This window comes from Leptonotus elevatus, chromosome 6 (genome assembly GCF_054856555.1).
Source record: "Leptonotus elevatus isolate MCC_2025b chromosome 6, RoL_Lele_1.0, whole genome shotgun sequence".
Classification (NCBI taxonomy): domain Eukaryota; kingdom Metazoa; phylum Chordata; class Actinopteri; order Syngnathiformes; family Syngnathidae; genus Leptonotus; species Leptonotus elevatus.
Window position 1 is genome coordinate 5715487 of NC_141244.1, and position 114755 is coordinate 5830241.

Genomic DNA, 114755 nt, shown 5'->3' on the forward strand with positions numbered 1-114755 from the left:
TTAAAATAGTCTCTACTCTTATACTGTCTTGGCCGTCATGTGAAAATGTGTAACTTGATGGTCTTTCAACTGGATAAGTGTGCCAAGCCAGGACAGGTCACAGCAACACAACGACCTAGCTCATGTCACCCATCTAATCATTAAGAGCCCAAATCTAACAAGTACATTTGTAAGATAATGCAAAATTCAATATGGCTGAGAAGCCGTTGTCGCGTTTCATGCACCACTATTACAGTAGCTGCTGTTCACGTGTAAATCAAATTGTTTGTTTGTTGGGAGGCGGTATTGACATAAAACAGCACGGCTGTTCCAAAGTTCCTAAATTTATCTCTGAAAAAGAAAATGGTTAAAAATGAAAGGAGGGAGCAGTACTTTTAGATTTTTGCAGAATCCAGCTCAAAACCATTGTGTCTCACATCTTGTGAGATTATGACTTTATTATAACCAAACTGAGAGCCCATTATAACAGAGTTGCACGACTGAGGAACAAATTAATTTTGCCACCAGAAAGCACAGATTTTAGCGCAATGTAAACAAACATTTAGCGACTTTTGTTGTGTCAAAGCTACTGCCAAGACCTTACTCCACAGGTGTCAAACTCAAGGTTGGGGTGCCAGATCTGGCCCGTCTCATCATTTTATGGGGCCCACAAAAGCAATTCAAGCATGTCAGCTTCCATGATGTTTGCAAATTTTTTTACTACAATTTCAAATGGTCATATCTAATAAATAATCATGTTGAAATATTGCAAGCAGTTTCTTGTTACATTCTTACAGTAACTTGAACAATGGTTGAGCAAACAATTATTCTTGACTTTTGATTTCAAAACTCATTATCCGTCAATTTGTTGTGTGCTGTAAATCTAATAATATGAGGAAGTGATTAAACATTTAAATGATTACACAGTTATAACCGCTCTCCGAGGGGAAACTGTAACTATAATGTGAAAAATTTGTTTTGACAGCCCTGCTTCACTCGAAGGTCAATAAAATCATATTGCATTTGAAATGTGCATAATTTCTCTGTTCAGTGTCGAAATCTAGGCCAGTACAATTTGAAACTTTGGTGTGATGTGTTTGTGCCTGCTGAGTGGTAATTGAAGTGATGGGAGCTCTTTGTTTTTACATGTGAACTGTTAAGGTAAGGGTTTAGATGTTTGTTTAAAAAAAAAAAAAAAAGAATTCTGTAATGTGTTTTGGGGAATTCATGTATTTATGTTCTTGCATTGTACTCCTTTAGTGGGATAAAATGTGTTTCCTTCATGGGGAGACATTCGGCAATGTATTAGCAAAACAACAATTTCTGTAATAAAGCAAAGGAAATGTAACATTAAGATTTTGTTTGACAGGTCGGCTACGTAATTCAAAAATGTTTTTGTTTGGACATTTGCCCTGAGATAATCATTGCAACAGAATTTAAGTTCCCTGCTATATAAGTTTCAATACGCACAGCCATCTTTTAACCAAATGGAAGTACGTTCTACATTTCAATGAATATAGGATGCATTATAGTATACAGGCTACCGTCCTGTAGAAATCTTGTACTATAGGGCAGTGATTCTTAACCACTGTGCTGCGAGAGATCATCAGATATGCCACAGGAAATTATCCATCAATTGTTTTGACAAAATGTATTATTACTTTCCAATAAATAACAGTTTTTGCTAATTTATCTGTGCCACACACCTACAGAAGCAGGCAAAGCGATCAAATGGTCTTGCACTAGATGACAGAAGGTACATAATTAACCTGTATATCCACTTTTTGTGAATTGTTGAGCGCCAACTTCCCAGGCTGAATTTGGGGCCTAGTACGCCTGATCCATGTTCAAGCAGGTATAGGTAAATCCTCACTCTGTCTGTGTCTGCCTCTTCCACCCGCCTCAGGGTCAGGAAAGTGCAAGAACTTGAGTACAGTTAGTAAGTATAGTGGGAGTCAATGAAGATAGGCTTTGGTCTTCCCACATCCCTGAGAAGGACGTAAGATACAGAAAATGCATGTAGTGTATCTTTGAAATCTGCTTTGCACATCCAGTATTACTTCTTGGGGTGATAAATGACAGAGGTTTGTGCTCTTGTGTCTTTTTTTTTTTTACTGGAATGTATTACTAAGCAATTAAAATTATGCTGTAGCTGAAGCCAGGTAATGTAAACAAATTTTCTTAGTCCATGCTTGATCAGGCCTAGACCATCCATTCAGCAAGTCCTATGATGTCAGAAGGATTAGTTCCAAAAGCCTGAGGATATGTCTAACACTTGACTTTTACAGGTCCATCTCAGGTTACTGAAGGATTCCAGGCAGAGGATCCCAGACAGGAAGTGTCGGTGCGTTGGTCCCATTAGATTAATTAAGAATGTTTGATTTCTAAAATGGACCATGAAATGGAGACATGACTCACAACCACGCTGCCAGACAATCTTTGAATAAAATTGGTTCTGCATGTAGAGTGGGAATATGGTACTTTCCTTCTCAGTGCATAATACTTAATAACACTTTATATAAAATAAGACAGTAGCTGCCCCCGTCATTGAGCATACATGATGGAATGGCAGCATGAAAGTTTTCATTTTTGTTCAATTCTCCATACATTTTCCTAACCGCTTATCCTCATGAGGTTCGCGGGCATGCTGAAGCCTATCCCACTCATCCTTGACTAAACCAGAAGATAAAAACAGGACCTTTATTGGCAAGCAAGTCATTCACATTTTACATTTCTAATCATAAAACCCTTGATTACTGTAAAATTTCATGATTGATACCCAATTTTTGAAAAAAAAAAAAATCCACATTTGCCCCCGGTAATCTACAAGGGTCTGTAAAAATAAAATTGATAAAATAAAATCATTTTTTCACATTTTATAGACTTTGTTCAGTGCCTAGAGGTTGTAAAAACATAATAATTAATGTCTATATTACAAATGTATGTAATACAACATTTTTACAAAATATTTATGGCTAATGAATTATGCAATAGCAAATCAGAGTCAAGAGCCAGATAACCTTGTCAATGTGAAAGGTTGGAGATGTTGGTTAAAGCTGCCCTGGCGTAAAAAAAAAAAATCACATGTTTTGGGTTTTCCATTCTTTAGAAGCATTGCTGAATATGAACCATGCCTCGAAAAAAAACAAGATCTTAGAATATCTACATTTAAGAATTTTTAACTTGAATGAAACTGGAAAGAGTCACACATGTATCTTTAAAAGTATTAATGTTAAGTCCATGGTAAAGTGCAGCCTTATGGGGGCACAAGCCAGTGAAAATTGTAGGCCGGTCCCAGGACAAGCAGGTAGATCTGTGGTGCCCAAACTCGGTCCTCGAGGGGCGGGAGTCCTGCAGGTTTTGGATGTTTCCCCAATTTTATTTTTCTCCAATGCACCTCTTCCTGATGACAGGATCATGATCAGACTTATGCAGAGCCTGCTGATGAGCTTCAGGTGTGTTAGAGAAGAGAACAATCCGAAACCTGCAGGACTCCGGCCCTCGAGGACCGAGTTTGGACATCACTGCGGTAGATATATAGTTTCTACTTTCCAGGTGGGTCTCGGCTGTGTGGAACACTAGCTGCTGAGATGGCATCATCAGTGGAGTGATGCTTCCTGTACAGGTGATGGTTCACAGCAATGTCGATGGAGTTTTTGGTCTGCATCCTGATCAGCTTCTTAGCTACAGAGATGGTGGAGGCAACCATTAGGCAGGTTCAGACAGACACTATTTGGAGCGAGGTATTGAAAATGTCTGTTTGCACCTTGGTCAGATAGTGGACAAAGTCCCTCAGTACATGCCCTGGGATATTGTCAGGTCCTGCAAGTTTGTGAGGGTTAATCCTCTGCAGGATTCTTCTCATGTCTGCTAAGGATAAGCCTTGTCATTGGATGGTTTGTGAGTCTGACATTGGGGGAATTGGCAAAAAAGGTCTTCTGATGCACTTAATTCCTTTTCACATGCTCTGAGGGTCATTGGAAGTGAAGTGGCCCTGGATTTTCTTTGCATAAGAGTATTGAGACCTCCTGATGGCTGCAGACAGCTCTCTTGCTGCCCTGAGTGCTGATGCTTTGTGTGCCCTCAAGGCAGCTTTGCTAGCCTTCAGCTGTGCTCTTACCTCTGATTTCAGCCAGGACGTCTAGTTTGGGTAGAACGTGATGGTTTTGGAGACATTATCAACACATTTTGAGATGAAGCCCAGGACAGATGAAGTGATTTCCTCCAGGCCCACGTCTCCTTCCTCAGTAGCTGCTTCCCTGAACATTTGCAGTCTGTGCACTGAAATAAGTCTTAAAGCACAGGCATAGCATCACTGAGCCACACCTTGACGCTCCTAGCTTCAATCATTTTCCCATTGTTTTATAGGTTGGGGCTAGCAGTATGGAGATGTGGTTGGAGATGTCGCGGTGGGATCCTAGAAAATGACTACACGTGGATTACATTTTGTTCAGATGATATAATCTGGAGGAGGTAACAGACTGTTAGGTAGTGGTAGGGGAGAGTGTAGCTTGACAGTACAGGATGGTGGTGTGTAAGATAACCCTGTTGTTGGTGAGGAAGATGAAGAAGACAAAGACAGAGCAGTGATCTATATGATGGAAGCTGAGAAGGGAAGAGAGCCATGTGGCTTTTCAGGAAGAACTTAGACAGGCAGGAGAGTACTTGGAGTGTCTTCTGGTAAGAAAGGGGATATGGAGACTCTGTGGTGCGATCAGAAATTGCAGGAAAGCATACAAGAAAGGAAGTTAGCTAAGAAGTGGGACACTGAGAGGACTGGGGAGAGGAGGCAATATAAAAAGAGGTGACGATGGACAACTGTGAGGAGGCAAAGGCCAAAAAAGAGGCTTACGATGCCATGTACACCAGGATGGAGAGTAACAGATTGGCTAGACAGCGCGATGTAAAGTGTGTGCAGCAGGTGAGTGTGATTAAAGGTGAATTCAAGGATTTTTTTTGTCTATGCGCCTTCTGGGTGGATCAACTTAACTATTTGTTCTCGATCCCGTCAATCAATCTGCCTGAACAACGTCGTGCATGCTCGTTTCTGAGTTTATGCGCACTTCGAGTGTTTGTAGCATGTAGCTGATGAGCTTCGGATTTAGACATTCATCATTGTAGCTCAACTGATCTCACCGTATACTTTCAAAATGGCTGAGAGCTGCAAGAGGACATCGGTCTATGAAGTGAGGCCGGCTGCAGAGACTGATGAAGATGATGATGAAGATGAGCTTGTACGTTCCCAACATTTGATAGGCGTTTCTCCCGGACGAGCAGCAGAGCTGGTAGGATGGTCTTCCGCAAGCACATTTTCAAAAAAGTGACAAACGGATGTTTGGCTTCTACTTTCCGAGAAGATCCTTGAATACACATTTAAGGAGAGAGATGGAAACGTGTTGAATGGAGCCCGTAGTGTCCTGGAGAGATGGAAAGATTACTTTAAAGAGTTGAGGAAAATGAGAGAAAAAAAGTAGGAGGAGGAATTGTGGGGGACCGGGACATAAGGGTCCTGGTGACTGTAGAGTTTTTGACCAGGTTATTTACGTGGAACTCTAGAGGTGGAGAAGATGCCTACAGGCAATGGAGGAAAAATGTACTTGTGCCTATTCATAAGAACAAAGGTTATGTGTAGAATAGGGTTGGGTATCGCAAGTCGGTACCCGTACGGCACCGAATTGGCCTTAAGCGGCAGTAACCAGACCGAATGAAAACAAACATTTCGGTGCCCGACTTTTATTGTTGTAACGCCCCCTTGCTTTTCCGGTGTCAACTTGCGTGACCTGTGGCACGCTAAAGTACAAATCATGGTACGATACCGAAACCAAAAGCAAAATGGTCGAATGTTTGGATTCATTTTTCACCAAAGGATGACTTTGGGAGTGCAACATGCAACAGCTGTAGTAAAATTGTCTATGAATGAAGACTTTTCATCACGGTCGCTTCTCTTCCGAGGAGTGTCCATCCCATAAGAATGACTGCAACAGCACATTCCAAAATTGTAAATGCGCACCCCTGGTTATAACCCTGAACTGAGATCTGTGCAGTATAATAAAACAGGTTTACAAAACTCTTAACAGTCCCCTTTGGCAGTGCCATTAAAAGTTTTTTGAATCAGGATTTGGTCATCACTTCACACATTTTTGTCTTCTTCTGTGTTTGTTGAGATATTTTTACCATCTGGTCACCATGTTGAAAAGAGCTGAGCCAGAGCCAAAAACGCAACACAATATAGAGGGTGGTGCTTCAAGGAAGGCCAAGTGCAAATTTCACAGTGAGAGAACTTATGATCACCGTGTTGCTCAATCCATCAACAGTGTCATTCAACAAATGATGAACAAACTTTGTGTGGAGGGGTGACACATGGCAGCCTGGCAAGCCACACCCACTTTCTTGAAATGTTTGGACAGGCCGCCTTTGACCGCTGTTCAGTCCGGTTCAAAACGAATCGTGCCATCAAATTTGTTTATTTGCTGTAACGTATTCTTGGTGAGTAACGTCACTCTTTGGCGATGGTAGTCCATACTCATAACATTTAAAATTGCACGCGAGAGACGGTTAATTTTCATTCAGCATTAAGCTCAGTTTTAAATGACCAGAAACACATCAACTCATTAAAACCCCAGCTACTGACTTGACGTGTGTCAAGACCATGGACTATATTCCATGGACTTATATTTTCACATTATTGTCTGTCTCTAAAGTGAAAATGCCACCGTGTACGGCATAAGGTTGTACTAAGACTAGAAGAAGTGCTGTATCCACATTTCATCGGTAAGAATGCATGATGTGAGGTGTGCATGCGCAGGTCGGCCATATTTGTTCACAACTTTGTGAACTACAACTACATCAAAATATGTAGGAAGTGCCCATATGTCATGCCTGCTCTTCCCTGATTTGTTCTTTCCACTGTCTTGGTCAGGTATGCCCCGCCTCCAGGTGTAAAGCGATCAGTCTGGTTTCCAGGTTTGACACATAAGCCATGTTGAACTGATATCTATATTGGTCTAGATGTGGATAGATTTGCTTAATTGGAGAGTTTTATATTTTCTGGACTGAATGTGACCGTAACGTAGTAAGCTACTAAAATGTGATGGTGTCTTAAATTCAGAAAATGATGTATTTGTCCTGCCAAATTTTGACTCACTTTATTGACTTGCACTTCTTGAACCACTCTTCATTTTTTGAAAAATATATTAAAAAGATACATAATTTATGCTTCAAAAATGCCCTCCAGATTTTTATTGTTGTTAACTGAATTGGCAAGGGAATCATTCATGAAGTATTATCTTATGATGTGTCACCAACATTTTGTGTTTAGTATTAGAACACCACATGACTTGTGGTTTAGTTAGTTGTGAAATGAGTGAACTTGAATGCCCTGGATCCCAAATCCACAAGTTCATATGTTGCTGTTGTTAAAAGAGGAGTTGTATGAGTTTATCATGGGAGCCCAGTTCGCTTTTTATTGGCAAGCGCCAACAGCATGCATCAAAATGTGCTGTAGTATGCAGTGATGCAGACATACCAGAGAGTATGTTTGGCAACAAGATTCACATTTGAATTGAGTTTTCACATAAAACCTTTTTTTAACTGTGACTCATGGTCCAAAAAAGGCTTGCTTTGAAAAATGACTCAGTTCAGTGTTTTCTTTGTTATTTCATGTTCATTTTAAAGTAGATCCAGGTCACTTTAAGATCAGATTGGACAGTCTTTAATGTGGAAAGAATGCAAATATTAACACATGTTTTCACGTAGTCTTTTTTTAAAAATAATCTCAGTCTTTTAAAAATGGAAGAAGAAACTGAACCAATTGATAGTTTACACATTCCCAAAAAGATCCAGTTATCTTGACACGCACTATGGAGACATTTTCATTTTCGAGTATGCTTTTTATTCATTCCTAAATGTTGTTTGATAATGCTGGTGGATATTTATGCAAGGGCATGTTGTATCTGTTAGGCAATTACTTGTGCGTTGGTGAAATGCATGAGTGTTTTGTGATGTGACATCTGGGCCAGGAAAGAAGTGAGGGCTGGCCCTTTGAGGTTTTGCTGTTCTGACTGCACTGGGCCAGATGGGGATAATGGAATGTCATTCTGTCAGCTCCTCGGCTGATTAGGGAGTGTTTGTTATTTATTGATTGTCTTTCATGGCAAATTATCTATGCACAGGTCAGCACTAGCGTTTTATTCTCAGAGCTCTGATTCCCGTCCACACACAAAATCAATGAGCACAAATAAAATAGAATAAAAAAAAAAATACAAGGGGAATTAGCAAACATCCCAGCATGGCTGCTGTCATGCATATGTTAGTGGTAATCCCATGCTGCCTGACACCACGTCTTTGGTTTCCACCAAAGTACACCCTCACCAAGTATGTAATTATAAGAGCAGTCATGTCTCATTCTTTTTGTTTTCCAGTTGTTGTGCAAGGTTTTGTATCACAATGTCATCACGTCTAAGATTAATTACAGCAGTCTGACTTGGATCAACTGGTAATTTATAGCATTACTTTTTTTCCTGGTATCTCTCACAAAAAGACACATAATCTGAATCCAGAAACAGTTTTGTTTTTTTATGCCTTAGCCTCAGTCAATGGCCTCATGTAATTGCACTGCATCTGCAATCCTCTAGTTCTTATTTGCTTCATTTCTCATTGACATAGTACAGTGACTATTCCTGGTTCTTGAATCAACAACTGTCACACCCGTGTCCCCCCATCTAAACATCCTCTTCTTTTTTCTTCCATCTTGTGTTGTTGCTGATGTTTGTGGGCTTGACGCGGTTTCAGTCCTTTTTATTAGATAGCATCAGTCTTTTGTCAGGCCACTAGAATTGCACAGTGGCGGCTGTCTGCACCGCTGCAGTAGATTTCGCTTCAGCCCCTGAGGCCGATTGCTCAGAGGCTTTTTGTTTAACCTGGCGGCCATGTGATGGGCCCACTTGGCTTCGTCATCCCAAACATAAAAGACGTCGGTGCAGGGCCCTCTCCTCTGACCAAACAGCTGTCCGAGCTGCATTGACTTTCTGTCAGTGCTTCCATGCGTATTGTTTGTGAGTTTGATTAAAATGAAGAAAAAAAAAGAAAAAAAGAAAAAGGAAGGCGAAAAATGCAATTACTCAAGTTGGAGGAAAGTGAATGCAGACCTCATAGAGATAATCACAGACTAATGTGACATTCCTCCATCACCACAGCAACCAGAGTACAGCCTACAAGCAGCACAAAAGTAGTGCTGGGTGGGGGTGGGGGTGGCGGTGTTGTGGTGATGCAGACACAGATTCTCTGTGAAGTGATTTTGCATGTCCTTCACTGTTGCAGGAGTGTAATGGCTTGTAGTGAACAAATGGATCTTTATGAAGCATCACGGTTACATCTGTTTCATTTTGCATCTATTAAGTTGAAGCTACAACGTTGTGCGCCACATCTGGACGCTAAGAAGTGTTTCGACTTCATGACTGGAGACGCAGTAAAATCTGAATCATAGATTTTTCTTGTCAGCATGTACATGATCTTGAACAGTAAAAGTGGGTAGGGCAATTAAAGAAGAAAAAAACACGTGTCTCTTACTCATACTCTCTTAATCCGGTGACTGTGTGTGGTATATCTGTGCATGGTGGATCTCTTAATTTCTGCAGAGTAAACAGCTTCCAGATGTAGGTTTTCTCCGCCTCATCCAGATGCCCAGCCTGCCAGCAGAACCTGCCTCAAATTGGGCACGTTTAAGCAATCATTTTTTTCCTATCTTCCTGAAGGGCAACTTTTATTAATAAAGCCTTTTCATCTCTCCATGTTTGATTAGAATGAATGATGCTTTGGTTTGGTTAGAAATTAATAATGGTTTATCCCTGCAGGAGGGAGGGGTCACTGAGGGGGGTGTTTTATAATGTGTGCCATAGTGGAAGGAAACTGACGATAAGAAAGAAACAGGACATCCTCTTTGTAAGTGGTTCCAGGTTATCCAGCCCACATACTTACTTAAGCATGTTGCCCACAGCCACAAACTCAACAAGCTCCTAGGACCACAGCCTCCTATAATAGGCTTGGGGTTTTAAAATGTGAAGTTGTTGTATAGGGGAAAAAAATAAATATTTTTTTGTAAACTAGACAAAGTGCAATTTCTGCAAAAATTGCGTGGGGAATGCTGAAAAGCTGAATGCTAAGATTCAACCCATGTTCTCTGTGGTGTCAGGCAATTTCGCTAACCACTGAGCTAACTTGACGTGTTCAAATTTATGGCTAATGGCGTATTTATTTTTGAAAAGTGTCCTCTGATGAATAGAGGTGGAATGTATTTAATCATTTAAGTGAAATTGTAATCCATTTCCTGATATGATAGTCAGTTGGTATCGAACCATTGAATGTACTGTACTAAAAATGTGGTGCAAGCAGGGTTTGAACCCAGGTACTCCGTGGTGGCAAGCAATTGGTCTAGCCACTGACCTAATTTGACTCATTCAAATTCATGGCTAATGGTGTATCTGATGCTGAAAGCTAACATGCAAATAATAATTAAAAAATCTATTTCCAGATATGATAGTCAGAGAGGTGAGCAAGAGTGGCTAGCAAGACCTCGCTAGAGTGGCTAACAAAAACTAGCTGAAGCAGCTAACAGTAGCGGCTAGTAGGAGAAGCTAGCCAAAGAAGTGGATGATTTAAAAATGGACAATGATAAACAGATGGAGCACAACAAAGCTATACAGTCGGATGTTTTCACAGTATGTGATAGTATGCTGGTTGTCTCTGACAAAATGGATTATTTGGAAGGACAGTCCAAGAGAAACTATTTAATCTTTGATGGAATTCCAGAGTCACCAGGAGAGTTATGGACTGAGACGGAGGGAAGGGTTATGAAAGTGATAACTGAAAACCTAAAAATTCAGCAAACAGTTGACATAGAAAGGGCACATTGCACAGGAAAATTTAGTGAGGACAGACAAGGAAGACCAAGGCCGGTGGTAGTGAAGCTGAAAAGATTTAAGGATAAATCAATTATTCTACAAAAAGCTAAGAATCTTAAGGGAACAACATTTTTCATAAATGAGGACTATACAGATGCTGTTAAAAAGAAAATAACTGATGCCTGAACTGAGAGCTGCAAGAGAGAGGGGAGAAATTGCATTCTTACGACATGACAAGTTGATTACTCATGCTCGCACCAGTACACCAAAATTCAGTAAAAGCAAATAATCCACAAAAAGCATGAGAAATATACAATCTCCAGGGCATTCAATACAATAAAGTCACTGTAGATGATGACAAAAATACACCACAAGTACATATCAACAGCAGCACAGTAACACAAGGAAAGATGAACACGATGAACACAAATAATATGGACTTGAAAACATTTGAATACGCTGACTACAAAAAATTTGACCCTGAGAATAATTTGAGCCCAGACAATCACTTCTACAAAAATGATTACTGCAGTTTCACTTGCAACTATTATATGAACGATCAATTCAACAAAAATGAAAAATGCACTTTCAATGATATGTTTCAATAGTAGAAGTCTCAACAGCAATTAAAAAAAAAATCAAAGAATACCTGATAAAATTAAATAAATTAAAAATAATTGCCATATCAGAAACATGGCTTGATAATGAAAAAATGGGTGGCATGGGACTGGAAGGATACGAATTGTTTGCAAAAAATAGGGGAAATAGAAGGGGAGGGGGTGTCGCAATATATGTAGACAAAGCTCTAAGAAGCAGTAAAATTTAACATTTGACTACCACCATTGACAACGTAATGGAATGTTTAACCATTAAAGTACATATTAAAAATGCACCAAATGTCATTATAAGTTGTATGTATAGGACACCAGGATCATGTCTTGACATATTTAATGAAAACTAACAGACATTCTCAGATACACAAATTATAAAAACAAACAAACAAAAACGCAAATAATGTGTGGTGATTTCAACATTGATTTGTTAAATCCAAATGGGTATCAGAAAACAACTGATTTTATAAATACAATGTATAGTAATAATCTATTCCCTGTAATTATGAAACCTAGCAGAATAACAATTGATACAGCTACACTAATAGAGAACATATTTATAAATAAAATTGACCATAAAATAGAAAGTGGACTTCTTATTATTGATATAAGTGATCATCTTCCGGTCTTTGCAATCTTCCAAGACTATTTTGATAAAAAAAAAACAACAACAACAATAACTTACACATCAGAAACAAGACTAAGAACACAACGCTCCATGGCTGCCTTTAAGTTGGATTTAGAAAAACATAATTGGTCTGAGGTCTATTCAAAAGATTATCCTAATATCGCATACAGTGCATTTCAGTCTACCATTATTTCTCTATACAATAAACATTGTCCATTGATAACAGTCACAAGAAAATATAAAGGTCTAAATAAGGCATGGATGACGAAGAGGATAGAGAATGCATGTAAAAAAGAAAAACATTTTATACAAAAGATTTATTAAATTGAGAACTACGGAACCTGAAATAAAGTACCTACAAAAATAAACTATTGAATAATATACGAATAAGTAAGAACGATTATTACCATGCATTACTCGAGCAGAATAAAAGCAATACACAAGAAATATGGAAAATACTAAACCATGTAATTAAAAATAGCTTATATATATATATATATATATTTATATATATAGACTAGCCGGAATATTTTATAAAAAAATAAAAATATTGTTATTGAAAAAAATTCAGACATAGCTTATGATTTTATTTTGTTAATGTAGGCAGGTATTTGTCACAAGAAATCCCTGAGCCTAAAAACAAACAAATAGAAATAGATAAGCATATCAAAAATAATTCAACCATTACATTTTGTTAAAATATAAAAAAACAAAAAGTCCCCTGACTGTTTCAACATTGATATGACATTAGTAAAAAGTATTATAGAATATTTTGTGAAAACCTTTCATATATATGTAATTTGGCGTTTAAAGCCGGTATATCTTCATCAAAAATGAAAATAGCAAAAGTTATTCCTATTCATAAAAATGGAGAAAGACATATATTTACTAATTATAGACCAATATCACTGCTACCACATTTCTCAAAAATGTTTAGAAAAAATATTTACATATAGACTGGACAATTTTATTGAATAACATAATGTAAGTGAAAATCAATATGGGTTTAGAGAAAAACGGACCACCTCATGGAACTCGTAGAAGCAATATCTACTAACATAGATAATAAAAAAAATACTGTTGGAATTTTTATAGATTTAAAAAAAGCATTTGATAGTATGGATCATTCTATACTAATAAATAAATTAGAAAGATACGGCATAAGAGGTTTGGCATATAAATGGATGAAAAGGTATTTGGATAATAAATATCAGTACTTACAGTTTAACAATATACAATCAAAACACTTGAAGATTACTCATGGAGTCCCCCAAGGGTCTGTGCTAAGCCCCAAATTATTTATATTGTATATAAATGATATCTGTTGTGTCTCAAAAATATTCCAAAGTGTCTGATTTGATGATGACAACGCTCTACTGTTCAGGAGAGAACCTGAAGCAGCTTCTGACTATAGAGTATGAACTAAACACATTAAAAATGTGTTTGATATGAACAAAATATCACTAAACTTAAATAAAACAAACTTGATAGTTTTTGGTACTAGACGAAAAATTATGTTGGAAGTCACACATAGGGATACTCTCTAAAACTAAGGATTTCCTGAATAAGAAATCATTATACACATTATATTGTTTATTATTATTACCATATCTGACCTATTGTGTGGAAATCTAGGGAAACGCATACAAAACAAATACCAATCCTGTTTTCAAACTGCAAAAAAGAGCCATAAGAATTATAAATCGATGAAAATATACAGAACTAACTCATTCTCTATTTATTAAATCAAATACAATTACATTTTACGACTTACACTCACAAATAATGTATAAAGTACAACAATCTACTCTGCCACAGTACTCAGAAGCTGTTTGAAATTAGAGAGAGTCTTTATAACATAAACGTCTACAAAAAAAATAAAACAAGAACAAATATTAAGCAAAGGTGTTTTTGTAAAAGTCATTCATTCCCAGCCATTTTCACTGAAGCAACCCCCTTCGCTCCCGACTGTTTTACTGGATTTTGACTGATTTTGTGTTCTTTTTTTTTTTTTTTTTTCTTAAGAGCTCAGTATTGTTCATTCGGAAATGTCATCATCATTGCTCTTTTTATTTTATTTTTTATTTTTTTTAATATATATATATATATATATATATATATATATTTGTTTTTTGTGTGTGTGTGTGTGGGTGAGCATGTGTATGTGCGTGCGTGCGTGCGTGTGTGTATTTGTTAGCTCACCAGAAAACCTATTAGAAAAAATCTCATACCGTTCACCTAAACCGAACACCAGGAGACCCGAGGGGACCAAAGAAAACCAAGGAAGGTGAAATCCAGCACCGACCAGACACCCCCCACCAGAACTCCTCCCCAGCCCAAGAAACATCCAGACCCCAACAAATCCAAAAAACATAAAATCAGGGAGGCCTCAAGAGACCAAAGGAGAGACCGAGAAAAGGAAGGAAGGACAGACGAAGCCGCGTGAGATCCGCAGACACCAGCCTCCACCGATTCAATAACCTGAGGAGGAAACAGATTGTGTCTGAGTTTCGGTAGATGCTGGTGTGGTGGATCTGGCATGCATGAAAATCTCCACCAAAGAGGGGAGCCGTCGACCCCCGCCGGAACAGAGCAAGCGCAACACCTCAGGGCCCCCCAGGCCGCGGCAGCGCCAAAGGACGACCCCCGGGCCCCGCCAGGGCCACCGGCCGGAGAGCAAACCCAGGAGCAGGAGCGCCCCCCGCCCCAACACGGCCCGCGCCCCCGGCCCAACGCAGCAGGACGGGGCACTGCAGGCCCACCAGGCACCCCACCGGCCCCCAACCCCCGCACCCCCCAACATGGCCCCTGGTTGATCTCTTATACTCTGCTGCCACGTTTTTGTAATTACTATCATTGCTTCACCCGTTCTCTGGCATTTAGAGGCTGCATCAAAGCTTTCTGTATATTCTAGCACAAACATTTTTTATAAACAAAGTAGAAATACGTCTTTGGGACACTTAAAACATTTAAAATAGAACGTATTTATACATTTTTGGGAGCAAATGATCTCAAATGAATAGATTTTTTGTTCACCACTAGATGACGCCAAATAATACACACTGTAACTTTAATATACTCTTCATGGTCAATGCAAACAGTGAAGTTTGTTCTCGTTACTCCATATGGGGACCCTGGCATAAAACACACAGATAACAGTATTTATAGCAAAAATAAATAAATAAACAAACATACGTTGTCAGTCACAATGGAAATGTAAAATGGTTGCCGTCTGGCTTGAGCTGCGAAAGGCCAATTGATAGTCCATTCATATATAAATTTGTGCCGTCAACGTGCTCACCTGTGACGGGGCATCCGTAGCTCATATGTAGGGACTTGGCCTTTGGAGCTAGACGGTCACGGGTTTGACTCCAGCTGTGGACAAAAATTATGCTGATGTTGGAGAGATTCTAGCCTGCTTATTGCACTTTATTGAGATGATCATGAGCAAGGCACTGTCCCCAGTTGAAGCGGTGCAGAGATGTTTGCACACCTCTTTCAATCTCTGTGTAAATTAAATTTCCCTTGAGAATTATTTGAGTTTAATCAATTTTTAAACACCATTGAGAAAATAAAATGTAACCCTGCAATTGTTGCAAACTGATGTGAGCATACTGTATGAACTTTCTCTATTTAGCCAATGGAATATTTTATGCAGCTTTTGTACAGCTGGTGAAAGCATTGCTGGCCATAATGCAGCCCAATGTAAATCAAACTGATTACATTTCAATTTCCTTTTGAGGGGTTATTAATAAATAATTAAAATGATATGTGTATGACTTACAAAGATCATAATTACTCTGCTCCAGGGAAAGAGGCTTTATACAGATTACATCCATCATGTTTTGTTTTTCCCCTTGCAGGCCACAGCATGGCAGAGGGGGACATTGATTAAGATGTTCTTAGTGGATTATAAGATGCTGTTCCTTAGGCAAGTCATAAAGAATAAAAACAATCTTTGACCTTTCTGCTAAAGCCTCCTACAGTTTTAAAATCATAGGAGGCCAGTGTGTCTTGGCTCACATTAAATTAATTCTTCAAACATATAAATACTATGCGCTGTATGTAAAATACGTGATTCAGTAGATAGCTATGAAAGCCTTTTCATCATTCATTTAGTAAAACCCCCAGGTACTGCCTATTGGTAAATGTCTAAACAATGTGAATATATTTTGTTTCTTATAAAGACCCCTGTACAATACCCGTACCCACTCCCCCCATGAGCGTAATTCACAGGATTTGACCAAAATGAGCTGCTTCATTATTGCTGATGTTGTTTTATAGCTTAACAGAAGCCAAATTTACAAAGTACTGTGAACTTCTTTCATGGTAAGTTGACAAGGGGAAAGCACATCAGCAGTTACCAGTCAAACAGAAAATGGGAAGTGTCAAGCAGTACACCAAATCAAGACAGATCCTGCAGTGAAATGTGTTTGGGCATTATACCAATTTCACTTTACCCGTCTCGCCTCTTTTCCTGCTCCCTGGGCCAGGAGGGGAGGAATTAGGCATTATGATGGCTCCAGTTTGCCATCTCCACTGATGGGCAGGGAAGTCTGTCCCTGTTTTCGTCACCTGTCTCAGCTTCTGGGATTTAACACGGCTTGGTGTCTGGAAGCAAACAAGCCGAGGCGGAGGACATGTGCAAGGGGGAGGGAAAAAAACAACAAACAAATAAAAAATAAATTCAACATGCTTGTGAACAAAAGAATTAGATGTGTAGGCGTGGTGAGATTGCTTTGCTCTCTGGGACACGTTTTGACAAGCAGCATTTTGCTTGCTATATATTTATATATGTAAGCACAGGCGGCTGCCTGTATAGGCAGTGAAACTTCAGTATGCTTGTTGTAGTGGAGCAGAATTAATGTTCCAAGGTGTCGAATTGATCCCCTCCACCCCTCCACTATTCAGAATGTAAAGGTCACTTTGATCAATTCTGCATAACAGGGACTGTATAAGGATCGCATTGGGTCACTTTACAGTTTAATGATGAAATATTAAATATTGGTGAGCTAAGATTGCACTCATCAGTGAGCTCTTTCATTTAAAGCCATTTAATTATTTGAACCTGAACCCGCTCCAATACTTTTGACTGTGCTGACTTAAAAGCACTCTCTGAAGAAACCACAAGCTCTTAGCCAATTGGATCCACTTACCTAACACACACCTCACTTTGTTAATGGACATGGGAGAATACTATTTGCACTTCAGTAAATAATATACCTCTAATAATAGGATACTGGAGACCCTAAAGGTTAATCTTAATTATGATGAACCGTATCCTGTGTAGCTGTTTTGATTTCTTTAACACATCATATACATTTGGCTGTAGTTCTATCAGCCGTATTCATTTTTTTGTTTTGTTTGGCACTGTCACTACAAAGAATTTATTAGGTATTTTAGTAAGAAGCCAGACCAGTTAATGATAAAATCATAAAATGGCGCACTCAAATCGAATTTGACTCCATATTGTCACCAGACTCTCATTTAGATTTTTCCCTGTCTTCATTATTAGCCATGATTGGACATAAAGACAATATGTGAAGAGTCGTGCCTTTGTGTAGATGAGTGCTCTTCCTGTAAATGACTAGCAGCGGGCTGCTAAAGCTGTGTGAGTGCTTCGGTGCAATGGGAGGACAGTACGACGACTAAAAGCACTTTAATGACATGGCTGGACTCGTGTTTCCTAATGATGCACACAAGATTAATTAGGTTTCGAGTATGGGTCATAATTATACGAGCACTGATCCTCTCCACCGGCTATGGTCAAGCACTCTCCATTCATGCCTTGAGTTTCAGATAATCTATCGCTGCATATATTCCTTTCATTATGTGTGTTATATATGTCAAGGTTATGCATTCATATATTTGACATAAAAAGAGAAAGGCGATATAAGATACTGAACAGCATTACATTAGCATCATTCACTACGAAGACTCAATAAATTGAAACTCTTTAGTTTTCTGGTGCTCAAATGTCATTAAGTTTGTCTCCTCTAAATGTCAGTATTGGTATAATTGACCACATAAAAGAGTTACAAAACAGCCACAAAATAATGTGCATCATACTCTAGCTTGTACTGACTAAAATAGTATCTCTGTCATTATCCTAGCAAACCTGAATTATCTTTAGAAGTTGTTATTTGAGAAGACCAACCCCTTACATTACTTGCTAGTGCTATATGCATATCAAGATACAGTAGCTAAAATATAGACATATTGTGTTAGTGTCGTGTTTCGGTTTTGTGGGGTGGGCTTTTTGTTTGGTTTTGGATGTTCATGTTGTTTTTTGTCTGTGTGATCTGTGTTTTGTTATGTTGTCCTTGTGTCCTTCCCCTGTCTCGTCAAGCTTTATGTGGTCCATCTTTGTTTGCCTGCCCTTCCTTGTGTGTCAACCAATCAGTGCCCTCAGCCACTTGCATCTTGGCCAGGTGTATCTCGTCAATTAGTCATCTTGTCAATTAGTGTATTTAGGCCCTGTTCACTCGGAAGCAAAGCCAGCTTAATTCCTCAAAAGAATCTTGTACACACACACGTTTCAAGACATGCATGTGTCCAAAAGAAGACGCTGAGGACGTTTAAGGGCTGTAATGTATATTCCAAGTCTGGAGTGGCGCTGTAGCGCAGCGATCTGATCTGATACTGATACTAATACATTTACAGTATTGATATATATATATATATTTGATCACTGACTAAAGTGTGTTCTAATCTGTACGTATATGTATCGTTTATACAGTAGTCTGCTCGCGAGATGGGAGGAGCAAGATGGCCGCCCTGTCGCTTCCACGGATTGCACAGGCGTGTATAGGCTATTGGCTATTCAGTAATATATACAGATCAGTGAGACAAACACAGAAGAAGTGATAATGGCGGGTGATTCCAGTGCAACTACATCATGCAAAATATTTTGCTGTAAAAGCTAAGGAATTTGCGCAAAACACATCTGCCATTGTTGACAGACTGGCAGTTCGCACGCGGTTACGGGAGAATTGGAGCATATGTCACCAAACTGGAGGAGTATCCCGCATATGGTGTCCACATTGGAACGTACGGGGCGCGTTTTAAAATCTTTCCACTTTGGAGCCCGGTTGCAAAAGTGATCGGTTTCAATCTCCGAAACGGCGCCGCCATGTGGACGAACTGCCCAAATGGTAAGAAACTCTTGCGGCTACATTGAAACAGGCTTTCGTGTGGACGGGGTCTCTTTTATTCTGCCTTTCGGTTTATTGTTGCTGTTTATTGTTCCTGTCATTGACACGGTCCCCCACGTCATGCTGTAGTTAAGTTAAGCCAAGGCTCTTTTAAAATGTTCCCATTCTGGACTTTTTGTTTGCCGGTCAGTATCGTGTTTATCACCTTGTTTTGTTTAAATAAAAGAAAAACCCTTTTTTGGACTTCAACTCTGCCTCCTAGCTTCTGCTTCCCTGTACTTGGGTCCTCAACCATGCCCTACGTAACAGTTAGTGTTTAGCACATTTACTGATGTGGCTTTTTCTGATCATTCTGGTTTCCTTCAGCTTTAACTAATAAATAAATAAATAAATTCAATCCAAAAGGAAAAAAAAAGAAGTATAATACCATAAGGGTTGGTAATAATAGAATTATCCACATTCTGGTGAGTGACATGGGTGTCAAGCAAAACAATGACATGAGGGGCTTTTTGTTGTTGTTGTACTGTAAGTAGTACTGTAAGCATTCTTAAATGCAGAATGAAATTGTTTGTTAATGAAACATTTCAACAATAAATTCAATTATTTTTACAAAACCTAAAGTATCTAAAAGGTGAACTAATGCACATGATATGCAAATGAATGCTGCAGAAAGTCTTGTCAATTTGAGATGTTCTACTATGCTCTCACACATTATACTGTAACCTAAAAATGGCCTTGTCAATTGTGTATTTGGTCGTACAATAATAAGTGCAACATTTACAATTATAGCAGATGCATTTGATTTGTTACTGAGAAATTCTCATTTCCGTATGACTTAAGTTAGTCACATGCAATGCATGTTGTCTTGAAATCGTCATAATGCTGATGCAGGTCGTTTTTTTGCAGAAGAAGTGATCTTTAAATTTAAGTAGGGACTTAAGAGGATGTACCAAGGACAGGAGGCAATTTTCCCTGCGGTAAGTAGAGACAGTACTTGATTTAATAAACCTCTATGAGATGCTCCCATCTAGGATCCTGCGATAACAGAACTGGGGGTGTTGAGGGAGCGAATGATGTGTGTGTGTGTGTGCTGAAAGGGATGACGGTTTAACTGGGATGTCTTAATACCTTGACATAAACATACACACAGATTAATGAAGCCTTGGAAGATTGCGAGGAAAGGGATAAGATTGCTTATCGATCCATATAAAAATTTTCATGCTAATCCCTGCCAGGAGACAGCGTGTCTTGTATCAGAGTTAATAATCTGATTTCTAGGCTGTCCAGGACAATTCCAGCCAACGTGAGGCCCTAATCACAGCGCCGTCTTCCCATTTGAAAGCGGCTGCCTTGGTCCTACAAAACGCCCCCTCTTTTATATGTCCCACCATCCCACCCGCTTGGCCCTCTGCTCCCTGCCCCCAACTTGGACAGTGATGGAGCATATGATAGAAACATGTTGACAAATTAAATTTTTTGAAATTTCAGAGGAGATTTGCAGATGTAGGATTTGTTGGGGATGGCGATTATTTGGGAGCTGCTGATAGAGGCATTGCTGACCTTCGCCCGTGAGTGTGTTCAGAGGATTTTCTGTGCATTTCCACCTTTTGGTATTTGAACTCCAGAGCAGTTGTTGGTAGCAAACTGCAAAAGTTACAAAGTCCTCCCAGGATGCATTGCATTCTCATAAGTTAGTTTTTTTGTTAGTGTCTCATTGGGGATGCCAATATGTATGTTTTAGTGCAGATGTGGGGCCACATGAGAACATGGAATGCTGAAGAGCCAACATGCTAACCTCAACTATGAGTGAAGAAAAATGATATTGCCTTGTTTCAATAAGTTACTGCGTGGGTATGTATTGCTATAATTAGAAAATTCACGCCCATCCATCTGTCCATGACCTGAACCGCTTATGGGTGGCGAGCAGTAGCGGGATACACCCTGAACTGGTTGCCAGCCAATCACAGGGCACACACAGTCAAATAGTCATTCATACTCACATCTAGGGACAATGTAGGAATGAATGTAGGAGGAAACTGGAGTACCCGGAGAAAACCCACGCAGGCACGAGGAGAACATGCAAACTCCACATAGGAAGTCCGGAGCACAGATTTGATCTCACGACCTGTGCACTAGGAGGCAGACATATCTAATCTGTCATCCCACCGTGCTGCCAGAAATACACATTTTAAAGAATTTTAAAAGATGCAATTAAAAATTTAAAATTCTAACATTTATTTTGTGCACCAACCACCAACTCATTGTAGCCGATCTTAGTTAGAAATCCTAAATATATACATAAGTGACCAGAGGTCAGCATTCTGTCAGCACTGACGGATGCCCGTTTTGTTAAAAAAATAAAAATAAAAATTGACGAGAAAACTGATGGAAGGTTTTTTTTTGTCCGTCACCAGAATCGTCACTAGAATCGTTAACGGTGCGCTAATTTATGTCAAGCATGTTGTTAGACAGCTAAAGGATCCTATAAGGGGATGTAGTGAGCGGTGACAAACTGTAATTTTGCAATAACGGAAGCTTGGTTAAAATAATGATGACGGCGTGAAGGACTGACAATTACAGTTGGGTGGTCTGGCAGCTGGAGAATGACGGACTGGCAAAATGTACTGACACGCCCACTTCTGTTATTGACAGTGATGTATAATGAGAAAGTGGTGACCCAATACGTATAGTATATGTAACTGTACATTTACGTTGAGTATTATCAGGCCTCTTCCCTCTACCATTCAGGAAATAAAATGTAAACATTGTTGTCATTTCTGCTAGTCTCTTTTTGGGACAAGTTGTTGCTAGAGTGTTTGGAAAATTAGCAAACATTGCTAAATTGGCAAGTTAGCTTAGTTGTGCACACGTAAAATAAAATTGCTTTCTGCTGCTTTTAAATTAAAAGCACCACATACAGTAGGCCTACTGTTTTACTTTGATTTAATGGACATGAAAAGGGCCAGTCAGCTACTGTGGGCGGGGCGGATGTGGCCCCCGAACCGTATTTTGCCCAAGTCTGTTACTGTTGCATGCTTGGCAAATATTTACCAACTATCATATATAAGCCAACCACCATTGCTCTCCTTCCATCTCACAAATGATCGTTTGTGGTGAAAACATCCTACTGACACACTCAAGGATTTTGCAACTGAGTTAAATGAAATAGTGTCTGCACATATCCCATTGCTTTTGTCAATGCGGATAATTTTTAGGTCACTGTTTAGTGAACAATTACAATTACTTAGAATGCAGAAAAAAACATAAAATTATTGCTGGATGTGATTTATTGTATTCTACCCTTGGCTCCAAATATTTTTTGTTTTTTTAGTCTCAGTAACATTGGAATTAGTTCTGACTCAAAACACTAATTATCATAATAATTATGGGCATATTCTCCATTTATTAGGAGAAGTGTCTGAAAAGGTCGTATACATGAAGTGAATCCTGCTTGATTAGCATTTCGGCTGTTTCGCACTGGTCATAATAGTCTCCTGCTGCAATAGTACACATGAGGAGACGGGGTGGAGCACCCTGAGGAGCGCTCACTGATAGGCTAGTATCCGTGTCTCACATTTTTCTCTATTAAATCTTAATCAAGGACTTGTCGAGTGTCACTTGACATTTGCATTTTCGCTGAGCAGAGCCATCACGGCATCACGCACAGTGTTGGTTGGACAGCTTGCTTCCATTTGGTGCTTTGTTCAAGCACCAGCTCTCTTCCTCATAGAGTCATAGTCACTGACCGGCACTCATAAAAATGTTTTTATTCTTCTTCATTACAAGTCAACATAAACATGGGGAAATCTCCATGAGATGGTCAACTCCGGCAATTGAAAGCTTGAGCACTATTAAGCTCAGCAAGACAAAGACGTGTAAAGAACCAGTCAACACTGTTTGAACTTTTCTCAATAATCAATTTCCTTGTCTTGATGTTAACAAAAAAAGAGTCGATAAGTAACGCGAGGTTTGTGATTGGCTTTGATTTCTACCTACAGGCCAAATCAGACATGATTGTCTATTGAGGGTTATCTTCTTTTCTGTATGACATTGATGACGGCTAACTTTACAAGGACTGTCCACATTGATCAAACAGTCAAAGATATTGCTTTACTAGAGTCAAACACTTTTGTACTGGAAAGCCTGACAAAGAAAAATGCTTGCAAATATATCCAAGAAGACAAGAGAGTTCAAGAAAAAGGACAAAATTCAGATCACTTTTGACTTAACTTAAACCAAACAGCACCAGAGAATCGTAGCTTCAATTTAAATGTGTATATTTATACAGAGATGGGTCAATCTATCTACACTTTCGCCTAGGGCACCAAATCACCTAGGGCCGGCCCTGCCACCCCCTTCCATTTCCATGTCGGTACCTTTCACACAGCCCAGTGACATGTAAAAGAGGTTTGACATCAGTCACAAAGAGTAAAATGATTTTAAAAAATGTGATCAAATCAGATACGTGACAGTGATAATTAACCTATTATTAGGCATGCAAAAATAATGGTTATACTAAATAGTGTTTATGTAGCAATGATAGTCTATTGTGATGCATCAAAAACATCAAAGGTTGAATCAATAAATCAATTTGTCGCATGGTTTTGGCTTTATTATGTACATGTTCTTTTTGTATGAATGGGATGTTTGTGTATCATTATGTGAATGTTGGCCTCCGTGAGTGTGCGTCTGCATATCTGTGTGAGTATTGCAATGTACTTGTGTGTAAATAGCTTTCCTGCAGTGGCTGGCAGTATGAGCAATAATTTGACAGTAATGTTGCCAATAAACAAACAAAACCCGGCATCACTTATAATCTGTATCTGTTTGGGAAAGAATAATGATGTGTTAGCATGGCCTGGTTTTTCTATTGTGCTCCGGCCTTGTCATGGTGGCTCAGGGGAAGACTTATCCATATGAGAGGCTTAGCCAAGCCTGTTCAGATCCGCCAGGATTAGGCCTAGGCTAATACACTGGGTCAACAGCATGGTTCTCCTAATGAAACAGGTGTACAGTACTTAGAAGTGTCTCTCCACATAGAGGAGGCTCAAACAAAAGCTGATATCATCCCTCTCGGCTTAGACAGACTCATATAATATCCCATTGTAGTAAATTCAGTGGCTGTATCAACCTAGGTGCAGACATCCAATACGCGCAGAGGTGTTCTGGGTAGCGCAGCGCAAAAGGGGGATAGGATATAAAACACGGGAAGAGAAGCATTTAGCCTATGTCTCATTCAAAGGCAGCTCTGTATTAGCACACCATTACAGGCACAACAGGGAACAAATGTAGTGCCAGCTATCTAAGCCAAAATGAATTTCATTCACAACAAATCCACTTCCACCCATATGTCATACATTAATTATGTCAATGACAATGTTCTCCCGAACAACAAATGAGGTTTTATGTTGCCAGTCAATAGCCATAAAAGCTATTTTGTCATATGGTAGCGTGACCAAATGTCCTCTTTTGGCCAGACATGTCCACTTTTCACATCCTGTCCGGGCGTCTGGGCTGGTTGTATATAAATTCAGGAAAATGTCAGGTTTTCAATGCGAGACAAATTGGAAGTGGAGTGCACCGTGGAAGGCACCGTGTTGTTACCGCAACTGGTCGACTGTGGACTGCTACCAAGTTGGTCGCATGGATTTTGTGTGTGCGTATTATTGTTACATAGTTACAAAGTATAACCTTGCCAGCAAGCTTAATTCTCGCGGCATTTGTGAGTTCACAAATTCCAGAGAGTGTACCGCTCCCACTTATACGTTTGCAGCCGACCTTTTTTAGGTCGGACCAATCAGGCGTTGTTTAGGGCGGGACAAAACCAATAAACGCCGATGGCGGGAGGGGAACCAAACAAACCTAACAGACGAATGGATGCTGCAATTAATTATTTTCTTGCTGAATTACTCACCGTTTCCTTGTTGAATTCTAACAGCGAGAGCCGCTTCGTGCATTTTTATTTTGTGATGTTCGTAAGTGGTAATGTTCGTGCCCCCCCAGACCACCACCACCCCCGACCCAAGAAGAGACGTAAGACGACATTTTCATCCGTTGCCTTGATTGGTCAGAACAAACGTGCAAAGATGCCGCATCGTTCAATCAGCTCAAAGTATTATACAGCAAGTCCCTCCTTTCCCGAACAGATCTGCCGAGAGAAGTCCCAGATTGATTATGTGAAGAACTCCCTTGAGTGAATCACAATTATCAATCTGGCTTGTGAGGTTAACAAAGTATTTTATTATTTTAAAAGAAAAAAGTAGGTCAGCTTTTTACAGTACGTACCTCACTTCATGAGTGCTAAAATAATGTCCTAAGCTCTGTCAGCGGCACAGAGGTTTAACTCACTGGTAGTGCTCTGCACTTGCAAACTGCAGTACGAGTTTGATCCATAATAAAAAAAAATTAAAAAGTTGATGCCGGGAGCAAAAATAGCTTTGTTTTAAGACATTATGTCACTATTCATTTATTTGTCAAGACCTTAAAAGAGAGTTATTTTTTTTGTTTTATCTCCTCCCCACACAATGGAGTCAGACATTAAAATAGTTCTAATGTATGGCATCCTTTGAATAAACTTTGAGTATCATTTACGCATTCCGAGGCCAGGCCTAGTGTCCAAGTATTGGAAATCAAAATATGGACACCTTATCGTTGGTGATGTCAGAAGCTGAAAACGAGAAATTGAAAATGCTCTTTGGGGTCAAATTGTCCAGTTGGCTTAAAAGTAAACAAATTATTTTAATTAAATATCAATCTTTATGGGCCAGCACAATCCACTGTTGCCTGCTTGTGTTTCATTCTGGACAAAAAATGAGTTGAAATGCAAGAAACAAGCATCGACCCCGTCTTCAGAAATCTCTTGTCCTCCAGGCATGACGCAAGCACTTGACAGTTGCATCTCCCCAAATCTTTAGTGGCATTCATTTTAAGAAAAAGAGATTCAATACTCACCCTTTTTTTCTTTAACAACCCCACCCCACCCCCCCTCCCCCTTAACCTCTCTCACCCTCATCTCCACTCCCCTGTCTGCATGTCAAAACATTTGCAAAATCCTATTTTCCTTTAATAAAGTATTGTTGTGTCCCGCGGACAAATGTTTGGATAACATGTCATACTCTGTCCTTGTTGAGAATGGCGCTCCACTGATGTTTTTAGGCAGCAAGAAAATTGCCTTATTGAAACACGTTGCTGGGAGTGAATATAATGCCATGCTGAGGGCCAGCATTATGCACATGACATATGCAGGACCTTGCAGTGGAAAAACTATGAATATAAAGTAATCACTGAAGGCACCTACATGTTCTCAGCCATGATAGGTTTGCTTTTCCTTTAACCTTTGTCAAAAATGATGATTTCATAATTTCACACAAGCAAAGCTGTCTAACCTTATGCACACACACAAACACGTGCATACTATAAAAGGGTTAGGGTTTTAAAAAATGTATTAATCAAATCGATTGTCCTTTCCATAGGCCAAAATTGATTCATAAAACCATAAATTGATCCTTTTAATTCGTCTTTTTCCTATAAGTTTATGTGAAAATAGAATTTAATTTAAAGTGATTATACTTAAAGGCCTTATTGTGTTATTTTGTATCTTGCTGTTTTCTTGAAATATACTGTTCACAGGAATTTAAAAGCATTTTCTTACATTTACGAAAGACCTGACTTAACGCACTTTTAAACAATGCGTAATGTTTTTAATTCATATTTACAATTATTTTAAATAAAGTACAAATTACATATATAATATAAAATCAAAATATTTTTAGCATAAACATTGGTACTGCATGAAATCATTAACTTAATCGAAAATATACAAAATAATTATATTATATAGATATATACTGTATGTGTGTGCGCGTGCGTGTGCGTGTGCGTGTGCGTGTGTGTGTGTGTATGAAATACCCAGCCCTAATGCATACATATACAAATTTGCTCACTGGGGTTAAAAGATTATTAGGGATGTTTGATACCACATTTTTTTCAGAAAGTACCGATATCATTAGCAGGTTTGATACAAAAAAACGACAGATAATTTAAAATAAAGACCTACATATCCCAATATAACAATTCTCTTTAAAAATGCGTGAAATTAATGACAATTTTCCATTTCTTCAATCTCTAATTTTGAAGTTCCAGATTGTTCCAGTAACAGCCACAAGAAGGTAAGTACCGATACTTTGAAATGATACCAATAACAATAAAAAAAAAGAAGAAGATTAAAATCGACATTATTAGATAAGTTGAAATCAGTCTAATCATGGTTATTATAAATGTCCGAAAATGATATCATGTTCATGTGCCTGCAGATAATGTTGCTATATCCTCACTCAGTCCAAACACTTTGAGTTTAATGGTGCAGGCGATGTGTGCGTTTGTATGTGTGATTCAGCGTGCATGTGTGCAAGAGAGAGAATGTTCTGGGGAGCTGTGTAAACAGAAAGTACTAAGCTACCCCAAGAGTCTACTTTCTCTGTGAAGTTAAGAGTGAGTGCACATGTTTATTACAATTTCAAACAAAATGCAAATGCCATTAAACAAATGGGCTTGTGGTAAATTAGCCAGGAATTTAATATTCACCAAGTCTATGATATAGGACATGTTGTTACGAGACAGTGGGCTGAAGTATCCGTCATGAGCTGAGCTTTTCATCCCGCCTGCTCTCTGGAGGATATTTGTAATTAGCATCATTTGCCTAATACTTCAGGTTAATTAGAATATTTAATTGAATAGCTCTAATCTTCGGAGATGACTATATTATAATCAAATTAGCACCGCCACTAGGCCGGCTATTGAACGTGGCAGACTGCCTGGCTCCTGCTCTGTTATCTGCTCCATCTCCATAGAGCATTCTCACATACTTAATGGTCCATTTGAACCATGCTATCAACATTTGATTATTCCTGAACAACAAAGCCAGCCACAACCAGTAGGCATAAAAGAAAGGATGATAAAGAAAGGCGCTATGGCTCCCATATGGCAGGTTGGGGAGCGCTCGCTCTGTGTGAAGCAGCAGCCGAGCCAGGCAGCGGGGCCTGCGAGGCCATCAGGGAAGGGAGTCGAGTCAACTCTTACTTGCCTCCATCCGCCCCTCATCTACTGTGCCAAGTGTTTTCCAAGATAAGCAGATGAGGAGACATATGCTTGAGAGGCTTCTGGAGAACTATTGAGAGACTTTTAGTAGTTAAACCAGATGAAAGGCGGTCTGGAAGCCTGCGCTATTCACGCTACTGCGTACAGTAACTGTGCATTTCAGCCGGAGATTGGCTTTGAATTCCAGACTATGGAGGCAGAAATGACTTTTTTGAACGTATCCCAAACAAAGTGCTCAAACAGCCATTCATGGCTCAGCGCAAGTGATGATTGTAAATCAGTCATCCACAATTGTCATCAAACTCCAAGCAGCCGGCTTGCACGCAACGATCTCTCTCACTGAGCGAAAAACAAACTAATGAAAAGCTAAATATTACAGTGTGTTCAATAGCAAACAAACAGATGGCAGCTAAATTAAAAAAAATCACGTATACATTATCTTCCCTTTATTGCTTTGCTCTAATTGAGACGATTATAACTCCTACCTTTCTACTCTATAATGAAGTGAATTAATTCATTTCGCTGAAACGTGTTGAAAATGTACTTGCCAGTATTTTGTGTGCAGTGTCGAAAGTGATCATTTTTGACAGTGCCATATGCTCCAACGGCAATATTTCTTATTGGTTGAGTTTTATTACATAATTTTATTTGTCCCTGTGCTGATTTCTTTATATATCTGCAAATGAACTCTTGTTGCAAATAGGTGGCCATATGCCATGAGGATACAGAGAAGAGGATAAAAAATATTCCTTAGGCCTTCTGCTAATTTGTTTTTTGTCTCGCTGTATTACATCTGAATCTGCATGTTGGCTATATAAAATGATAATGAATAGATGTATCATTAATTCAACTCCACCTTCAATAGAGTCACTGAACAATTGCCACAAGGAGGAGTGAAAACATAATTGTGTAGCAAGTCTTTTCACACACTGTTGGATTCAAGTGACAAAAAAAGTCACGTCTTTTTATAGCGCATACGTTGTCATTTAGTTTCTTCTATTACTTCTCTACTTTTATCTCATTTCAAGTTTATTTTGTGTTTCATGTTTACACATCTATTCTACAGCTTGCATGCATTCATCAGACTTTGCGAAACAAGCACAATCAATCTACTGAGCTCCAACACAAAGGTTTTTTGTTTTTTTTCCAAATGTGATTGCAACTAAAGTCATATAATTACGAGTAACTGATCATTTCATGGCCTTTGAAAACTATATTTTATGATACTTAAATTATTTTACATTAGATCTACACAAAATATTATGACGTCTTTGGAAGGGCATTTTGAAATATGAATATCTGCATTTATAAAGGTCTTACCAAATTTAATTCAACCGGTTTAACTTTTTTTTTTTTATGTATATATATGCCTGCGACTTAAATTTGTGATTTGTAAGTTTCAGATTCAGCGTCTAAGACTGTCGGCCAGTTATAGCAATCTAAATATCTGAATATATCTGTGTGTATAGGTAGGTAGAGACATACAAATGGGTTAAAGTGAAAAAAATATATATATAATAAAATACCTCAGTTTCAGCGCTCAGCATAAATGAGTGCACCCCAACATGTTTGTAAGAACACCTTTAGTTTCCTTTCAGAATCAAGATTGTCTGTGAGGTACTTCAAAATACTATTGCAATCAATATTTGTTAATTAGTACACAAAAAAAAGTAGTTTTCTTAACACATTTCTTAAAGAACATTTTGTGCAAATAAGTAGACCCCGAGAAAAAGACTGATAATTTTTCATTCCAGGCCTGGAAGACACATTGCTATCCATAAAGGTCATGGAGGTCATACAAAATACTAGATGATGTCATTTTTGTTGTGGGATGTATTCATTTTTTGCATTAGTTAATTAGATTAAACTGATGATTTTCTTTCTATTATCAACCTTATTTATTATGCCGGGATTTTATTACGTCTTTGGCATATCATTTCAGGACATGTACCATGTTCAAGTTATCTCCACCGGGCCTTGCAAATCAATGCTGCTGGAGTGGGCTGCTCATGGGGAGAGCTGAACCTAAAAGCGAGAAGTTTTGAGAATTGTTTCTATCAGAAGAAAGATGCCTGTAAAGCTGAGTCAAAGTTTTTTTTTTTTTACGGTTGTATTTTACAGGAAGAGAATTGGATTCAAGGTTCAAAGAAAGCAATTATAATCTAAATATATTTGATGATTTTACATTCATTTCAAGATTTTACAAAAAAATTTTGATACAAGCTTCATAGAAAATAGTAGAAATAGAAATGTGACGTGATTAATTAAGAAAAATTGCGTGATAAATTTTTTCAGACCGATATCAAATATCGATACCACTGGTACATAAAATTCCACCCCAAAAACAATGACAGATAATTGTAAATAAAGACCTATATATCTCAATATAGCATTTTTCCATAATTGAATGAAATAATAGCATTTTTTTATTCTTCTAATTTCTAGTTCCTGATTGTAAAACGGCCACAAGAGTACCGACACCTTAAAATAAGGTTGGTAACAGTACCAATGCTGATACATAGTATCGGTACTAGCCCATTCCTTATACACACAGACCTGGAAAAAATTGTCATTACATCAGCCTCATCATTGGCGGATGCCCATTTTTCGGTGCTTCCGCATTTTCTGATGCTGATGATTTAATTCTAATTTTGAACAAATTTGAAGTGAACGACTTGTGTTTGAGTTTATAAGTTCCACAGAATGTTGAGGTTGGCCAGTGTTTCTTTCTGCACTTCTCCCACTGCCATCTACAGTCTATCAATCATCACAAATACTTTTTGCCTTTGACAGATTTGTTTGCTGGATGTTGGCAATTAAATTGCTCATTTTTGTAAGTGATTGTCCTCATGAAAAACTGTTTGTGACCAAGTATTTCGTGGCTATTGTATTGCAGGTTTCTTAAGTGTTTGGATGAAAAAAGGTTTCATGTCAACATTTCCAGAGGAGTGACAGTGCTACAGTTGCAATCATTTTCTCTTATCTAATACTATTTTACTGTGTCCAATATTTTTTTTTCAATGGTGCACAGCATGAACTGGCAAAACTACCAAGCATAGCAAAGGACAGTGACGCTGCTGATTATCTCTCCATTAAATTGTAAAAGTAACACAGTCATTCTTTTAAAATGACTATTAAACATATCCATGCAATATGAAGTTTGCTAACCTAAATTGTCTGTATTTCTCTCAAAAATGTTGAGTAAAAGGCGACTGATCTCTTGAAGCACATCTTGACTGTAAACTTTTTTGACCATTTTCCTGTTGACATTATAAACCCTCTCATTCTTACACCTTTTATATTCTTCCCTACGGGTGGAAATGACTAAAACATACACATGAGCTTAGTGTGCTTCCTTAATTATTCGGCATAATTACAATGTGGCTTACAGAGTGGTGATCTTTCCCACAAAAATGCCATGTTCTCGCTTACAAGTCAATTTTACAATATCTGTGGGTGATTAAAGATGATTAAAGTGTGCAACAATATTTAACTACCTACAGTTTTATATGGAAATATGGTATTTTAAGTAGAGAGGTTGAGATCAAAAGCTGTTTAAGCCAAGAGAGCCTTGATGCCACATGTTTTTATATTAAACACTAAAAGCATGGCAGCTTAACAGCTCCAAGAGTGTCATTATGTGGTTGAACATTCAGCAATTTGTGTTTGTGGAAGTCAACCCTTCAAGCCCCCATGGCTCTGGTTTAAAATGTGCATGCTTCAATGTATACACGTTAAAACAAATAACCCAGGATGACTTTAAAAGTTAGTTGAGAACTCTTCTTCCGGAGAGAGGTGTGAAAAAGAGCCCTTTGTTGTTCTTTATTACGATTGTTAAAAAACAAAAACAAAAAAACATAAAAAGCCAGCACTAGCCTACTTTGTGATGTCCGAAGCAGTCAGACCCCAGTGTATGGTCAGAGACGCTTTGATGCTGGGTTTGATGGAGTATGTCAGTCCAATCAGCCCGGCTTCGAGAGTCTGATTGGGTCTGCCAGCCACAGAGGCGGCCTCGATATTAGCTTTACAGCCAGCTGACAGCCAGCATCGAGCGCAGCGATACGACACACAACAAAAAAGTCAACACACTGAGGGAATGCGCTTTGTCTGGCCCAGTGTAAAAGATAGAGGACTTAAAAATAGGAGAAAGTGGTTTTCAAGAGCTGAATGTAAGCTGGAGTGAAATAAAAAAACACACAATTTGCTTCTTTGTCCATCCTCTGTACTTCAATATGCTCCGTAACAACTTCAATTTACTACCACAATAAAACACATTATACAGTTTCATGCATATCATAAACTGTGTGGGGTTAATGTGTTGCAACACCATTACCATTCTGTCTGTAGGACTCAAACAGAAGTTTTTTTATTTTGTTTTTTTGCTTTTTTTGAGAGAGAGCATCTCTCTTGTGGTAGGTGGAGATTCGAAGGCTTGGAAAAGTTCTGGGGGAAATTTTCTCCAAGGTTTATGAGCCATAGCTGATGAGTAGATGACCCAAGTTAATTATTATTGAATTTGTTTTCCCTGCTTCACTGATACTTACCTATACTCGGTGCTCTCATTAAAGCAAAGGATGTGGCTTTTATTGGGAGAAAAGCTTTATTTATGTGCATGGAAACATATATACAACTATTTTGAGTTATAGTTTTATATAAAAATATGACTTTCTGTTTGATTAAGCATTTCATGCCCTTTGAAATCTGCACTTGAAACTGTAATTAATTGAAGTTACACTCATTTAAATAAATGTCATAGATAGACTAGTAATGAATATGAAACTATACCATAATTTAATCCTTGGGAGCACAGAGAGTATGCTATATATTTATTAGGAATGTTTAATACCACTTTCAGACTGATACCAGTATGACTACTCAACTATTGAGTAGTTACCGGTACCAAGTATACGTTTAGTACTGTAGAACTAGTATGAAAAAAAGTTTTTAAAAATTTAATTAAATTTAAAAAAGCAATGACAGATAATACAGCATTTTCCCTTAAAATTGCAATTATCAATTCTTCTGATCTGATCTTCTTTCTGATCGTAAAACAGCCACAAGTCCTACTGGTACCTGAAATCGGTGCTTGCCCACCCTTAATATATAGCAAGTGTTTTACAGTTATATAAGGCCACCTGTCAAAAACTAAAACAGTTCAAACCAGAAAAAAAAATACTTGTAAAACAAAGGGGGGGGGGGGGGGTCATGTAAAAACGATCATCATTTTAGATGTCAAAAGGGGGTTGTGGGTCCCGTGTTGTCGTTTCTGTATGAAAGCAGTTAAAATGACTCTTACTATATATACTCTTACTGTCCCTCCTCACTTGCCTTAGTGTGTATGCCAATCTATTTGCATTTGTTCGGCTTGATTTATTGAAATGTTTTTCTATTATTATATTTACATTATATTTTACAGACATAACCTTCATTACATAATGCTACACAAAAAATCTTGCTGCATATTTTACATTATCTTCCATATAAAGCCCCGATAGGTTGTTGCAGATTAAATTGTCCATCAACCAACCAAAATCACATTATTGTTTCTTTATATGTGTAATATCTTACAGATAAATAATTCAAAATTAATATTACTTAACACAAAAATAGCTATTGCAATGAAACACATGAAAATTTAATTGGAAAATATGTTTTGTTTTGTCGTTTTAATCCGTTCCTCAAAAGTGTGGGAAGTGTAGGATTAGGTGGGCAAGAGCATCTTGGTGGGATGGCACAACCGCCAAAACCCTACCCATGGCGAAAAGTGAGGACGGACTTATTTTTATTTTTGTATAAGTTAATTTTTTAAGTCAATAAATGTCTTTCTTGTCAATCAAGTTTTCAGTGATTGTACCATTGATTAAAAAAAAAAAAAGAGTCCCTGAGAGATAAGCTAAATACCCTCGAAAAGTCACTGAAAGTTTGGCTAAGAACTACACGTGTGAGTGCCCAATAAAAACTTCCTGCATACATGGTACACATCCTATGTACTCCAGCGGTAGAACAGTATTAAAAAAAAAAGAAAGAAAAAAAAAAGAACAGTATTTTCATTTGATTTGTTAGCTTTGCAAAAATAATCCTCAAAATTCCCTATATTTTTTGCAGAGCAATAAAGAAAATCATTAATAGTTATAGTGTGTTAACACATTAGTTAGAACTTCACACCCACCTGCCCGTGCTATTGCCTGATATATCGGACAGAACTAAAAGTGCTCGCTCTACTGTGTCTTAAAAAAAAAAAAAGAGAGAGAGAAGTGCATTTAACACTCTTCTCTCCACCTGCTTCCATGTGTCCTCCAAACATCTTGGCCCATGTTTTTCTCACATCTAAACATCATTCCTCTGTATTGCGCCTTTGCTCTGAGACAATATGTGGGTGCGTTTGTCACGGGTTATCAGGAGGATGATGTATAGTCTAGCCTGCAGAGAAACATGTGTTGCGCTTTAATCTCCAGTGCATAGGCCAGTATTCATGGCCAGCAGCTGGAGAAAATCACAGGAGACGAAGACTCCATCGTAGAGAGAAGAGACGTACAGCCTGCCTGCCCGGCAGATGCTGGTCCTTGTTATCAGCCCCACCCATGCCTTATTTATGTGGCACTTAGAACCATACAGCGCTCACACCTCCTTATACACACCTCTCGTTTACCCACACAGACACGTTTATATGACTAGGTACCTGTTTTGTTGCTCAGGGTCAAAGGTTGCTTTACAAAGACTTCATAAAATTATATGTTGTGGCGAAATATTTGAATATAATTGAGGTGAAATATGCAAAGCTGTGTATAACAGCTCACGTCAGTGGCCTCCTTAATATTGACTCTTTTAAACCAGACTCAAAACACATCTATTCTGGTCTGCTTATTTAACATTGCCTGTATAATTCACTATTGTTTTGTGTAGTGCTTTTCCTCCTCTTTTATTATTATTATTTTTTTATTGTATGGTGACCTTGAGTATCTTGAAAGGCGACTATGAATTATTATTATTATTATTATTATTATTATTATTATTATTATTATTATTATTATTATTATTATTATTATTATTATTATTATTATTATTATTATTATTATTATTATTATTATTATTATTACCTGCCAGATCTATGAAGACATCATAGAAGAGTGGAAGAGGATTCCAGTGGCAACCTTTGAAGCTCTGGTGAAGCCCATGCTCAAGAGAGTAGCGGCTGTGCTGGAAAATAATGGTGGCCACACAAAATATTAAAACTTTGGGCATATTCACTGACGAATGTACACACTTTTGTTCCCATACTGTTAATAGCTGTATTTTGAACTACTCTAAGGGAACAATAAATTGACACTGTTATATAAGCTGTATCATGTCTACTTTTCATTGTTATGTGTCTTTTTTTTTTTGTGTTGTTTTCCATGAAAATAAAATTAAACATCTACAGAAATGTGAGTAGTGCACTCACTATTGTAGATAACCAAGTAAATGGACTGTAATAAAATCTATTGGATAGACATAATCTGTATTTTGGTGGTCAGGGAAGGTTTAACAATATTATCCATACTCTCCGGTGGCTTCTTGTCTCTGAAGGAGGAAAACATCTGCTCTCATTTCAGCCTGACCCATACATAGTTTGTTTTACACCCTTGTTTTATGCTGGCGCTATCTTATTGACAAGCCCCCACTGTGATATTTATGTCACATATTTAATATGGACATGGGAATGATTATCAAATCCATAGTTGCCAAGAGAGTCCAATCGTCCTTAAATAATGGATGAGCAAAGATGCGACTCAATTTGAGAAGCTGCACAGAAAGACAGGGCAAGCGCCGCCATCGACCCCCCTCACCTACCCCATCACTTTCTCCCTCTCCGGAACGTCATTATCCCGGTCGATTTTTTTGGGCCCTCACTTGACATTATTCATTGTAATCATCCTTCAATAAAAAAGAAAAAAAAATGCTTGTAATAAAAGGAACAACCCAGGTCAATACAGCGAATATGGAGAAGGATGACCCTGTGCTTGGAGACAGCGTATAAATGGACCTCTTCATCAAAGCGGATAGCCAACCGGTGCTTTAACAGGAGTTCGACCATGGCTAGAGTTATCAGTACTGTTACCTTTTGTATCATTGCTGTTTGTGCTGGGTGAATATGAGGAAGAATGATGGTTGCATTAATGAATCAATGGGCTAATGAAGCAGCTATTGTGTTAGTTTATTGAAATACACGGACGTAAATTGAAGACTTCTGCAAGCATTTCTGTGATGGCGTGGCTCATTGCTCACCACCACCCCCAAAAGACTACAACATTGCAATTGCCATTTTATATAAATTAACCCTATAAAGCCAAACGTATCATATTAAATACAAGATTTTAAATACAATACATTTTGAGCCCTCTATTTCATGACTATAATATATTTTTTCCCCATTAAAACCCTGACGTATATGATCTGACACATGCATTGCACGGATAATCAATTAGAGGGCAGTATCACTGAGGTGATGGCTTTTCCAGGGATCTTGCAAGATCGCCCTAATTGAGAAAGACACCTATACTTATTAATCGTGGAAAATGTTCTTTCTGATTTTTGAAAATACTATAATGTTTGATATTTCTGTTTATTATTACATTTTTGACAGTTCTAACATTTTTTATTATATTTTTGGGTGTTATATAAATGTATGAATTTAAAGCATTGTGACCAGAAGTATCAAACATGACGCAAATCAAAAGTCATATGTGGAAGTTCACCACCCCCCCCAAAAAAATATGTTTTTGTTTGTTCAAGAGGACCAATAAATACTTTACTTTACAAATAATCTGAATTTTCTCTCATATATTTCACAATTCAGGCTTTATTTAAGTAACTTGGATAAATAACATCTGATTAAGGTCATTGTAATATTGTACTAAGCTGTACGTATATGTAGTGTCGTGACAAGGAAGGATAAAAACACATTGTCGCTTCTTCAGCGACATACAAACTAATCTTGAGGCACTATGTGTGGACTAAGGATGGTGAGAGGGTCAAATTAACTGTCAGGGTAATTTTGTAAGGACGACATGCAGAGCTGCTGATTATCCCTTAGCTGGCATCATTTTTGTTTATCAAAAAATGTTAATTGCCTGTTTTTACGAGTGGGAAGATTAAAAGTTAATAGAAGAGACTAAATAAACACAATGCAATTGCACAAGGCTGTAGAAGATGGTAATTAATTTGTGGCCACCCCTGAGCTAATTAGCTAATATAAAGCAGGAAAAAAGAAGTTAATGAGGCTTAATGTAACTGATACTCTGAAAAGTTTAGACTAATGGATTTATGAATGCATGAGAAATCAACTGCAGGCTCGTGCCAACTTTCACGTTGTGCGGCCCCGCTCTTTGATGGGAATCGTTGTTGGGGTTCTTCAACTTGATCACCTTGAATGCGCAAGTTTAAGAGTACTATAGTGTTGCTTTTAAAATGTCATAGCTCTGTTTGATTCAGAAGTACTGCCTCCATGCCGAGTCAGAGATGATGGACCATAGGAGGGCTCCTACCCTTCATGCAGTGAGTTTTGTTTTTAATCTATAAGGATGTAGCTGTTTAAGGCTAAGGCAGAAGCATATATACTCAACAAAAATATAAACACTTTTGTTTTTGCTCCCATTTATTATGAGATTAACTCAAAGATCTAAAATTTCTTCCACATACACAATTTCACAATTTCTCTTAAATATTGTTCACAAACCAGTCTAAATCTGTGATAGTGAGCGCATCTCCTTTGCCGAGATAATCCATTCCACCTCACAGGTGTGCCATATCAAGATGCTGATCAGACGCCATCATTAGTGCACAGGTGTGCTTTAGACTGCCCACAATAAAATGCCACTCTGAAAGGTGCAGTTTTGTTTGATTGTCTGGGGGACCCAGAGTTTTTCACAAAACTGCACCTTTTAGAGTGGCTTTTCATTGTGGGCATTTCTAAGGCATACCTATGCACTAATCATAGTGTCTACATAGTACATTTGTACACTCTAAAAAGAGAATTGTTGAACCAATGTAAGATTACAAATTGAATTGTTGACCAACTTAAAAAAAATTGCTTCAAGAGGTGACACAAGATTGAATTAAGTTCATCCAAAGTGAATATATTGAATTCAATGTTAATCCAAAGTGAATATGTTAAATTTAATATTGATTAAAATTAATGTATTCACTTTGGATTAACTTAATTCAAACGTGTGTTGCCACATATTTTTTTTTAAGTTGGTCAACAATTCCCTTTCTAAACTTAATTTGGTTCAACAATTAAATTTTTAGAGTGTAGAGTACATTTTACTCTAAAAATTGTCTATTTGGTCCCACTCTAAACAGAGTAAAATGTACACTTGGAAGAGAGTAAAATATTCAGAGTACATTTTACTCAAAGTGTTTTGTGTGTACGAGAGATTATTTTTTGTCTCTTTTTTGATAGTAGCAAAGAGTTCGAGTGGCATAGCTCAGGTGGTAGAGTGGCCGTCTCCCAAAATGTACTCTACAAAATTTACTGTGTACTTGGTACTTGAGATGGCACACCTGTGAGGTGGGATTGATTTTCTAGGCAAAGTAGAAGTGCTTCCTGGTTTGTGCACAATATTTGAGAGAAATGGTAAAATTGTGTATGTGAAAGAAGTTTTAGATCTTTGAGTTCAGCTCGTAAAAAAATGGGAGCAAAAGTGTTGCGTTTATATTATTGTTGAGTATAAATTGAGAGGTCCAAGTATGGAAAATAAAGATGGTCCAGTAGGGTTGTCAAGTGCATAAATGAGCTTCAAAGCCTTCACAGTGCGTGTTGGCTCAGTGGCATGTTTTCTTGCGCGTTTCATCTCCATTACCTCACTCTATTCTCATGTGAAGTTCGTTTGAAGAGACACCTTATTATATTTCACTTATGACTGCGACAACACAGATGACATTACTTACACTCAATCGCGTCACAATGACATTTACTGATGACACGATGGGTGAAGGTTCATGGGTAATTTGAATAAAATTATAGGGGTTTGATGAATCCTGTGGGAGCTGAAGTGGCGGGGTAATCAGGTAATTGCAGCTTTCATAAATGTAATTTATCAGGAGGGCAAAGACCAGCGTCGGTTGCCGGCTAGTGTGACCGCTCTTTGCCTTCAAAGACTGACCTGAAAAGCTTTCACCTTGTGACATATGACTTTATGAGCTCTAGGGAGGGATAAAGGTGCTAAGGCACAAATACCTGTCACAATTACTGTCGCATTACATAAATCAACATCAAGGGCTTATTGCAAATAATGTACATGATGATTTATTTATCACCATTGCTATTAATGACTATAAATGTACTTGTATCACAGGTTATATTGTGGTGTTCCAAATTGAGATCTGATGGATGAGTGACTGTGTTATGTAATCAGCACACCATAAAAGCATACAGTATCGTGGTCTGGGAGAGATAATTATGCTTTACAATGTTGCTAATTGCAACAAAATGTGACTTACAACACAAAATTAGGATCACGGTTGAGCTGGACTGACTTTGGATGAAAGATTATTTTTGATTTATTATTAGAGGATATTTTCGGACCTAATATTTGAAGCAAACCTATAAGCTTTGGCTTTGAGCTTCCTTTATAAATGATTGGAAGTCCAGCTTCAAGATTTTTTGTATTATTATTTTTAACAGAAACTGCTCTAGCTATGCCATCTCAGCCTGGCTAAGTAAGGTGCTCACGTAACCGTGTGGGGCTAAAGCAGAAGCCACTAAAATGTGTGTGTGTGTGTGTGTAGAGACGGTCGGTCAGTAACCAGAAGGTCGGCCGTTCCATCCCTGCTCTCCCCAAATCATGTGTTGCACTTCACACACATTGCCTCCAGTGCTACTCACACTGGTGTATGGAAGCTGCGAATGTTTGATGGTGGTCGGAGGGGCCGTGGGCGCACACTGGCAGCCACACTTCCGTCAGCCTGCCCCAGGGCAGCTGTGGCTACTTAAGTAGCTTACCGCGCTATATAAATCCGATGCATTATTTTATTTATATATATATGTATATATGCTAGCCTACGATGTCAATGTATCCTCACAAGTTTCTTACCGATTAAGCCATTCATTCACATGACGGCGCGGTTTCGGAGCTTGAAACCGATCACTTTTGAAACCGGGCTCCAGAGTGGAAATTTTACGATTACTTTAAGAACATCTCTCTCCCCTCATCGGTTGGGATCCGACATTTGGTGTTGGTGTGTTGTGTGAATAACTTCAGCGACGTTGTGCGTTGTATGTCATTAAATCTCTTTGTGGTTAAAAATGCTTGTTATCCCCTCGGGAGGCAGTTTTGACACAAAAGTCAGTGGCACTGTACTCCCTTTACTACCTTTCCACACATTAGTCGGCAGGCTCACATGATGACTGGAAATGCAAAAACATTTTTTTTATCCATTACAATTTCAGCAAGTCTCAAAAACCAACTTTTTTTGCGATATTTAAATGTTTTTTTAAATTTTTATTTCTGTTTCCATTACCAGTTTGCGCAATTCTGTGGGTAATGAAAACACAAAATGGTATACACAAAACAAATAACCATGCCCCTCCACAGTTAAATAATATTGCAAGTCAAAAGGTGATATCAAAAAGGGGCTCCAATGTTAACGTGTATCTTGACCGACAAATATTTGTTTGTGTAAGAATGGAATGTTTTATTTAAAATATATGTCCATGTAAGATAGAGTTCTTTATAACTTATTTTTGTAACAAGCAATTTATAACGTACTATCTTAAACAGTCCGTATCAAACAAACTAACATGCAACATAGGGGGCAAATGAACCCAATGGCTTAGTGGGCAAATAAATTGAAGAATTTCTATCCTCAGTGCGAGTCTGTGGTGGACAGTGAAAGCATCGCAAAGTCTTTCATTATACTGTATGTCACATTCTGATTTCATACAAGCCTCCTACACAAGACTGAAACATGATAGGTCAAATACAGGTCTAAATGCCTTTTCCAGTTTTCTTATTTTTCCATTTCAACATATCCGCCTGGTGTCCACGCTCTCTCGCTTCTGTAATGGAACACTATTCCAGAAGCATTTCTCTGTCAGACAGTGTCAAGAGGTCATCACTGATGTCACTGTCAAAGTAACCAGTGGCAAATAGGTCCTGACATGCACTCTCCAATGAGAGAATGAGAGTGGACAGCTCCTCTGGCTCGGCCAACTGATAAGCTATAGAAGCGAATATGTGAGGCTTGGAGCATTGGAGCCACTGCTCCTGCCTTTTGAGAGAATCACACAAAGTGTTGGATTAAGGTTTGAAGAACAACTGGAGGATCATTTGGGCTATGCCCAGACTAATGTAAAGTGTGTATACAGTATATCTGTCTTTTCAAGGGGTTTGTTGAAAAAAAAAACTGCATTAACTTTAAATTTTTTGCCATTCAAGTAGTTCATTGTGCATAGGGCTGAGTATTGATTCAAATTTCCCCAATCGATTCGATTTTGATTCACAAGCCTTCAGTTTATATCAATTTAGATTTTTTTCAGATTTGATTTGATTCATTTCAATTCAATCCGATATTGATTAATTATGGCCAGGCTCTAAATTAACACCCGCTAATTCGTTAAATGCAGGTTAAAATGGATTCGAGAGATTCGGCGGGATAAAATACCACATTTTATTATCAGGAAAGGGCAGAACACAGTAGCATTTCACCGTTGAGGATTTCGTGTTGGGGCTAAAGTGTCAGATGCCCGAAACCAGAGGAACTTTACGCCACCTCCTACGAAATAATCTGTATTTGAACAGCTGCAATGATGAACTGATATCATGCAAAACTGAAATATTAAACAGATACAGAGCAGAAAAAGAATAGAAAAACAAATAAAATTAACATCATGGGTGTTTTGTATCCAGCGATGTCAATTTATTTATTTTTGCTTAAATGTTGTGTTTTATGTTCTTATTTGCCTGATTTTGCTGTTACTGTATTTGCAATCTAAATTATTATTATTACAAGGTTTTAGGATGAATTTAAGTGGTATATTTTGAAAAGGAATAAGGGGTGGGACTAGATAAGTTGATTAAACTCTTTTCAAACAGAATCTTGTTTTTTGAAATTTAATACTGGTAGAACAAAACACAAAATGTCATAGCTGAATTTGTTTAATTTCATTTTGTTGTGTGAGTTTGTTTACATACATATATGCATTTATTTTATTTTTGAATAAAGTTTGTCTTAAATTTAAAAAATATATATTTTAAGAATTTATGAGAAAAAGGGACAAAATAATTGATTCATGGTTTTATGAATCGATATTGGGTGTGAAAATGAAAATCGATTCGATATTGATTATTTTCACACCATATCAACCCGATCACTCTAAGTCACTCTCATAGCATCTAAGCCGGAGTGCAGTGTTAGAGCGAGACAAATTCTTCTTGTTTCATGTCAGTTGCATGTCATGTAATGCAGCGCTCGCAATGCATGTCGAGTTCTGATTTCCACGCCTATTTGTTTTGTATGACCTCACAGTATGACAGCGTCATGCTTATCTGTCTCCTGTCTGGACAGAATTTAAATAAGGACTGGCCTGAGATAGAAGAGAGGAAGAATTCAAACATAAAACCTTACCACTCATATTATTCTGACCTTTTACTGAGAGCCCCAATTCTTGTTCCTCCACTAACCCCCATCCACATCTCTACTTGACTTCCTCTCCCTCTTTCTTCCTCTCCACGCCAGTAAGTCTGACAAAGGATGACTGAATGAGCAGGAGACTGGCGTTTTCTGATAGAGTTACACTCCACAAATGGAGTCAATCAAGGACCGGGCGGGGGGGAAAAAAAATTCATTTTCTTGCAGTGGTGTCAGTATGATTGTCAGGCCTCCATGACAACAAATCCATAGCACTAAAAAGAAAAAAAATGTGTTGGGGAAAGATGGAGGAGTTAAGAAGAACTGAGAGGCCAGACAGTGTGAAACAGAAATCCTTGGAGTGTATTCACGGTCAATCAGAGCACTTACCTTTCAGCTGTACATAACACTATTTCATAGCAATTATTACCCCCAGTGAGCAGGTGACAGCGCCGTGCAAATGTCTGGTAATCCTGAAATGACGGATTGGGAGGGAAGCCTTGCAGTGAATTGTGACAAAGTAACCCAACGTGGACTTCTGTACTTAGAAACGTGAGAGTAGTTTGTCTTCATGCTTATGGGAAGGCTCAAAGTTGATTTGATGCAAGGGTTTTAGTCCATCAGTGCCAACACTCGGACTTAGACTGTTTAGTACTATTCACGTTCTAAATTGAAAAACCACTCTAGGGTGTCAACTGCCGGCTCGCAGTATATTATTCAATATAGAAAAGTGCATGTCTATAAATTATTCATTCAATTAAAAATGTTCAACTCTTACATGATCGAGATTCACTGCACAAATATATATATAGAAATAAATAAATATATATATATATAAGAAGTTAGAATATTACATGTTTGTGTATGTGATGTTTAGATTAATTATTTTACTCTTTAGGCCGATTTATTTTTAAATCTGATATTACTGTCTTTTTTTTCCTTTTTTTTTTACCTGCTTTTATTGTTGTCTTGTAGCTTTGTTCTCTGGAGCACTGGAGGGGCTCTGCACTATGTCTAGAGCCTACCGCAGTCCATCTGGGCCGGAGTGTCTGGCATGGTGTCTCGCCCTGAGGTTGTGGGCTGTCATCCCCCTCAGTGTGGATGAGCTCACCTTGGGTGATTTTCCTCGCATGGTTTCTCTGTGCTCCCGACGTTTTTTTATTTTTATTTTTTTAACATAATTCTGCAGTGTGTGTGTGTGTGTGTGTGCACGCGCACGAGCGTGCCTGCTGTGGGGGAAAGGGGGGTTGCAAGAAGAGAGCCAGAGAGAGGGGATTTTTCATGCTCTTTAGTGTGAGCTCATGGGGACGTTGGGGTCGGGGGGCATTGTTCGATTTTATGATGTATTCTGGATGTTTGTTTGTTTTTTAGACCTTTGAGTTGCATTTTTATGTATGAAAAATGGTTTGGTATAAGAGTCCGCAAATGGAAACAAGCACCATCTGCTGTCATGGCAGCAACATCTACTACAATAGTACAATAACATCCATTGCAATTACATAAAAAAATAAAAATAAAATAAACAATCAAAGTGATGAATGGTTTAAATGAATGAAGATGAGTTCCATTTTTAAATTTGAATCACTTAGATGCACCCGTATAGAGTTTCATTTAAGGCAAAAATAATTATTTATTGCCAGCGGTCACTTTTGGTTACATTGTGACAAAAAAAAAAAAGTCATATGCCACATTTTTCAGACCGATGCCAGTATGAGTACTCAATTCTTGAGTAGTCGCGATACCAAGTAATGATACCACTAGTACTTTTGATACAGACCTATACATCCCAATATAGAATTTTTCCTTAAAATTGCATTAATTTAATGGCAATTTTCAGTTCCTTTAATTTAAATTTTTTAGATGCTGATCATTAATGGACAGTGATACTGGTATCAGCCACTGTCACGAGTACCAATAATTTAAAATAAGGCTGGTATCGGCACGGATACCAATACCTGGTATTGGTACTCACACATTTGTACTATGGAGGCATATCCAATTTAGTCCGTGGAGGAGATCATCGCATCTCTGAGTGTTATTCTAGTTGCATCTTATTGCGTTAAAATTCCTACTATAGTACTATGACGTGAGTAAAAGCAGAGGTACATACATAAAGATGGACACTTTCCTTGACTGTTTACCCATAGAACTTCAAATGTATCAGCTTCTATAAATCTTTTCAAACATGTCCTTTAATCCTAAAGCTCCCACTTGTTACATTTCCTTTATGTCAATATGCCACCTAGCTCTGCTGGAGAAGGATGTCAACTTAATGCAACTCCAGGGTTAAGATAACACCATCTTTGTGCTGACTGATAGCCTGTCACCGCTCACACAAAAAGTTTAGAAATTTGATCCAGCTGTCATCTCGCCAGTGATTATGAATCCCTTCCTCTAGCGACTAGGCGGCCCATTCAAATGCACTCGAGCCTGGCCTCCCTCACGCATTTGTTACATGCATGAGAAAGCAAACGTTAAATCACTCCAAATGAGGGAGTGAAAGAATCCGGCTCATCTTAATGTAAACAAGTGGCCCCAGTGGTTAGCTTACCAAAATAGACTGCAATGGTCTTGCATGTTTTAGAGTCAGTGAAACAGATTTGATTTCACTTCATAACATGCATCAGAAATTGGATTACGGTGATGACCCTCGAGTACTGTACGAAAAAGGATTAGGGCCAGTGAAGAAAAAGGTTGGCAGGATTATCACTTTATTCCCAGAATTCTGACTTTAAAGTGAGAATTCTGACTTTATTCTCAGAATTCTTACTTTCTAGAATTCTTACTATTCTGAATTTAAAGTCAGAATTCTGAGAATAAAGTTAAAATTATAACTTTAAATCAGAATTCTGACTTTAAACTCAGAACGCTGACTTTAAAGTCAGAATTCTAATTTTATTCTCAGAATTCGGACTTTAAAGTCAGAATAGTAAGAATTCTAGAAAGTAAAAATTCCGAGAATAAAGTCAGAATTGTCACTTTAGAGTGACAATTGTGAGAATAAAGTCAGAATTCTCACTTCATTGTGACAATTCTGACTTTAAAATCAGCGTTCTGAGTTTAAAGTCAGAATTCTGATTTAAAGTTAGAATTTTAACTTTATTCTCAGAATTCGGACTTTAAAGTCAGAATAGTAAGAATTCTAGAAAGTAAGAATTCTGAGAATAAAATCAGAATTCTCACTTTAAAAACAGAATTCTGAGATTGAAGTAATAATTCTGACTTTATTCTCACAATTCTCACTTTAAAGTCAGCATTCTGAATCTAAAGTGAGAATCCTGGGAATAAAGTGAGAATCCGGCCAAACTTTTTTTTTCTCTCTTCAGTGGCCCTAATCCATTTATTTTTCTTAAATAAGAAAGAAATTAACAAAAAGCTGGCTTGCATGTTGTAACTTTTTTGATTGTTTGCTTTACTCCTCTTCATCTCTTGAAGACAAGAAGGCATACAAAAAGGAAGTGTTTCTTTCTCTTTAACCTCTCAGCGAACTTTAGATGACCTTCAGAGTCAAATGTATTAGCTTTGGGGTGGTCAGACTAAAGATGTGTGTGTGCGTGTGTGTGCGCGTGCGTGCATGTGTGTGCGCGTGCTGGGGGGGTGCAAGAAGAGAGCGAGAGGGGGGGGGGGGGGTTCATGTTCTCTATTACAGTTGTTTGGGTTAGAGGGGTTAACTCAATGAGGCTAAATAAGTTTGAATTGTGAATCACAGCAACAGACTTGGTGTGACTGCATGACTTCATTCAAAAGAGCTTTCCTTGTTCCCAGATAGGAGTTTGGGACAGATTTTTATAATAGATTGTCTGTGTTTTAATTGTGTTGTGATGCAAAAATGAGATTCAGCTGCTCAAGATGCTTGAGAGCTCTGGGAGCCCTGACCCGCTTCCCCCCCAGGCTGGTTCAGCCAAGCAGGCATGCACTGTGAGGGCCGCAGCAGGGGGTTGATGGGGCTGCAGAGACTGGGCCAGAGAGACCAGTCAGTTGCCTTCAAAAGTTTGGCTTGAAGGGAAAGGGTTACGTGAGCACAGTTGCTAGTAAATTCAACTTTTTAAAAAAAATTCTGATTGTGATATATGCTGTTGACGCTTGTTACTTGAGTGTCCACATTAAACACAGCGGTTGTTGTTGTGAAATTTGGCCTTTTTGACATTTTAGACGTTGCCCTTATATTGAATGTCATTGTACGTTCTGTTCAAATGATTATAGTTGTGGGGCTTGACAGCGTGTGAGCAAATTACATGCTTCCATGCTGCACATGCATCATGCAGCCATGACAACATACTAACAGAAGGACCCTCATTAGTAAGTAATTCATTTGGAAGCTGTGAGACCACGGTATCATTAACCCACAACAGATCCTACAACTTTGAGCACATTCTGCAGATTGGTGGACTTTTGAATTATTATTATTTTCAGTTGATAAAAACTAAGGGTGTTAAAATTATCGCGTTAATATCGCGTTAACTTAAAGTGCCTTTAATAGCACAGTTTTTTTTAACGCTCGATTAACGGCCGACTCCTATTTGGAAAGCCTCTACTAAGGGAATTCCAGTCGCTACGCAGCTTTAGATATGAGGCGTATTTTATTCAGCAACTCCAGAAAATAGCTCATAAGTGTAACACATAGTCCATAGTCGTCCTCTTGGCTCGCTTGCAGCAGAGCGCCAGCGGCTCTGGCAATCATTTAAATGAGCACCTATGTGATTTATGTATGTATATATATATATATATATATATATATATATATATATATATATATATATATATAGAGAGAGAGAGAGAGAGAGAGAGAGAGAGAGAGAGAGAGAGAGAGAGAGAGAGAGACTATGTATACATAAACATATATTGCATTTTCTTGTAATAACAGTGGAGTGGATCAGTTTAGAAAGGTAAAACAATCATTCAAAGGTGAACAATTCCAATTTGACTTTAATGTCTACTAATGAATGAACGACTACTGCTTTTGTTATCATAATCCAAGTTATTAAAATATTATTCTAGAAATGTTAATAATATAAATTTCTGTATATTCTTATCCATAAAAAAGAGGAATGAGAAATAAATTCTTAGGCAAATGGCAAAATAGTTTTGTTTCCCCACCTCTTTTGACATTCCGCATGCTCCTCCATAACAAACAGTGCTCAAGCACAGCAGCTCCCACCGGGAAATGTTGTGATCAGGTAGGACCCACGGAGAAGGTGGGATAAAATGCCAAACTAGTCCCTTTAACTTTTTAAAGACTTTTTCAGCATTTGTTCTGCACACTTACCTACGCAAACTCCAAGGGGCCTCAGTGACTGGGGTCCCATTTCAAGCCCAGCGTGGAGCCGGAGAGCTCCTCAGCTGTAAAATGAGAGCGCCGGAGCGCAGGGTGAAAATGGATTAGCCTTGCTGAGATAAGGGGAGCCCTCAGCGAGCACTGCACACTTTCGATGGGGAAAAAGAACTGCTGTACAAATTGTTTTTGGTACATTAAGTACCTGTTACTTTATTTCACAGATGGAAAACAATAACACAGGCTCTGGGGTTGGAACCACCGCTGTATAGAGGAATGTGAAAGGTTCACCCACCCCCACCTCTCCAGAGTTTGCCCCTTTTTCTTAATATGTAAAGTGATTTTTGTGAGCGCTTGTGACTGAGAGAATTCAACAGATTGACAAACATAGCATATGATGATAAATGACAGACTGCCAGGTTGGCTGCCAACAGGCCACTGAGGGAAATCATACCAAATATCCATGTTAATAGAAATAAAGCAAAAAAAAAGAAAAAGGTGAATGTTCCCACTCAGCAAACTGTGCAGGGATTTTTCATTAATAGTGCCGCTCTTGCGCCAGGCCCCCTAAATTAAATGAGTGTGTCAGATCCTGGATGATTTATACATTTGGACTGATCTAACAGCTCCGTGGAACAGCTATGACACTCTGACACGTCAACAATGGATATGAAAAATGAGCCAATACCACACCACTAAATTTCAGACTTTCAGAGCCAAATGCACGCATAGTATCTAAAACTCTAAGATAGCTGCAACCATAATGAAAATAAAGTGGGAAAACGCACAGTTTTAGCTAAATCATTTTGTGCTGATATAAATGGAGTGATGGAGACAAATTGGTCCAAGTGGACTTGGCAGTGCTTTGTTTTACTAAGAGAATGTCACATTACACGTTTATGAGTGACTCTGGCCTTCTGCTGAAGTTCAACTACATAGAAGTCATTTAAATGGGTTTAAACACCTTATTTATATGTCAAATAAAATAGAAATTAGTATATACAGTGTAGCTTTTTTGGCCCTACTTTTACGTTATAGTTTTGCCACACAAAGAAGATTTTTATGGAGGACCAAAACTGCCAAAATTAAAAATAAATAAACAAATGACTAAATAAATAAGTAAATGACTAAAAAACAAAATAAAAACGGATATAAAAAATATAATTCACTTGTTTTCTAGCAACTCAAGTCACAAGTTGTGGTGACAGTGGACAAGATAGTCGTCCATTGCTGGAGTTCTCCAATACAAGCCGGCGAGACTTCCTTGTTTGCCAACCCGTTCACTCGACAAATGAAAGGCAGTTTGCAACAGAGGAGTTCAACACAAGACACGCTTAGGACCGCCCCCTCATTTGAATAACATTTCATCCTGGCAGAGCGACTGCAGCATAAAATAAAATAAATAAATAAATAAATGTGAGAGCATAGCATTTTATTTATTGATTGATGTTTTATTCTATTTATATATTTATTTTTGTATTTATTTCGTCATTTATTTTTATCTATATATTTTTTAATCTCGTGTTTTATTTTTGTGTCTATTCTTACTTTTATTTATTTATGAATATATATATATATATATATATATATATATATATATATATATATATATATATATATATATTCATAAATAAATTATATATATATATAGTTGTTTTTATTTTCATTTACATTTATTTTTGTATTACATATTTTAATTATAAATATTTTTAGTTTCACTTTTAGTCATTTATTTATTTTAAATTTTTGCAGTTTTGGTCCTCCATAGCTTTTGGAGGTCTTATAGTGCCTGAAACTGAAGTCAGCATTTCTTCTATGAACATGTGACACAAGCTGTGTTGATAATGTTGTGTGGAAGGCAATCGGCCGTGCTCACTTGTTTGGTGAAGTGATAAAAAACAACAATTGTGGACGAAAGCATTTTTTGCTTTTCTTCGTATTGTCCTCTTAGCTTCTCATTCTCTGTCTGATGAAAAACTGCACTCAGTGTTCCTCAGAGCTCAGCAGATTTAGAGGAAACAATTACCAGTCCGGTGATCTCTGCTTCTCCAGCCCCACCGATAAATGCCGAGTGCCCTAAGGTATGGTCAGAAAATGATACAGTTTTAAACGGGTCAAATTTCATTGCTTCTGCTGCCCCACACCCCACCACCATTCTCCCCATTCCCCTTCTGAGGTTTTATTTCACAAAAGTGTGCACACATTTTTTGTCGATGAAAGCAAAAAAAAGAGAGAGAGAGACAATAAAGAATATGAAAAGCCCATTTTCACAGAACATTAGACATCGCAAAACAACCCAAAGCTATGATTGGATATATCAAAACTGACAAGTAAAAGTTGATTGCTGGGTAGCTACTGATTGAGCTATATTTCTTTGAAAGAGCACAGCATCATTGTAGTCTGCACATTGTAAGAAACCAAACTGCAGAACATGTAATACAGACATCAATAGAAAAGGAAAATATCACATTTGCTTTAGAATGTAACTTTTATTTGTACATAGGAAACATTATAGTCACGTTTTTACATCTAACAAAAATGTATTTCTGGTTGGCTTTTTGGTCAAGGTTTGGAGGAATTACTTAAACTTCTTTTTTTTTAATTATACATGATTGCATTTTATTATAAAAGACAAATATTGATAATGACTAATATCTTATATGTATGAAAAATTAAACATGCCCATGAGAACAACCAACCAACCGTACTCAACTGTATGCATGTATGTATGTATGTACAGTATGTATATATGTATGTATGTATTTTTATTAGTGCTGTCAATTAAAACTTTTTAACCAATTAATCACACGTTATTATTACATAATTATCCCTAGTTAATTGTAGTAAGATTACACTTTTTTAACTAATTAGTCACACAATATTACATAATTAATCTCAATTAATTGTAGTAAAGCTTGCAGTAGATACACCGAAATGAAAATGTTTGGCCGAAACCGAAAACCGAAAAAGGAAAAATGTTTGGCCGAAAACTGAAACGCTGATAGTAGTGTTGTGTCGTTCACGTACGTTTCGTTCAAAAAGAACGAATCTTTTCAGTTAACGTGAGTGAACGGATCACTTTCCTGAAGTGACCGTACTCCCATGCTATTGGCGTTAGCCAACGCGGAGTGAACGAGTCAGTGAGTCAACGTGGTGCCATTTCCGGTTCACGAAAGTACGAGTGAACGAGTCAGTGAGTGAACGTGTTACCAATTCCGATAGAAACACACTCATGACAACAAATATAGCAACATAACATTAACAGCGTCTTTTTTCAAATGTATTTTTTATTTTTTTACATCCGTGCTGGCAGGGGGCGGGGGGCGGGGTGGGGCTGGGGGGCGAGGGGGAGATATTCTAAAGATTCAGTTCACTTAAAATAACTGACATGCCCATTAACACGGATATACAGAAACAAAACTATTTAACTGATCGAGTTTAACAGTTTTCAAAAACAGTTCCAGCCCTAATATATTTATATATATATGTGTGTGTGTGTGTGTGTGTGTAAATGTGATATACTTTTTTTTCTTGAAAATTTACTTTCATTTTACTATGTAGCGAAGAAAGACTGATTGGCGGTACTGTAGAGGAAGAAAGGTGCCCTCCGCAGGTTTTCTAGTTTCTATTTGAAAGTGTCACATTTACTTATGATGGACACCCAGTGATATGATCATTTGTTATTTGTGTCTTTATCCCCCACAAGTGAGCGAGAGAGACAGCAAAAAGAAAGGGGATGAAAAATAGGAGAGAAGCTGACAAGGAATGAAACGCATGAGCTGTAGAGAAGGCCAAGTGGAGCGAAAGCAGCGCAGGCAGGGAGTGATTGAATGATCCCATTCTGGGTTCTTTGTTAGACACTAGGCAGCGATGTATGAAGATTGATACACAAGTGCTCCACTCGCTTTGTTCTATCATCAAACGGATTGATATTATACTCCAGCCAAGGATGAAGACAAAGTAAGTGTTATCATACTCAATACTGGGGCTTGTCAGAGGCGGGAAATCATCCCGTGTCACTGGTTATGGGAGCATTTCGCAGACTGTCATGTGAATTTATCTGCGAGATGAGGAGCTCTGGTGGCAGCGTGCAACTGATGGCGGAGGCCCCGGCCGGCCTGTAGAGATCTTAGCTAAAGATTGAATTACAACATCATGCTATGAACTACAGGTACATTTATTTCATCACTATCATGTTTGTCCCCCGTAGACAGTAAACCCCGGATCTTATCGGGTTTCCATTTATTGTCCCTCAAATAACAGTATTCGCATCATTATTTAGGTAACACAGATTACTGAAGATGAATTGTTTGTCTTGCACGCATCCCCTGAGCTTGTTTTGGGCTGTGCATCATTCATGAGTCCTGGAAGCAGCAGGTGCAAAGTGATTGGATTAATGAACTGGTCTCTCAGGTGTTTGGTTCTTCCTTTGGAGCTATTTAGCAAGAACTCAATCAGACAAACAAGAAAAAATCAAAGGGTTTTATGTTCAATGATCCAAAAAGTTTCCAAAATCATATCCAAATGGTACTTTATTTTATATAGCGTTTTCCACCTTACAAGGACCTCTAAGCGCTTTACATTGGACTACTCATTCACCTACTGATGACGCAGCATCAGGAGGTTCAGTGTCTTGCTCAAGGATACTTTGACATGGTCTACCACGCCGTCCCTTATCCAAATGGATGACATGCCACTGGAATCTAGTGTTAGTTTCGTCAACGAAAACTAAACAAAAACAATTTTGTCAACACACTGAAACTAGACTAAAACCCTCATTTATAAACAATAACTGGTACGACTGATGAAGATGGCACAAAAATGTACTTCACTTAGGCTAATAAAAACTAGACTAAAATCTATGGACATTTTAGTTCATGAACAAAAACGAGTTGAATATTATAGGATTTTTTAAAATCTTGTCTCTGCTAATCCGTCACCTCTGTGACACTGTCATGTGACACACACCCTTTCAAAATGACAGCTAGCAATTGCAATTGCAATTGGATTCACGGTGAAGGTAAAAAAAAGAAAATAAGTAAATTATAGTTATGATTTAACATCAATCCAATGGCTATAACGTTCCAACAATAATGTTAATGCAACAGCCAGGGGTGAAAGTGGTCCGTAACTGCGTTCTGGTAATAAAATGATCTCCGGTCCGAAAATATGATGGCAACTGTCAAAACCCCATGTTAAATAATCTGTCAGGCTGCCACCCAAAAAAAAAAAATCTGCTAATGTCAGATTTACATGCATAACAAGTCACCAAAAGCGGGGGGAGCGTGAGGCGGTGCGATTACATATCATGCGGACGGGCGCGTGCGTGGGGCGGCGCAGAGGACGTGTTTGGAGACACGGTGCGGTGAAAATTCGTGTATTTGCCAAAGTTGAAAAATGTGAACTTTCTTCGCATTTCGCCTCGCGGCCTATAGGCTGAAATATGTGCTGCATCGGCTTCGGGCTGAAAGTGCCCCTTTGTCCATTTCTTTCTTTCTTTCTTTCTTTTAAAGTTTGTGGAAGTACTATTGGTGCCTTTCAAAACTAAAATTCAACAACATAATTTACATAAAACTAATTATTATTATACGTTATCCTTGGATGACGTCATACTACGAGACGGGCCCCATTCTGACAGGACGCTCGCCACTACACCTGCGGTCGGTAAGTTGGTCTCTCTGTTTGTATTTACGTAGTCTCACTCACGGTAAACAAAAGCCAAGGTCATAGAATGCAGAAAACTCAAGCAAAACTAATGCCTTTATTTGATAGATCTTGTCGACATGATCACAGAGCATGCTGCGTGCTAGCCTAGCTTCAATTGAAATGTAGTGACACAAGTTGTAATCAGCCTCGTAACTAGTCTGACATTTGGGCGCAGTTTATTCTGAGGACGCGGGGAAGATGTTCCCCTCAGTTTCACAAAAAACACGATCCTTCCCATCCACTTTCGCAAAAATCCCCGGTAAAACTAACGTTCTTCCTCCTTCCTTTATTTTTTTTTAAGAAATGCTCCTCTTCCATTGGGACAGGGCATGGAGCTTCTGCTCCAACTACTGATGCGTTTAAGGTACACAGAATATGTCAGAATTTGTAACTCTCACTCAGAATTTTAATAAACTCTTCCTGAAGACTCCAATTGTAGCATGTACTCAATGATAGCTGAATTGAAACATACTTCAAAATATAAGTGGAAATTTCTACATGATCTTTGTTTTTATTTTAACTAACAGTTCGTTTTGAGGGGTTTGCAGAACCAAAAAAAAGAAGAAGAAGAAGAAGATTTTTTATTTGATTTTGAAAAATTACATTTATTTGCCGCACTTATTTACATTATTTTCATAACACACAGCTCGGCAAGCGCAATTAAATAAATAGATAAAAAAATAAAAATAAAATGCTTTTACATCAGAACATCACTAAAACATAGCGCCTCCTCATTCACGTCGCACAGTGCCCCGTTAACAGTCCACATCTCACAAAAACTATCCAAATCTCCTGCTCTCTTGTAAAAACTAAAATCAATAAAGAGTCTGGAGAAGAAGAAGAAGAAGAAGAAGAAGAAAACAACAACAATCAGTGTTTTATCAAAAACTAAAAAATGTAGCTTGTTGAGATGTGGCAGTTAATTGTTGGGTACAGTCCCAATAATAAAATATTAACAGCTACACCTGCAGAAAAATAATAAAAGGCATGTGCTCTTACCTGAATAAAGTTAAATGTAAAGTAAGACATTTTTATGCTACTTGCAACGATAGGAAAATCCTAATAGTTTTATGTAAAATGTAAATTGAATGTACATTTTTCAAAATATTTTATTTACATTTGTTGTTCATAAAACATTCTTCATTCACAAATGTCAAAACGTTTTTATGGTGATTGGCATTGGCATTGCAGACAAACAACAGTTTTATTGTGTGTGATTATTTTATATTAAGTGTGCCATTATTTCAATTAAGAATTTTACAATGGACCCCCCCCCCCCCCCCCCCCCAACACACACACACACGTACGCACGCACATATCTACTCCCACACCCTCTAACAATTTCCTGAGCTATTCATCTACTACAAGCACCCCTCCAACCCTCCACACGTGGCAGGTAGTTTCGAACCCCAAGTGGGTGGATAGTGTAGGCACGTGATCATGTGCCCCTTTTTTTGTTTTGAGCACTTGCCCTCCAAAGGTCACTGCACGCTCCTGACTACGTCACACACAGCGTCCTGTCTGTTGTCACCTGTGTGCAACAACACGGGCAGCCAATTAATACCCCAGTAAAAAAATGTATCCTCTCCTGCGGGTACAATGCATGTTTTTCAATAAATACATAAAAACACACGAGGGCTTTGTTTTGAAACAAGAAAAAAGTATCTATAGTGGAGAAGAAAAAAAATGTAAGCACTTGCACTACATTCAATGACCACACACGCAGTAGGAAATCTCAGATATACATAGGAAAAGCTCAGAAGAGTGAATGTTGCTGTTTTTCTGTTTTTTTTTCCCAGATGTTTGAAGTTTAAATATCTGTTTACAAAGAACCTTTTCGAAAAATCTCCCACTTTTCTGTGGTAAAAGTTATAATATCTCACGGCAGGGGATGCAATTTTTGTACAGGGGTAAATACTTTTGCCGCGAAAGCGGAACGCTTCCCCTTATTTTGGTGCGAACATAGCATAAAGTGCTTCTGAATTGTTTCAGTGTGCTTGTGTAGCGTAATCCGTTTCCAACGATATATATTATTTAATTATCCCACGGAGTTCTGTCCACCGGCTCCGTTCTCTGTGTATCTGACGAGTCACGTCGATGTGTGCATGTCGGTGTTTTTGTTATCTGCTATTTTGCACTTCATTTAAAAAAGGGGAAAAAAACATTCTGGCTATGCAGAGACCTTTATGTCAGGGAGCAAGAAATTCTAGCCACTTTCACCCCTGGCAACAGCTAACTAACGCTGGCTAACTTACTAGCTTATAGCATGGAGCCATGGTAGCCACTGTAATTGTGTGTGAAGTTTTTAATTAAAAAGATGATAGAGAATTTTATGTGAAACAGTTTTAGATCCGAAATGTTCAACATAATCTGCTGCCTAAAAAAAAAAAATAATAATAAATATATATATATATATATATATATATATATGTATGTATATATATACATGCAGGTGTAAAATGATTGTTCTCACTAAAACGAGACTAAAACGTTGATAGTTTTTGTTGACTAAAAATCTAGATTTATAGTCGACTAAAAATTGACTAAATAAAAACAGGATTAAGTTGACTAACTGAAAAAAACTAACAAGCGTGACCAGACCCAAACTGGAGGGGCGGGACAATTCCCAGTGGGCCGCCCTATATTTCGGGCTGCGAATCGCAAGCAGCAGCCCACACATTCGTTTTGAAGTCAGCCCTTAAATAAAGAGTATCCTCGTCATTTTATGTTGACTGTCTCATTGTCAATCCACTGTAACTCCAATCACCCTTACTGGCTATTATATTATATACATTATTGCACTGACTTGCCTGCCTTTCTTACCAAGAGTGTCACCGAGGTACAATAATTTAATATTAAAAGTAGCAAAACTTTTATCCATACTAAACCTGGTCTGTACAAAAATAACACATAAAAAGAGGCAAAACATAATCACAAGTGTTACTAGTACCAGCAACAAAGCATGATGGGAAAGCCTCCTATGATTACCGTTGCTCTCTTCAAGTTGGCGTCAGTCAGCTCAGTAATGTGCACCAGAAGTGGTGAGAAGAAGAAGAGTAGTAACGGGAAGTACAGTGTTAGCTGCCTTAATCTTGCTGGTTTAACTTCATTTGGTAAGTGTGTCTTGTGAAGTGTAAAATGTCATATCCCATTTAATGTAAATTTGCTTATTGGTTTCTTTTTCCCTTTTTTGCCCATTTTATGCAATTATTGCCTCCCATGGTTTATTATCCTCACTGCTATTCATATTCCTCTGACCTTACAGCAATTGGCAGAAACATAAAGATCTGTGGGCGGCACGGTGCATGACTGGTTAGCACGTCCGCCTCCCAGTGCAGAGGACGTGAGATCGAGTCCGGGCTTCTTGGGTGGAGTTTGCATGTTCTCCCCGTGCTTGCGTGGGTTTTCTCCGGGTATTCCGGTTTCCTCCCACATTCCAAAGACATGCATGGCAGGTTAATTGAACACTCCAAATTGTCCATAGGTGTGCTTGTGAGTGTGGATGGTTGTTTGTCTCTGTGTGCCCTGTGATTGGCTGGCAACCAGTTCAGGTCGTACCCTGCCTACTGCCCAAAGCCAGCTAGGATAGGCTCCAGCGCCCCTTGTGAGGACTAAGCGATTAAGAAAATGGATGGATGTATGGATAAAGATCTGTTTGACAAAACCCACAGTGTCATCAAATTACATTGCTATTTCACTTTTACATCAGCATAATTCATTGGTGGAACTTGTGGAACAGTGAAACTTTATAGCACCGTTCTGGCAGCCAATTTGTCATTCATTTGAGAGCAAGACTATCTTCTCTCTATGACATGCCATTGTGGCTTGTATTACATCATTGGTTTTACTATCTATATGCACACAAGCCAACTCAAACACACTCACATCCCAACAACTCTTCAACAACAAGGATACTTGAGCCACAAGGTGTTTGCTGTGATTTGGCCTTGTTAAGCTGTTAACCCAGAACAGAGAGGATTGCTTCTGTTGGGGTGTATGTGCCTACTAGTGCATGTGTGTTTGTGTAGGTGATGGGAGAAAGAGGAGGGGTGTCCTAGCTTTGAGTTAAGGGCTCTATCAAGGGACAAACTTCTGTGGCTCCACAAAGCCACATGATCCATCTCCCTTTTTAGCTGGTGTCAAGACCAGTTTATGTGATGATGATTTGATACTTGGACAGCAGGTCTGCTTCCCCCCACCTCACATTGAGCTATGATAGAAAGTGTTGGGACCGCTGTGCAGCTCACAGAATAGAAGTGTCCCTCCGCTCATTGTCACACAATGACAAATCCCATTCTACACATTTTTTGGTTATTTATTTTGTTTGTTTTTTGCCAGAAAAAAAAGAGGAGCAGTATACCTCACACCTTGCCTGAAATCAGCTGGGATAGGCTCCACCATACCTGCAACTTTAATGACGATATGTGGTATATAACATCGATAGGGGGATGATATAAACACTTTTATTTGTTTCAAAAATAACAGAATATTTCATTTACAACACAGTATAGGGCTGGACAATCATTTGCTTTTTGGTACAAGATCAGAAAATGTTTAAACGTGTAAAAAATATTAAGACAAATACATTTCTTTGAAACACTATAATTATGCAAGTTCCTTTTGGACCAAACAAGATTGATTAAATTGTCTATTTTAAAATAAAAAAGGTGCAAATATATACATTTACCTAACTCAAAATTAATATTAGTAATCTTTATTTTTTTTGTTTACGATTATGCCCATTTTGTAATTGTGGAGTGTAATAATTTAAATTGTAATTAATTTTGATTACTTGCACAGCCCTAACACAGCATCCTCATTTAGGCAGATGATGTAACAAATTACCCTTCTTTTTTTTTTATTTGCAAGAATCTGTAAATTGTGCTTTGGTGTCCTAAAAGGCTTTATATTAAAATATATGTTTTGCTATTATTACTTTTCTATTCTGCTGTTGTGATTGAGCTGTGTTTGGTATTGTTAGGTGGACTGGGTGATTTATAATCTTCTCAGTGAGAAAAAAGTAATTAGACATATTGACAATTTTTACATTTAATTATTTTTCCTTCTTAGTAAAAAAAAAAAGATTTTGAATGAAAAGTATGACACTACTCTGACAAGTACAATTTTTCAAAGGTTACCCAAATAAACATAATGGCGTAAATGGAGACGGTTATTACCCACCTCTACACACTACGCATGCATGCCAGGAATTTATTATTAATTTTTCAATACAGTTCAATGGGCGTCAATTATGTGTTTTAATAACATATAATCAATAATAAAGGGCAATGTATTCTCCATGTGATGCAAGGCATGGCAAACTGTGCATAACATATTGATGTAAGATTAAACACATTCAGCTATGATAGTGTTCACATATGGCTTTTAAACCGTCTACGCTATGTTTGTATGGCCATGCTATTGTGTAATAACTCCCTCCCCTTACAATAGCGAGGGAGGCTGTGTGTGTTTAACTGAGAGGGTTCTGCTACATTAGCTTCATAACACTATAATCCTCTCTCCATAAAACATTACATGCACTGTAACATTTCTGATTTATGAGGGGTAGAGAATCAATGAGGAAAAAATTAATGCTCGCAAAACGTCCCTGGGACAATATTGAGCACATTATAATTGTGATTTCTTTCAAGTGGCTGTTAGCCAGATGATGAATGGGAGTCAACCTTCCACTCTGCCGAGCTCTTTAATATGACATTTAAGTGTCTGTCTCATATTTTAATATATCATTCTGTCAATATTGTGTATATTGTTTCCTGTCTCTATCCTATCATACAAATCCTAAAATTCTGCTTTTATCCTTGGCTATCTTTTTCCAGATCTCTCCAGCTCCATGCAGCTTTAGCACAGACTAAACTGGGAGTCCAGTTTACGCAATCTCACAGCACTTACTTATGTTTTATGACACACAATAAATCAGTTTTATGCTGTTATTGATTCCCCCTCCTGTTATTACCTTCTTGTTTAAATCGACACAAACCATTTTGCCTTTTGCTCTCTAATGCTTACGCTCTTGTCTTGGCGTGACCTTGTGTGGATGACCAAGACAGAGAAAGTACTAAAGAAAGAGGGGGTTGTATATATAGGGGGGGAGTAAATGCTTGTGTGCGCGCGTGTGCGCACATGGGTGGAGTCCTCTTTCTTTTGGTATTTTAGCAGTTAGAAACGGGTGCATGAACACAGCAGTTTAGCTTCCAATGCAAGGGGCTCCTTTCATTCCCTTCAAAATCAGCATGTGAGAGGCGCATACTGCACAGTCTTTGACATTGCGGAAGCAGAAATAGACTCGCTAGAGTACATGCAGAAGATTAAAGAGTGCAAAGTATGTTTATAAGGAACTGCCAGCAGACCTCCACGGTTAGATGATGTAAAGTTGGTCAATGGCCAGGGTGATCACATATCCCCGCCGGGAAGTGGGCAGTTGTAGATCCTTCCAACCCAATCGGTTGTGACTGTGTGTGGCGACCCACATGATTTAAAAATATATGCAAAAAATGACAATAATGCATTTCATGAATTAATTTCTACAATGATTCAGGGGATTAAAGGGGATTAAAGGGGATACAAGGGGATACAAGCTGTTGTCATATTTATGAATGAAATACATAGACATCCATCACACACATCCGCAGAGCTTGGGGCGGGGCTTTGAGCGCGAGAACGCCTTTCAGCTTTTCAAGAGAGGAGAGCAGAGATAGTCAGAGACTCATGGATACAAGTTCAGCAGAAACTCCCAAACCGCCTGTAAGTCTGTGTTTTTTCTACATATAACCTTGTGGTGTCAGTGCTAATGTTTCTGTAGTACACCACTTAGCACGTTAGATTAGCATGACATGTCAAGCATGGCAAGTCATTTCAAACATGATGGTTTTAACGCCACAAGGTTATATGTAGAAAAAACACAGACTTACAGGTGGTTTAGGAGTACCTGGTGAACTTGTATCTGTATCTGCCACAGTGAATTCAGGTATTGCCTTTCATAGGCCGCGCTCTCCTCTCTCCTTTCCTGAAAACCTGTGACACTCGTAAGAAATGTGTAAAAAAACAGGCTTAAAAATAATGTGTTTTTTTTTTTATGTCTGTATTTTATTTTTCAATACAACCTTCTACAATGCCAATATTTGTTTTACAATGTCAATGCAGCCTTTTCCACAATTAATTTTTTTTTCCAATACCAAATCTTATTGTCAGTGTTGTGGCTCCATAGATTCCGAGTCCTGAGCTGATACCTCGGCAATTTATTAGGAGGAATTTTTTTTTATTAATTATTTTATTCATTTATTTTAAACAAAACTACCTCAACACCTTTATATGGTGAGTAGAGAGTAACTAAGAAAACATTTAACCCCCCGCCCCCTTTTTTGGGCACATCTATGAGTTACTCAAAGGTCTATTGTTAACCATTATATACATTTTTCCCAAGAGTTTTACTTTTAATAACCTACTGTAGCTGTTTTAAAGCATGCTACTTAACACAAATTGATGGGCTAACCTAATGTTGTTTTACTTTAGGAAGAAAAAAAACGTGAAACACAATACACAAAATGCTGAATTTGAAGAGCAAGCAAGCAAAATGTATATCATGACCTTGGGTCTGGACTCGGGCTAGACTGCCGGTACGGGCGGGATTTGGCGACCCTGCTAAGGATGTCCGACCCTTCGGATTAATGCTAGGCTTGGCTAGGCTAGGCTAGGGGCCGCTCCCTTGGAGGGGCATCCAGAGAGGTACCTTGAAGTTTGAACACAATTCGTTCCTGTGATGTGTTCAAAGTCCGAATCGTTCAACCTCCGAAACATTTTTTCCCATAGGAAATAATGTAAATGCAATTAATCTGTTCCCAAGCTCCAAAAACAGAAAATTCCTATTTTAATTTATATTTATGTAAAAAAAAATATGTACACCCTGTACAGTATTTAAACAATAAAAAATACCTCACCTTTTTGGGTGTACGTTTTTCTTTTCTGCCACTGGCACTGCTGTCTTTCTTTGGGCCCATGGCGAAGAAAATTGTCATGGAAAAATCAAAATGCACTCGTGAATGTACAGAGCACCTCCAGGAGTATTCACCCGCTCTGACTGGAAATGAGCAGCGCTTCGTCTCCACTACCGCAACATGAGCATTCGGCATCGCTCGGCTTCACTCGGCTGCCCGATCAGATTCGGCTTTGCTTGGTTTGCTTGGGTGTTCAAACTCCGAAAATTAGGTCAAACTCCAAGGCATTTTTTACTCAGATTTTTGGGTCGAAGTCTGATTTGTACGAGTTCCGAGACGTTCGAACTCCGAGGTTCCACTGTATATATATATATATATATATATATATATATATATATATATGTGTGTGTGTGTGTGTGTGTGTGTGTGTGTGTGTGAGTATACATATATTGTTGTTTTTTATTTTTATTTTTATTTATTTTATTGTATTATATTAAAAAATAATTATAATAATTATTAATTAATAATTATTAATAAATATTATAATAATAATTTTTAAATACATTTTTATTTTCACTTTTATTTATTATTTTGGCATCTTTGCTCCTACGTAGAAAAGGGAAGTTTGTTTTTAGGTCTAAAACTGGTTCTGGTCATGTTTAAATCTTTTTATACTGTAAAATATGGAAGGTATCTATAAAGATGACTACATTTCACCATATTTTTTACAAAAATATTTTTGCACCCGAGCTGACAGTTTTCTCCTTTTTTTTCCTGTAAAATTGACCAATAAAAGCCAGTGTGTGTGATGACCACAGTAATCGCTCCGTGACCGCAAGTGTTGATGTGAGTGTGAAGGTTGACCGTATATGTTCGCTGTGACTGACTGGCAACCAATCCAGGGTCTAGTTTTTCCTCAGTCCACGGTCATCTGCGATAGGGACTGATGACCATGAACATAACTGGTGGCAGGAAATGGATGGATTTTGTCGCATAATCTGACCCTTCTTTAAGCTTTTACTTTTCTTTAGTTTTTATTGACTAGCCCACAAAAATGATTTTCTTTTCCTTATGAGTTTGTCTGTTGGGTCTATTATGCTTGAAATAATTGCTTTCACTAATTTGCTCAAGAAAAAGAAAACATGATTTGGAGGGGATTTCTGATTCACCTTCATCATTTAAGTGACACTACTCCTGGCATGTGCATTTATTCACAAGTATCTGTAAACTGTGCCAACATGACTGAAGGCCAAAATGGTATTTATTTGGTTATAGGATTCATCTGCAATAGAGTGAAACATAAGTACAAATAATCAGCAAACAATGAAACAACGAACAAACAGTTATGGCAATGTGTGTGCGCGTGTGTGTTCGCGCGTGTGTGTGCGCGTGTGTGTGTGCGTGCGTACGTCTGTACAACAACCAGTAATAATTAGACTAAAAAAGGTGAACATCAATGAACAGGAAACTGATGCAGTCCCCTTCACATATGACTAATAAACTACATTGCTTTAAGGAAAAGTACACAACTGGTAAGCGCAGGGGGTTAAATGCAAAGAGAGCTGGCTTGATCGCAATCAATTTGTCCCCAAGTCTGTTGGCAGGTGCCCAGGCTTTGAGTCCCATTGCCCAGAGTTGGCTTCAACAGGGCTGCCGGCAAAGAGCAGCATCAATGTGACCATTTAGAGAGAGATGTGTGCAGATGCAGTAGGAAGGTCAGGCCATTGTGTGGCCCTCTTCCCTCTCGCCTCTCACTTCAAGCCTCTAAGACGCCGTCCACATCAAAGTTGTTATTGAGGCACCCTAATCGGAAATCCCGGTTTGGCAAGGAGGTAAAGTCTTGAAGAAAAGAATGAAGTCCTTGACCCATCGTGGGGACTGAGTAGTTAGTTAATTATTGCAGGGCTTTAATCCACAGTACTGTAATATACAAATATGACATGAGAACTTGATAAGACCATTTAACTTTTTTTTTTATCGTTCTTCTCTTACCAGCTTTTGCTCACGGTAATATTATATTTTGCTATATTGTTTCACATTTTATTGAATGTTTTTCAATATTATTTAAATTTCAAAAATACTGGCCGAGCGTGGGTTGTCAGCAAGAACCTGACCGGACACTGAGCTAGTCAGTGGCAAAAAGAATGTGTTTTAGCACGGATAAATATATGAAGGGTAGCAGTTAGTTCAAATTACTTGCAATTGCCCAAAAAAATTATATTTACTTCTGCGCCACGTGACGTTGTGTTTGTCACTCGACAACGTGTGTTGTTTACATGTACAGTACGTCACTTCACGGACACATTTCATTCACATTAGAAGTTGCATTTGTTTTTGTATACAGAGATCGTAAGGGTAACATTAAACTCAATGTACAACCTCCAATCACAAATAACCATTAATATTGCACGTATAGCACGCACAAATTGTGAATCAAGTCCATTTGTGGAGGAACTCTAGCGTGAGTCTTAAACACAAGGTGCCAAAACATGCCTAATTAAAATGAAACTGCAATAATAAATTGACCACCGGAGGGTTCTGGAACTGCACAAATAAAGAAAAAAACCTGACCTTTTTAACTGATGTGCTACTATGAATATTGTAACATGACGGGGACGACATTGTGGCAATTTTAATATTGTGATATTGCTGTTATCGTTACATATCTATACATCACATGGATTATAAGATGTATTCAGTCAAACTGTCTCAGAGACAAACTTTTCGAAGAGAATAGAGAACAGATTTACAATCGGTCATGGCCAAGTATGTAAAACACGCAAACAAATGTGTCCCCAGTATTATGAATTACACTAGCATTGCAATAACAAGCAACTATGACAAAGACGTGACACATACTGTAAAAACAGAGAGTCCGTACCCGATATAAGGGTACCATTAGTGCTGTATCACCAACCGATGACGGCTGTGCAAGTGATGTGGGGACTAGAGAGTCATCAAGCAAAGAAAGTGATCAGTAATGTGGTAATTATGACACAACTTTGAATATTCAATGATGCAGAAAGTCCTTGAACACTTTAAAGTGTCTAGTGCTGTGGAATATTGATCAATGACAGCCATACATATATGTAGAGCGATGAAGCTACAAAAATCAATACAGTGATACTGTCACACAGGGACGTGCAAAATTGGCAAACATTTGCAAGATGCCACTATGGAATTTTAAGTCAACTGTTTAGAGAATTGAATTCTAGAGGAGCTATTGGAATATGTGCAGATTTTAGTGTGCATAGTAAAACATACCAGAGGGAAGGAGTTGGAAGGTGTACTGACCTGGGTGTGGAGTAGTGATGGGCATGACAATTCTTTTAAGTGAACTCAATCTTTAGAATCAGTTCATTAAAAATAACCGTTCAAAAGATTTGTTCATCGAATCGTTCGTCTACGCGAATAAAAAATAATATTAAAAATAATAAAAAAGAAAACACGCAGTTAATGTTATGTTGCTATATTTGTTGTCATGAGTGTGTTTCTATCAAAAACAAAAGTACGTTCACTCACTGAATCATTCCTGAACCGGAATTGGCAACATGTTCACTCACTGACTCGTTCACTCGCTGATCCGCGTTGGCTAACTCCAATAGCATGGGAGTACGTTCGCCCGCGTCTGACGCTTGCTGCTGATTGGTCATTTGCGAAGATTGACGACATGAGCGTGGCTGAGCTCAAATTAACTGAAAAGGTTCGTTCTTTTTGAACGAAACGTACATGAACAAGGTGGTCCGAGAGCATTTTGTATGCCCTTGTCTTGGTTCTTCCAGCGTGCAAGTCCTCAAAAGAGGGTATGTGAGTGTACTGTCCATCGTAGTCAGATTTTGTCCTTTTTTGTGGCAGTACTAAACCAGTTTGTGCTGGAGAAACGCACGGCTAAACACTGTATAGAACTGTCTCAACAGCTCTTGTAGCAGGCCCTGCTTCCTCAGTAGCTGCAGGAAGTACATCCTCTGCTTTTTCAGGATGGAGTTAATGTTGGTCTCCCACGTCAAGTCCTGGGAGACTGTAATTCCCAGGAACTCTAATGTCTCTACGATTGACACAGGACATTTGGACTGTGTGAGGGGCGGCTGTGGTGGAGGATGCTTCCTGAAGTCCACGATCATCTCTGCAGTCTTGAGTCTGTTCAGCTACAAGTTGTGTTGGCCGAACTACAGCACCAGCCAATCCAATTCCTGTCAATATGCAGTGCTCGTGATGGTGGTACTTAGAAAGCCATGTATTTTTTTTCTTCTTTTTTTTTTAGGAGTGCCTTGGTGTAGAAAGATTGAATGTCTGTTTAGGTGGCCACAAAATAAGAAATTTTAATTAAATAATAATGTATTATTATTAACTCATTAACTCCCAGCCATTTTCAGTGAAGCAACCCCCTTCGCTCCAGGCTGTTTTACTAGATTTTTTTACAGATTTTGCAAGGCCCACAGAGTACTGTGTTCTATTCCTATAAAAACATGGAACCTACCAAAAGAAAGATTAGAGTCTCTTGTTTCATCAGGAAAAGAAACGTATTTCTATCTGTTTCCATTTTGCAATTAGCATTAGAATATAACTAAGTTTCATCATCATTCACAAATCAGTTTAAAACGGTGGGGAAAGAGCTTTTTGCAACATGGCCCTGGTTGATCTCTTATACTCTTTTGCCACTTGCTGGCCGTTTTTGTAATATCTACCATTGCTTCAACCATTCTCTTCAGTTCAGAGGCTGTATCAAAGCCTTCTGTATGCTCAAGCATAAAAAAAAATATATATATATATATATTTTTTTTTAAAGTATAAATATGTAATATTTAAAAATAAAATAGAACATATTTATATGTTTTTGGAAGCAAATTTGTTAATTATATGTAATTAATAAATAAATAATAATGGGAGAAATTGCACCCTGATCGGGAATCACTGGTGTAGGATGCATTTGTGTTATTTTTCTGTGTACTCTTCTCCAATATGACAGGAAAACATTTGGCATATTGACAGTTTCTGTCAAAATGTGTTGGACCGTTAATGACATTGAACATAACATATTGATCACCTGACACTTACACAGAGATACCGGCGTTTTTATTTTGTTGTTGATATTTGTGTTATAGTTGGTGATGGTAAATAATATTTGAGACAGCATGATAAATCTCTATAGCCAGTAAATGAACAAATCATTGATTACTTGAAGTCCTCAGAGTGGCGGTATGAAGTAAATTTTGTAGAGTAAATTTTACTCTATTCAGCCCCAGTCTAAACAGAGTAAACTTTACACTCATAAGAGAGTACAATATTCTATATAATAAAACAATTAATTAAAAAAATAACTTAAGGGTTTAGGAACAATCCCACAATCTTCAGCATGGGACATGGGCACTCACTTGAGCTATGCCACACCTACTGTTGGATAACATTGCTGGTGTGTCCAAAAGGAGACCAAAAATTGTTGGAGGTATGAGGACTCCATCTGACACCAGCGATATACTGACACATAATAGGACCGGCATGTCCCATCAGGTTGATTGGCCATCTCCCAACATGTAGGTTCTGCGATTGTTCCTCAACCCTTTGAGTGTTTTTTTAAAAAGTAAAAGTTTTTAAAAAATCATAAAACATTTTACTAGACGATAGTCAGGACTCAGCATTTCGAAAAAAGAACAAAAGAAGGGGGCTCATTTGTTAAAACCATGCCCATATTTTTAAACAGGCATCACTAATGTTATGATTTGTGTATATCATGCTTAGGTTTGTTGTTTTGGCTTTGTGTCCTGTCTTGCTTGTTAGGTTTTGTTTGCACCTGTACTCGTCATCCTGTTCCCTTGTGTCATCCAATAATCTCCCCCAGCCACTTGGTGTCTTGTCCAGGTGTCTCTCGTTGTCTCGTCAGTTGGCTTGTATTTAGTTTCCTGGTTTTGTTCAGTCTTTGTTGGATCATTGCCGCTGTTACCACTCTTGTGTTTTGTTACTTTGATTTTTTTGTCTTGTTTATTTTGAGTTTTACCCAGTACCTCTGTTAGTGTTTTAGTTAAATAAATTGTGTTCAGTATTACATCCCTGCCGTGGTTCTCCTGCCTCCCTGCATTTGGGTCCTCCACCCCATCGTGACAACTAGCAGGCAAGATAATAACGTAAAGACAATTGAAAGGGTGCCTGCAGATGGTTCAATTCCTCCTCTGTTAGTCTTTCTTTCAGCTCATGTGGAAAAGCATTTGAAATTATGATGTAGATTGACGTGTAGCAGCTGTCCGCTCTCCTGGGTCCTGTCCGTCACCTCACCGGTCACCGTTGACAGGACTATGATGGATTAGGAATTGTCATCCAGGACGTTTGTCACTTGTTTACAAGTCGGCCATCCCTCATCTCTCACCACAGGCTTTATAATCTGGTTGACACTCCTTCAACCCCACCCCCCTTCCCCAACACTGCTGCCAGACACGCTACACAAGACAACACCATACATTACAACAGTTTTTTCCCCTCCTTCTAACCTCTCTCTCTCTACCCACCTCCCCCCACACACACCCCTCCACCCAACATCCCTGGGCTGAACACAGTCAACACATTTAATGCATTAATATATGTGTTGTGTTCGCCAATCTCCTGGGGACCAAGGCGATGTCTTCTCCTGTCAACCTCTACCCCTGAGAACTGACTGGGTTTTATACAAACGTCCCAGAGGGAGGAGGAGGGAGGCTCAGGTTTAACCTGCATTATGTTATTTGAACAAAGGTTTTTAAATCTATTGCCCAAAACTATATGAGATACCACTAAAACTCAGGTTTTTGTTTGCAAGTAAATAAAGTAAAAAAATCAGTAGCATGATATAGTTGTGCTTGTAAGTTTGCACACAACTGTATGTTTATAAAAAGGCTTAATGCCCATAAAATAAAAAAATAGTGCATGTGGCAATTTGATATTTTTAGAGGTTTAGTGGACATGAGTAGTAGAGGTGGGAATCTTTAACTGTCATACTATTCTATTCTGATTTTTGGGTGTGCAATTCAATTCAGAATCGATTTTCATTTCAAAATGATTTGATTGACACTGATTTATGCTTCAATCTATAGTTGTCATGATCTACTCCAGTCTGGTTTGCAAGACAGAATGACAAATGGAGACATTATTATTTATTTATTACATTTATTAAGGTTCGAATTGCAAGGAAAGTGCCTTTTATTCCTGGTTCATAGGACACGTTCGGTCTACCTCACTTCCTGTAGTGTGTTCCCTTACTCTAATCAGTCCCCCAAGCAACATGAACTCAAACTAACAATACTATTGTTACAATATCAAGCCGCTTATTACACTCCCGTTGAGGTTAACTGTAAATCTAAATGCACAAAGCTACGAAAGTTACACACAGTGCACACTAAAATGCATACACACTATGGTTAGCTTGTTTCCCTAACATAGCTGGCTCAAGGCTAACACACAATGGAAAGCGCCCATGACTCGCTAACACTAATTAGCACGCTACTCGTGGCACATTTATCAATCAAAAGAACGGCTATTCATACAAAAACGCTTTAGGAATGTATACAGAGAAGCATTTTGACATTACTCGGTATATGCTCTTCCTACACTGCAAAAAAACAACCTTTATTGTCATAACTTGATTGTGACTTTTTTCTTCTACTCTCTAATGTGGCTACAACTTAATAGTGTATTGGAACGCGCTGAACCACACTGCCCCTAAGCGGCCAAATCCTGTACAACATGAACAGTGCTCCCAATAAAGGCCCACACAAACAAGGGCAGGACAGGACAAAATAATAATTTTAAAGAAATCGATTTAGGGACATTTTAGATAAATTCTGAATCATAGCAAATGAGAATCCTGACTATTATGACAATCGACTTTTTTAGCACACCCCTAATGAGTAGTAGGCCTATATGGAAGAACTGGGGGTCCCAGAACCAAGATGGCAGACACCACTGAAAGAGGTTGCCAACAACCATGCCAAGACCTTGTCGGACTTCCAGATCCAAACTGACAAACTGGTCATAGCCAAGCCGCATGAAATAGTGGTGGTGGATAAACCTCAGAAGACAAAAGCTCACAAAATAGATATTATTTGTTTGCCTTTATGGCGCCAATATACAGTATTTGTTTTATCACACGTGTAATGCACATGATGATATTCAACATTCTGTCCAATATATTTAATGAATGAAAAGTGTGAAAAGTGACCAAAGCCGTTTCTTGTTATAGGCCAAGTAGGCGGCATCAAAAATAAGTTATCTCAGCGGCGCGGAAAAACGGAAGGAAAAGAAAACTGAAGGAAAAAAACGGTCAAAGTAGAAAGGTTGGCACTGGTGATGGATAGTTGGAAGCGAAACTCAATTTTATTTAATTTTTAGCAAGTTTGTTTATTTGTTTTGCTAGCCAGCTCGCTAGCGTCTGGAATTTATTTATAGATGTTAACCTTCCCTTGGCCATGCAGCCCCTACTTTAACTAGTATAATGTGTAAATTGGGTACAAGCTTTAAAAATACACTACATCACAATTTTGAATATAAAAACAGATTCATTTTAATATTCTGTATTACTGCGATATTACTGTAATTAAAAAACTAGGAATATTCACTCATAGTCTGTTTGCTTGATAACCCAAGAAGCTATTTTAAGTTAGTTTGTTTTACTTGTTGCACTTTAAAATTGAGTTTGTTTTGTTGTATTCTATTTAAATGAAACAGTTTTATTTATTGATGTAAAAACTTAAGATGCTTAATTTTAACTGTAGTCTGTTTTGCTCATAAAGTCTAATAGATTGTGGTATCTTAGGAGACCATCTAAAGGGTTATTGTAGTTTGGCAAACTAGGGGCCCCCAAACAGCATCTTGCCTAGGGCCCCCATGAAGCTAGAAACGGACCTGAAAGTGACTCAAAGTACACACTGTGATCAAGAAAGTACACTGCCGCTGCCAGTAGTGGCTACAGAGGCAGTGCTGCACTCCAATGGTGCAATGCGTAGAAGAAGCACAAAGAAATACCAGCAATGTCCGGCTGGTTGAGGACGCACAGATTTAGCCGTCAACTTGAACCGGGAGTCCCTGGCGATCTCTTCTATTCACTTGTATTGAGTTAAATGGCTTCAATAACTTGCCGGATTCTTGATCGAATTTTACATAGTTGTTAGAAACATCACACATGTAGCTATGATACCAAACTTGGGGATTTTTTGGGTAACAGGGGCTTTCATAACATAATAAATATAAGGTAAGAACAAATGTTTTTTGTTTTTTTAATTTTAAAGAGAGATCAGCCAAAAACAACAACAATAACCCAACAACAATGAACTTGAATATTACATATTATTTTGTTTTTCTTTCCATAACATTGTTAAACAGTTTGGAATTAATTGAAGCATAATTTACAAATTTGAAAACAAATGCTGGTAATCATAAACTAAATTTTGACTTTGATTGCAACATCGATTTAAATCAATTCAATTAGACTAATCAGCTTTTTATATTAGTGCCTCACCAATCATTTATACAATTAGTTTAATATGATGCACATAGACTGAGACTGTGTCATAATGTATATCCAGTAGAGATGGAGGGGTTATTATTAGGGCCCAGGCAGCGACCACTGCGAGGTCCCTATTGTATCTATGGAAATTCTTCTTTTTCTTCTTCTCCGAAATGAATCGCTAATTGGAGCCATATGTTAAACCCAACAGGAAGTCGTCCATTTTGAATTTACTTTCAAATTTTGTATGTTTTGGCCTATTAAAGAGGTCACATTTTAAATACCCCCCCTCCAATACCCCCCCCCCCCACACACACACACACACACACAGATTATATCCGATTGACTTGAATCTATGGGTGTTTCATCTAAGGATGAAAAGTAAAAGCAAAACTTTTTACTTCGCCACATACTGTTGCTGTGACTACACGTGCTGTTTGCCAAGAAAAAGTACGCTCATATGGGTAGGTTAGGTCCAGAGAGAGAGAGAGAGAGAGGGAGAGAGGGGGAGAGGGAGGGAGAGAGGGAGAGACAGACAGAGAGAGAGAGAGAGAGATGTCATTTGATTAATTTTAGTGACTAGTTTGGTGGTAAACTCTTTATTTCTTTATTTCTACAGTTTGTCTCAGTTGTATCCTGCTGTGGAATTGGGTGAGTTTATTTCCCAATGCAGGCATAGTCCAAGCTGGAAAATGTATTAGCCAACCTGCCTTTGCTTGGACTCAACGATGCCAGCTGTGATCATGCAGAGAGAATGAGGGGATGCCATCTACCTTGTACTGCTGGGACACTCCACACATTCCCACTGTGGCCCTTGAGAGGAGCCATAATATTCTCCTATCTGCGCTAATGGCTCCCTCTGTGGATGCTGAGATAGCAGACGTTGTGAGTGGGAAGTGGGGGGGGGGGGGGGGGGGGGGGTAAGTATTTGGCGTGCTGAAACCAATAAAGAGCATATTGTAATTAAATTGAAAATTTCTGAAGACTCCCTTGCTGGTAGCATAACTGCTGCTGTGAGAGCAATCATAATTGGCTCTCAAAACATGCATAATTGCCTTCAGATGGCATTCTTTTACAGTTGACACTGTTGATGCAGTGGAGGGGCAATTACAAGATGAATACAGAGCCTATTTCACAATAGTTTATAAAATGAAATATTTTAAAAGTGTTTGGAATTTTACATGAATGTTTAGGATGATCTTCTGACCCGCAAATTGTTGCAGTGATCTGCATCTGCATCCGTGACTTTTGTATTATATTGCAAAGTCATTTTTCTCATTACCTCTGTGCTTGTCAAATTACACTAAACACAGTGCTTTTCATTGTAGGTACACTTGGGATAAAACACTGCACAGCTATATTTAGCATTTAATAGTTATATATATATGTATATATATATATATATATATATATATATATATATATATATATATATCCTCTTGAAAGTTATTTTTCAAATAATAAATCTGTCAACTCTAAAGCAACTTGATGAAGATGTCCTTATATGTTGGTACAACTTCATTTTCTTTTCCGAAGTTCTATTGTAAAATATTTCCCAACTGCTATAGGCCACTGTAGGCTGACAAGAAAACTGCACACACAAAAAAAGAATGATTGTCACAATCTTTGCCTCCTTTGCACAAAGTAGACTATCAGTGGTTTCATAATTGCTAAGGTAAAAACCTTGCACTTTGTTGTTAATCTACCGCTCCCTTCAACATTATCTTATATTTAGGTATAAACATACACACATTGTAGCCAATAATATGCAATTAAAAACAAAGATCATTAAAAAGTTATTGGTGTCTGCCTAATTACTATAACTTTACCTCATTTATAATGAGCGTATATGGGTATCGATTTGAAGCAAATCTCCCTTTCCTCCTGGAACATGCAGGTAGTTACTTTGTGTTAAATCATTAATATAGTAATGATTTTTCCAGAACACTCTCAATTAAGAGTAGAACAGAAAATGACCCTTGAGACTTGAAGCTCATGCTCTTGTGTGATGTTCTAAATATATGCTGGCTTCTTTCACAAGAGAATATGGATATGGCCATTGTGCATTTCTGTGTAACTTTTAAGGTGCATCAAATTTGAATGGGAATTTTTTAAATGTCAAAATATTAATTTGGCTGGCATTACATTTTGTTTCAATTATTTAAAAAATGTCTTTAACAAAATTTGAGGAAATCTATTGAAATTTAGGGGTGCCACCAAACACAAACTTTTGCGAATTTGTAAAAAAATTGATATTTTTAGCGTAATTGTCCAAAGTTCATTGGGAAATGTTAAATACATTACAGTTTTTAACACTAGTATATTCTCTTGGGTCATCAAAGTTAATTTTGTTTGTTTTCCCTTAGAGGGAACTTGGACATTCCTCAGAAAACAACCTTAAAAAAATCTACATGAATTCGTAATTCTGTAGACATAATGAAGGAGGTCAATGGGGCATACCTGTGTGGACTTAGCCAGATTTTTTTGAAGTGGTGATGGAAATTAGACACATATAAAAGTTGAATTGATTTTATTGTTACACACAAGAAGCAGTACTGACACACAAAGAGGACAATCTCTCTTTAGTGGCTAACCAATAAAAAAATAAAAGAGAATATTAACTAAACCCTAAACTTAATTGCTCAGTCAGTGAAGGGGGCCCTCCACGTTACCATTGCATCATCCACTCACCCACTGGATATGTCTCCCTAAGAGTTTAGTTTAGTTTATTTGGTCATAACAATCAATAATAATCATTAAAAAAGCAATATACATATTTCATAACAATTAACAATATTGCATTTTTATATGCATAATTATTATTAATTGAGTTACACAGTTTCAATTTACATTCAAAATGATTCCACAAGTTGACTCCTTTCACCGACATACATCTCTGTGTGTCTGTTTCTGAGTAACAATGCTATTCAAGGATTAGCTTGCCTTTGCAGCTGCGAAGGTTGGGTTGTTGGCTGCAGTCAAGTTCAACTCTCCTGCAGCACATTCTGCAGATGCTGCTCCTTCCTGGCCACTCCAACAAAATTAGATGTGAGCTTGACACCACGCTTGGCAGTCATTGACCACATTGATTGCACGTACATTGAGCTCACTTTTTATTTATTTTTTATGCAGCATTGGTAGCCCACTTCATCCTAGCCTTAGAAAGAAAAAAAATGTTGACATGGATAGTGATTACAATCCTATCTTAGCATGATGTTACTCACAATAATTGGGTCATTTATTTTAGCTTCGGTGCTATTTTGGCCTTCAAAATGTTTTTCATTTAAAGCAAAAGTAAGGAACTTTCAGTTTGTTGTTTATGGCGGCACCATATGGACAAAAGCGGTAATGTTATGTCTGAAGGAAGACCACATTTCACATGAGGACAAGTGCATTGCGTTGTTTTGTTTTTTAACTCATGCCAGCGAGTGAAAGCCGGGACAGTGTTGACCCTTGACTGTCCTTTTTTCCGGGTAGCTTCCATTTTTCTTTTTTGTCTCCCCAGACAAAACATTTAAAAAGTAGTTTTGCAGCTTCTGCCAGGAAAGCAGAAATCGTGCGTCAACATTCCAATTGACTTCTGTCAACTTGTAACAAATAGGTAAAGGGGGAGTGACATATGCCATAAAGCAGTCAGCAAATGTTCCTACCATCCTCCTCAAAGTTGCTTCGTGCCAGTAAAAATGATACAGACCCCCTCAGGCCATGGCAAAGGTACCATTCAACTCGTTTTAAGATGATGTTTTATCAGAAGAGTTATGAAAATATTTGATTATGGTTGAAAAGTTCCTTAGTGCTACTTTAATATCAAACAGTGTTCATTATATAAAAAGAAAAACATATTGGCCCAGCTCAACACATTATGATGCAACCATTTTTGAAATAGGTTTGTTCACTAACTAACCTAATTGTGGTTAGCAAACATTTGCTAGCTTAGTTAGCTTTACGTAATGGACACAAAATAAACACACAAAAATTAAACATAACACACAATTACTGATATGTTAGTGTAATGTACTCAACATTAATTGGCTCATTAATAGTAGATATTTTGTGCTATTTTAGCTATGAAACAGTTCTGTTTCCTTTAAGAGTCAAGAATTTGTCATTTAAAATCAGGGTTTATCAATGGCGTCATTCGACCTATTTTACGGGGCTCAAGCCTACTTAAAATGTTCTTAAGCTCTCCCTAAATGAATTGGTTGTGTATTTATATATATATATATATATATATGTGTGTGTGTGTTTTTTTTATTAAAAAGATCAAAAACCTTAAATATATAGTATACAGAAAGCTTAATGAACTAAATATTCAGGCACAGAACCTCATTATTCATGTACATATAATCATAAATCCCTTGGTTTCCCTTTACTTCCAAGAGTAAGGTCGTTCACGCTTCTCGTGTGTCATTATCCAATCCATTCCACTTAATCATGTCGAAAACGTCCTATTAGTAAAAATCCAGTCCATGTTTTCACTGCGTCGTCGACTGCGACCATGCTTGCAGTTGACAGCAGAAAGTCCCGTGCTATATTGTCTAATAATTACTCTACAATGCATGTGAAGTTCCTTACTAATATACAGATGAAGCAGGTTTTTGAAAAGAACCAACATGTCTGGGAAGCAGATGGGTTGGAGCGGGGGGATATCATTTCCCTCTGCTCCATCTCACCTGCTCCCAATTTTAATGCACCATACACACACACTTGTATATACACTGGGTGGGGTCACATCCACGGTGTAGGTGTAGAGTTCGCCAGTCGGCGAGCTGGCAAACTCAGTAACAGGGTTAGCTTTCACTAGGCACGCTGAATCAGTGGAAGCTGATGTCTGTGGATCTCACTCTGCTTCATCTATCCTTCCTTCCTTTCCTCAGTCTTTCCTTTGGTCTCTTGAGATCTCCCTAATTTGTTGGAATTTAGATGTTTCTGGGGTTGGTGAAAGATTCTGGTTGGTAACCCGGTGGGTAGTAGGTGATGTCTGGTTGGTGCTGGATTTAACTTTTCTTTATTTTCTTTGATCCTTCCTCGGGTCTCCTGACAACTTCACGACAAGCGGGATTCTATTCGGTTTAGGTAAACGGTATGGGATTTTTAATAGGTTTTAGGTGAATTAATGAGCACACATGCACATGTGCACACACGCACATTCTCATGCACATACAAAAAAAGAGAGAGAGCAATGATGATGACATGTCGAATCGGTAAGATTACCGAATGAACAATACTGAGCTCTCTCTCAAAAAAAAACAAAAACATGTTGAATTGTAGGAAACAGCACGATGAGTGGAGAGAGCAAGTGTCGAGCGATACCTACTGGAAACGTGAGTGTAGACAGTGAGAGTCTAAGAATCATATAAAACTCAATATGGATTTGATATAATGAATATGAAACATGAGTCAAGGTGAATCCTTTAAGACTAATTTAACCTGAGAGTAATGAACAGAAAGTGGAGATATTCAAAACTAAATTAAGGCTGACTGCTATAGCACATGTCTTACACAAGGAAATTCTGTCTGCTTTACATAATTAAAAATACAATATTTTAAAGCAAAAAAAAAAAAAAAAAAAACTCCAAAGAACTAAAGATACCTACAAAATATGGAAATAAACGTTTATATTTGAGAGATTACTCAAATTTGTGAATAAAACTTACAATGTAAGAAAAATAATTTGAGGTTAAAACTTTGAAAGATCTCACTTATAGGCATAGTGAAAAGCATAGTTTTTAACCTGAAATAATAAAAAATATATATATATTCACACTTTAATATTAGTTTCATATTTAATTAAGAAGTCATTGAGTATAATTTCCTTCAAGTCACATATGCACCGAAATGTAACATATGACTTCAGTATTTGGGAGCAAACAGGTACTGTGCTTTGAGCCTGCATACAGTTTTTCGTACACTGTACACAATGTGTGTGTCTATATATATATATATATATATATGGTACATTTTATAAAAATGGTTCATGTGTTGGTGTACCATATTAAAATACTGACAGAAATAACACTTCAAGCCTAATGATGACTTTAATTTTTACACAGTATTGTATTCCTTTTATCCGTCTGTGCATCTCCTAGGGCAGGGGTGGGCTAACTCGGTCCTCGAGGGCCGAAGTCCTGCAGGTTTTGGAGGTTTTCTCCTTCCAACACAAGCTGATTCCAATTAACAGGATCGCTATCAGGCTTATACAGAGCTTGCTGATGAGCTGATCATATATCAGCTGTGTTGAAGAAGGAAAACATCCATAACCTGCAGGACTACAGCCCTCGAGGACAGGAGTTTGCTCAGCCCTGTCTTTGTTATGATGGAACCATTTTTTGAATAGGTTGGTTTAACTAGCCTAACTGTAGTTAGCAAATGTTTGCTAGTTGATGTTATGATTGCAAAAGTAAAGAACAAAAAATACACATCAGATATGATAGTGAAATGTAATAAGACTATACATACTCAACTTCAGTTTCTTGAGAAGCACAATTAAAAAAAAATAATACATGGTGACACCCCTAAACCATCATATATTAAATAATTATTTTGCATGTGTAATTTCTAGTTACATTGGAACACTTTTGGCTCCCAGCCATATAAAAAAAAGTTTTTTTTATGCACTCTAACAACCCCCCCCCCCACACACATATATATATATATATATATATACCAAATAATACATTGACAGCAATGCAAATAGCCTTAGTAGACTTTTACTTTTAAGTTGGCCCACGTTGTGCCGTGATGCCTAGCTTGACTTGACGTTGCTTGACTTAGATGTTCAGGATATCTTTAACGTAGTTTTGATTGAAATTGTAGTTGTGACCAACATCAACACAACGCTATCCCAAACTCAATCGCTAATTTAGAACACTAAGAAACCACTGTCATTGCATGATACTGCAGAAGTCTCCAACGTAAGTGGCTAGCAGCTAGCTGTTAGAATTACCAACGAGTGCCTGGCTGGTAGCCGTAAATTAGTTTGACAGCTGGTACCTAGCTTACTTTAAATTGTTTTTCAATATTCTGGACCAAGGCTACTTTGTAATTCACTCTCTATGTTTAAAATAAGGGAATAAGCCTTAAATTGCACTTTGAGGTCTTTTCATTATATATATATACCCCCCCACCCCCAAGTGCCAAGGCATTTTGGTCCCAGTGCGGTAGTGCTTCTCACCTTTTTCACCCCTTACCGTTTTCATGCCTGACACACAACTATTTACTTTGCTATTGTATGGTCGAGGGCTTGAAGATGGAACTTCTGCCTCTCAGTGCAAAGTCTTTCCAAATCCGCTCCCGCGGCATGCAAGGACGCTAAAAACAGATCAGCGCCCATATACACTAGCAAAGAACAACTTCGGAGTCAACAAGGTTGCTTTTGCTGTAATGTCCTATTTCGCGGAACTGATCAATGACGTCATTGATCAGTCGGGCAAATTTTGACATTACAGGCAATCATCAATCATGCATAAAATGCCAAAAATCGCCCCAGCATGACCAAGTTGGATTTCGCTAGACCCATTGTTTTGTCCCGTTTTTAAGCAGGTGCCATCCCGGCAAGCCAGTTTTGGGCAATGTGTATGTCAATCACACAGTTGTCATAGCAATTCATACGATAAACACCCATTAAAAGGGCATTTAACTTGAATTTGTTCCTATTTATTTCCAAATTCACGTTTGATTTGTCATTCACATCCGCATCTAATAGATAGCAGGCAATAGGCAGCAACATTATTTGCACTTAATATGTAACAAAAAACAGCGAGCAGTGGGACTTTAGGGCATTAAATGCTCAAGAGATATTTTTAATGCTCCTTTAGTAGGCATGTTCTCCAGTTTTAATTGTGACTCAACAGAAACATTTACATTGGTCCAATTTTGCAACTTTTTTTTAATGATTCATGATTGTACATGCTAACTAAATGTGCTACTAGTGTACCAGACTGAAGCAATAGTTTCATCCGTTTGCAAATAATGCTTAAATTAGGACGTAGGTGTGAATGTTTGTGTCTTTGTGTCAACCATGTGATTGACTGGTCATCAGTCTAGGGTGCACCCCGCCTCTCACCCTTAGTCAGATGCGATAGGCTCAAGACCATCCGTGACTCTGAGCAGTTTACATTAGAAAATGGATGGATAGATTGGTGAACATTGTCAGTCTTTTATAATTGGAATCTTACAACTGTGTAATCTCTGGTCTGCAATTCAAACCCATCCATAGCCCTCCTCAATCGTCCCCCTATCCCTAATTAAAACAAAAACCCTCCTGCAGATCTAAACCATCTCAACATGTGCAAAAAAAGCGGTCTCAATCCCCCCTCCCCTGACCTTCAGATCAAATTTTTCTCAGTGGGTACACCACAAGGTACTTGTTCTGATACCATTCCCAACACCATGTGTTTCTTCCAGGAGGGTTCTGGGCACTGCCATTCCACAATGCATTTTTTCCATGCCAATAGTCTGTGCCAGTTGCCACCCCTATAGCACAGAATATTTGTCCTGACACTTTTTGTTTTTTGTTTAACTTAGAGCCTTTCTGGGGGCCCTGTGCAAAACAAATAGCATACAGGGTTCAAGTGGTAATATACAAAACCCATGTCTCTCATTTTCCTTTCACTCAGGCCCGCAACATTCAGGGGAATCAGGAGGGGCTTGAACAAAGACCTTTGGAGATGGGCGTGGATTCACTATCCTCTCTGTTACCACAGTTTACAACTGCTTCCTTTTGAAATGCTTGACATTTTACTCCCTTTTTGTAGATATAGTTGTCTGGTACAGTGCGTCATCTTTGTTTGACTTCATCACATGCAAAGAGCCATTTAATGTCATTGCCAAGGCAACCAGTAAGTTTTTGGTAACAATGCACCAAACAGCCAGTTAGTCAATGGAATGTGCAAAGTGTCAATATAAATCTATCAAAGCCCGCTGGCTCCCATTCAGAAGATTATTTTTCATATGTATATGAGAAGTTTGGTTGTATTACTTTCTCACACATTTTGGACAGCTAGTGACAAACTGGAATAGATCTCCGGAGACCAGAGGGTGAAGGGTGTTTTATGGGGTGACTGTGGGTTAGAATCTGGTTAAAAGGGCAGAGGGAGCTTTTACAGTATAGAGCTCAGTTTTGGGTGCTCCTGCATTTGGCTTTGGGATTAGGATTGTTGGCACTTGAATAAATACGTTATCGCAAGGATAATGTACACTCAACAAATATCAAAACACACAAAAATATCAAATGTCTAGTCTAAAATGAGGGTCTATGACCTGTAATGATTTTTAACTTGAGGGTCTGTGACATGAACGTGAGATTCCTTGGTGTTGATGGTTCTAATAGCTGTCACAGCAGGCATTTCTGCTCATGTGACATTATCAAAATGTTCGTATGACAGCACACCAATTATGAATCCTGACCAGAAAACGTTTTGCACATTGTTTTTTTCTGACTTGACCTTTTACTGAGGCATTCCTCCGATATATGTCCCGTCTAGTGCCATTTTGACTTGGCTCATTTTGAGATTCATAGTTTTTTTCCCCTCCCTGTTCCCATCCCAAGGTAAATCCCATTCGGTAGATGTTTTGTCATAGAGGCTTGAGAACGTTTGCGATGCACTTGTGTTATTTATTGTCTGCTGACAGCGTCATGAATTCTGAGTCAAAGTGAAACTCATATTGTTATCAAAAGCATAAAACTCCTATCACTTTAGGTGTCACTGCGGATAAAAGAAAATGAAACAGGTACTCATAAAGGCAGGGGGCATCATAAATCAGCAGCAGGGCTAGTACAAGGAGATGCTTGATTAAAAAAAGGAGAATTAGGTATTTTTGTAAAAGTGGCAAATAACATTGATCTATGCCCCTGTCAGTGGTGGGGCTTGACACTGTTGTTTATTCTTTATGTGTATTTATGGTTTATCAATCTCTCTGTGTAGCACACAGAACAATATGAGTGAGGACAGAGCTGCTTCTCAGTGGCCTCCCATGGCTCTGTTGATAGGAAAAGGACATACACAAGATCACAGTTAGACTTCTAGCACATTCCCAGCAATAGAAACACATTTCATAAACGTATCATTGTTGTTTCTAGGGTGAACTAGCAGAATCAGGCTGCTGTTTTTCAACACTGCCATGGGCATTACGTTGAAATTCGAGGTCATTCAGAGGTGAGACACCTCACAATTTTTTTTATATGTGTCTGTAAGGTAGAGTTAACTCAATTTTGAATCAAAACCCCTTCCACAAAACCATTTCTGGATGTCTACCAAATGGAAGGAATAAACCGCACGCTCATGAAATTAATGTCACCTTTTATTTGAAAATTATTGCACGGTTATAACCTTGCACTGTTGAACATTGGAGTTGTTATTCAACTGTATTTCCATGGAAAGATATGATGCAAAGAAACATGCTGTAAATTCTGCTGTATTTTCTAACACACTATCCTTGAAAAACTGTATGACATTTTTAGACTTCACGGGCTCTATTTTTATAGACTGGCGCTGTAACGTGTTATGGTGTGGGCCGAATGCAGCCATGGACTGGCACTACTAGATATACCAAGTATGGAGCAAAACTAGGCTGAATGTCCACTTTTACTCATTTTATTAAAAGACGACAAAAATATGTTTTTGGGCGCTATCACGCCTCTCGAATAAGCGTACAATTCTGTACACAACTGCTCAGGGTCCATGGCAAAAATACAATGAAAGAGAAAATGAAAAACAACAAAAACAAATAGGCAGTGCCATACTATGGATTATTACAGTGCGCTCAGTGCATTTTTTATCATTTTACTTGTAGTTTACACAAGTGTCAGCCACCTTTCTGGGATTTTAAGATGACCAATTGTCATTACACTTTGGCATTGCAGATGTGAAGGATAATTGATTGCTTTGAATTCATTTGGACAGAATGTTTACTGATAAAGGCTACTTTTGTCATTATCCCATGGAGGTCTCAGAGAAAGTGGGCGTGCGTTTAATCCGAAGAGGCGGTGCGGGGGTGGATCCGCTCCTAATGACGTCAAAAAGGGCCAACAGCTCGTTTTCTCAGGTTGGTAGGGGCTGGTGCCTGGAGAGCAGAATGGCCTAAAATTTACTCATATAGGGGAAATGGAGGAAAACACAACTTTGGTCATGTTTTTGGTGAGGAATTAGCATTGATTAGGAAAAAGCGCCAACAAGTTGATTTTTCACATTGCTGTCCCTTTAAATAATCGTAAGTATAACTTTGATGTCCAGTTTTGTGGGTGAACTTGCCTCTAGCTAAAGTGAATTTGACAAAAGAGTTAGAAGCTGGCTCCTAGCTTGTTCAATTGCTAGTTTAGCAATATAACTTTATCCTAGCTAGCCCATACTTACCTTGGAGCAAACGTAGGATTGCTTGTTTATCTTGGAGACATTTAGCCGGGGATGAGGCTGTCCACGCTGTGTAATCTACTGAAGATATTGCTCCACTTTTTTGGATTCCTCATGTCCGATTTACACAATCTATGGGCATATCGCTTCACTATATGCTTGTTGGAGGTCCACAGCTTGTTGTTGGTATGGTTTTATTGAAGCTGACAAAAGTTTTGTGGAACGATTTTACAATGGATTTCAATAGAGCGGATACAAACTTGACGGACCTTGGCTGTTTGGGGGCGTGGTTTGCGTAAGATCAATTGCCCACATCACATTTGCGGCGGACCACATCATCCACAGGGGAAATCATGCAGTTTACCTCCCATCATGCCATACACGGACCCCTGCGAGTCTATTTCTGTTTCTGCAACGTGCACGGGCGTACTGCGCCCCAAGTCGCCGACCGGCCTGATTTTGATGCAAATGAGGGATGCCATTACGATTTGCCGGGAAAACACTTTGTCCTATCCCACAAATTCGCACAACGGCGTAAAAGCCCCACTACGCCTAATTCTACCTGCTCAAAGTCTACAAAAACAACAAAAGAAAGAAATCTCCACCCATCCGCACAGTTAGACTGCGCTTTGCGCTAGACATGCACTGGGAACATAAACAGGGCGTTACATGTCGTAAAAAAAAAAGTGCATCCCTCTCTGAGTGTATTATTTTAATCATTTTCTTCACTATTATTTTGTGGTGTCTGCATGGCTGATGGGATCAGTGAACTGTGGAGAGTGGGGTGACGACCTTCCACCTCATCCATCACCCGTTGATGGACATGGGAAGCGGGTCTCTGACAAGTTGGTGGGTGGAGGTAGGCGGTTTGTAGGGAAAAAATGGGGTTAAGGATCGGGTCGGAGAGGGACCTTGGTGACTGTAGCATGGTTGAAGAAGGGAGGTTTATCTGTCCAGGAGTGAAGTCAGTCATTTATTATTTTGCTACAGCCACTATTTTACGGCATATTTTCTGTGACCACAGCAACAAAAAACACCTTCATGCATTTTGTTCAGACTGTTCAGAACACAATATTACTCATTTACTTTGTATTTCACTTAATTCAAACAGTCAAGAAAGGAGAGCAAAATCCAAGTATTAGTTAAGCCTAACGATTCTCCAAAGGGCACTTGTTTCTTTACACCCACTGAAATGACGACACCTGTCATCGATCCCCATAACACCTTCAGATGGTCTTTCTGACATCTGTGGATTACTTCTCAGGAATTTTGCTCCCCATATTCTTGTGACATGTGGTGCAAGAGTGACAGTGAGTTGTAGTTACTGTATACAATACAAACAATGAAAATCAAACCTTCAGCTGACACGGTGGTTATTGAGTGACACCACACCATGGAGCAACAATGTTTTACTCAGGACCACGCTCATGTACTAATTTGTGACATGGGTTCAATGTTGTTCGATCCAGGTCATACAAGTGCCCGTCTACACTATGAAGCATTATTTTGTGCATGACTCTTGTAATCAGATGTTCCTCTGTCTGGCCTCAACGCAATCGTGTCTAGACACCAACGTCTTCCTGCTGCATACTTATATTGCACACATCATGTCAAAACTTTTTTAGGAACTTCAGACATGACCCTTTCCTCTCTGCTGACAGACACTTGCTCCTGCATAGTGAAACCAGGAACTAAAGATGGGTGAGCTGTTGTTGAGATTGTTTTTCCACAGTGGATTGAATTACTTCCAAAGAGGATGGCATGAGTTTGTCTGCATTAAACATCCTTTCTGCTATTGTGTGTGCCCAGTTACAGTATTTCAAGTCTTACGCCTTTCAAGTCATATGGTGCTCATATGCTTCAGCCCTTGCTACAACCCTGAATGTGCCCGCATAGATTATATATACATGGTTGGCTTATGGTGAAGTGGGTCTTGTCAGAGCCCTAGGTCCACTTGTCCAAGTGCTGAAGGGTAGTTCTTCCAACAGAAGTAAGCCAAAACAAGTCAGATTGTGTAAATGTAATAATTCACATTACAGTAAATTTTTGTGGTATTGTACATCATCTACAAATACATGTAGGGCTGTATAATTGTAGACAGCATAAAAACAGGTGTAACTGATTTTCATGCTGACACAATGTGCTTGTTTGGGAATTTGGTTCATTTATTTGCGCTCTGTTGTTATAGACGCTTTCAAAAATATTTGCACACACAGCTGCATATGCTTCCATTACATATGGCAGGTGTGTGTGATCAGTTACACACTGGTCATTCACATGGTTGCACATATGTATGGAGTTTTCTATGAAATAGCATTGTGCCCTTGCTTGTCATTTGCCGGCCAGGACCTCAGTGGGATGGGTATTTTGTGAAATGACAGGACATACCAACAAATTGCATCACTTATGCTTCTGTGGCCGAGGACAATGGGCCACCATATGCCAAAGTGAGGAAATGAATGGAGCTCATTTGTACTGGCACCCAGAGTCCCTGCTCTACTCGACCCTGTTGGGGCCACTGTGGCACTGAGGGTGACACAGACACACAAGCCCACCCTCTGCCATGATGGCAAGTCAATGATTTGTTATTTGGTTTACAGAATCTAATTTAAAATAATAACAACAAAAACGTGAACAGGTAATGTGTGTAGAGTATTACATAAAAAGTAATGGTAGATTTATCTTTTCGTAAAATCAACCATTCATGTGATTTTGTGTCATTTTGTTACTGTGTGTCCGGTGTTTGTGTGTATGCAGGCCTGGGATGATAGCAGATGATTAAGGAGAGGCTGCTCTGTTGACATGAGATACTAATGAGGATGAAATGAGAAGGTCAGGGCTCGTCTCCAGGAGGGAGACACTGCATAGTGCATACGCCCACCATTACCCATGCAACCTCTCTACCCACACCACTACCTCCCTCTTCCTTCTCTTGCCCCCTACTTTCCTCCCTCCTCAGGTTAGACAGATAATTCTACTCTTCATCGGCACAGACCAATACACACCAACGCACCTGTGTAGATATCCAGGCAGAGAGAAACACATATACATTGAGCTGCCTCTGATCTTGTAGTCTGCAGCTTCATAATGGTGGCAATTCATTTATTATTTGTGTCTCTTTGTGAGCGTATCAGTCTGCCCTCTGTTGCAAATCAAGTCAGCCTAGTTGTTTCAAAGCTTACGTCATACTTCATTCAATCAATTGATATTGTTTCACATTACTTGCAAAAAAAATGCACTTAGTGCAACCAAAGTTAAAAGGAACCTCAACTGTAATGACAAGTTTGCTTCATATGATTTATTTGGCTGTTACTAACATAACTATGAGATTCATTTTTCAAAATTCATTTCCAGTTTAATACATTTTCTAGAAACTTTATTTGTACGTACGCCCCCATTGTTGTTTACGTGCCAAACACATTCTGATTAGTGACGTAGAATGGCAGCTGGCTAAATGGGTATAGAGAAAGCGAAGTAAGCTTTGTAGCGTTCCTTAAGAAACAATCGTACGATCGGGAGAATCAGCCTCTTCCACACCATGCTCTCGAGAGCTCTCCTCGCATGGTGTTTCTTTAGGAACGCTACGAGGCTTACCTCACTTTCTCTATATCCGTTTCACATTGCTTAGCAGAGAGCCAGCCGCCATTCTACGTCACTATGCACTGAATGCGTTGCAACATAAACAACAATGGTGGCATACGTACAAATAAAGTTTCTACAAAATCTATTAAACTGAAAATGTTTTTTGAAAAATGAATCTCACAACCAAATAAAACATATGGCGCAAACTTGTCAGGGTGTGATATTTTTTGTCACGGGTTGGTGTTGGGGTGGGAGATTGTGGACCCAAATGGAAGGGAAGCACGGTACAAGACATGGTAAATGTAAAATGTTTGTTTCAACCAGGACAAGGAGGTGAGATGGCAGGCAAAAAATCTGATTTGGGCTGACAGTCTGAACAAGGCCTAAATACACCCACAATGAACGACTCAACAAGACACATCTGGGTGAGCTACAAGTGGCTGAGGGCACTGATTGGTCAACACACGGGTAGGAAAGACACACACACAGGTGGAGGTGGTTACACATGACGAGACAAGGGGAAAGACAAGGAACACGTAACAAAACACTGATCACACAGACAAAAGTCAACAAGAACACCCGAAATCAAACAAAAACCCAAACCCACAGAGCCGAAACATGACATTTGTGGTGACATGAGTTAATTTTGCACGTTTAACCCAACTCTCGATTCGATATGATATAGTACATGATTATTAATATGCAGCAACTCTCTAAGCCCAAACTATCCAGGATAATTAAAGTCAAAGAAACAGCAAATCATCAGCAACATCAAACCAATTTATATCTGGTCTACATCGCTCATCAACGACAATTTAATACATATCTCGATACATCGGGTGAGATACGATTCAAGGATGCAATAATTTTAAAATGTAACATTTAGATTAATTAAATCATTATTTCAATTCAAATCGTTTTTTATTATATCAATTTCCCCAATGTGAAAAGGCAATCAAAAATGTATTTTTTTTTTTTTTTTTACAGGAATACTGTGGAGCCTAACCCAGACCGCAAGACACTCTGGACGGGTTGTCAGTCGATCATAGCACATGTTTACATTTTGTTTTTGGACTGCCGGTTGAACCTGATCACCCACCTAACCCTAACCCCGCAACCCTAACCCTGTTAAAACTGAGCAATGCATAGTATATAGAAATACAAGTTTTAAATAATGACAAATGATGGTTGTCGAGTGATGCAGCATAGCGACCTGTGTGAGTGCAGGAGAGCTCTTATTAATGAAGGTGTGTGTGGGTCTCTATCAGCATAGTGAACTGCTGACCCCGACAAGAGGAAGGAAGTACTGGTCCAGCTGCACGCCATTTTTCATCTCTTGGGTAGATCTCAAAAGAAAGAGGCATAGGGTAGGTGGGTGGGGGTAGAGGGAGAGGTGTGGATAGCCGAGCTGGGGGTCCAAATAAAAAGAAGTTAGTCCTATCAAGTGTGGTGAAGTGTTGTATGGAGTCTTCCTAAACCAGGGTCCATGTGTGTCTGTCTCACCTCGTTAATCAAAGGTTGACGTGTATCACCCCCCCCCCCCACACACACACACACACGCGCACACAATGTGCATTTTGTAATTTTCACAGAAGCTCATGGGAAGGTAAGAATTATCTGTTTGAAGTTTGATGCTTGGCTGCTTATTTCTCTGAAATAAAAAAGAAGAAAGAAACAATTTGAAATAATTATGAAGCAGACTAACAACATAGATTTTGTGTAACTCATATGCATGCCTGAAATAGATACATAAACATACCCTGTAGTAATCTCATTTTAATTTGGTGTGATTGTGCTGGCCTTCTCTGTCTGATCCCCAGCAAGTGAGCCAGAGGAAAAATGAGCCTGCCAGTGGTTAATTGAGCATACAGATTCCTAATGTGTCAGGTGGTGGCCTTGCAGATGAGCAATGGCACTTTTTCTCAATGCATCTTCCTTTGTTTCCTCTTTAAGGCTAATGAAGTCGGCCTTCCAGTTACCACCTGGACGAGAGTCTCTGCCACTTGAGTCACTTTCATGTCACCATTCACAAAGTCCACAAGTCATCATTTTGCCCCCACCCGCCCACAATGCACATATGTAATGTCTCATAGATAGACAATGATTGCACATATCACGCAAGACAATGCATGTGCATGAATCGGATTACTATGTGGACACTCGTAAAATACATTTTGTCTGGGCCAATGTTTACAGCAGACCTGTTTATTTTTACTGTCCCAAAACAGCAATTATCCATTATCCAAAGATTTTTTTGCATCTCAGTTGTCTTTTTTTTTTCTCCATGCCTCTAGGTCACACACTAATGAGCTTAGCACTGAGGAAACATGGAAGCGATTAGATGGGTTTGGTTGTTTAAAAAATTGAGTGATGACATTGTACAATGCATTTATTAAAACAGAAACAAGACTGTGGAAGGAAGTGACACTAACACAAGTTTTATTATATAGTTAACAACTAGTTATTGTGGATCATTGTTGTTTGGCAAAGATCTGAGCCACCTTCTGATAGACTCCTTTGTGTCTTTTCACTGACATCACAGGAAAAGAAGTTCTACGTTCAAGGTGCTCTACTGCCATATGTTTGCTCATTGGGGAATGAAGCAGGCAAGAGCTGGACTCTTTGACCTTCACCCAGGTAGAGCAATGAATACTCCAGGCTGTGCTCATTTGGGTTCATGCCAGGTGAACACAGTAGTCGGCCATCTCAGCCAAGCACTAAGAGCCCAGCACATTTTGGTGGCACCAGTAGGGAACAGGCAAGTGTTTGAAATACAATACAATATTAGAAATCTAAAGGGGTTGAATCTTTTCACAATTGCAAAGGTGACTTGTATACAGGGTTATTATAGTTTTGGAATTTTCATTTTAGTTAGTTTTTAATTCGTTTTGATTTTTGTTTTTTAAATTTAGTTAGTTTAACTAGTTTTGAGAGCGGTTCTGGTATTTTTTTAATTAGTTTTAGTTATTTTAATAATGCTAATTTTTTCTTCTGATTTCTGCTGATTATGGGCTGTCTTTTTTACCTTTATTTTGTTTTATTTGTGTATTTGTATTTGTTTGCTTTTTATTGTGTTTTATTTTATTGTTTTTATTGTGATTAATTTTACCTGTGAAGCACTTTGTGACCTTATTGTCTGTGAAATGTGTTATATAAATAACATTTATTTACTTACTTTAGTTTTAGTTAGTTTCAGTATTAGTTTTTGTTTGAAATAAAAGTGTATTACTGTGCAATATTTAATAAACACCATGGTAAAATGAAAAAAGTAACACATTTCTTACCAAGCATTCCATTTCGGCTGCGTTAAATGAAAAAGCATGGAGCCAAAAGTCAATCAGGCAAAACTGTCGCCTACAGGAGCGACATCACCTCAAGGTGCTTTTCTATTGACTGTTGCTAGATGACATCATAATCTTCGATCAGAATTCCAAAAGGTATGTTTGGCGCAAACACGGCATCACTCATTACCAAAAGAACACCATACTGTAGCTGCAGTGAAGAACGGCAGCATCAAGCTTTAAATCGGCTTGTCTTCAAATGGAGAGGTGGTCTTAATAAAGGTGCAGGGAATTATGAACAGTTTCAGATGAAATATGTGTCAGTGTTAGCTCAAAACCTTCAGGCCTTTGCAGTCTGGTCACAATTCAAAAGGCACAAACATCCACAGTTATCAGAAGGTGTGAACACTTGTGCAACCACATTATCTCAGTTGTTAATTTGTACTCCTCTCTTGAGTATATTTTTCCCTTTCTTTTAATAAGTTGGGCTAGTTTTAGATCACATCAATGGTGGAAAAGGTTTTGAAATTATTGCAAAATCACCCTTTAAAAAGCAGGGGGTTTCTCTGTACTTGTGTATAATACCTGTCTCCCAATTTGCTTGTATCCTTTACTATCAGAGTGAATGATATGAATACATAAATATTGAAAACCTACCAAAAAAGCATAAATGATTTTAGATCCATATTATTATTCTGCCTGTTTGTTTTATTCCTTTGTTCATTTCGTCATTTTAGGAAGCTTTTATTTTTCTTTACTTTGCTTTTAAAGCTCTTTAACTCTGTTTGTAACGGCTTTTAAATGTTGGACTTTTAATTGCAGTTACGTGTAGCATATTCAGTGTGGTGTATGAAATGTGCTATAAATCAGTGATTCAAATTTTTTTTGTTATATCAGGCAAGGCAGTTTTATTTGTATAGCACATTTCATACACAAACACAACAGTTAATGGCATTCAGAAGCAAAGCAGAGAAAACAACAGTAGTTTACAAACATTTTTAACATTGAAAAGGTTTCACACATTATTTTCAAAATAATTAAAAGAAAAGGCACGATTTAAAAATGTTTCATCAAAGGTATTGGGGGGGAAGCATTTATTTAAACTTTTTTTTCGTTTTACCTGGATTCAAAAGTATTTACACTCTGGGCTGACTTCACTTCTGTTGGCAGCTTATTCAATTTGTGTGCGGCATAACAGCTAAATGCAGCTTCACCATGTTTACTTTGAATCCTGGGCTCCACTAATTGAGCCGAGTCTTCAGGCCTCTGGGTTTATATTCAATCAGCATGTCTTTAAATGTATCCAGGATCCAAACCCTTCAGTGATTTATAGAGCAGCAGAATTTTGAAATCTGTTCTACAGCTGACTGAGAGTCAGTGTAAAGCCTTTAGGACTGGAGTGATATGTTCTGATCTCTTTGCTTAGGTCAGAACTCGAGCTGAAGCGTTCTGAATGAGCTGCAACTGTCTGATGCTTCTTTAAGAGTCCGGTCACAACCCCTAGGTACTGCCAAGGTAGCTACAGTATTTATCTTGGTCTCTTTTTTTTTTTTACCATTATAAAAAATGTAGTGTCTTAAGTGGGATGTGTAGACTTTTCACATCAGCAGGATTTAGAAGTTCCTATTTCCCCTTTTTACTGCTTTTATTTTGTGGGAAGATTAAATATTTCTGCTTGAAAACAGCCATAAAATAGCTGCTGTTGCTGACATACAGACCACCGCCTGTACACACACAAGCGCGCGCGCGCGCACACGCACACACCCACCCCCACCCCCACGCACACACACACTCCACGGTCCCTGATTTTGGATGGATAGATGGTTGGGAAAAGAAGGGGGCTGAAATACATAATCTCCTGAAAAGAATGAGGCCCTCTGGGATTTTCTCAAAAGTGGCCCCACTCCGCACTGTGGCTGAGGAGGGAAAGAAGGCGAGTCCAGGTTTATGTGGGAGGAGCCTAAAACAGAGCTACTTCACACTGTAACCTGAGCTTGAAGGGGACCAATCTGTCAAATAATTAGCTGTTGCCCAGCACAAAGGTTTTATTTGCAGGAATTTCATCGGGGCAGGATTGAATAATATGCTTGTGTATTGTGTGGGGTCATGGGAACGTCATCTCTGACTGGTGGGCCATAAAAGATGGCTAAATGATTATGAGAAAAAGCTCTAGTGACTCTTGTATTGGTTTCCAGCTTCCCTCTCCCTCCCTCATTTACCCTCAGTCACTCTGTCCTTTTCTCTCTGCTCATCTTTTTGCACAACATCATACTGATGTAAGATAGCAAATGGTTATGGTATCAACCAGCATTTTTTTGGTCTTGATTATGTGAAAAAAAAATAAAGTCAAGCAATTAATACAGTGGATTAGCACAAGTCTATACCTAATAAACACAACAACAAAAAATAATACACATTTTACCAAATTAACTAGTAATTAAGTTGTCCTTATTAGCAAACTAAAAACTTTTTTTTTAAACCATATGCATTCCTATTTTAAACCTACTTGCTCAGTTGTCTTTTTTGTCTGTTGACCTTTAACCCCTGAAAGCAGCCAACCAGGAAGTGTATAGTGTTAAAAGGGATTGATTAGTATGTGGTCTATAGATGATTGTTTATATCATTCCATAGTGCAGGTTTGACCCCCAGTGACCTCTCTGTGGACCAATCTGCTGAAAACCATGACCTGCATCCATTTGCAACAGCACTAATTAGCTTTGACAGGGTCTCCGTTTGCATCTGGGTTGTAAAATGAAGCCCTGCAGTGCCCTGATTGAGGGAAGACGTGGCCCAGCGACTCCACCATTTGCCGAGCATTTCCTCCTGCCGAATGTCAAACACATTAAACTTAATGTACCAGCAAATCTTACTCAATTATTTGTATGTTGTTGAGGTATGTGTGAGTATATGTTTATGTGTGCGTCAAATGCTACTCATATGTCAGTGTATGTTCAGCACTCTGAGCACATTGGTGCATGTTGCTATTTACATGTAAGAGTTTGCAATTTTACCGGGAGATCCACGTGCAGTAAATGTGTTCACCCAGCATCACACCGCACAGGGATGAGGAAAGTTGCTTTTAAGTCGAATAATTGGATTATTGCTTCCTGTGATCTCGCTAATTATAATGAAAGCAAGCTTACAATTTCCCAATTATTATTCTATGCCGACTCCGCTCCTCCTCTAATAAAGAGAAGCACTGATGCAAAACAAAATGCCACAACTCCATTTCCTGCCTATGCCTTAGAGCCATTTAGAGATCAGGGGACTACACACCCTTCAAATATTCCTGCCCCACACCCTCGTAACGCTCACAGGATACCCATAACATTACACACACTTGTATGCAGAATCATATCAATGATATTCAGAAGTGCGTAAAGTTCAAAATCCTTACAATAGCTTTGATTTCCATGAGCGGAGCAATGGGAGCACGGTGTGTTCTACTCAAACTTGGGACATGGAGAGAAAATAAATAAAACAGTTTGCTATTCATAGAAGGTAGGGATGGGTGAGTACCGATACCAGGTATCGGTATCGGGCCGATACCAGGCCTTATTTCAAGGTATCAGTACTCGCGACAGTGGCCATTTTATAATAAAGAAGGCATACATGTCTAACAGATGCCCGTTGCGATGTACGACCTCATATTGTGATTGGGACTTGTTCTGGCCATTCAAGTATTTGTTTTGTTTATTTATTTATTACAATTCATGTGTCCTATACAAAATATGTGTTTTATGAACAAATGGAAAAAGATAATAGAAAACTCATTAATTTAACGCAATTCTAAGGGAAAATGCTATATTGGGGTATATTGGTCTTTCTTTAAAATTATCTGTTATTGTTTTCTTTAGTTATATAAATCAAATATACTAGTGGTATTGGCACTTGTTATCGGTAAGAGTTGAGTACTTGTAATGGTATCGGTCTGAAAAAAAGTGGTATCAAACATCCCTGATAGAAAGTGAAGATACAGTAAATTCTTCAGTAATGACCCAAAAATGACAATCTTGCGTTCATCAGTCCACAAACTATTGCGCTATTTTTTCTGTCTTTTTCTTTTTTCTTTAAACAATAATAGTGTGCATTGACTTCTTCTTGATAGCTTGGCTTCACATACTATAGACACGTAGAAGAATCTGTAGTCCAATCGTCCTGGGCTGAAAGACGAGGTGCCAAAAAAAAGTTGCAGAAAAGGTCACGTAAGATGTAGCAGGTGTAAATGCTTTGTTCTTTACACAAATTGTGCCAACAAATAATTTAAAAATCTCCAGCCCACTCAGCTCCTCCTCCATCAGGCACACACTTGACTCTGTGTATCAGTCACTCATTCACCTCTCATGCCTGCACTGTCAGTGATTCAACAAATTCCCTGTATCACAGTACATCTGACAGTATTTCATCTTGGATTTGAGGATAAGTGAGAGGATTTCAGTTCAAGCTCAGAGCTTAGCATGAAAATGCCGCCCAGAGTGAAAAGCTGAGGATTTACACAATGTGGGATACCCCCACCTCACACAGCCCCCCAACCCCCACCCCCCCCGCCCCCCTAAACGGTACTCCCTTACTGCTTCTTTCTCTCCTTCCCTCTTTGCGGCGTTTTGTTGATTTAGCTGTGACTAGCTGCCTAACATAATATTGGCCAACTCCTCAAGGAGCTAAACACAGCTAACCCCGTTGCAGAGTTATTCTATCACTGGACTCCAAGGGGAGCGCAAAAAGGATGTATTTTAATTAAACAAAACCCGGGGGCTTCGGCATTACTATAACTTTACTGAGGTTGCAATGTTGAGACGGAGGGAAAAAAAGAAAAAATGGGGATGTGTTTAGTTTAGATACAGAAAAGTTACACTATCCGGAATCAAGCTGCATTATGTATACACTATTCTCAAATTCCAGCGATTACATAACAGTGGAATATGCTTGATCATGATTCAACACTTTTGATATCGGCCCCCCGTGACCTTTTTTTTGGTGTGTTTGTTTGTTTTGAATTGAAGGTACATATTGTCGCTGTTATATGAAAAAAAAAAAGTACAACAAAATTTAAATCAGATATAAGTGAGGTTCTCTTTGGGAGTCACCAGATAGAATAGAATATGGAATGAGTACATCAGAGGGACAGCACATGTTAGAGGCTTTGGAGATAAAGTCAGAGAGGCCAGACTGAGATGGTTTGGACATGTCCAGAGGAGAGATAGTGAGTATACTGGCAGAAGGATGCTGAGTTTCCAAATGCCAGGCAGAAGGTCTAGAGGAAGACCAAAGAGGAGGTTTATGGATGTAGTTAAAGAAGACATGAAGGTAGTTGTTGTGAGAGCAGATGATGCAGAGGACAGGGTTAGATGGAGGCAACTGGTTCGCTGTGGCGACCCCTGAAGGGAAAAACCAAAAGGAAAAGAAAAAATGCAATGATAGTAAAAATTGGCATCGGTTTTTTTTTTCGGCGTTTTCGGTTTTCGGCTAAACATTTTCATTTCGGTGCATCCCTAAAAATAACTATAACTTTTTATTGTATTATTTCTTTAAGATACTGCTAAGATGTACCCACTACTATACATTTTTTATTTATTTTCAGATTAACACATTACACATACACCGGTACTCAAAATAATTATCAACATGCTTCATCTTATATCTCATAAATTCATTGTAATTATTTTTGATAATGTTTTTTTTTCTTCACATTTACAGTATGATGTATGGTCTCTGGTCATTTTTACAGTGAAGTGGTTGTTTTACTGATGTAGCATAAATACTGCAGCAAACGTCTAATAAGACTCTAATAACAGGTGAATGGCTTGGTCACTCTCTCTCTCTCTCTCTCTCTCTCTCTCTCTCTCTCTCTCTCTCTCTCTCTCTCTCTCTCTCTCTCTCTCTCTTTCTCTCTCTCTCTCTCTCACTCTCTCTTTCACACACACACGCACACACACTTTCTAGAGCTCAGGTTAACCCTGGAAATAAAAAATAAAAGCAATACATTGAGAACATGAGGGGAATCCAGAATGCCAGTTGCTGGTAGGAAAGATGGATTGCCTGAATTCTCCACCAATCACCAAACAACACATCAGTTGCAGCATTGATTGATGAAGTATTTAAGTCGTCAATCTCCCATCACCTTCTTTTCTTCTCTCTCGTTACACAAATGGCTGGAGAAAAGCTATGCTGTGTCTGCAGATTGGAAGAACTCTGACCCATCAGACCCTTGAGAGATGCCGAGCTTCTCGGGTTTGAAGATCTAAATAAGAAGGGTTGCTGTCCAGTTTAGTAAAATAAGAGCACTTGGTTGAAACAAACTCACTTTATTCTGAATTTTAACCTGTTGACCAAACACAAGGCACACATTGGTTTGATTGATTGATTGATTGGAGTAGTACCAAAGAGCAGTGGTTCTTAAACTGGGTTCAATCGAACCCCAGGGGTTAGGTGAGTCAGTCTCAGGGGTTCGGCGGAGGTCAAGACACACACCCCGACTCAAATCATTCATGATGATGTGCCCCCCTCTTGGCCATCATTGGCTGCTGGTGATCACACTACATTACTTGGCCGGTCTGTGAAGAAGGAAATTTTGTGCGCTCAGTAGTTAACTTGTGACTGTGGTGAAGGTACGTCGTTCCTTTATTATAGTAATCCTTTCATACTATGTCGAGCAAAAAAAGAAAGTGGTCAGAGGAATATGTGCATTCACATGTATAACGGAATGGATGGTGTTCTACAGGGTTCAATGCTGGGTCCTCTGCTGTTTTCACTCTATTTGCTGCCCCTGGGTTCCATCTTAAATAAACAGTGGTAGTTGTTTTAAAGTGCTCTATAAATATAGAGATTAGTTGAGTGATGGGAGTCAGCGTCCTAACTGCATGATTTGCAATGCCAAGTTGAGCAATTCTAGTCCAGCACAACTAGTTATCAAGCAAAACTAAAGGAACACTTCTTTAAGCTGCATGGAGATGGAGAATATACGAACGCTTTTTGAATTCAAGGTGAAGAGAGCCAGATTCCATGAAAAAAATCTATTCTCCCTGTTCATTTTGTTCACCTATGTTTTGAATTTGAAAAAAATTAATATATATATATATATATATATATATACATATATATATATATATATATATATATCCATCCATCCATTTTCTTAACCGCTTATTCCTCACTAGGTTTGCAGGGGTGCTGGAGCCAATCCCAGCTGGCTTCGGGAAGTAGGTGGGGTACACCCTGAACTGGTTGCCAGCCAATCACAGGGCACACAGAGACAAACAACCATTCATTCACACTCACAATCACACCTAGGGACAATTTTAGAGTGTTCAATTAACCTGACATGCATGTCTTTGGAATGTGGGAGGAAACTGGAGTACCCGGAAGAAACCCACACAGGCACGGGGAGAACATGCAAACTCCACCTAGGAAGGCCAAAGCCCGGACTCGATCTCACGTCCTATGCACTGGGAGGTGGGCGTGCGAACCCTTTTTTAATTGAAAAAATAATTATATATATATATATAGATATATATTTATTTATTTTCAATTAAAAAAGGGTACGGTTAACTTACATAGAAAACTGGTGATGTCAGTACCTTCAACAAGGTTAAAGGAATACAAGACTTCTGAAAAAATTCTGTGAAATGGTTCATTTCAACTCTTCCCTGAAAAAATTGTCAATTTATGTTGAGTGATTATGATTTTATAGCACTTTTTATGAATATGTTTGCATTAAGTACAGTATCGGCCATTTTGATCATCGTGACGTGTCGCGTGCGTAAAATACGCATTAATGGCATGGCCGCTAATGATAACAAAGCCATTTACGAGGAATTATTGCATCCCACGGCGGACATCAAAGGCAGAATTACGCCCTATAGCAAAGAAGCACCACAGCCACAGAGGACTCACCAAAGATTTGTATCCAGCCGAAAGCCGAGATGAAACTGGCCGACTCATTCAGCCGGCCGGCTCATACAGAACCGATGTTGGGGACCGTCTACAAGTTGCGTGTTACAGAGGCTCAAATTACCAGTCAAGTCACCATTGACATTGTTCACTCTGGAAATGTAATTTGTGGATGGTCCCTAACATGGACTGTAAACATCCGAGTGACTTTTATTTTGCTAGGACAAGCTACATGTTGTGTGCTAACTTGCTAAGCACGCTTTTGCCCACATTAGGAGAGCCCACCCCCAATCACACCACCCCCACACGGAATGACATGAAACCAGATGTGCTTTACTCTGATCAGAATTGGCGCAGTAATTGGCAGAACACGGCCTTTTTCTTGCCCATTACGCCAGCAAACTCCCATTGAAATGAACAAAGGCAGCTTTCGTCTACGCACGGGATACGTCATCACGATCACGTGACCACGATAATGCCGTTCACCACAATATGTTCTTATTTTGATACTTAATCGTTTTATTTTTTTAATCCGGAAATAATATGCTAGAGATATTTGTACTTTTACTTTTTGTACACAATGCCTAATCCACTACTGGATAATGAGTTATAAGTCTTGTATCGCTTCAAAAACCACTGCCATAGCCAGTGTACAGTATGTATCCACTTCAATTTACACGGTCCAACATAACAGGCCTCTGTGTATATAACTCAGCCCAATAATATTGATTAGAAATCATGATTAACAATAATGGTATTGATAAAAATGGAACATTAGCCCTCACCTTTGACCTTATTTGTAGACATTTTTGTACTCAATGATGTATTCAATATCATAATCATGCTTGAGTACACTTTGCTTGAGGAAAAAAAATTGATTTTAGTGTGCAAATAAGCAGAGAGAAAAAAATCACACCTGCATTATATTGTGTTGACAGTGCATTGGGGAGCAAACACATCACCAGGCTCTTGTGGAGTTATGGAGATACCATTGATCCAGCAGTTAACCCATTTTCGTGCATTGGTACTGCACAAAGCCCCTTCCCCCGCCCACCTCAGCCATTGTGTCCCTTTACTAATATGATACCCCCCGAAGGTTCTCCAAAGACCTCATTTCTAATCAATGCATGTGGTTGGTGGGATCATCCTGTCTCTGCAAATTAATGACTTCACTTTTTTTCCCGTGGTTTCATTCCATCGATTTGTTTTATTAGCCCATTGATCTCCATGCACCCACCATCGCCCTGCAGCTCTCAAGCCAACACTCTGCTTCCTATTTGTTCACTGTACAGAACAGAATATCTGGAAAGGTATGCACTTTCATTTGCAAACTTAAATGTGTTACATGCCTGTTGAGATTTATTCTGATGTCTTTTATCATGTCTAGTTTGATCATATTCACAGTCTGACTGGCCTGCATTTAAACTCAGGATTCAATAAAGGACTTTGACCAAATTTCTTGATGTTTTTCATGTTCATTTTTACTTGAATTGTCATGGTTTTAGCCATACCGACATTTAACTGGCCGGAGCTCGGTGGTCTTATTACCAGCCATATCTAACGCTCTCCCCTTTAATTCCCTTTGAGATGTGAACAAAAGGATAGGAAGTGCTTTACTCTGACAAGTCAGACTTCACTTCACAAGAGGAATTACTGCTTTTCATTTTCTGTCACTGGAGCGTTTTAGTGAGGTGCCCCACAACTAGCGTAACGATGAACTTTCTCACTTGTTTATGACTTCAATCATGCACAAAGGCTCGATTCACAGTGTTTAAATATGGAAAAGAAAGAAAAAGCTGGCATGTGTACGAGCATTTCATATTATTGATGCAGAAATGAGCACAAATAATTACTGTGGAAACATTATATAAAACATGTTTAGATACAAGTGCAATAAAAAACATAAAGGGCCACTTCTAAAAAAAACATTCTATGCCCTTAAAAAGTCAAAATGCAGATATCAGGTATGCATTTTCCTTTCTCAGGCTGCAGTTAACTGAAATGACTTGAAATTGACAGTACTCCAATTTGCTGTAATGCATATTGACAAGCCACAATGCTTCTGGGGGAATGCCGTTTGGATAGATGAGACAAAACCGCAGCTTTTTGGCATGTTACACCAGTTCTATGTTTACAGATCAAAATTGCAGTATACATAAGAAAAACAAACTGTGAAATGTTGAGAGTTCAGTCTGTGCTGGTTACAATGACATCGAATGACTAAATCGAAATAAGTGGTTTTGCATCAAACTTTGCAAGCCAAAATGTGTATTTTGGCCCTCATCAAAACACTTTGAAAAAACAAACTCCAATCAACCACCCAGATGGTCCCAAAATGCTTCGCTGGGCTAGACACTCATGCATCGCTCAAGTCACCTATGTGCTAGTAGTCGGAGGCCGAGGCAAGATCGGTGCTACTTATGCTACACCAGCTAGCTAGCAATGAGCTTCGTCTTGCTATTACTGCGGCTAAACACGTTGCGCAGGGATCGGGTGCAATGTGAGCTGGGTGGTGGTCAAAGGCAGGGAACTTGGAGGTCCCGATCACCGGTTACAGAAGCTAACTATAGAGCAGGGATGCCCAAGAACTCCTGTCCAGCCTGCTTTCGATGTGTCCCTCCTCCAACACACCTGACTCAAATAATCAGGATTGTTATCAAGCTTCTACAGATCTTGATGATGAGCCGATCATTTGATTTAGGTGTGTTGGAGGAGGAAACATGGAAAACAGGCTAGATAGGAGCTCTCAAGGACTGTACTTGGGCACCCCTGCTGCTGGGATATGGAATGAAAGTGGGAGTTACATTTGTCATGTGGAGGTTGTTTGGTTACAAGAGGTCAGATATGATAAAGCAGACGGTGGTTGGATAATACTGAAGCAGTCGCGTATTGTTTTGTCAAGATACAATCCGCGGTGTTTTTTTTTCCGTGACTGGCAACTCGCCACCTAGTTGACGTGACTTTGTGCTGCTAACCAGCCGCTAAATCACAGCCCCTTTGAGAGAGAAGGGTATGGCCTAGGTGTGGCCTGGTGCAGCTATTTACATAAAGGTGACACGCCCCTAAAACAGGGTGTTCTACTGACAACAATGACTGAAGGTTTAAAAAGAATTAGTAGAAGAGAATGCTCTAATAATAATAATAATAAATCAATTATTTGCTCAAATTAAAGATGTTATTCTACTTGATGAAAGTAAAACAATTGATGGGCGAGCTACCCTAGCAGAATACCACCTCCACCAAAATTCAGTTAGACAGGATACAGGATAGGCTCAATCTCAGCAGTGGCCGCCAACATCATGAGTGGTACAAAATGAATGAACGAATTAACCGCTTTTGTGAAAACGACCATAGGACAACAAAGCTTATCAGAGGGGTGAGACACTGCACAACACAGAATCCTTTTGGGGATTCTGGCACCATTTCTCAGCCCTTTCATCTGGCTCCCTGATGGTCCGGCTATTACTGTACTACCCCAGTGTTTGAGCGGATTCTCCGTGCCTAGAGGCTGCTGAGATCTGGGAACACTGGCACCATCAAATAGCATTGGGCAATTAGATGTACACACAAGAACAAATGTGGCAAACATTAGACACAACAAGGCTCTTTGCGTGAATAAGTTAGAGGTTAGAAAGCAACAAAAGTTAGCCTAGAGCATCTATCTTCTGAGTTCAAAATTGTTAGCCTAAATTGCTTGATTAGTATACGCAAGTTTAATTAGTTAAGCTATATCAGCATATTATGTCATTTGTTTTTAATACAACTATGGTATCTGTTATTTGTAGAAAATTTAACGCATGCTAACAAATACACGCACGCACACACGCACGCACGCACATACACATTCTCACCCACATACAAAAAAAAATATATATATAAAAAAAATTATAATAAATAAAGAGCAATGATGATGACATTTCCGAATGAACAATACTGAGCTCTTTAAAAATAAAAAAAATAAAAAAATAAAAAGATTTTTTTTTTTTTTTTACGCAAAACAAAAAGTGAAAGTTGCACATGCAAAAAAAAAGATGCAAAGAGTAGCATATCAAGCATTTCAACAACAAAAAAAGCACTATTTAGTAAGTTGTGTATCCTCTTATGTTTATAACTAAAAATGCAATGCTGTGACATGTGCCACGTGGCGTTTTCTCAGTTGTGAGAAACATAACAGTGGCGGTTTCTCATGTAAAGGGAAAACGATGAGAGGCCCCGTTCTACTTTTGTGGTGAAAGGTGACATAACCCATAATTCCACTCTAACCACAATGTTCTTTGATCAGATGTTCCGCTGTGATACTGGGAAGGGGTTTCACATGACATAAAGGGAACTAATGACGCAGTGTAGATTTGTAGAACTTGAATATCTATCCATCCATCCATCCATTATCTGAAGCGCTTATCCTAACAAGGGTCATGGGCATGCTTGGAGCCCATCCCAGCTGTCTTCGGACAGTAGGCGGGGTACACCCTGAACTGGTTGCCAGCCAATCACAGGGCACACACAGACAAACAATCATTAATATTGTAATGGGGGAAAAAAGCTTTTGATTAGATTTTTAGGCAACAAACAAAATGCAAAAGTAATGGAACAAATACTATTAAAAATTGTTTCAGTCCTCTTTCAACTGTAGACAAGAAGTTGGTCTGTAATTGGTTGGAGTTTAAAGTGACATACCCTGGTGTGCCACGTAAGTAAATAATTATATTTTTAGATGGATAATTTTACAAAGTTGCATTATTATAGAGCAGTGGTTCTAACCTTGTTAGATGTACTGAACTCCATTAGTTTCCTATGTGCATTCACCGAACCCTCCTTTATTGAAAAATAAAATATGATTGTTTAAAAAATAATAATAAATCAAATTCAAGACATAGGTACACTGGTGGGGTGAACAAAATGTACAGAGAAAATCGCCTTTGTAGCCTTTTCATCAAATCTGACTCTTGAATTTAGAAAGTTTGTGTTCTTGTAGTCCTCATCTCAATGCAGCTTAAGAAAGTGTTGCTTTAGTTTTGCTAGATAGCTAGTTGTGCTAGACTAGAATTGCTCAACTTGGCATTGCAAATATTTATAGTGCACTTTAAAATAACCACCGCTGTTTTCTTAAGATGGAACCCAGGGGCCGTAGATACAGTGAAATAAGCAGAGGACCCAGAATCGAACCCTGTGGAACACCATACGTTTCGTGATACGTGAATTCATATTGTACATATTCGTCCGACCACTTTCTTTTTTTGCTCGACATAGTATGAACGTATCATAATAAGAAAGAAATTGCAAGTCGACGACTGAGCGCACCAAATTCCCTGCAGCACAGATAAGGCAAGCAATGCAGCGTGATCACCTGCAGCCAATGATGGCCAAGCGGAGTGTCATCATGAATCATATGTTGTGTCAGTCTTGATCGCGGCCAAACCCCTGAGAGTGACTCACAGAATCCCTGGGGTTAAATCGAAACTCAGGTTAAGAACCACTGTTATAGAGCTACAATGCATACAAAATTAAAAACTGTTAATTGCAATAATGTTCATGTATCTGTGATCATGGAAAGGGGAGCAGTGAGAGTAAAGAGAGTAAAGAAGTAAAGAGACTGCTTTTAGCTTTCAGGCCCCAAAAAAATTAAAGCAAGGTCCACATTAGCTTGAATAGGAGCACAAAAGAGGGAAAAAGGCAAACAAGACACAAAATAACATTGTCAACAGGACCCCTAGTGAGGAATTCCTATTTCATATATTTAATTATCCCTGTCAGATGGAAAAGAAGTGAGACAAAGCTGTCTTTGTTCTCCCTCTTCATCCCCCGCATGTCTACCAATTAATTTCAGCATGGGAATATGACTAATTGTCTCTTTGCAGCCACATAAATAATCATTTTGGTCCATGTTGAAGAGGGGGTGGTATGTTGACGTGCCAATTTATGATATTTTAGCACAATGGAACGTGCACAATTCAGGTGATCATGTTAGCAGAGTGATGCAGCCTCTTTGTAGGCATTGCCCTCTGCCCCAGTCTTGCAGTGAGCATAATGCTGCTGTACTTTTCCTCTTTTGTAAACCAGAGGATTTGGAAATGTTCTTTGTTTGGAGTGGTGATATTAGCATCATAATTAGACAGAGAGATTTCACTGACCACATGTAATGCATATTCATGTTTTTTTTTGTTTAAATATGGAGATTAATAGAAAAACATATCTGAAACCCAAAGTGGCCATAAACCATAAACACAATTTTGAAGATATCTTCAGAATATGGACATCGTTACATGGTTTTAATGAAGGCATCTAGTACTTAAATGAAAATCGTTGTGGCAAGTCAACACTTTTACTTTTCATCTATACTTGAGTGTTTTTATCCTCTCAACAAACATCTTTAGAACATAAAAGTATTGCACTAAGGCTTGATTGATTAATTATATATGAATTTAATGATTGTATAACTAATTAGTATCCTATTCACTTGAGGAGGATTCGTGTTCTCCTTTGTCTAGAGAAAGGACGAACATATGCACTCTTACTGAAAGGATGTTACCATTATTTATTGGCATGAGAAAAACAAGCCCTGAAAAGATAGTGCTTAAGTGATGTCTGTTGTTTATTTGAACAATTTCTGCAGAGTATTGGCCAAAACGTAACACAACTCTATATTTGGAGACAGTGCAGCCGTGTTCCAGCGGTAAAAACTTGCATATTTTCATGGAACCAAATGGTTCATCTCTCTGCGCCATGATGGGTGTTTCCTTTGTACGACGGCGTATTAGGGCCACGTATAAATATGTATTTTTCCTTGGGTAATATTCAGAGAAAAATACTTTATTAAGTGGCAAATTAGCAAGAAAAAAACTCAAAATTTACGAAAAATACACGTAGCGTCGCTATAGTCTAATGTGAAGATTCGTCAATAGTTAATGGAACACTGTTTATATAATAAAAAGGCAGGATGGAGATGATTTATTCTTAATTTAAACTTCACTTCTCACATACAGCAGCTAGAGTGACAACACTTCCTGATCCCCTATAAGCTGACTAACACTAACCAATCAGAGGCTAGCATACTTTAAGTAAATGCAAGTGAATGACGCAGACCAGCAGATTTGACACATCAATTTAGCTACTTGTAAAAAAAAAATAAAAATAAAAAAAAAATGTAGGAATGTTTAAATAATAAATCTGGAAACATAAATGTACAAGTAGATATACATTTTCACAAATTAACTTAAATGTTTGATCCTCACGGTGTGGACCTTCATCGCTGTGAAGTGTGAATGCTTAATATAATATGGTTAATCTCTGCTAAAGCAATTAATTACTATCTCCTTTTTTGAAAACGCAACCGAAAAGTATTGGCACAAACATTCAAGTACGCTACGTGTATTTCTCGTAAATTTTGGGGGGGGGGGGGGTTCTCGCAAATCTGCCACGTTGTAAACTTGCAAATTTGCCACTTTATTAAGTGGCAAATTTATGAGGTTTTTTTCTCGCAAATTTGCAACATAATAGTGAAAAATTCTAGATTTTTTTTCTCAGAATATTACCCCTCCGCCTAAAAAAATAATAATTATATATATATATATATATATATATATATATATATATATATATATATGTGGCCCTAATACGCCATCATACCTTTTGACATGCACCTGACAATTGAAAGTAGACTTAAGTACGCCTTCTGGAACCACATAACTATTGACACAGAGGGTGTAATACGATTGGTTGAGCTGCAGGCAAGTCAGGGTTATCCTATTTCATTCTTAAATATGATAATAGCGTACAGAGCAAACCCGAGGGATCTTATATTTTTCAGTGACAGTAATACTTCAATAAAATAAAACCAAACTCAGTTTTGCTACGCTGCCTTTTTAAAAACATACACATGAAAGCATGCTACCATATGCTTTGAGCTAGCGTATGTTTAACCGTGCCTGCGCCCAATAGTGCGGTGCGCCTTATAGTCGTGAAAATACGGTAGTTGTAATGCGCAAACAGTGTGGTGCTGCTCAGCGGGGTTGTGGCAGACAGGGGAACTACAGTACAGTATTGTACCGTAATGTAAATATGGAATTTATGGACATCAGTCAGCCCTTGTTCGTACCTGCGAATGTTCGTAAGTTGGATGGTCGTAACTAGAGGACATCCTGTGCTTAGACGGACATTTAGCGAATGAACCCTGATGATTGCATCGGCACAAAAAACAAGATATGACCGTTTTTACGCTTGAGTACATCTACACTGACTACATACAGTATATAGAGCCCATGGAGTCAATACTTCTATAAACAAAGAAGCAAGACTTGAGACTTGATGAAGTTGAAACACACAAATTGGAAAAGCTGCTGTTCTCAGTAATGAAGACTGAATGCATAAAATATGTGCACCCAGCCACTTAAATCCAAGAGTTCTCAAAACTTTCCATTCATGTACATTTGCATTTTTTCTCAACAGTCAAGTGTCCAGAAAACACCAGAACAAAAAGCGTTTAAAAAAATAAATTTGCATTTGGTGTATAAATAGTTGCAGGACAAGGGCTGTTAAGTTTGAAATTAACATGTAAACAGTTGGAAAGTCTGCCCTGCTAGCCCCTATCCCTTCCCTTCCCTTCCCCCCTCCCCATTACCCCTCTGCTGAATCCCTTTTAGTGCCTTGATAAATATACATAAAGCCTCACACAAAGACCGTCTTGTTCCTTTAAATGGGATACTTTTTAATGGAGACATATATTTCTAGGATTATATCAGCATTCACTTGCAAATTTCCAGTTTTAATACTCCGGTTGAGGCAGTCTATGAATAAGCGTATCATCTGAATGCAGGGAACACCTGGTCCTGAGGGCTGGGCTATGAGAGGGCTTCAAGCTGACCTGGTGACAGTGCCAAGACTTCACTTGTTCCCAGCCATTCACATTCTCCCCGACATAGTCCCATGCTGCAGCCTGCGTACATGTAACTATGCTGCCATTTGGCACAGCAAAATGGGAAGATGACAACAAAAAGGACAAGATACAAATATCAATTAAAAAGGGAATTTTGTACATTTCACACTCTTTTGAACCAAGAACAGGTTGATGTCATATGGAAAATAGTTTGTGAGCAGATGATTACTTTTGTCTGCATTTGTGTCTGGCTTACTGGTGTAGGTGACACAAGTTTAGAATTCAGTATTGTAACAAGGAAAACAATTAAGTTGCAGAGAGTTATTTTATACTTACTTGACTAAGACGGGGGAGGGGAGAAAGAGTTGTACTATTTGGAGGCAGAGGAGGAGAGAGGAAGGGGCACATGGGCTATTCGTATGCACCCCACATCCACTCGACACACAATCAGGCCTGTATTGCGTTTTGCAAATTTATACCCAGGATGTTGGTTTAGAGTGTTTCCCTGAAAGAAAAAAAAAAGAGAGAAGGACTTTTTTTTTCAAGTGTCTGCTTTCATGACTAAGAGTGATTGAGGCACACAAACAAATCTTTGTTCTGAAGCTCACAGATGCAAAGCATGAGCTCGGACGTTTTGTGTTCCACTACAACTTGCATTTACACTTTTTTTTAAATAAACTCAAAAGAAGAGAAATCAGAAAATAAAAAATGGTATGTATTTACATGGGAATTTGGATGACTAAGCTAGGTTACAAAGGTATCTTGTAGCTTGAGTTAATATTAAATAGTAGGGGATGTTCGATAGCACTTTTTTTTTTTAACCGGTACTCAAATCTTCAGTACTCACCGATACAAAGTGTTGATACAATTAGTACTTATGATACATAACCCCCCCCCCCCCAAAAAAAAAACCAATGACAGATATATATAAAAAACAAAAAATATATATATATCCCAATTATAGCAAATTTCCTTAAAATTGCTTGAAATTAATGGCAAGAATATTTTTCAATTTGCTCATAAAAGTCATTTTGCATCAAGCACACAATAAAATGATTTTTTTTTTAAATCAATAAAATAAGAAGAACCCAGTGGGCAAAAAAAGAAGAAGTCCCAATCAAAATATGTGGTTTTACAACTTATGTTTAAGGAATACAGTGAAGTGCAAAGAATTCAATTCAATACAATAGTGCTTCAATTAATTTAGTAATATCTATCATGTTAAGAATTCCTCAAGTTGTTTAGTGTGTGATGTTTAATAAAATCTTGTTTTGAAATCCATGCTTTTAATTTGGAAGGCTGCTCTGTTTCATGTTCTCCGTTCGTCATTCATCTCATACCAGTGCAATAGTAATTGATAATATACTATGTGATACACAAAGATTTGTCTGCACTTCAGAGCTAATTAAATTGAGTACAACTGAAGACTTGTGTGCTCTCTTACCAGAGCCCTCTTTGGCAGTAAATAAATACAAATAAATAAATAACCTTTAGTTCCTGACCGCCACAAGAGTGGGGGCCGATACCAGTATCGATATCCGTCGCGAGTACCAATACCATGCAAAGTGTTCTGGAATCGGTACTCGTCCATCCCTATTAAATATTAAGTATTAGTTAATAAACAAATAAGTAAATAAATAAATAAAGCATAGCACCCATTTACTGTAGCTAGCTACCCTCGGCAAGGGTCATTTTATTCATCGAGCCCATATATATAGATTTTTTCTTTTTTTTTGAGATGCTCAATATTGGACAATGGTGAAGTCAAGCATGAGGTCCTTGCAGTAAGTAAATTGTGGTTGCAGTTATGCCATATTCATGTCCAATATCTGGGGGGGGGGGGGCTTTGTAATAAAGTTTAAAAAAAAATTGAAATTGTTTTATTAAGAACGTCAGGGTATGCCAGATCAACACATATATCTAAATTTGTTGTGAATGGTTTAATTCATTGGACTGCAGTAATTTCCAGCAACTTGTTTATGTCAGTTCTAATTTAAATATTAGAGCACTTGACATTGGGAAGGAAAAATGCACATGCAATGAAGTTTTCATAAATCTGCCATTACACTCTATAGGTCGAGAGGGCGCAGAGTGAGTGAGAAAAGGAGGTGGAGGAATTATAGGACTGGTGTGTGATTGGCAGTTCTCTCGGCTCCCGAGGTTAGAGGGTTCAAAGAAAAGCCGATTATTCCTCTCCCTCAGGTCAAACCTTCATAAATAAACAAGGGGACCGCCTGAGGCACAGTGTTTTAGTATGATTAGCATATCATACAAGCTATCGACAAGACACTTATCATATTACAGCACGGCACGCCGCAGAGCACACAGAGGTTACATGTACAGGGCAGCTGAGCATACATCTCTGTTCATTAGAAAGGTCCTCGGGGAGAGAATAAATCATATCAGCACGTGGCGATGCCAGGCCAAGCGTTTGGCTCCAACTCCATAATGGATGTTAACAAGGGCCTTTCATAAGAGGCGGTAAATTGGCGTTGTGCCTTGTAGAGTTTCCCTTGGATTCAACACATCTTCATTATTGACCAAGAAATCACAATTTTTCTTTTTCCAAAGTGGACAAATATATTTTTTCCTAATATTTTACCAGTCTGGTTTCTGTAAAAAAAAAATATATATATTATTATTATTATATTATTTTCTACTAGAAGTGTCGGGCGATTACATTTTTTTATCGGAATTAATCACATGACTTCAATTGTTAATTCACAATTAATCACACATTTTATATTTGTTCTAAATGTACAATAAAATATATTTTTCATATCTTGTTAACAAAAGTGGAAAGAAGTAATAGAAATATGGCTGCATCTTTTAGTCATGGATACAGTAATTGCATAAAATTGAGTTATAATTAAAAAAGATCCACTGCACTGTACTGTAAAAAACGAGTGATATTGTGATATTGATTTGTGTTGAGGTCATTTTTCTGACACTAGATGGCATCATTGCATTTGTAAGACGCTGGTGACAGCTCAGTGCATATTAAGAGCTATCTAATCTTTAACATGAAGTAACTTGTGAAATTCTGCGCATTTTTAAAATTGTAAAATACAACTTAATCCCAGTCTTTATTACATTTATTACGGCTCAATTTTGACGTGGACGTGTCTGCTGTGTTGCTACTGGAATTCTCCCAGTTACAGGCTTTCCAAGGAAGGGGCGGTCATTAATTGCGCGTTAACTCAAAATCGTTGGACTAATTTTGACACCCCTATCTACTAAACAATTACATGAAATAAAGAAGAAATTATCCTGGTTTGGCACAGGCAGCCGTCAGCAAATGAGTCAAAACTTAAAATTCCTTTCCATGCTGTGTCGTATAACAGCTTGATGGCAGTCGTCCCAAATCTCTGACACGCTACTCAGATTTCAATTTGGGCAAACTTCTCCCCATGGCTCATCTCACCAAGAACCACAATTAGTAGCCAACCACTCTGACCAAGGAGAAGGAGCAAATGACATCCACACCTAAGCCCTCTTAAGCCAGAAGAGTACCGAGCAGCCTCAACGATGCCGCTTGCAGTCAAGCGTTGCCTCTTTCAGTGGCTCATATGCTGGAGAGGGATATGTACTAACGGGTTTGAGAATTTTATTACCCCCTGGGAGGCAGACCTGTAAGGGGTGACCAACTGTGTGAAAATACAGTAGCAGTGATCAGTTTAGAGTGCAGGACCTGGATTTTGGGTTACTTACCTTGGTCTCAGTGCGGTAGCCTAAAGCAGGGATCAGACTGAAGATGTCATCCTAATGTCATACTAGCATACAGTAGATCATTTGGCAAAAGGTGAGTCATCCTAAATGGAGGGCAAAGGTTAAAATTGATGTAAATGGAGTTTGTTTGTGCGCACCAATCATTCCATTCCTATGTAGGAAAAAGGACAGCAGAACATTTTTGAAAAAAATATATAGTAAAATAAGAAAATTATTACTTTAAATAAGCAAAATTATCTGCCAACAGAACAAAAAAATGTTTACTTAAATTTACCTGTAAATATTTTTAAAAATAAGAAAATAATACTGGGCCCATATCAACCACAGAGGTTTGGAAAGTAGTATTTTTAGACTAAAAACAAGTAATATTGACTGAGCATATTGAATATTGAATGAGCTTAGTAAATATAACAAAGCAAACCACAAACTTTTTTTTACAAGACAAAATTCTTACAATAAAGAGCTATTGTGCACTTTTGTCTGATTGTTTTCAGCATTGTATTTTTATTCTTATCAAACCCCAGTTCAGGGCCTTTGATGTTGGTCAGTCATCTTAAAATGTGGAAAATGTTTGTTTTAAGCCTCACGGTACTTAAAACTAGCTGTCAACACTCAATGCCAAGACTGTTTGATCAAATAAGATAATTAAGTAATAAGTATCTTAAAATAAGCAGAATGATCTTGTCTGACAACTTTATTTGAAGTAAAAATAACTTGTCAAAGCAAAACAAGCACATTTAGATTTCAATTTAAGAAATTATATCTTACTTAAGATTTTGTTTTTTGCAGCGTATTTTCCCATTACTCCAATGCCCGTACACGTTTCCAAATGCAGGCTTCTCATTGCCCTTTTGATGCCATTCACCAAGCTCCCACCCACTTTGACACCCATCCCCATATTTCCCCCTCCTGTCGATGCAAATTAGAACTTCACACGTCGTGACAATCTGCCGGGTACTCTGTGATTTTACACAACCAATTAAGGCCCACTTGGCAGTTGTGTGAACAGTTTCATTAGAGGAGATAATATTGCAAAGTGAAATGATAAGCAATCATTATGATTAATGCAGAGACATTACATTGCCCGTTAATGAGGTGTAAATGATCTCATTATTTTTGAAAGAGTACAGATTAGATTAAAGCGGAGTGGACAGCACGCCTCTGTGTTCAGACAAGTTAGTGTTAATTAGGCCCAATCTCCAGGAGCAAATGAGCCGCAACCCTTTGGTAAACAATTAGGCTCCCATTGCCCAGGGCAAGATGGCCAAGGATAGGCAAGCTAATAGATAGATGACTGCAGAGACGAATGTTGAGCCAGTATTAAAATCTAAATCTGCGTCATTGTTACAAATTCTCATCGGAGTTAGATAAATGATATGGGTGACGATCTTGGAGATTCAATAATTATCGAGAAGATCACGCTGCTCAAAAAGAAGTGGCGTACCTACATAGGACTAAATACTCTTCTTATTTGAGTAATGCATTTGAACAAAACAACATGACAACATGTCAAAACACAACATGCCTTATGGCTTGTCATAAAGAGGCCTATTGACCACATGTTGATTCTATCAGAGGGAAAATCAACCAAATTTGATGCTGGAATATTGTTTATATATATATATATATTTTTTTTTACAATCAGTTGGATGACAAATGCTAAATTTGTCTTGAGGAAATGTTCCTGAATTCTGCTCTTTCAATAAAGAAATCCAGCTCTTTTCTTATACTAACAAAAATAAAATAATAATAAATTGCTGATTTATTGTAAACCGAGTTGGTCATGCATTTAATTTGCATGTATTTCTTGAAAGTGCCCCACCCCCCAATTTTTTTTTTAAATAAAATAAAATTAAATTAAAAAAAATCAAGAAGTCTTATTGCTTTGAATAGTAGGCTATTCCTGTATCTAATCTGCAGACGCATTGAAATAACATCAGTGGGAAATGTTTGCCTGTGACAACATTGATTTTTTACCTTGTTCTTGCTTTGTCTGAAAAGATATGTTAAGGTTATTCAAGAAAAAGTGATGCTGTAATCCTTGGAGTTATGCTTTAGAAGCATAAGGCTCTTATCAGTGATTGATAACGCTTAACTCAAAAACATATAGAAGCATTAGGAATGTCAATATTTTGCTGTCGACTGAAGGTGACCCCTGGTTCCTCTGTTTGCTGTGTGTGCAGGGAGGGCTTTGATGGTAAATTTGTAAGGGTGGTTATGTGGGGAGGCTATTATGGATTTGCTATCTAGCCTCAAGTGTTTGCGGCTGATTATGTGATTAAATCAATAATAATTTCTGTTTGGGCTCCTTTGCTCCTCTGCTTCATCTTCCTTTTCCTGTGTAGTTGAGCAGAACGGTGGGTGGGAACACGTGCACTTATACACACACACACACACACACACACACACACACACACACACACACACGCATCAAAATACATGCACAGGTCATTGCATTAAAATGTTCTGTATTTTGAAGACTTTAGTTCAGGTGTACTCCAACGTTCATCCAAAATCAGCTGGGAGGGGTGGATGGATGGATGGATGGATGGATGGATGGATGGATGGACGGATGGAGAACAAATGAGCAAAACTCAAAGATTCCCACACCTTATCTTGTTATAGGAATGCTGAACAGTGTGTTGTCCAGTAACCAGGAGGTCACAGGTTCGACCCCATTTTTGTAAATTCAATGGTTCGATACCAACTGACTATCAGGTCAGGAAATGGATAATAATTTCACTGAAATGATTTAAGCACATGCATTCAAATCTTAGCATTCAGCGAATACAGCATTCCCACACAATTTCTGTAGAAATTGCACTTTGTCTAGTTAGCTTAATGTCTTTCTTTTTTCGTTCCACTGTCTTTATGTACCCCTCATACTTGGTTTGGTGCCAAAGTATGCCAACCATTGAGCTGCACATGCTTGCCTCTCCTGTTCTGCCAAGTTGGATGTTATGTCTAGACTGCAGGAAATGCAACATTACATTTGTTTACAACCAACAGGAACTAGAACCAGAAGCTGTTACGAGATTAAAGGGTGCTACCCAGAGAGAAAATGTGTGTGGCTAAACCCCCGCTTTGTCAACAATCGAGCCAATAAAGGGGAGGCAAAATGGAGAAACGACGCAGAACTGCTGTTGCTATCTGTTAGATGAACAGTTTATGCTCAATGTCACATTCTCAATCAAGATTGCAGGTGATGAATGAAAGTCAGAAGTCGTGTGTTTTTGCCTTTACTCTATTGTCGGTGACTTTAATTTATAACGTACACTCAGTTTGTCTGTGGCCACGTATGTGTTGAGTGATTGTGTGTGGCTGTGTTAACTCAGAATCCCTCAGCAGCCTCTTAAATCTATACCCAATAAAAATCAGTGCAGGCTTGAAAAACAAAACTCAGGGAAACATCTGTAAAACATTGATTTTGCAGATTGCAAACCAGCTGCATGGCTAATGAGAAAAAAAATCATTTTTGATTAATTAAGACAAAAAATTGGAGAATCTATGCTGCCACAAGGGAGATGACAAGTGCTACAGGCTTGATCACACAGGAGGAGGAGGACACGCTGCAGGAGCAAAGGAGCTGCTGCCTGCCAGCTTGCACAAGCAAAAAAGGAGAAGAAACACGGCTCCTATTATGGAGATCAAAAAGGGGTTAAATATTTTCCACTCGGTGACAGAAGTCTGTTGACCCATGGAATGTTGGTGAAACGTTGAAGATTACAATCTTTAAATTGTAGTCGCTATGTCTATTACAAAATGGCAGCTTTGTTGGTGTGATCAGACAGTAACATAACATTAAAGTATTAAAAATAAAACACATATGTTTTATTATGTACAGTGTTAATAAAAAACTTCAAAACACTTTCGCTGGTTAACAGTTTTCTAGCATGTCTCGTTTATTTCTAGTGTTACATAACAGAACAGTATTATTGGTACCCTCCACAATTTCTGTAAATGGAAATGCAAATAGTAGGCTACTTACCATACAAAACTGCTGATTGGTGGGAACTGAGCTTTAACTAAGCAGCCTCGAACCCTCTTCTGTGTGTTAGTTCTCTCAGTGTTATTGTTGTTGTTGTGGTGCATTTGTGTAAAGTTGGCTTTGCACTAAAATAATACTTATTTCAACATATGATTTTGTACTGCAATGTTTTCTGTTTATTATCGATTTGTGAATGTAATGTACGTTTCACTGACATAATTGACGGGGGAATCCTTGACTGACTGTGACCACAAATGAAGAAGTAGCACATGATTATTATTGTAAACATTTGTATGTCATTTCATATATTTTTTGCTTGAATTCTTTGACAAATATATTTTCTTAGCATTTTTTATTCAGAAAAATAACACAAAAATGGTAAACCAATTCCTACAGAATCTGTCAATGTTTGCGGCAGGGAGAAAAGAAGAACATTACATTTAGGTGTCTGGATTAAGGCAACAACACAAGATCTGTCATTTGTCTATCATTTCTTAATAAACAAAAAATCTTTAACATTGAATGTGTACATTTATGCTGCTGCAACTTTCGGCTTATCCATACTTACTCATTTGTACAGTTTTTACACCGGATGCACTTCCTGATGCAATCCACCTTTTTAAATAAAAAAATTATAAATTTTTACTGGCACGGAATTAAACCCTTCTTTGTCTGTATGAAAGTCAGCAG

The 114755-nt window shown here is 38.4% G+C and overlaps 1 pseudogene; it reads right to left on the minus strand.

Annotated features, from left to right (window-relative positions):
- Positions 1–4463: 4463 nt before the first annotated feature.
- On the minus strand, positions 4464–66027 carry LOC147171869 (uncharacterized; annotated as a pseudogene).
- Between the last annotated feature and the right edge of the window lie 48728 nt (positions 66028–114755).